Genomic DNA, 144,179 nt, shown 5'->3' with positions numbered 1-144,179 from the left:
GAAACAGGGACCGCACAGCTGGACAAAGTCATCCCGGCACACTTAGCCAGCAGTTGGGAATCCCAGGGAACTTTAGGCGCCCGAAACCCCTGAGAGACAGCGCAGCTCTGAAGCCCCTCACGGTACTAAGCAGCCTGCCAGTCATTCCCCCAACTGGCGCAGACCCTGACACACCGGTCCAGTAGTGGGAGAGTGGCAGCGCATGACAGGGGTGGCAGCGCTGGAGGGGAGCGGGAGCAGCCCACGTGCACCGGAGCAGCCAGAGGGGACTGGGAGCGGCTCGTGCGAGCCTGCCATGGTGGTGACCGAACAGCCCAGGAGCAGGCTGTGTGCACCTGCAGGGGTGCCAGAGGGAGCAGCCGCACTCCTAGCAGCCGACCGGAATCCCAGCCCAATGCATAGCCACCCGGGCCAGAGCCAAAGGCCACTGCTGGCACACAGCTGCCTGGCAGGGTCACTGCTATCACAGAGGAGCGCACCTGGTGTGCCTGCCACTCCCCATCGGGCTCCGCGCTGCTCAGACAGAGACCCCGCCCACAGCAGCTTTGGGGACTAACCCGGTGGCTGCTCCAGGAGTGCAGGTAACCGACACAGGCAGCAGAGAAGGGCCAGGCATCCAGCAAGCAGGAAAGGACTTTCTTCTCCCAGCTGACACAACTGCAACCTGCCTACAGCCACCGCTATCACCATGAAAAGGCAAAAACATTTAGTCCAGTCCAAAATAGTTCAGACAACACCTGAGAGAGGATCTGCAGAGACAGACCTAACCAGTCTCCCTGAAAAAGAATTCAAAATAAAAATCATAAACATGCTGACAGAACTTCAGAAAAATATACAAGAGCTAAGGGATGACATCTGGAGGGAGATTACAGAAATGAAACAATCTCTGGAAAGATTTATAAGCAGAATGGATAAGATGTAAGAGGCCATTGATGGAATAGAAACCAGAGAACAGGAATGCATAGAAGCTGACACAGAGATAAAAGGATCTCCAGGAATGAAACAATATTAAGAGCACTGTGTGACCAATCTAAAAGGAACAATATCCGCATTATAGGGGTACCAGTAGAAGAAGAGAGAGAAAAAGGGATAGAAAGTGTCTTTGAAGAAATAATTGCTGAAAACTTCCCCAAACTGGAGGAGGAAATAATCAATCAGACCATGGAAGTGCACAGAACTCCCAACAGAAAGGACCTAAGAAGGACAACACCAAGACACATGATAATTAAAATGGCAAAGGTCAAGGACAAGGACAGAGTTTTAAAGGCAGCTAGAGAGAGGAAAAAGGTCACCTACCAAGGAAAACCCATCAGGCTATCATCAGACTTCTCAACAGAAACCTTACAGGCCAGAAGAGAATGGCATGATTTATTTAATGCAATGAAACAGAAGGGCCTTGAAACAAGGATACTATATCCAGCACGATTATCATTTAAATATGAAGGAGGCATTAAACAATTCCTAGACAAGCAAAAATTGAGGGAATTTGTTGCCCACAAACCACCTCTACAGGGTATTTTAGAGGGACTGCTCTAGATGGGAGCACTCCTAGAAAGAGCACAGAACAAAACACCCAACATATGAAGAATGGAGGAGGAGGAATAAGAAGGGAGAGAAATAATCATCAGACTGTGTTTATAATAGCTCAGTAAGCGAGTCAAGTTAGACAGTAAGGTAGTAAAGAAGCTAACCTTGAACCTTTGGTAACCACGAATCTAAAGCCTGCAATGGCAATAAGTACATATCTTTCAATAATCACCCGAAATGCAAATGGACTGAATGCACCAATCAAAAGACACAGAGTAGTAGAATGGATAAAAAAGCAAGACCCATCTATATGTTGCTTACAAGAGACTCACCTCAAACCCAAATATATACACAGATTAAAAGTCAAGGGATGGAAAAAGATATTTCATGCAAACAACAGGGAGAAAAAAGCAGGTGTTGCAATACTAGTATCAGACAAAATAGACTTCAAAACAAACTAACAAGAGATAAAGAAAGACATTACATAATGATAAGGGGCTCAGTCGAACAAGAGGATATAACCATTATAAACATATATGCACCAACACAGAAGCACCAGCATATGTGAAACAAATACTAACAGAATTAAAGGAGGAAATAGAATGCAATGCATTCATTTTGTGAGACTTTAACACACCACTCAGTCCAAAGGACAGATCCACCAGACAGAAGATAAGTAAGGACACAGAGGCACTGAACAACACACTAGAACAGATGGACCTAATAGACATCTACAGAACTCTACATCCAAAAGCAAAAGGATACACATTCTTCTCAAGTGCACATGGAACATTCTCCAGAATAGACCACATACTAGGCCACAAAAAGAGCCTCAGTAAATTCCAAAAGATTGAAATCCCACCAACCAACTTTTCAGACCACAAAGGCATAACACTAGAAATAAATTGTACAAAGAAAGCAAAAAGGCTCACAAACACATGGAGGCTTAACAACACGCTCCTAAATAATCAATGGATCAATGACCAAATTAAAATGGAGATCCAGCAATATATGGAAACAAATGAGAACAACAAAACAAAGCCCCAACATCTGTGGGACACAGCAAAAGCAGTCTTAAGAGGAAAGTACATAGCAATCCAGGCATATTTAAAGAAAGAACAATCCCAAAAGAATAGTCTAATGTCACAATTATCGAAATAAGAAAAAGAAGAAGAAATGAGGCCTAAGGTCAAAAGGTAGAGGGACATAATAAAGATCAGAGAAGAAATAAATAAAATTGAGAAGAATAAAACAATAGAAAAATCAATGAAACCAAGAGCTGGTTCTTTGAGAAAATAAACAAAATAGATAAGCCTCTTGTCAGACTTATTAAGAGAAAAAGAGTCAACACACATCAACAGAATCAGAAACGAGAAAGGAAAAATCACGATGGACTCCACAGAAATACAAAGAATTATTAGAGAATACTATGAAAACCAATATGCTAACAGGCTGGAAAACCTAGGAGAAATGGACAACTTCCTAGAAAAATACAACCTTCTAAGACTGACCCAGAAAGAAAGAGAAAATCTAAACAGACCAAGTACCAGCAACGAAATTGAAGCAGTAATCAAAAAACTACCCAAGAACAAAACCCCCAGGCCAGATGGATTTACCTCAGAATTTTATTAGACATACAGAGAAGACATAATACCCATTCTCCTTAGAGTTTTCCAAAAAATAGAAGAGGAGGGAATACTCCCAAACTCATTCTATGAAGCCAACATCACCCTAATACCAAAACCAGGCAAAGACAACACCAAAAAAGAAAACTACAGACCTATATCCCTGATGAACGTAGATGCAAAAATACTCAACAAAATATTAGCAAACCGAATTCAAAACTACATCAAGAGCATCATACACCATGAACAAGTGGGATTCATCCCAGAGATGCAAGGATGGTACAACATTCGAAAATCCATCAACATCATCCACCACATCAATAAAAAGAAGGACAAAAACCACATGATCATCTCCATAGATGCTGAAAAAGCATTCAACAAAATTCAACATCCATTCATGATAAAAACTCTCAACAAAATGGGCATAGAGGGCAAGTACCTCAACATAATAAAGGCCATATATGATAAACCCACAGCCAACATCATACTGAACAGCAAGAAGCTGAAAGCCTTTCCTCTGCGGTTGGGAACAAGACAGGGATGCCCACTCTCCCCACTGTTATTAAACATAGTACTGGAGGTCCTAGCCACGGCAATTAGACTAAACAAAGAAATACAAGGAATCCAGATTGGTAAAGAAGAAGTTAAACTGTCACTATTTGCAGATGACATGATACTCTACATAAAAAACCCTAAAGACTCCACTCCAAAACTACTAGAACTGATATCGGAATTCAGCAAAGTTGCAGGATACAAAATTAACACACAGAAATCTGTGGCTTTCCTATACACTAACAATGAACTCATAGAAAGAGAAATCAGGAAAACAACTGCATTCACAATAGCATCAAAAAGAATAAAATACCTAGGAATAAACCTAACCAAGGAAGTCAAAGACCTATACCCTGAAAACTACAAGACACTCTTTAGAGAAATTAAAGAGGACACTAACAAATGGAAACTCATCCCATGCTCGTGGCTAGGAAGAATTAATATCGTCAAAATGGCCACCCTGTGCAAAGCAATATACAGATTTGATGCAATCCCTATCAAATTACCAACAGCATTCTTCAATGAACTGAAACAAATAGTTCAAAAATTCATATGGAACCGCCAAAGACCCTGAATAGCCAAAGCAATCCTGAGAAGGAAGAATAAAGTGGGGGGGAATCTAGCTCCCCAACTTCAAGCTCTACTACAAAGCCACAGTAATCAAGACAATTTGGTGCTGGCATAAGAACAGAGCCACAGACCAGTGGAACAGAATTGAGACTCCAAACATTAACCCAAACATATATGGCCAATTAATATTTGATAAAGGAGCCATGGACATACAATGGGGAAATGACAGTCTCTTCAGCAGATGGTGCTGACAAAACTGGACAGCTACATGTAAGAGAATGAAACTGGATCACTGTCTAACCCCATAAACAAAAGTAAATTCGAAATGGATCAAAGTAATGTAATGTAATGGATCTAAGTAATGTAATGTAAGTCATGAAACCATAAAACTCTTAGAAAAAAACATAGGCAAAAATCTCATGGACATAAACATGAGTGACTTCTTCATGAATATATCTCCCTGGGCAAGGGAAACAAAAGCAAAAATGAACAAGTGGGACTATATCATGCTAAAAAGCTTCTGTACAGCAAAGGACAGCATCAATAGAACAAAAAGGTATCCTACAGTATGGGAGAATATATTCATAAATGACATATCCGATAAAGGGTTGACATCCAAAATATAAAAGGAGCTCATGCACCTCAACAAACAAAAAGCAAATAATTCAATCAAAAAATGGGCAGAGGAGCTGAACAGACAGTTCTCTAAAGAAGAAATTCAGATGGCCAACAGGCACATGAAAAGATGCTCCACATCGCTTGTCATCAGAGAAATGCAAATTAAAACCACAATGGGATATCACCTCACACCAGTAAGGATCACCATCATCGAAAAGACAAACAACAACAAATGTTGGCGAGGTTGTGGAGAAAGCGGGACCCTCCTACACTGCTGATGGAAACGTTAATTAGTTCAACCATTGTGGAAAGCAGTATGGAGGCTCCTCAAAATGCTCAAAATAGAAATACCATTTGACCCAGGAATTCCACTGCTGGGAATTTACCCTAAGAATGCAGCACTCCAGTTTGAAAAAGACAGATGCACCCATACGTTTATCGCTTCACTATTTACAATAGCCAAGAAATGGAAGCAACCTAAATGTCCATCAGTAGATGAATGGATAAAGAAAATGTGGTGCATATACACAATGGAATATTACTCAGCCATAAGAAAAAAACAGATCCTACCATTTGCAACAACATGGATGGAACTACAGGGTATTATGCTCAGTCAAATGAGCCAGGTGGAGAAAGAGAAGTACCAAATAATTTCACTCATCTGTGGAGTATAAGAACAAAGGAAAACTGAGGAACAAAACATCAGCAGAATCACAGAGCCCAAGAATGGACTAACAGTTACCAAAGGGAAAGGGACTGGGAAGGATGGGTGGGAAGGGAGGGATAAGAGACGGGAAAAAGAAAGGGGGCATTACGATTAGCATGTATAGTGTGTGGGGGGCACAGGGAGGGCCGTACAACACAGAGAAGACAAGTAGTGGTTTTACAGCATCTTACTACGTTAATGGACAGTGACTGTGAAGGGGTATGTGGGGGGGACTTGGTGAAGGGGGGAGCCTAGTAAACATAATGTTCTTCATGTAATTGTAGATTAATGATACAAAAAAAAAACTGCGCTAATAGGAATATAACGCAAAATATATATATATGTATAGCTTGAGAGAATGAGTGACTTTGTCTAATGTCTCCTAAGGTCTTGATCGGCAATCGAAACAATTGATAAAAACAGGTAAATCAAACAAATATTGAGATAAAAAGACATATAAACTTTTCTGTTTCCCCAAACCTTTTTGATAACCTAAAACCTAATGTTTGCTAAATAGGCTAAATAATAAATAAGCTAAATTTATCAAATATTTAGGTCATTTCCAAATAAGATAAAATAAAATATCAAGCATTGAATATAAGTCCACCTACATTGGGGTTTTCAAGTTTCACAGAGAGACAAAGGATATTTGGGTGTATCAATAAACATGTTTAATGTCACACTGAGAAGAATCACTATGAGGAAACATATACTTCTAAAAAGTTTTAAATGTATTTGTAAGTTTGCTAATCTTCTACAGGATGCTAATATATGACAGACAATTCACAGTTGCCTGCTTCCTAGTTTTAACTAGAAGGCAAATATTACACATAATTACAAAATTGGAAAAAGAACTGAGATTAGAGAAGGACACATATTTTCCACAACTCTGCTAGTGCCAGGGCTTGCAAAGCAAGATAATGAGTTGAAGACCTTAGTGTATCATTTTGCAAAGCAAGAACAGCGTAAGATATCATGGATTAAGATCTGGGCATTTGTGACAAAGTCTGATTTGGATACCAACAGGTGTAATATCTGGGAAATAGTAAGAATGAAAAGGAGGATATTATGGTAATTGATGACAAAACGGATTAAGATTTTTAAAAGTTTTTTTACACCTGACATTTTTTTCTTTTGGTATCATTAATGTACAATTACATGAGCAATATTATGGTTACTAGATTCCCCCCATTATCAAGTCCCCACCACATACCCCATTACAGTCACTGTCCATCAGCGTAGTAAGATGCTATAGAATCACTACTTGTTTTCTGTGTTGTACTGCCTTCCCCATGCCCCACTCTACATTATGTGTTCTAATCGTAATGCCCCCTCTTCCCCATTATCCCTCCCTTCCCACCCTCCCGACCCCCCAAGTCCCTTTCCCTTTGGTAACTGTTAGCCCATTCTTGGGTTCTGTGATTCTGCTGCTGTTTTGTTCCTTCAGTTTTTGCTTTGTTCTTATACTCCACAGATGAGTGAAATCATTTGGTACTTGTCTTTCTCTGCCTGGCTTATTTCACTGAGCATAATACCCTCTAGTTCCATCCATGTTGTTGCAAATGGTAGGATTTGTTTTCCACTTATGGCTGAATAATATTCCATTGTGTATATGTACCACCGCTTCTTTATCCATTCATCTACTGATGGACACTTAGGTTGCTTCCATTTCTTGGCTATTGTAAATGGTGTTGCGATAAACATAGGGGTGCATCTGTCTTTTACAAACTGGGCTGCTGCATTCGTAGGGTAAATTCCTAGGATTGAAATGTCTGGGTCAAACGGTATTTCTATTTTTAGTTTTTGAGGAGCCTCCATACTACTTCCCACAATGGTTGAACTAATTTACATTTCCATCAGCAGTGTAGGAGGGTTCCCCTTTCTCCACATCCTCACCAACATTTGTTGTTGTTTGTCTTTTGGATGGTGGCCATCCTAACTGGTGTGAGGTGATATCTCATTGCGGTTTTAATTCGCTTTTCTCTGAGGATTAGTGATGTGGAGCATCTTTTCATGTGCCTGTTGACCATCTGAATTTCTTCTTTGGTGAAGTGTCTGTTCAGATCCTCTACCCATTTTTAAATTGGATTATTTGATTTTGTTTGTTAAGGTGCATGAGATCTTTATATATTTTGGATGTCAACCCTTTATCGGATATGTCATTTATGAATATATTCTTCTACACTGTAGGATGCTTTTTTGTTCTATTAATGATGTCCTTTGCTCTACAGAATTTTTCAGCTTGATATAGTCCCACTTGTTCATTTTTGCTTTTGTTTCCCTTGCCCGGGGAGATATGTTCATGAAGAAGTCGCTCATGTTTATGTCTAAGAGATTTTTTCCCTATGTTTTTTTCTAACAGTTTTATGATTTCATGACCTACATTCAGGTCTTTGATCCATTTTGAGAATCTACACACATAAACAGAATGAGAAATGAGAAAGGAAATGAGAAAGGAAAAATCATGACTGACACCACAGAAATACAAAGAAATATTAGAGAATACTATGAGAATCTATATGCCAACAAGCGGGATAACCTAGAAGAAATGGACAACTTTCTAGAAAAATAAAACCTTTCAAGACTGACCAAGGAAGAAACAGAAAATCTAAACAGACCAATTACCAGCAACAAAATTGAATGGGTAATCAAAAACTACCCAAGAACAAAACTCCCGAGCTAGATGGATTCAGTGCTGAATTTTATCAGACATTTAGAGAAGACATAATACCCATTCTCCTTAAAGTTTTCCAAAAAATAGGAGAGGAAGGAATACTTGCAAACTCATTCTATGAAACCAGCATCACTCTAATATCAAAACCAGGCAAAGACCCCACAAAAATAGAAAATTACAGACCAATATCCCTGATGAATATAGATGCAACATACTCAGCAAAATATTAGCAAATCGAATTAAAAAATACATGAAGAGAATCATACACCATGATCAAGTGGGATTCATCTCAGGGATGCAAGGATGGTACATTTGAAAATCCATCAACATCATCCACCACATCAATAAAAAGTTGGACAAAGACCACATGATCATCTCCATAGATGCTGAAAAAGCATTTGACAAAATTCAACATCCATTCATGATAAAAACTCTCAACAAAATGGGTATAGAGAAAAAGTATCTCAACATAATAAAGGCCATATATGACAAGTCAACAGTATACTTAACAGCGAGAAGCTGAAAGCTTTTCACCTAAGATTGTGAACAAGACAGGCATGCTCACTCTCCCCATTTTTATTCAGCATAGTACTGGAGGTCCTAGCCACTGCAATCAGACAAAAGAAAGTAATAAAAGGCATCTAGATTGGTAAGGTAGAAGTCAAACTGTCACTATTTGCAGATGACATGATATTGTACATAAAAAATCCTAAAGAATCCATTCCAAAATGACTAGAACTAATACCTGATTTTAGCAAAGTTGTAGGATACATAATTAATACACAGAAATCTGTTGCATTCCTATACACTGATGATGAACTAGCAGAAAGAGAAATCACAAAAGCAATTCCATTCACAATTGCATCAAAAAGAATAAAATACCTAGGAATAAACCTAACCAAGGAAGTGAAAGATCTATACCCTGAAAACTACAAGACACTCTTAAGAGAAATTAAAGAGGACACTAACAAAAGGAAGAATAAAGCAGGGGGGATCTTGCTACCCAACTTCAAGCTCTACTACAAAGTTTCAGTCATTAGCCACTGTTGTTCTTTTAACTGAAACATCTCCCATTTAATACCTAATTACTTGAACCATAGGCCTTACTGTAGGAACACACTACCCTTTAAAATGAGTTTAAATAAATTGACTTATTGTGAGGACTAAATAACGAGGTCATTCAGACAAAACAATCTACCAGTTTAACGTATAATTGAAACTTCCAGGGAAATTTCAAAGGACGGAATTCTAAGGTCAAGGGCAGGCCACCCCAAATTATGCCACTTTGACATATTTAAAATTTAACTCAGTCATTATAAAATACATGCTAAACTTTTCCAAATACCTTTGACAGTAAGCCAAACCGTATTCTGCTAAATATCAATTAAGAATTTCTTGGTCTTAATTTGTACTGAGAGATTAAGGTAGGGCATATAAAGTATGGGAATAATGGGATTTTAAAGAATTGTGATATTCTCTGATATTTTTAGCTGACTGCCATCAGGGCTCATGGTATTCCTATGATTGGGCTACATATTCTGTTAAGTGTAATTGTAATTTGTTCTTCATCTTTTTAACTACTAATGCTTCTTTTTACTGTATCATGACCCAAGATGTTTCCTGAAATTGATCTAATCTTTTCAGTTAGTTACCTCCTGGGCTTGGAAATCTAGTGCACCAAGGTCTCCAACTGTTCTTCCTAATTTTATTTTACTGCTACTCACATTATTTATACAGGTTAAATTGTTCCTGATCACTAAGTGTATCCAACCCTGAACTACGAGATTCACATTGACCCACACCCTCACTTCTCAATACAGTGCACCTTAGTTTCCAAATGTCAGGCAGGCAAACCCACTCCTCCCATTTTAAAACGACAGTTACTTCTCTCTGAAATATGTTTGACTCTGTCCCAACTCACATACTTGTTACTAAAAACTGTCCTAACCTGCCACAGCTGCCACCACATCAAACACTAAGTCATCCCTGCACTGGGAGACTACATGGACCCAGGGCAGGAAATAGAGCCATCCTGCGATGAACTGGGATCTCCCTTAAGAAAAGAAAAAGGAAGTGATCCTCAATACTATCCACTGGGCAGATTTCAACTGAAAGGGGGAAATGTAAACATGCTACTGACTTTTCTTTAGAAATCAAGATGGAGTCACACTTGTCAATCAAGTGGTCTTGATTGACAGGTCAATCATAATTGAGACAGGGCCAAGCACATCCTCACTCTAGTGCAAACTTGAACTTTAAGCTGTGCTAAACCACAGTGTCTGTAGGACCAGTGGGACCAAATTCTGCTGACTGTAACCTTCCGGCTTTTTCAAAATACCAGCTGCAGACTCTAGTATTTCCCCCTGCCAATCCTTACTTAATAAGCACCTTCACCTCTTGCCAGTACCAATTACAATTTTTGACAACTTAGATGATATTCCCTAACCTTGCAGTTTGCCTAAAAGTTCCTCTGTTCTGTAGTCTGATGGGGCACAACTCAAGCGCATCTTGAATCTGTGCCTCCTGGGCTGCAGTCCTAACAAACCCTGAATAAACTTTGTTTAATCTGAGTAGGATTTTTGCTCCATTTCTTAGTTGAAAAAACACAGCTCTAAAATAAAACAAGCTGAAAGGGAGCCAGAGACCTCTAAGCATTCTCAAGACTCTAAGATCGACTCTTCACAAAATACCATTTCTCAATTGACTGAGGCAAATAAACAAGTAAAAGAAAGATAAAAGAAAACAAGTAAAAGAAAGAGGCTCTTTACCTCTTCACCTCCTGCCCTATCCTTTTTCCTATCTCATGTCCTCTGTACATTCCACTTCTTCATCCCAGTCCTCTCTCTGAACTTCGCTTTTCACGGCACCTCTCCCTGCTTCCTCCTCCTCTGAACCCTTTGGAACCTGCCCCTTCAAAACTGGACCCACTGAAGATCTTAATGCCAGGTCCCTAATTTCCTATGTCCCCTGGACTAAGGCTGAAAGATGAGCCAGAAAGATTTTTTTTCCCAAAGTAACTGAAGATCCCCACAGATTTGCTGAGGAATTTAATATAGTCATTCAGACTTACCAACCAGGATTCTCAGATTTGTACCAGCTAGTTCACATGCTTGTAAGCAAACACCCAGCTCAACGCTGGATGAACCAGCTAGCTGGGATGATCCTGCAAAATCTCTCCAACAGCAAATGAGAGACCATCCCCCTGCCTCTTACAGGATTGGGTCCAGGCAATTACTACACCACTGCACCTGGCAATCCTTAGTCCTTTCTCAAACCTGTTATTGGTGTAAGATTCAGACTTACCCTCAGAAACTCAGTGAGCCTGTGCATGACTATTGTAATCCACTCCAAACTATTTTTAAGGAAAATTTCAGCCTTCCTATTGATGTTGAACCCAGGATAGTCTGCAGCTCTATGTTCCTTAGTAGGCTGAACTGGGATCTTTCCTTCTACTTCACAGGACCAGGATAGAATGGGAAACCATGCCCACTCCAGCTTTAGTTAGTTTAGGCAGTCAGCCTGTCCTCACTGTAGACAGTTCAACTAGAAAGAAGACATGAAAATCCTTCATTTTAAACTCCAACAAAGGGAGGCCCCTGAACAAAACCAAACCCTCATGGTCTTTGTCATTTTGCTGCAAAAAGCCAGGACACTGGAAGACAGATTATTACAAATTTCACACTTGAGGGGGTTTCAGCCCTCTAGCTAACCTTCCCCTGTTTATGGGACTCCCAGGAACCACAGGGGCTTTACCCAGTCCTTCTTCACACTGGGAATGAATCTGTCCTTACTGATACCAACACCAGAGCTGCCCTCTCAGCGTGGAAACCCATTGTTAGCCCCTGTCTTGGAGCACTGAAATGATTCAAATATGGGGGTTTCTGATAAGCCTCAAAAGGTTCTTGTCTCTAAATTCATTTCCTTTTGTTGAGGTCCTCTAAGAGTTACTCATCCTTGTACTGTTTGTTCCTCTACCCCTGTTCATTCACTGGGCTGAGATTTTTCTCTCGAAAAAGGAGGTATTTCCAGAATTTGATAGTATCAACCAAAATATCCAGCCAGGTGAAATAGATCAACCTTTCACATCTTTTGTTTCCTATGAAAATACTAGAGCTAATTTTAAGGATAGTAACCATTTGTCCCTATTATATCTGCTCTAAGGCATAAAGCCCGTAACAGATTATAAGGCTCAGAGCCTCATAATCCCTTGCCTTGGGGAGAAGGTCAGCCAGTATCTCTTTGCCTTTATTTATGAAGGAAAACAATACAACTGGACAGTATAGCCCCAGGGTTTTACTGAAAGTCCTTCCTATTTCTCCTGAATTTTAAAAGCAAATTTAGATGATACAAAGTCACCTGAAGGCTCTGCTTTATTACAATGTAGCTGATTTGCTTCTCTGGTTCCCCTTTCAGGCCTGCTCACAGGAAGACAGAATCCATCTGTCAAAACTTTTAGTCTTCTAGGGACACAAGTCTCTAAGGAGAAATTGCAGCTTGCTCAGTCCGTATTTGGGGCACCTGATTTCTGAACAAGGGCTACATTTAGATCCAAATAGGCTTCATGGCATCCTGAGCTTCTCCAAACCCCAAACTAACACTAATTACAAGATTTTCTCTGGCTAGCTGGCTACTATATTAAAAACTATAAACCTGATCCTATTATCTGGGAAGATCAGGATGACAACCACTGAAGCCCTTAAGGAAAGCTTGATTAGTTCCCCTTCCCTTGGATATGCCAGTTATCAACTTCCGCTTTGCCTTTCCCTACTGAACTTTCACCACACTTAACTGCTCCTCACATAACTAACCTTAACCCTGCCATCCCCCTTCCCTACTGTTGTCAATTATTTCTCATGTTTGACCCTGACAGATCACCTCCTGATCCCCCATAATGACTTACAGGAAAATTCTTTGGATAACAGACTTTCATGGCTTACCAAAGGTTCTTATTTAAAAGATGAAAGTGGTAAATATTGTACTGGGTGTGCCATGGCACCTCCTTTTGAAGTCACTGAGGCAGCTCCTTTGTCCTTGGTTACCTCGGCCAACAGTCTGAATTGTCTTTCTTGGGTATGCATTTCAGCCAAGGGCAAACTGTGTCTGTAGGGCCGGTGGATGCCTTTAGAGCAGCCCTGGACTTTGGAACACAGTGAAGACTGCCACTCTCAAAGGGACCAGCAACCAAACCCCTGTCAGGGTCCAAAGGGACATTCTCCCAAATGATAATGCAGAAAATTGACTAGCGATGTTCAACAATCAGCCCCAGAACAGGAAAAACAACACTGGAAATCTAATAACTGTTGATTTGATTAAAAAAAGAAAACTGGATTTGGCTTAATAATCCAGTCCTCCCAGAGACTCTTTAGTGACTACTATACCTGCATTAAATCATTGATCTACTGATAAAATGATCACCTTTAGAACCAATATGGTGGACAAATATTGACAAGGCTACAAAGGTGGCCTACTTTGCTTGCCTCACCTGCCCCAAACACCATTCAACAAAACCTGTCCACCTTGCTTCCAGGCACTAAATTGCCTAATGGACCACTGGAGGTTTGGCAACAGAATTTCACATAGCTCCCCCCACCTCATGGATACAATATGTCTTGGTAATGGTTTGTATGTTTGCTCACTGCACTGAAGCCTTCCCTCTTAGGCAGGCTACTTACTGTTACTTTGGTAACTCAGATCTTACTAAAAAAGATCTTCCCTACCTGGGTAGCTCCCCACCCCTGCCCTGGCTGAACTTCACAGTGATCAGGGAACTCATTTCACCACTTCAGTGTTTGATGGGTCTGTGCTGTTTGGGCAGTTTTACACTTTCCCTGTGCTGACCACCCTCAATCCTCAAATGCACGAGCAGCATTGTTAAAATTCAATTGGCATAATTTGTAGAGAACCTTCAAATACCCTGGCTGAAGGCCCTGCCTTAGTCCTTCTAAATCTCTAGTCTACCTCTTTTGGCAACATTGTAAAGTCCTGTTGTATTAACCATGTTTTAGCTGAACGATACATATGCAGTGCACTCCAGGGAGAGGAAGACCTTAAAACATCACAGCTTGCAGCCCGTAGATTTCATCATTGGAAAAGATAACCTCCAGATTCTTCAACCCTGTCAGAAGGGGCCCTGCTCACTTAAGAGTTAACCAAACCTTGTGCCACCAAACTGCAAGGGACAAACTCCTGGATCTGCTGCATCTAAAGAAAGCACTAACCCTGACTGGACCTGCATGCCAACTGTGTGTGACATGAAAATGAGATTTCCAGAAATTATAATAGCTGAAGGAGAGAGCCTTTTCTAGATGATGGGATCAGACCTGTATATCTTTTTCTTGTTCTTCCTTCTTGGCCCAATCTATCGCAAAAGGGTGAAACTTTTCTGATAGCTGGATCTGTCACTAAAATCTCCGATCTATTTATAAAGTGAGATTCCTTGACTTTATTTGTAACCAGTTCCACTTTGATTCCAAATTATACCCAAAGACTTATCAGGTTAGGCTGTTATACCAGATGTTCCCATAACAATGTTTCCACCTTCCTCCAACCATAATTATACCTCTTTAGCTGGTGGCCTTCAGGTTTGGGCTCCTGGTTTAGGACTATTATACATACAAACTGGGGTCATTTCTATACTATATAACCATTTTTAAACTTTGTACCTCCTGCCTATCAAATCTCTTCAGAAATGACACACCCCATAGGGTGATGTTAGCTCAGACCTTTAAATGATTTCTGACACTTATGACCTTGATAAGATATAGACCTCAGATGCGAAAATGCCTGAGCGTTTTCCCTGTTATTCAAATTGCACTTTCTCTGAAAAGTGGAATATGACAACCAGGAAAGGTCCTCCCTGGCAATGAAGGATGAAACAGGTAAATATGAAAGATATGACTCTTGATCAGTGATGATCTAAAGAGGGATAAGTGGAAATAAATAAAGGAAACCTTATTTAAAGTGAAGTTGGCAGCCCTTAAGTGGGAGTTCTGTGCACTGTGCACTACCACTTGCTGCAAGAAGCATACCTCGCATTCCACAAGCAGCAGCTTACTTCATATACCCCAGCTGGAGGAAGGAAGAATGTCTCCTTGCCCAGCAACAGCCCAGCCAATGAGAACTCAGCAAAAAATCCCCTCAGCTTCCTCCTTTCCCCTATAAAAAAGCAACTCCCTCTCTCCAGGCTTGCCCATGGCTTACCATAGTTTGCTCGTCCTGAATCTCAATTCCTCTGCTATTCTCAACCTCATTGTGCTGGTAAAATAGCTGTTCTTTTTGTTTTTTAAGATAAAAAAATACAAAGAGGGCCTAGAGTGGCCAAACAATTTGGAAAATATACAAAGCTGAAACACTCTTAACTAGCTGAATTCAAGAATTACTATGAAGCTGTAACAATCAAGACTATTTAGCATAGGGAAAGATATGTAGTCAGAACAAAACAGAATGTCTAGAAACACACACAACTGTTACTAAAAACCTATTTTTAATAAAGGGGTCAAGTAATATAATGAGGTAAGGTCTCTTTTCAATAAATAATGCTGGAGAAACTGGATATCCATATGGAGGAAAGAATGAACTCCGACTCTTACCTCTCATCATACAGAAAAATTAACTTGAAATGGGACAATGGCATAAACATGAACACTGCAACTCATCCAGAATAAGAAAATCTTTGCAACCTGAGTGCAGGCAAAGGTTTCTTAGATGGGATACAAAATACATGAAATATTAAAGGAGAAAACTTAGGAAATGTATTTCATAAAAATTTAAAACTTCTCTTTCCAAGTTACTCTTAAGAAAAAAAAAGGCAGGCCATACATTTGGAGAAAATATTAATATAGATATCTGATAAAGGACTGATATTCTAATATATAAAAAATGCTTAGAGAGGATGTTGATAACGGGTGAGACTATGCATATCCAGATGCAGGGGTATGTGGGAAATCTCTGTGCTTCCACTTCATTTTGTTGTGAATCTAAAACTGTTCTAAAAAATAAAATACATTTAAAAATGCAACTAAAAAAATGCTTACAATTTAATACACGAAAATAAACACCCTAATTACAAAATGGGCAAATGATTTGACAGTTATTTCACATAAGACATATAAATGGCCAAAAAGCACAATAAAAGAGATGAGGATAGTCATCAATAAAATGCAAATTAAAACCATAATGTGACTGCATACACAAATATTATTAATAGCTTTGAAAACCTGACAATAGCTAATGCTGGCAAAGATGCCAAACAACTGAAACTTTCATGTATTGTGAAATGGTACAGCTATTTGGTACAACAGTTTGGCAGTTTCTCTAACAGTTCAATAAGTACTTACCAAGTGACTCAGCAATTCTTTTCCAAGGAATTTATGCAAGAAATGAAAACATGCACAAAACAACTTGAAAAGGAACAAAGAAGTTTTATTCAAATTAGCTAAAAAGTGGAAACTTATTCATTAGGTGAGCAGTACATCTATACAATGGAATACTGCACAGCAATAAAAAAGGAATGAACTAGATACAAGCAACAACATGAAACTCAAAAACTGTAAAAAAGAATTCATACTCTATATGAGTTAATTAGTTTGTTATTAATCTCTAGTTAGACAAATCTAATCTGTACTCATTTGAAGCAGATCAGTAAGTGGGTTTTGGACCACAGTTTTAAATAAGGGGATTGACTGAGGAGGGGCACATAAAAACCTCTGGGATAGAAGTATTCTGTACCATGATTATGCTAGTGGGAACATGTCTAAAACCTTGCCAACCTGTATACTCACAGGAAGTGTAATTTACTGTCTGTATATTACACTTCAATAAAGTTGACTAAAACAACACACCCATCTGAGACTTTCCCTTCTTCTTAGGATGTAGATAGCTGTAAGAGAACATTCTTCCTATTCTAATAACAAAATATGTTAATCTAAAAACTTGTAGTTTCTCTTGAACCCAAGCCAAGAGCCGAAGTCACAAGGCAACCAAGTGAACTGAATTCTAAATGACAGACCCTCCAAAGGGAGCTGATATACATGAACCATATGCTGCATTTGACATTGTATGCTAAGGAGACAGTGCATGAAGCAGGTAAGAATAAATCTGGAACAAGATATTAGAACTAATTACTGAGTATAGCAATTAGTATAAAGGTCAAATCCAAAAATCAATGAACACTTAAAAACTGAAATTAAAAGAAATCATAGCAACAGAAAAATACAAACTACTAAGGAGTAAATCTAACAATGTATGTACAAAATTTGTACACAGAAAAACCACAACACATTGAAGACCTAAAAAATGGAGGCATATACTATGTTATAAGCTGCTGTCTCAATATTGTTAAATTATTACTATTCTCCAAACTAATTATAGATGCAGTATAACCCCAGTCAGAATCTCAGCTGACTTTTTGGTAGAAGTTGACAAGTCAATTCTAAAATTTACATGGATTTATTTCTGGGCTCTCTATTCTGATCTGTTAGTCTATGTATCTGTTCTTCTGTCAATGCCATACTGTTTTGATCACTGTCGCTTTGTCATATATTTGAAATGAGGGAGCATGATACCCCCAGCTTCATTCTTTCTCAAGAATCCTATGGCTATGGGGGTCTTTTATAGTTCCATACAAATTACGGCCAATGATATAAGATAAAAGAGGCAAGAATATACAATGGGGAAAAGACAGTCTCTTTTATATACAGTGTTGGGAAAACTGGACAGCCACATGCAAAAGAATGAAACTGGATCACTGTCTCATACCATACATAAAAATAAACTCCAAATGGATTAAAGACCTAAATGTAAGACTGGAAAGCATAAAAATCCTAAATGAAAACAAAGAAGTAAACTCTAGGACACCAGCCTTAGCAATTTTTTTCTGGATATGTCTTCCCAAACAATGGAATCAAAAGCAAAATAAACAAGTAGAACTACATAAGACAAAGCACACCATCAAAAAAACAAAAAGGTAACAAACTCTATGGTAGAATATATTTGCAAATGACATATCCAATAGGGCCTAATATCCAAATTATATAAAGAACTCATAGAACTCAACAACAAAAAATCAAATAATCTGATTAACAAATGGGCAGAGGATCTGAATAGCCTTTATTGGAAAGAAGACAGATGACCAACAGGCACCATGAAAAGATGCTCCACATCACTAATCAACAGGGAAATGAAAATCAAAACCACAATGAGTTATCACCTCACACCAGTCAGAATGGCTATTATCAAAAAGACAGTACACAACAAATGGTGAAAATGTGGAGAAAAGGCAAACCTTGTGCATTGTTGGTGGGAACGTAAATTGGTGTAACCTCTATGAAAAGTATGGTGCCTTCTCAAAAACTAAAAAATAGAAATGCCATACAATACAGTAATTCCACTTCTGGGAATTACCAAAGAAAACAAAATCACTGATTTGAAAAGATATATGCCCTTTATGATTATTACATCATCATTTATAATGGCCAAGATATGGAAGCAACCGAAGTGTCCACTGCAAGATGAATGGATAAAGAAGTTGTGATACATACATACAAGGGAATATTATTCAGTCATAAAAGAGAATGAAATCTTGCCTTTTACAACATGGATGGACCTTGAGGGTATTATGCTAAGTGAAATAAACCAGGCAGAGAAAGGCAAATACCATATGATTTCACTTATATGTGGAATCTAGAAAATAAAACAGATAAATGAACAAAGCAGAAATAGAGCCATGGATACAGAGAAGAGAATAGTGTTGCCATGGATAAGACAGTTGGATGAAATAGGTGAAGGGAGATACAAAATCTATTTATAAAATAAATTAGTTATGGGGATGAAAGTACAACATAGAGAATATTTAGGCAATAATTATTGTAGTATCTTTGTATGTTAACTACACTGATTGTGGTGAATATTTAGTAATGTAGGTAATTGTCAAATCATTACATTGTATAACTGGAATATTGTATTTTGACTATACTTCAATAAAAGAAAAAATGTATGTGAAAAAGTAAAGGAATTTAGAGGAGAACAATTTTGAAAAAGAACAAAACTTAGTACACTACCTAATTTCATAATTTACTATGTAGTAATCAAAATAGTGTGGCACTGGTGTAAGGACAGAAATATAAATTAATGGGACAGAATAGGGAGCCCAGAAACAGACCCTTACATAGACAACTGTTCTCAATACAGCAAAATAAAAATTCAGTGGAAAAGCAGTCTTTTAAACAAATTACTGGAAAACTGGATATACTTAACTGAGTAAGAAACCCAAAAGACATACCCACCCACACACTTTAATCTATACCTCACACAACATACAAAAATCAACTTGAAATGAAACATAGGCTTAAAAAAATGCAGTTCCTAAAAGTATAATCCTTCTAGAAGAAAATGGGAGAACAATCTTTGTAATCTCAAGTTAGGCAAAGATTTCTACATAGAAATGAGAAAAATATGGATACACTGGACTTCATAAAAATCTTAAAATTATGCATTTCAAAAGACACTGTTAAGAACATGAAAAGCCAAGCCACAGGTCAACAGAAAGTATTTGTGGTTATCTGACAGACAGCTTGTATCAACAATTCTATTTCATAAAATTGGAAAAAATTTGAAGAGAATATTTTAACAAAGAGAAGGGTGGCAAATAAACACATTAAAAGATGCTGAATATTAGTCACTAGGAAAATGCAAATTGTTTCTACTATACACCTATCAGAATGGCTAAAATGAAAAAAACTTCTAATACAAAATGCTCATAGAGTAATAAAAACCCTCATCTATAGCTGTGAGAATGTAAAGTGATATATCTGCTTTGGAAAATAGTTTGACAGTTTTTATAAAGTAAAACATATACTTTATCATATAACCCAGCAATCCCACTCCAAAATACTTACCAAAGAAAAATTAGAATATGTCTACCCAAAGACCTAATGTTGACAGCATCTTTATTATAATGGCCAAAAAAGTGGAATGGAAACCTTGTTGGTTAATGGATAAACAAATTGTGCTATATGAAATACAAAGAATACCATTCAATAATAGTAAGTAATAAGGTACTGATAAACGCAAAAACATGGATGAGTTGTAAAAACATTACGCTAAGTGAAAGGTAGGTTCAAAAGCCTATATTCCATGTGATTCCATTTATATGACATTATGGAAAAGATGAAACTATAGGGACAGATCAGTGGTTGCCAGGGGCTAGGAGTGGGGAAAGTAGCATCTTTTTTTAGGGTGATGGAAATATTTTTTATCTTAAATATGTTGTTGGTTGCTTAACTGCATAATGTCAAAGCTTACCACAGTGTATACCTATATAAAGTATGAATTTACCTCATGTAAATATGACCTAAATATTTTAAATGGGAAAAAAGCAAGTACCAGCAAAAGGGGAATGTGTGCTTTTTCACGTCAAAAACATTGGTAATGCAATGTATTTGTCTTGCATTATAGTGTCTTTACAAGTTGTGCTCTTTCCTTTAGTTCTGAGTAGGAAAGATAGTGCATCATGTCATCTAAAAACATTTCCTTTCAAAAGATAAAGGTATAAAATACAAATGTTTTTATTTTCCCATTATATGCCACATCTCTGAATATCTCTTGCAAAGTATCATTATATTTCCTAAGTAGTTGTTAAGTTACAGAAACCAATTTTTTATTTATATGTGAGCATAAGCATTATTTAAATAACAGTGAAATTAATCTGTATTATTCAAGCCAGTAAAATGAACATTAAAATCCCTAAAATCATATTACTTGGGTGCCTTTCTCTGCCAATTTCAATTCCTAGAAATGAGACATAGGTGCTTCTATAGTTTTCAAGTGTCTCAGGTGATTTTTATTAGTAAGTTTAAAGCCTGGAATATAGTAGAGACTCTAACAATAGAGATAACTGATAAAGCATACAAAAGTTTCCAATAACAGTAACAAATCAGGTAACAGTGGCAAGACAGAATGTTTGGTTAATGCTGGCCATTTATGGGACATAGCCCTTCTGGAAGACACCAAAATAATGGACAAAACACAATTGATAAATAAGGAACTGTCTTAGGAACTTGGAATATAGCAGTCAACAAAATAAACCACCTGCCCCAAAGGAACCCGCATACCAGTGAGGAGGCAGTCAATGGCAAATGGAAAACAAGTCAAATGAAGGTGAATACCAGATGAAAAAGCAAGATAAGGGACATAAAAATGATAGGGGCAGGTACTAATTTGGACACCTGAGATGAAATTTGAGCTCAGACCTGAATTGAGAGAACAAGCTTTGTACAAACTGGAGGTAAAAGCATTTTTGATAGAAAAATAGTGCAAACACCCAGAAACATTCTTTGGTGTATTCTAAGAGTAGTGGGAGTGAGGCAAAAAGAACAAAAGTAACTAGAGGGAAAGTGTCCTAGATTATAGAGTTGTGAATGCCAAGTCCATTTAATTATAAAACATAGTGTAACATTGGAAGTTTAAAAATATTTTGTCACTGGTGAAGGGCTGAGTCTAGTTTTAAGTATTTTAAGATTAGATTCCTATTAGATATCCAAGTGTAGATGAGTTCAGGGGAGTGATGGAGGCTGAAGACACTCGATACAGAAATGGAAAGAGAAGGGAGAATAGTAAAGCTGTTGAGGACAGAAACCAAAAGTCCTATGGTAGCAACACCACAGAAATTTCAGAAAGTGAAAAGAACTGTCCAAGAGGCAAGACCTGAGTAAAGAAAATAAATAACATACCTAGACTCAGTAAAGTGAAACTGCAGAGCACCAGAGACAAAAGATTTGAAAAATAAACAGGAGAAAACAAGTAATGAGTGCCAGTTTGATTAGGTCATCCACAGACTGGAAAGCTAACAGCAGCCTACAATAATGAAATCACAATGCAACCCACATTTCTGCTAGATAAAGAATGCATATGTCATTAATGCAAACAATATCCTTAGCTCATTTAAGAGAAACCCTATGAGCTGGGGTTTTTTGACTGTTTACAACTCTTTTAATATTTAGATAAAAAATGAAATGTAGAGTGGAGCATAGAATCAAAACATTGCCTTCATTTGGGAGTTATAACTACCAATCCTGTTTCAAATAAAGGTTGGGTAATTTTTTTAACTGAAGGACAATGTGACTAATAGCCTTTTAGGATAGAAAATCTGGCACATGAAGACACACTGGGTTGGAAAAATATGAGAAGTATTTTTTAATCCTAATTTACAGAGTAATCCTCCTCTTTCATTACTTAACATAGCTAGTATTTCCTATTCCCAGGTCCTTCTTTATAAAGAATCCAGAGACTTCCTGTAAAACATCAACCTATTAGATTCTAAAAAAAAAAAGAGAAGAAAATATTAGCATGAAATATTCTTACTACAGACATTGCCAAGAAATAATATTTTAACTAAATTGTTTTCCTTTAAATATCTAAAATTAGATGCCTTGAGAATTTTAACACAGAAGTTTTCATATTTTGTCTCAAGGTATTTTTGTTCTTCTACCACTTTCTAGCTGCTTCCCCTTAAACACATACTCCAACCATCACAAACCTTGCATAAAATGCTGCAATATTTTCTTTGTATTTTTAAATTTAATCTTGAATTTAAATAATCTGTTTGATAGAGGCATCTGTATTATTAGTATGCTTAACTACATTCCAGACATTTAAAAATATTTTTTGCATTTAGTATGTAATGATCTACTCAAAATTTTAAGCCACATTTACAAGTTCACATTTGTTTCTAATAAAGTGGACAAATCCTAAACAACAAAAACATTACAATTTAAATATTAGTTGCTTTTCCAACCCTCACCCACACCCCAACCTCCACCCAAAACTGTCATAAATTATAGATTTATTATGTCAACAGTTATTTTTTTATGGTCTAAAGATAATTTTCTCATCAGAAACAGAGTAATGTGGTGCAAAGATAAGAATTATGCCATTTAAATATTCTAGCGTATATTCTTGATCTCAAGGAAATGAAATCTGTTCAAAACAGTAATCTATACAACCCTTTCATTAATCACAAGAACATGTTACAAAATAATCATAAAGGTATAATATACTTTTGTTTTATGCAACTGTAAAGGTTTTAATTTCATAAGCCACTGAAATTAATCATAACTTGCTCTGAAATTAATCATTCACACTCATTTTCCAGTCTGCAAATTATTTTCTAACATATCCTAGACAAAGAATATTTTCTTCATAAGCAAACAGGCCATTTTGCTTTTAGTAAGAATCATTTATTGTAAATTAAAGTGGAGGGTTATTTGGTACAGTACTATGCATAGTTTCTTATTCTTGAAAAATTAAACACAAATGGATGAAAATAGCAAAGCAGAATGAGCATGTAAAAGACAAAAATTAAGCAATTTTATAGAGCATCTTCCCTGTTGAATCTATATATTAATGCTCTCCATTGTGTCTTCATAAATTTATGGCTTGTTCCTTTTCTACATGATTGCTGGCTTCTTACAAATAATGAACATATTTTCCATCAATTAATAAACGTTACATACAGCTTTAGGTTTTTCATTCAGCTCAGCTGATTAGTTGACTGAAATATTCAACTAAATGTAGCAGCAAGAAAGTTAGAGCCCATTCCATTGTCTCAAAAATGTAATTTCTTCTATGAAATTTGCACAATAGGATATAATGCAAAAGTCCCAGCTACAAAGCGATGAATTAAAAATGCCAACCCTGACCCAGTTATGACGTTATATTAAGAATTTCATTAAGTATTTTAATTTTTTGTTAAATGCTATCCTGTGGAATAAAGTAATCATTTATACTACATATGAAAAAAAGTGAAAAAGTTTGAAAAGTGTGTACTGGCACTGAATTGTTTTACTACTTTTATAGGTAATGTTCAAAACTTGAGTTATTCCTCATATGTTATCTGATATGCCAGGAAAAAACAGATTACCATTTTTCAGAGTAACTAAAAGAGAAATCACTGCTTTAAAGAAAAAGGTGGGAGGTGGGAAAAGAAAGTTTTTGTTTTGTACATAGTGTAAATTTCAAACCTAACTAAATAAAAGGAAAATATTAATAAATCCACCTGTGGACCAATCTCTGTATATTGCTCCAACAGCTAATCAATTGGGACACATTTAAGAGTCATATAGGATTATATCAATATACTTATATATTTGTCAAGGATTCAAATTTGTTACGTGTCAGCACACATCCAAGAATGTATGCCACATGATTCAAAAATTCCCACTGAATATAACAAAATAAAAATCTGTGAATAAATATAAGGCATTCTAAAATAATATCTGCAAGAAACCAAAAAGATTACAACAAAGATTTATTTGATCTAAATTTTACTTCATAGATTCATATAGTCTTCAAAATAAATTTAGTTGTAGTGCTACACATTAACAATATTAACTGCTTACCAAAATATCCTTTTTCTGGAAGCTAAATGTTACTACTTAAAAAAAAGTTAATAAGTGCTTGAGGGAACAAGAATGCAGCAGAAAATTACAGGAGCCCACATATCCTTTTTCTTAAATTTAATTTGTCATATATAAGGTTTTTATATACAATCAGTGTGCATTTTAACAGTTTATATTAAAAGTCAATCAAGTTTATCTAAAATGTTACCTGGCTGCATAGCACATTTGACATTATTGCCCACATGAAAAGGGAAAACAAATGGATTTACAATAACTTTTGGCCATTTTGTATTCTGAAAGTGTTCATACACCTACCCTTTTAAACCAAATGCATCTGAAAAAAGTTTCCAGAGCATGCAGTTCAGATTTTATATTATCTCACCATTCTATTACTATAAACACAATATTGACTATAAAAGGAAAAAAAGGGAAGCAATAACATGTATCTAATAAAAGTCAATATAAAAAGAGGACTAATGGAATTAAGTGGCCCCTTTCCCCATTTTTTTACATTCTAAGCAAGGATTCCATCAAGACAAAACATTAAAAAGTGTTATTACACTGATATATATATTTTTAAATGATAAGAAGGCCTGAGTTGGTAGGGAAAGGAACAGTCAAAAAAAGCCTGAGAAGGCGAACTAAGTAAGGAAAGCTCGTTTAATCCATTTACAATAATTTACAGCCATTTTGTTTGTGTGTGTGTGTGTGTAAAAAGGCATAATAATAGATCACAAACAGGAAATTCCTGGCTATTTTACAGATATAAGTACAGAATTTAAATATTCAAGCTTGTGATGAAAAGCGGCAAGGTGGTCGCAGTGTACAATGTAAACAAGTAGCTTTGGAAAGTGAACAAAGTCCTTGAGTGTTTTTTCTTTACTAAGAAAAGAACTCTCTTTCATTCCTTCCTGAAACGAGATCACAGGTCAGAGTAAAGTTCATATACAAGCATAATTTAAATGGAGGTCAGTCTAAAATCACTGACTTAAAAACAGTTTATCCAGCCTACATGGAAGGGCAGTGTTGAGGTCCCTGTAATAGTAAACATTTTCCATTTCTTTAAAAAAAGAAAAAAAAAAGTACTACAATACTTGTAGTACAGTGCAGCATAATCCTTAAATATAAAAATATTTTCTCTTCTGTTGGGATAATAGACCTTGCATCCTGGAAAGAAGTAACAATACTGCTACTGATAGAAGATCTGTTTATATCTTTCAAGTCATGTAAGGCAATTACTGTGTTGGTTTATGATATATGGCTAAAAGAAAAGTCCAGAAAGACAAAGTATCAGTTTTTGTTATGTTTTCCGACTACTCCAGGTATGCTCAGGTGTACTTTTGTGTTCAATTGAGTGTTCAAATGGAGATCTGGAGCCAAAAGGAGACCTCTGATCTAGTGGTGATCTGGGGCCACTATTGGAAGCTCTGTAGTCCATTTGCCAATCTGAGTGATGCCTATAATCCCTGGAAGATTTATGGTGTATATATTCAGAACTTGACCGATGGTCTGAATGTAACCGATGGTCTGAATGAGAGCGATGATCAGAATGAGATCTATCTTTTAAACCTCCTTCCAACCTGTGATCTCTACTCCTGTGATCATCCACTTTTCTGCGTTTCTCTCTCTCACTGTAATATCTAATAAAAGAGAAATTAGGAAATTTTAATTAATAATGCAAATGAGGTTTCCAAACAAAAATCCTATTAAAAAATAAACACAAAAATACTTTAAAGCATACTTTTAATTGTACACAAGCTCAGTGCATTTCATTATAAAACTTCATGAGTGAACTTAAAAATCACTGGAAATATCTCTGTATGCCTCTGGAAAAACTATTTGATTCATAAAATCTTTTAAAGTGAACCATGTGGAACACCTTGGACAGCCTTTATTTTCATATGCCCATTTTAGATTTGTTGGTACTTTTTATCTAAACATGACTTGTAGTAACGCATCTTCATTATCTGGAAGTTGGAATTACGGTAACTGCAAATCATCTAGAATCTTTTCTTTTACGATCAGAGTCTCTTACAAGCCTCTAAGCAGGAAAAAATAAAGGTCTCTGAAATGCAGTCTATAAAATAATTTGTAAAAGAGAATTTTCATTGTTGGTAATGCCTTTTAAAAGCTTCCTTAAATTGGATTTAGTTAGAGAACAAGAACTGACTACGAATCATTAATGTGAAATTTACTCCATACAAAAATGTGGCAGTTTGCTAAAAAAATAATTATGGCAGTTTAATGAAGAGTATTCTATTAAATGTTTGCCTTTTCATATAAAACACACTGAACATATAATATTTTGGTTCATGAAAGGCCCTTGTTACAAACAACTATATTCTGTAAGTCTATGAGACTGTAAATATTTACTGTACACAAACATAGCTTTTCCTTTTCATTTTGTGCCCTTTTCTAATTATGAGTGTTTCTCCTATTGATGAGATTATGTGACTGCTTCTCAGAGAGAAGAAATTACTGCAGAGAGCACAGTATATGTTCATAAATACAAAGAACATCTACTAATTTATTTCTGGTCTTTACTTTTATTCCCTTCAGTTTATTTCTTACCTCCTAGTAATGATCAATAACTAATGAAACCATTACTTTATTAATAAAGGGAATAAAATGTATTGTTGTTATTAAATTCAAATTGTTTACTACTTAAAGGCTTCAAAAAACAATAATAATAGAGAAAACTCTTCCTGATTTTAGGACTATGTCAGATTGCTGTGGTTTAACCTCAATTATGAGGTGTTTTCACCGAAAGTTAATTTCCTCCATGATTTTTTTTAATGGAATGGAATACAGAATTCCCACCAAATTTTAGCCATATTCCATCAAACTTTATTTTATTATATTTTGAAGAGAATTTAAGCCAATATTCTCTCCAATAGTCTCCACCAATTACTATAAAATAGCAATAATCTCATGATTTGTAATTATAGAGCTTCCTATACTTTCCTCTTACTAAACTTTGATCTTAAATTTATAACCATTTTATAGAGAAATGCAGTTCTTAATGTTAACAAAAAATACTACATATTGTTTTTTCTTATTTATAAGCAAACACCTTTATTGTACCGTAAGACTTTTGATTACTTGAAGACAAAATTGCCTAAGGTCAAATGCAGCAGATAAAATCAGAAAGACAAAGATATGAATAAGCACAATTTCAAATCTGATTGTCGAGTTTACCTGCTGTCTTGCTTGTAGTGGTCCCAGTCACGATGGTCTTTACCGTTACTAAAAGAAGAATAGGGCCTTTTCCTAGAGTCACTCTTTTTGTAAGAATCTCCCTGATGTCGGTCTTTATGATGATCATGATACTGAGATAAATGTCTATCAGATGAATAACTGTCCCTGCTGCTATCATCGTGATTTGTATTTTCTTTTAATCTTTCCACATCTGTTAGATAAAAGAGCCCAGCTTTTGTTAATGACTAAAAAAAAGAAATACATGATAAACAAAAGTAACTTTGCTGCTAGATTGTAAGAAGTCACGTTTCAACTCTAGCTAACAAAATCAGCTGTCAAATACAGACAGTTCTAAAAGCATTTAGAAATTGTCTTTAAAAGCAATACTAAGGCTTATAAAAGGGTCACTCTACTCTGAAAAATCACAACTGAAAATATAAGGCCCAGTTCCTTCCTAGACAGACTTTGCTTTTTTGACTTCTGTACAGAGAGAGTGTCTTATTCCAAATATTTTTAAAAAACATTTTAACAATTATTCTAAGATTTCTAGAGACCAGTAAAAGATTGACTTACAGAATGGTTAATAAGTTAAAAAGGATCATTGTTTAAGATAACAGATTAAATATAATAATGTGGGTATGGATTACCTAAAACAAACTCCCAAAAAGAAAATTAATTACTTTTCAAAACAATTAGACTACTTACCTGGATTTCTAATCACTTGAACATTCAAGTTGCTGTTCTGGTCATTGTTTTGCTAAAAAAAAATGCACGTACATAAGAATCTTTTGAGTGGCTTCAACTATTACAAAACAAGAAAAAAAAAATTCCTAAAAAGAAAATCTTGAATCTGAAAGAAGTCCTCACGTAAGATATTAGAATTTATGAATGTAACATAGGCAGGTGTCTTTTTTTAAAGCATCAACTATTTGTCCCATGACTTTTAAAAAACTTTTGACTCTGAAATTTAGACTTAAAGAAAATTTGTAAAAATAGTACCAAGAGTCCCCATGTCTTTCACCCAACTTCTTGTAATGTTAATATTTTATATAACCATAGTATACTGATCAAAACTAAGAATCACTGGTACAATGTTATTAACTTAAAAGTACAAACTTCATTCTCATTTCATATTTTTCCACTAAGGTCCTTTTTCAGTTCCAGGATCCAATATGGAACTCCATAGTGTATGTTGTGTTCATGTATTCTTACTTTCCCCGAGTCTGGGACAGCTTAGCTTTTTGTTTATCTTCCATAACCTTAACACTTTTGAGAAGTAGTACACAGTTATTTTGTAGACTATATCTTAGTTGGGGTTTGTCTGGTATTTGCACATGATAGATGTTATGTATTTTTGCCAAGAATTCCACAGAAGTGATGTACCTTTCTCAATGCATCGTTATTAGGGGGTTCATGATGTATTTGTATGTATTCTTACTAGAGATGTTAACCCTGATCACTTGCTTAAGGTGCTGTCAGGTGCCAGGCAGGTTTCTCCACTATAAAATTATTATTTTTCTCTTTGTAATTAGTAAACACCTTGGAACAGTTATTTTTGAATTAGTAAACACCTTGGAACAGTTATTTTTGAATATGCCCCTATCTTGTTTCCCTGCCTACCAATTATAGCTTTCTTCAGAGAATCTTACCTGCAACAATTTTTATTGTGGTGCTCTAATAGTTATTTTCTATTTCCTTTACCCTTCTATATTTATCAACTGAATTCTTCTGTAAGGCAGAATGTCTCATTTTTAATAACATAAAGAAAAAATATGATGCATTAATTTACCTGAGATTCCTGCCGTTTTTTAATAGCATGCTTATATAATTTATGTAATTTTCTTGCATCAAACTCAGTAAACTTAGATACAAAAATCCACAGGTTTCTAGAAGAAGAAAAGGTGAATTAGTCTGGTGGAAAATACTTCATTTTTTCACAGAACCTTTTGCATCTAGACAGCAAAATACATACTTAGCCCTGTATGGAACAAACTCTAAAGAGATTATTTCTAGCATTTTTCCACAATTTCATGTGTGGTTAAGACTCTAAATAAAACTAAACATTACTAAGTTTTACTTCTCTTCCAAACACCTTCATTTTATAGTATTTGGAGTGAAATGAAGTGATTAATCCTAATTTGAAATCAAAGAGATGTGAAGTCAGGAAGGGATTCATATTATAATTCAGATAAGGTATAAAAAGAACTAGAACTAGCTACTTAGTAGTCTGAGTAAAGATACCACCAGATGATACAGATTAAGCTTGTGAAAGAAGGGTGCTAACTAATGCATTAAAAAGAAATGTTTGGAGCCATTGACAGACAAAATTTAATTTTGCATCTTGAAAAGAAAAAGAGAATTTGGCTCTATTCCCATTTAAGCCTAATATATATAATTGAACTTCACTGTGTTCCTCCTGTTCTATGGCTCTGTGCTTTGGGGATGATCATGAATTGAATGAACTTGAGAAGGATGGAATAATTCTGTTTCATGGTATTTAAAGAAAGCATTAAAGCTCCAGTATATATATTCCAACCATAAGTAAAAGATTAAGTGAGACACTGAGTACATTACTTAAGATTATTTTATTGCCTCATTTCTCATAATGTATCGTATTATCATTCAATAATTGAAAAAAGTAGTGCCTTATGCTTTACAGAAGGCTTTCAGTACAGATGTTCATACTGCGAAGCTTAGAGATATTGGTAACTAACTGTTCAGGCTCACAAAGCCAAAAATCAGCCAAGACAGGGATGAAGCATTCTTCTGATGCAAACCCCAGCGATCATTCTGTGGCATTCTAAACACATGCCTTCAGGATCTTGTTATTGTCCATGCATGGCTTCAGTTTCTTTAGACATGATAATTCAGTTTTACGTGTTTCAAGAGCCTAGTGACCATCATCAACTTCTTATCTTCTAAAAAATGGGTCCTGGCTGAATTTAAGAAGAGGACAAGAATAGTGTTTTCTTTTTAAACTTTAGTATAATGGTCATCATTCCTTCAGAAATATGTCATCACAGTTTTTGTTTTGATGTATAGCTGGCACTGCATATAACAAGGAAATCAATAGACTAATATACTGATAGGAATGACTGTATAGTCAATTTTTTTTTTCTAACTTATCTAGTGGTTTGGCATAACTCTGACCTAGATTTGGTAAAATCATTAAGTGATTTGTGTAATAGTATTATAGCAGCTCAGATTTATAATTTTAAGATCAACTGTGCTATTGCTGCTTCTAAAATAAAGGGGAAATTAGAAGTCTGCATCTTACAATGCTTGAGGATATTAATTTTTACAAGATTTTATGCTCATACCCAGAAGATGAGTTGCTAAATTTATTTGGCATACCAATTTCGACAGATACTACTGAGATAATTTGGTGACTTGCAGAGATTAAAAAAATAAAAGAATCTGAATTTTAATGAAATAGCTTTTACTAGTTCTTGTTTAATGCCACCTGTAGTTTATCATGATGCATAATTAACTGATCACTCACAGATAAAAAGTTTTAAAAGTTAAAGGAAAAAAATAAAAACAATTATCCACAGGTCAACTCTTTAGACAGTATTTGTTACCTAAACTTCAGAAGTAGAAAAATAAACTGAAATACAAGAGATGAAACATGGTTATAAAATTACAAATTGAATAATTCATGAAAAGTACATCACTTACTTTCTCCATTGCTTAATTTGCTCAGGGTTTGAATACTCTTTCAGACATTCTGTGATATGGTCTCCAATTTTTATTAAACACTGTCTAGTATGCTCCAGTTGTTCTCTTTCTGACAGGCCTTTCTCAGGCCTATCAAGTTGTTTCAGAGCTGCTTTGACAGGCCTCATTCTTTCTTTACACTTTAAAAAATAAGAACATAAATAGATGAATCAAAAACATGAATTCAGCAAACAATTTCCTTCAATGGTAATTATATAAGTAAATACAGCATTGTCTGATGCTAAAAAAAGCATCAAATCTCATTTAATAGCTCTTAGTATCAGGAGCTTTTCCCCTCACATTTTCTTCAGAAAGCAAGATTTTCCATTACTTACAATCAATCTTTGTGCAAGTAAAAGCTTTGGATTTTACTTAACCTTCTGTAGAAATGTTTCCTTTTTATACTACAGCAGTCCTCTTTATACTACCTTTTAAGCAGTCTTAAACACATGTTGAACGATAATAAAATCTTTCAAAGTATAATTTAATATCCTATATTCACTATAATACAGAATGTAATGTAAAAAAGTAAGGCTCTTTATGTAATAAAATTACTGGCAAAACTAGTAAAAGCAATATAGCTACAAGTATAAACTGTCCTTCTAAATCTTTGGGACAAAACAAAATAGTTAATGATGAATTTTGCTACTATGATACTTTGGGTAGTTAGGGAGTCAGTGCAGTTGACAGACACCAGCCTTTTCCTTAGCCTACATACGTATCACGAGCAGGCTAAGAAAAGAATGCTATATCAAAAATTATACAATTCAAAATCCAATTTGTGTAGTAAAAGCTTATTTTATACCAAAACAAGAAGAAAATATTACTAAGAAAGCAAATTGTGGATATATTTTATTTATGTATATAAGTGTGAAAATAAATTTAAAACTAACAATAATTATATCCACAAGTAGCAACTTGGTTTGATTCTAGAAATATAAGGATGTATCTAGTACAGACAGTATATTTAGTTGATACAACGCCATTTATTTTAAAATAGAAATCCTCATATCACTGCTGTGAAGAACCACTCTTATTATAAAATTAAGTGTCCATATATGTGTGGATTTGTGTCTGAGTACTTTATTCTGTTTACTGACCTAACTGTCCAAATCATTCAGGAAATTTTCCAACTTTTGCCAAGAATAGTTTAAATAATATTGGAATTATATACTAAAGAGTAGATAAATCAGAATTCAGTCAGGCCTGATGTCTTTTTTTTAAAAAGGGAAAAGCTTCACCTTCTTTTCTAATTTTCACTGATATTCAAACCTGTTTTATATATTCCCTGTTTCTTGTTCAATTTTGGTAGTTTATATTCTGCTAGAAAATTACTTATTCAGCATATGTAATCTGAGTGCATACTATGTTCTAAGCATTGCACTAGATCCAGGAAATAGAGCAGTAAATAAGAGAGAGACCCTGCCTTTATGGAACCTGTATTCTAGCAGGAGGAGAGAGCCAATAAGTAAACAAGACATAGTATGTTAAGTGGTGACAAATGTGACTAAGAAAAATAAAGCAAGAAAAAGCTGGGAGCTTTCTACTTTATATAGGATTTCAGAGAAGGATGATGTTTGAGTTGACATCTAAAGAAAATAAAGGATTATGACATTTAAAGCAAGATCAAGTACAAATGTCCTAAAACTTGTTTGACATATTCAAGGGAAAAATGCCATTGTGGCTGGAACCAAGTGAGTGAGGTAAGTAGCAGGAGATTATGGGAGTACACCAGACATTTTATCTTTTAGACTACTGTTACGAAGGTTTTAAGCAGAAAAGTAATATGGAGTGACTTTATTATCCCTGTAACAGACACTATCACTCTGGTTGCTGTGTACAGTACAAATTGAGGTATCAAAAGGGTATGAAAAAGGGAAGGGTGGAAGTAGTGAGAACAGCTATGAAGCTATTCAACTAATCCAGGAAAGAGGTGGTTGTGGCTTGAACGAGTGTGCTACCAATATGATTTGCTCATTGACTGAATGTAGTGGAGAAAAAAGAACCGATGACTAAAATCTAAACTAAGGCCAAGGCCTGAAGATGGGGACTGAAGCAATGATAACTAATATTTATAAAGCCCTTATTAGGTACCAGAGGCTGTGCACTGAAGCTAAATACACCACATTTGATTCTGACAATAGACCTTCACAATACTATTTATTCTATTTTCTAGAAGAAATTGAACCTTAGAATGAAATACATCTGTCAAACCCAGGTATGACCTCAAACTCTGTACTTTGTTAAATTATACTGATATTTAGGAAGACAAATCAATTAAGATATAAGGAAAATCAAGAGGTGTCAAATGTGGCAAAGATGTCAGAGAAAATGAAGACTGAGAAATGGCCACTTTATTTCTTAATAATTAGAGCTATTTCCAAGTAAAATGTATATAGCAGTAAGATCCTAACCATGGAAGCTCAGAAGTCTGGCTCTAGAGTCTATGTTTAGAACTATTTCATTTTTTCTTCTCCATAGTACAAGAGATTTTAAGATCACTTATGAAAGTTAATAGAGAAGAAATTCATGCATTGGACACAACAGAAAATTTCCCACTCAGCAGTTCTACGAATAAGTCAGAAGGTTAACTAGAAAATGTGGGCAAAGATAAGAAGCAAGAGCTGAGATTTCACCTAACTCAGTAATGGAAAAGGTACAGCAGGGGAAGCAGCTGAAGAATTTAATGTTTTCACCTCAGAAAAGCAAAAGCATACTATCACTTCCCCCAGGGAAAATGGGTAAAGAGGCTCGATTAAGATTTAGGTCACAAATAAAAAGGTTAGCTTTAGAAAGTTGCCATGGAATCTCAGCACGTGAACCTGGAGTAGAGATAAATATGAAAGTACAGATAAGTTATGTGTTTGAATAAATAAGATGGAAGAAGCAGCTTATATTTGGATGTCCCTAATATTCTCAGAGATCAGAGGAATGCCAATAGCCAAAAGTGAGGAAGACAAGAAAGTTGTGGTAGGAACTATTATATTTAAAGAACATGAAAATTATCTGAGGCTATATTAAGGTATATCATGGATCTATAGGGAATAAATGGGTTTATTAATCAACATGCATTAGTCAGGGTACAAAATAGGAGAAAGTGGGACAAAAAGGTGAGCTGGGGATCTAGAATGGCATACTAGGTCAAACAAACAATTTTAGGTGAAAATTTCCATCTTTCAAGTATAACATTTAATTAATACCAGTAATAAAACTCTCTTTACATTATATCCATGTCTAAGTAGTGACAAAAGTATGTTACTAGCTCCAAAAAGTGTTAAAAGATTCAGATTCTAGAAATACCTGAAGACAAAATGTTCTTTTATGAATAAGTATTTATGTATATTTGTGCATACTATAAATATATATACATATGACATATTTACACACCAGACTATATATACATTTCCCCTTCAGTTGCTACCTGTTAAGTATACATATATAGACACACACATACCATGTACAACTATTTAATATTATTCGGTCTTTTTGACTCTTAAAATTTTACTCCTTCCTGAGTTTGCTCTGTATCTGGACTTTCTTAATCATCTGTCAACCTGCTGCCATGTCTGAATTCCCTAACACCCACCACAACCACCACCAATTTTTTATGCAGAGCATTGCTCTGAAAACTGCATGTATCAACTCATTTAATCTTCATACTTGCCTAACAGCAGCACTCTGGCTCCAGAGAGCCAGCATACTTAACCACTAGACAAACATACATACTGCTTTCCCATAAAGCAAAAATTTTCTACAAAATTTCATCACAATTAATTGCACAGTTCAGACCACCTTGGGTTCCTGATTATATCCAGTAAATGAACCCTTTGGAAGAAGGCCAAGATAGATTCTCTCTTACTTTGATGAACATAAAAGTATGTTAGCCATGTTAAAACAGTGGATTTCAGATCAGTGATACTCAAAGTATGATCTACGAACCTTTGCTAATCTACAATGGGATAGGTACAGACATTTTAGAAACTTTGTATCAATTTGACAATATAATTTTATGTCTACTGATTCTAGTAATAAACATTGGGGCTTATATTTTGTACTTAATTTTTCTTATTTTCATTTTTCTAGTGAAACAGTTTCACTTTTTTCATTTTTTTTTTTTTTTCTAAAAATATGGGTCTGTAAAAGACTGGAAAAGAAGCTAATCCTTCACTGTAGATGAGAAGCACTGGTATATAGGTAATATGTTCAGAAACTGAAAAGTTTAACATTCTGAAGTTGGAGGAAAAAAATTCACTTTATGTATTCCCTAAATACCTCTCCTTAAAGTCTTTAACTTACTAAGAAATTTTTCCAAGTTGATTCTAAATTTAAGACACCTTTCCAATTTTAAATCTACTGTTTTTATCAATCTGAACTGCAGTACTACCAAACACATTTCTGAATTAAAGGCTCTAAAAGATGAAACTATAATTTAAATAAAATGTTACATAAATTATTACCAATAACAAGAAAGTCTGCTACTTACAATGCTGAATGTCTTCTGATCCAGCTCTTCAGATTCTTCAGATATGGGAACTGGTTCACCACTTGCAGTGATATGAACTGGAGCATCTGACACTGAAGATTTCTTGGATCTTTCCTTGCCATCAGACTTAGATTCACTCAGCTGAAGAAAAAAGATAAAATAAAATAAAAGTAAAAACCCAGCAGCAACAAAGGCAAAATGATTAACACTTCCAAAGACAATTATAATTTGGCCCTTGAACAGCATGGGGGTTAGAAGCACTGCCCACTGTGCAGCTGAAAGTCCATTTGTAACTTCTGACTTTCCAAAAATTGAACTATTACTAATAGCTGACTAATGACTGAAGACTTACCAATAAGTCAATTAACACATATTTTGCGTTTTATATGTATTATGTATTATATTCTTATATTCTTATAAGTAAGCTCGAGAAAAGAAAATGTTTTTCAAATTGTCACAACTTCCAAGAAAAATCTCCAACTATTCATTGAAAAATAATCCATGTAAAAGAGTGAACTCATGCAGTTCAAAACTGTATTATTCAAGGGTTAACTATACTGTCTCATTTTACTCTACAATTAATTATTTACATTAAATATTATCTATTTTATCTTTCCCCCAAATAAAGCTACTCTGTAATGTTACCCTATATAGGTAAGGCACTTCAAACAGAATTCAAACCTATTTCTTCCTCTACACATGTATTTTTGAAGAACTTAGTTACTGAGACTACTTTGGGCTGATTGGCAATTTATTTTCTTAAAATGTAAATATGCTGTTGTGTCACTTTCTAAATTTTAAATTATGATTCGCATACCTTTTCTTCCTTTATGTCTTTTTCTTTCTGCATAGCTTCTTTTACTTTGTTTTCTCTTTTTTCTTTAAAATCTTTTTCCTTTATAACTTTCTTAATCTCTTTTTCTTTTATCTCCCTTTTATGTTTTCTTTTATTCTCCTTTTCTTTTGTTTCCCTCTTTTCTTCTGTTTCCTTCTTTATAGAAACATCTGGCTCAGGTTTTTCTTCACTGTCTCTTTCTGTTTTAATTTTTTTATTTGGATGTTTCACAGAAGTGATCTCATCCTGGAAAGTGCAAGTATGGCCAATGTATTACTAACCAAATCTTGACAAAGACTAATTTCTTTCATTTGCATGACTATGGACTGCATGTATGTGGATTCTGAAAGAAATAACCAAGAATCCCATTGATAATGTTACATGCAATGTTCACCTTCCTAAAGACTAATAAGCTAACCTAGTCCTATTCAAAAATTCATAATGAAATTAAAGGAGACGGAACTTCATTCAAATGGCAAATGTTTGAAAAGGAAGGACCTTTGCTCTAGCCCTCTACTGATATACTGTATTCTAATGGATGGGTAGAATTCTGTTCTGTAAAGGAAACTGTAATGAACTATAAAAAAGAACTTCACTTTTACCTAAATGTGAAAATTAAGGCCATCATTCAAATTTCAAATGTTAAGTATACTAAAACAGATACGTTCCCTTTTTATTTAACAGGCTGCTTTTCTAAAACACATTCTTACCTTATCATCATCTTCATCAGACTGTTCTGAGGGCAGGGGAGAAGAATCACTCTTTATGTCCTCTTTCATTTTTACAGACTTCATTGCTTTATTCTTCTTAGTTCTTGCTTTTCTCTTCTTTAAACCTCCCTAGAAGTAATTATTTTTATTCTAACCAACTTCACAGATTCTATTAAAAAAATAAAACCTCAAATACTAAATCTAAAAAGCTAAAAGAACCAACCCTGAGTCTGTTAGTAATAAGCTACACCAATCTTAGACAACAAAAGTGATATGTAACTTAATGAGTCAGTTTCACTATTTTTGTGAATAAATGCTAACCAACTATAATTAATTATTCTTAAAAAAAAAAAAGAATTAAGAGAGAAGTACAAGTAGAAACAGGAGGATTTTTCACCTTGCTTGTTATCTTTAACTAAAGTCAATGCTACCAGAGATAGCACTAGAAAATTATTTTTAACAGTACATAAGTAGTTATTGACATCACGGTCATAGGTAAAACTTCTAAAGATTGCTTAAGTTTTAGTTTCCAATCACCTTTTTTTTTCTAGTGTCTTCCTACTTTTTTGGATCCTCCTCATAAGTAAGTTCAGTGATCTTTAATGCTGTCCCTTAAGCTCCACAATGTCTCCAAATAAAACAGTAATGGACACATAACCTCTCAAAAGGTACTCCACTCTAAGCAAGTTACCCTGTTTCCTCTCCAAATACTAATGAAAAAAAGGACCTAATTTCTGAAAGGTCTGACTCACCAGTTTTATCATGAATGCTGAGATAATTTAAGTTAAAACACTACCACAGTCAAATAAAACTACACTTTCAGCTCCTATTAACCACAGATCTCTAGGGTGATTAATAAACTAGATTTTGTCTTACTGAAGAGTTAGCTGCTCTTAAGCATCCGAATTTTAACTTACTGCACCAGAAAGTCTCTGAGCTTCTTTTCTTGCAAAATCTTTAAGTAATTTGATGAGGTAGTCTGCACGTGTCTGCAACTGTTTTGCTTGTGGTTTTTTATCAGGATCGTCTGGAAGAATCTGAAAAGCAATTTTTTCAGGTTATCTTCATGAGAAACTTACTGGCTAAAAATGCTTACCAACTTAAAACAAATACAGTCCACTAACAAGTTACAATTCTTAAAATTTTGGGGAATAAATAACTTAGAATGCAAAATACATTTTTATAGCTATGCCACAGCCAAAGAATTAGTTTCTTGGGAATGAATTCTGAATAAACACATGAGAAAACAATCCATTCACAATGAGAATACAAAGTGTGAGGTTAGATATTTCTTTCCAATATACAATAGTGTATTTAACATCTGGTATTGTTAAACATTACAGTATTAGGTTTCTTTCCTCTCTCACTAACAGCATATTTAACAGTAAGTCTACAAAAGTTCCTAGAATGCAAATTATCATGTATTTATAAGCTGATCCAAAGCACACACTATAGGGAAGTTCCTACAGTGGGAATTTAAGCCATTTTGTTTTGCTCCACAGTAGCAAAGGACAACGCACCAATACCTGAAGGTTCCCATTTGTCAATGAAGAAATAAAATATAAAAATATAAATCAAATGATGGGAATAAGGCAATGCTTCCAGTGTTTTCCATTCTAGGCAAAGAAGGGATTTTAGCTGGTGTGGTAGCATCAAATCATCCAAAACTCTAAAACATTATTTGATATTAAAAAAAGTATATTAGAGGGTAGAACCCTTTTTCGTCCTTGAATAATGTAATGATGGACTGAGAAATTTACCTTCAGCCTAATAATATGAAGAAAAATACAACTATGTTTTAATAACTAAAATATAATTTCAGAAGTAAAGCGGTATTTCAGAGATCATTTAAATTCAATCTCTTCATGAAAACCAGATTCCTGACTCCCAGTTTTTATTTCCTAACATAATTTAAGGGCAAAAATTAAACTCAACATTAACTGTCAAGAGATTTTAAAAAATGTAAGTACCTTGTGTGTTAGACTGAGATCAGGATCCATTTTAATCATTTCCCAGCTTCCATATCCATACTCATAGATACCGATTAACAAATTGGAATCATCTTCTTTGCCCCAGTCTATATCAAAATGAGCTGGCTTTGTGTGGCATGGGATAGTATACCTAGAATTAAGTAGATAGCACTTTCAAGTTTATAACTGCCTTATTAAAAATTAATTTTGAAAACCATTATTTGAGTCATTAGAATTTCAAAATACCCTATTTTAAAAAATATTTAATTCAAACTAACCAATGACATATAACCTTTTTTTACATAACTTCATATCCAAGTTACTGAATAAAACAAGTATTTTACAATGGAAGAAGTAAACAACTCACTGTTTTCTTTCTTCTGGATCTGAAGGAATGGATTTGTGCAATGGTATTAATTCTTCTTCATGGGAGATGACCAGCTTGGCATTCACCTGTACTCCTGATATTCGGAATGTTGGACCCTTCATTTTTCCAAGTCTACCACCTTAATTAAAAAAATAATAATAAAGTATAAAGTATATAAGTCTACAAAATACAAAGCAACACATGCTATTACTTACATAGTTAAGTATTACTTATTTATGTATTATTAAAGAGAGGGGTTGCTGTTAAACCTTAAATTTCACAAAATCTTTCAATATATACTAGTGATTATAATATTGCAGATGTAGATTCACAAAAAGCACTTCACATAATTGTTCTATCAACTTCACAAATATATTGGTCTATTAATACTGTCAGCCTCTAAAGACCAGTACTAGTATGATTTTTCAGTATAATAGATTACTAAATCTTATCTAAATATTTTTGTTAGGTAGATGAATTGCAAAATAAGCATTAATGAAGTAATAACTATGACCACAAAACAGTACCATATGTGGATATCTTTGATAACTTTCCCAGGCATCTATACTGAAAGTATATTACAAAAGGCAGTAATTTCTGAGGTTACCTCCCAAGCAGATAGACTCTATTGCCTTTAAGAGTACAATTCTGTTACCCATTTCCTATTGCCTAGGATTGGCCTTGCTTTGTTTTATAAAGCATCTTTTAAGAATGAACAGACAAACTTAAGATATAATACCTACCTAACTATTACATTTTCAAACTTCCATTTACCTCTCTTTAAATTGCTCTCATTTTAGTATTACCTGTTCGTTCCGTTCCTGAAGAATTATCTTTTAAAGCTTTAATGCAACCATTATGTACCAATTCTCCTAGTCGTCTGAGGTCTGTCTCTGACTTATCAACTAATTCAGCATCTCGAGCAATTGCATCTAATCTGAAAAATAATACAGTTTTCAGATAAATATGCAGAATAAAGTAGTGCCATGTGAGATAGACTAAATTTTACTCTCTTAAGCTCTACAAATCATTTGCATGCCCTACAAATTCTAGTTCATATAACTGTTATGAGATATATAAAAACCAGGAAGATTTGGTGGAGAAACAATTCATTTATATACTCAGGGATAATAATAAAGTTAACCAGTTCTTTAAAGAGCAAATGTATGCTCCAAATATGAAGAATATTTATTAATTCGGTGAAAGCTCTTCAGAACTGATCAAATCTTGAGTTCAAAAGGAAGTGGTTAAGCATTACGACCATTACAAACGAAAAAGGTTATAAGTAAAATTCTGTAATTTTTTGTTACTATGCACTGAATAGATAATATGAATAATGATTAATGTTCAAACAGTTTTTCATCATCTAAAATAATTATGCAAGTATTTCAGGCAAGTAATTTCAAAACAGAAAAATCTCTATTTTAAGATGGGGTTTTGGGGAGGAAAAACAGAATTAAACCTATTTTAATCTTTGCCACTCTACATCCAGAGTGAGTTTTCCTATAACAAAGGACAAAGAATATTCAAATCACCAACACTTATTAAGATTAACAGATAACTTTAAAAAACTGTCTTGACACTTTGATTTTGAATAGTCTATATAAAAAGAAGCTGTAATTAAGGAAATTTAAGGAAACTTTCTCTAGTAAGGGAAAATAGAACTGGTCTTTAAGTCAGAATACTAGGTTAGCAACTAGGTTTCTCTATGGATGAATTTGCTGTTTTGTTAAGTTGGTAATGAAAAAGATAAAACATTTGAAAAATGAACAGTATTTTATAAACGTATTTTATAGAAAACTTTGTAGATAAAATTTTAGAGAAAAGTATTAAGGATATTACAAAAATATTTTAAAAATCTGTTTGAAATTTGCTTTCTACAGATTAACTTTGTAAATGCCCTAACTTAAAAAATAAACCGAATGTATTGAAATAAACATTAATTATTCAAAAGGGCCACTATTCTGAGCCACATTTTAACAAAGTAGCTAAACTTTTATGAATATTAACATAAATAAAGCTGGTAGCATGTAACACATTCTATAATTCTGAGAATGGCAAACGTATTTACCTTTCCAGAGGGCCACCAAATTTCTTGTAACTCTTGATAAACCTAACAGAGAATAATTGTTTAGTTTTAAGTGTGGGCTTCACTGTCCATTAAAAGATAGATGTATTTATAAATATAGAGAAATAAGAAAATATTTGTTAGTGCAAAAATTAATTCAAGGCACTGTTACTAACAAAAATGAACAGACTATGCTAGAAACAAAAATGTTAAAACATTAAGATATACCAAATAAAACAAGACATACTTTAATACCCACAATGATGTTTAGAAGCCAATATAAATAAAACAAGAGAAGCTAAATTTTATTTTAGAAATTACTTTATTATTTTCATAAGACAAAAAAGGTTCAAGGCTACCACGAAGTGTCTCCAGAGTTATCAATCATATTACATCTCCTTACATCCCAAGTGTTGATAAAACTACTGAATATAGCTTTAATTCAGAAGATGAATGGTATTAAATCAGCAATGGAAAATAAAAATTTTACTTAAGAACAAAACTACCCAAATGGTTGATGGTTGATGGTTGAGGGAAAATACCCAGGAAAATTAGATGTTGAAATGCCTCTTCAACTAAAGATAGAAAGTGCAGCAAATCAGGTGGTCATAAAAGTACCCTTAATAAAATCTAACAATATGTTTACTTTTCTGGTAGAAAGAATGAAGAAGAACTTTACTGGTAAGGTCTGTGATTTAAAAGAAAAGAGTTACAATGGCTTGAAAGAAAAATTTAACAATGAATAACTTTTTCACAAATTTCATAAGCAAAAATATTGCATAAACAAAAGTAAGCTCCTATCTCATACTTCTTAAATAAATTTGTATATACAAACAAACATTTCTGAAAGAAAAAACAATTGATCCTGTAAGGCCAATCTTACCTCAGTTCCCACTTGGACATATCAGAAATATTTTTAACATAGTTCCTCTCAAAAAAGCAAATCACCTCAGTGTTCAAAAACCAGAAAAATATGGAACTAAATTATTCCCAATAAAAATAGTAATTCTGAGAGGCATAAATGCGGTGCGACTTTTTTTTTAATAAACCTAATGTATTGAAATATACATTCATTTTTCAAAAGGGCCACTATTCTGAGCCACGTAATAAAACCAGAAAAATTTTGCAGTCTAAACAGACTAACAATAATTAAATAATATGCAAACACTAGATACCAAACTTCTATTTTTTCATAGCTATAATGAATATCCCAAAGCAGAACTACCCAATCCCTACACAATTATCATATATTTGCCTCCTCTAAAACTTTGACTTTATTTTTGAAAATTATGAGATTTCTGTATTTTAATTTCATCCTCTAATAAAAGCAAGTTGAAGTAAAATGGTCTTATGTCATCTTACCGCCGAATTTCTGCATCACTAAATCCTTTAATATTCTCCCGAGGGATAGTCCGTGGCCTTCCACGTTTCTTTGGACTTTTCCTTTCTGAGATCGAATCACTATCAGATCCAGAGTATCTCCTACTTCTACTACGCCTCCCTTCACTTCCATTGAAACTAATCTGGAATAGGAAAATAAAAATTGAACCAAGCTTAGAGTAAAGAAGGCTTCTGTTGTAAGGGCAAAGAAAATACTTTAAATGTTCTTCTATATGTCAAAATTTCTCTATAAACAAAATTAAAAAGCAAATAGAGAAAAATGTTAATGACAGTTATTAATAGTCTCAATATATAAAGCATTCTTATAAATCAGTAGGAAAACACCCACTGTCCTTTTGTAAAAATATAAGAAAGGATATTGACAAGCAACTGATCAAGTAAAAGAATTATACAACCTCACTGGTAAATTTTTTTAAATGGAAATGAACATAACAATGAAGTGCAGTTCTTTTTTTATTCCATCAACTTAATCAATATTAGACTATGCAAAAATAGCCAATATTGGTAATGGTACAGAAAAAGGACAGTCTTACACCTCTGGTGGATATTTAAAGTGGAACAGAGGGCAATTTGGCAGTTATTATATCAAAAGCCTTAGAAAAAAAAAAAAAAAAGACCATTCTGCTGACTCAGCAACATCACTCCTAGGCATTTTGTCCTAAGATGAGAGAACATGAAGGAACACTGGCCAAAAGTCATTTAGATCATAAACGTGTTTAAAGAAAGGCAAAAAATCTACATGTTTATCGAAAAGAGACTGGACAAAATACTACAAAGGAAAGTTGAGATGCCACTAAAAACTGTGCTATAGAATAATTAACATACATTATATACTGTCAAAGGGAAGACAGCAAGTTCTAAATTAATATGCCTCCAATTAAATTTGGCAATTGATATATTTTTAAAGTATCAGAGTTATGTATACCATAATATAATTACTAATAGTATCTCTGGGTGGACAGATTGTTTACTACATACCCAGTCACTTTTAGGCCAAACAGGCATTATTTGACTTCACATACCTGGGATGTAGAAAGTTGGAGGGCTGCTCCTACCTTAATAACAAATCTAATCTACAAAATAAAAACTTTTCTTAAATGTATCAAAATCACAAGGCTATCTAGTCATATAAAATAGAAAGAAATATAGCACTTTGTAAGAAGAGGTGGGACTCCAACACTGGCTCACTTGTGAAGAACAAGAATAGTGGACATCAAGTATCATATAAGCAGATATAGGGAATTTAGCTAAAATTTGCTAAAGGCTGGGTGTGAGCTACCATAAAAGCATAGGATCCCTGGGAACCAAAGACACGGGGAGGACCTGCACCCACTCTCAGGTGCTTCTCCACAAACCTCCACCAGGTACTCATGAGAAAGACTGGAAGCAGGGAGAAGATCAGAGAACATTTTCCTTCATGGTACAGGCCTGGAGAAAGGCAATAGTCACCACTGAACGGACAAGCAGGAAGCCTTGTCAGATCCTTCTCATCCACTGTGCTGAGGGCACAGCAAAAGACCTAATATGGAGGTAGGAGAAGAAAAAGAAAACCAAAAACTCTACTTCTAGAGAAAGGTAGCAGGAGAGGGATTAGGCAAGTCCCTAGTTTGCTTCAGTCAAAATTGAAGGAGGCACCAAAAAACTCAGTATTCAAGACAAATAATCTTGTAGTGTAATATTCTAAGAAACAAAAGTTAATGCCAAAAAAGCTAGTACTGTTTTTTCCTTTTGCAACAGAATCCAATGTAGCTTAGCATGGCATTGTTACTCACTTAAAAATTTGACAGTTTGTTAATTTAGGCCATAAAATAAACATCAACAAATTTTTAAAAACTCAACTCACACAAAGGATGGTTTCTGACCATGACAGAATTAAACCAGGAATTAGTAAGGAAGGTAGTTGGAAAATATCCCAAATATTTGGAAATTGAACATATTTCTTACAAAAAAATACCTATGGGTAAAGAGGAAGTCACACGAGAAATATTTTGAAATGTATGAAAATGGAAACACAACTGATAAAAATTTAGGAGATTCAGAAAAGGTAGTGCCTAAAGGTAAAGTAGTAGTATTAATGCTGATATTAGTAGTAAAGGAGGACCTTGATTCTGTAGTCTAAGATTATACCTTAAGACACTAAAAAAAGAAGAGCAAATGAAAGGAAAAGCAAAAAGAAAGAAGAGTAGAGATCAATGAAACCAAAAAGTGGTTCTTCAGGGGATATTATGAATAACTTTAGGTCCATAATTCAACAACAGATAAAACAAATTCCTAGAAAGAAACAAAACTCCCACACTCAAGAAATAGGCATTTTGAATTGTTCTGTATTTATAAGATAAAGTGAAGTTACAGTTAAAAAGACCTTCTAACAAAGAGAACTACAGGCCCAGATGGTTTCCCTGACAAATACTGCCAAACATTTAACCAAGAAATAATTAACAATTCTACACAAACTCTTCCCAAATACAGAGGTGGGAACACTTTGCAACTCACTTCATGAGGCCAACATTATCAAATCACATGAAGATATTACAAGAAAACTATGTATGGACCAGTATTTCTCATTAAAGGATCAGTTCAATTGTGAATACTCTTACATTACAGAAATATCTTTTTAAATTTAAAAAAGTCACCTGTTTGGCACAGTTTCTCATTCTTGGGAGCATATAAATTTCTTCAAGTTCCTTTTGTCTTTCTTCCTCTTCTAATCGTCTTCTTTGATCTTCTGGAATGATTTCTTCCCAATTCTTTGAATTTCTTTCAGGTTCCAACTCAATGTCATCTTCATCCATATTTGAAAAGTTGGCAACCTGGTAAGTTCCAGAATTTTAACAGAATAAGCATCAGAGAACTCCTCCTTAAATTATATTTTTCTTTTTTTAGCAGGGAGGAAGCTGGCATACCAGAATAAGACAATAAAATTTAAATATCCTCAGGATAATGAATATGAATAGGGATCAAACCAAGTATGATTGCTAAACTAAGGTCCTTCTTTCTTTAGGTCAAAGTAGATCAAACCAATGACTTATAAGCTCTCTTCCAGGAATGATTCTGTTTTGCTCTGCTGCTTAACAAAACTATTACAACAGAACTAAAGTAAATTCCACAGAATAACAACAAAGTAACTTATAGTAGTAGCACACTAAATCACCTTCCAAAAGAATTACCACACCAGCCATTAACTACCTTAATAACAAATCTAATCTACAAAATAAAAACTATAAGTGCTGCAAAACAATCCAATACTCTTATTTTTTTATGACAATAGAAATAGTAGCTAATAAGCTACTGACAAGATACAATATTTACATTTCCTAAGCTCTGCTTTCTTATTCTCTAGAAAAAAGGGATATTAACAGCACACTAACATTTGTGAGGATTAAATAATACATTTAAGAAACTGAAAAGGCTGTTTCATAGAAAGTCATTAAAGCTAACTACTAATACTAGTACATTAAATAAACCTTATAGATAAATGATTAAGACAAGAAAGCTATGCTTATCCTACAGAAGGAATGGGGCTGAAAATAGTTTATTCTCATGTCTGTTACTTCAAATGTGATGACAGCCTTAAAGCCAGCTAGCTGTATATGAGTTATTAACTCACTGGTATAAAAATAATCTATATTGACTGTATATTATTACTATAACTTATCAGTGACTTTTTTCAAATTGCCTATTAGTCAAAGTAAAAGCATATAGTATTAACTTAATGTAAAGAGTTAACTAAATCATATCCAGAGGGGGTGTCTCCCAGAAATCTTGATCTCTTACCAGTATTACTGAAAGTCTTCTCATTTATTTCCCTGCTTCAATTTTTGCCCCGCTACAGTACGTCCTCCACATTGCAGCCAGTGACCCATTAAAATTACAAAGGTTTTTATTCACTGTTGTGCTCCTGTGCATAGCACATTGCAGGTGTTCAATAATATTTGAATGAACAAATGATATAAACTGAATTGATTCTTAAAAAACCTCAGTTCATGGAGAATGGCTAATATTCAGAGGAACCTACTTTATACCAAACAATTCACAACTTACTCTATATGGTTGTATATATACACAGCCGACTTGTGTTGCTTAAGCCCTCACCAAACCAGGTGTATTAATAAGTATTAAAAGGAGTCTACTGCTTCCTTTGTCAGACTGATTTACTTGAGTTTTCATAGTTGTGATAAAGCTTAATCTAATGATTAAAACTACTCCAATAAAACTCAGCTAAGTCTTCAGTCATGGAAATCTAAATAAGAGATCATATTCATTCATTTACCAAAATATTTGAGGACATGCTATTCACCAAGCACTTGTCCAGGTGCTACTTAGGAAATTATAGCCCTCCCCATCCCACTACATGTAATTATTTATAAATGATTTGGTACCTTTTGACTCAGGTTTATATTGGTTTATATTTGTCAGAATAAGGGAGAAAAGCTATAAAAGCAAATTGTAGGAAAAGAATATTAAACATTTTTGTTTAAAAATTATCTTGTTGACTATGCTTAAAGAAGAGATTAATAAAACACTGACAAAAATGAAATCAGTCCCTCTCAATTTATATTAAAAAAAAAGAGAGAGAAAATCTACCTTGAACTGGGAAAGCAATTCATCTCCGACAGTTAAAGGGCCTGGTTCATTTTCATGAGTTTCAGCCCTCTTCAAGATTTCATCTATATCCATTTCCTATAATTAGAAACAAACCTTTATTTTAAATATACTTTGATATATTTTAAATTTTAAAGTATAACATAAATAAAACAAATATATTTAATACTTTATATTTTAAAGTAAATATACTTTATTCTTACTAAATGCAGTTTAAAAGATGGCACATTTTGAGGCAAGTGTTTTTTTTTTTTACCTGGGGCTCTTGTTCTTCTCCTTCAGGTTCCTTAAAAAGTTCTTCAGCACCAAACTTTAAAATGGCTGATAACTCTTCTTTATTGAAAGGAGTAGAACTAAAATCAGGAAAAATAAAAATGCTCAACCTAATACTTAAAAATTTAAACACTTATAGCACTTTTGTTAACACAGTTTTTATGACAGATACATGAAATATTTAGATAGGTAAAGTATTATTAGTATACTTGCTTTGAAACTAAAGGATTTGAGGCCTAGAAGTTAAAGAGATTTCCTCCAAGATTACAAAACTAAAGTGGTGAATGTATGCTTTTGACTAGAAAAGTACTCCAGTGTGTTAAAAAATAAAAAAAAGGCCAACACTAAATATAATACTTTAATGTCCCACTTACCATATGCAACATTTCAGAAAAACAAGTACAGTATGATTCTAAAATGACATTTTTGGGTAACTACCTTGAGGGGGCAGAACCTGTGTGTAGCACTGTCTTCCCAGTTGTGTCCATTCTTTGAATCACAAGATGATCTAAAACCATCTTCTTTTTAGCCCTTTCAAGAATATCCTCTTCAACTGATCCCTTTGTGACTAGTCGATAAATATTCACCTGTAAAAATACACATGATAAAACAAAAAATGTAGTTAAGATTTGTTTTGCTAATCTGAGGAGCCCAAACACTGGAGTACAGACTGAAGCTCATCCTGTATGAAGTATTCAGAAATCAAAAATCAAAATGTAAACAAAAAAAATATACAGCAATATGTTTTAAGCTAAATTTCCTCAATTTAAAGATTATTTTGAGGGTAAGTTCTTCCTTATATTTTGGTTAGGAAATTTTATTTGCTTTCTTTTTTTAAAGGAATGGCAGTAATTTAAAATTATCTTTTACCTGGGAAAAAAAGGAAAAATTAAAAATTTTTGACAACCTGATATTAGTTCCCTCAATTATGATTATTACTTCATCATTCCACATAATCTAAAATTCTATAAACCACTCTCTTAATGACAAAGCTCTGCTATAAAATATAGCCTTCCAAAACAGACAAAAATTGATGTGCAGTAATTTTATCTAATTTCTCAAGGTCAGCAATTCTATATCTAACAGTACCACCATATAGGAATAGTTTGAAAATTTATGGAAACATTTAACATTTTTAATGATTAGGTGGGCTTATCAGCATTTACATCACAGGGACTTGGGATACTAGATATTCTGCATCAAACTGTACATAAGAGCACAATGAAAAATTATCCTGAGTCTCCCAAATGACTTTAAAAGACCTTTGAAAAATTACTTTAATGCTAAATCCTATTTTAATATAAACAGGCATTTTTATAATGTACAATATACACAAATTTTTAGGGTTGCAACTATTGTGTAACTAGGCAAGTAATTGGGTATTATTTTATTTGGACCCTTAATCAAAAGATACCATTTCCAAATGCTTATGGCATTGGTGCCACCAATAAAACTTATCTGTATTAGTCACCTACAACTACTCATGTTGTAGTTGTTGCACGGAAATATTTAAGAGGAGATCTGAGACTCCTTTTGTCAGATTTAGAACCAAATACTACTAAAACAGCCAGGTACATGAAGCATAGGAATCTTAATATTTCATCTATAATAAAATAATACCTTATTTATAATCATTAACAAAAACATATTTCATATTTTTACATTGATGTTTTGAAAATGTAACATAATGGTAAGAAATCTGTATTGCCATATTTTGCAATCTTATTCAAATAGTCTTTCCAGAGGTCTACCATTCAGCTTCCTATATTATATTGTCTAATCAGATCTTTTTTTGAAGTATCCTTTATTTTCCATCACCTATTAGAAAATGTGGCCAAGTTCTTTTAGTAGTATAAATAGAATCTGAGTCTAGCTATTGCTGAAGATTTCAATATAGGAGATATCTATTCAGTGCAATTAATCACTATTCTCCATCTTGTTCATAATTTAGGGATATTTTGACTCTTCATATATACACTGGGCCCCAATCACCTGTAAGAATATCGTTATTTCCTCAGTTTTCCTCTTTGACAGTCTGTAATTGTCTTGGTATGTCGTTACCCCTACTTCAATTTTCCCTCTTTTTATAATGTACAAATAAGTCTGCTACTATCTAAGCAACACTAATTTTTATTCTTATGCACCAATATGCCCCTGCTCTTTTCTTCCTTTGTACTTCTTATGAAGAGTAAGTCCTGCTCTTATTCTCCCAAATCTAAACTTATTTACTATATCCTAAAATAGTCATATATATGGAAATATGTATTATTTGAAAAGAACTCTCTTTTCACCTAAATTACTGTTAAGGCACTAGAATGACTTCTCAAATTACATGTATCCATTTCAAAGTAGAAAAGACGGTGCTAATAAAAACAGCTGTATAAAAAGAGGTCATTGGATCTGATGAAGTTAAGAACTACTACTCTATAAATACAAGCTTTCACTTAGGGGTATGAAATGTTCTTTCAGAGTATAAAAAGTACAGGAAAAAGCATGACACATTCTTGATGGGGCTGTTTTATGGGAATTTTGGGTAAAATATTTTTAGTTCAAGGTCATGGATATATTTTTCAGTAGAAAATGTTTAAAACATAATATAAATGTGCTAAACCTTTTTGTGCTACTTGTTGCTATCTCTTGCTTTGGAGAAGTTTGAGAAATATTACATTAGATGGAGGTAAATGAGTTAAAATCCAAGAACCAAGGCATCGTCAGAAGGATGACAGATGGTTTTTCCCAAGGCCTATTACAACTATGCCAGACAGTTGCACAAATCCAGTAAAATGAGAATGGTTCTTTTGCATGGAGAATCTTGTAGGCACATCATAAAATGAGGCTAACAAAAAGGTAACAATGTACTAAGCAAAATATCTTTCAATGGTTAAAATTAGCAAACGAAGATATTTTAAAGTTTATACATTTGAATAAAAAACATTGTACTCTACAGTTGTAAACAGAATGTATGATCAGAAGAGAATGTGTGATCCTATTTAGGCATGGTTTTATCTCGGTTCTATCACTTTAGGTGACTTTGGTAAATACGAGTTCCTTTATATCCTAACTGTTTAAGGCAATGTTACTGTGTTTTAATGATCTTATCAGGATAAACCAAAATCATTTCCAAACACTGATCATAAAAAAAGCTTCTCAAAGAGTAAAATAAGGGGAATAAAATAATACCTGTTTCTTTTGCCCAATTCGATGAGCTCTAGCCTGTGCCTGAAGATCATTCTGTGGATTCCAATCAGAATCAAATATAACAACAGTGTCAGCAGAGGCTAAATTAATTCCTAGACCTCCAGCTCTTGTAGAAAGTAGAAAGCAAAAATCCTGTAAGGAATTATAAATAGGTACAATTTTATAATCTTCTAGAACTGTGACTGTGAATAATCAATATGAAAATTTTACAACTGATTTCTTTAAAATGTATTTTCCCAATTAACTAAAAGGTAGTTTTTAAAAATAATAAAATATATAAACCTCCAGCCAAAACAATCAACAAGACTCCAAAATACAAATACACATGAGAATAATGACCATCAAATTCAAAAAGAATTCTAAAGGAAAGTGGGCTAATTTATTTTGAAGCAAATTAACCATCTTCGGCTGAAACAATATTGATTAAGTGCAATAGTCTTCAGATATAACAGAATGATGAATTTAAAAACCCAACTTGCAAATCAAAAATGGCTAGCATCAATAGGTTTTCTTTATTAAACAAACTGTTAACTATGACTAAAACAATTTATTTACAATTTAAAAAGCACTCATACCTCTGATCCTTCAGCATTAAAATGATCTAGAGCTTGTTTCCTTAGCTCCCCTTTTATTGATCCATCTAATCTCTAGAATAAAACATATTAAAATATAATAAGATAAAAAATTTAAAAAGGAATTAAAATCAATTACAAAATTACATAAGTATGAAAATGCAGCATTATTTTTGTTAAGACTGTAAGAGTCAAAAGTACTTATTAGGCAGTAAAACCATTCCCAGACATTCTGTCTCCAGAATCTGTGCTCTGAAGTGCTAAGACTGCTTACTCTAATAAGTAATAACAGCATTGGTTATCATTCTGCCTGAGACACATTGTAAGAGATACATTTTACATGTGAAGGAGTAGGCATCTGTACACCCCAAGTTTCATGACCCAATGTACTGATTACACACTGATTAAGTCCAGTGTGGTTACTGGACCAATAGCATCAACGTGATCTGAGAACTTAGAAACTCAAATTATTGAGCCCCATGGTGCCTTGGGTATGTGACCTGATTTTTCTCCTTGTTAGTTTCCTCCTCAGTAAGTGGGTGTAATAATAGTAACAATAGTAATGAGTACTTCCTTCATAGAATACAGAGGATTCTATGAGAGAACATAGTAATGAAACATTTAGCACAGTGCCTGACATACATCAAGTGCTTATCCCAAACATTATCTAAACAACAGATATCCAGAAACAAATTGTAAATAGTGTTGTTTCTTTTTCACTAAAAATTACAATTAGTAAAACTTTTTACAAAGTAGTGATGTATCATTTATTAAGGTGTGACCTGAAACAAAAGATTGTTAAAAATTCTTCTGTCCAGGAAGTGATTTGGGAATGAGGAGGGATTGAGGCAGAGTGTTTACAAATACTTCTGTACTATGTTTTTTTGTTTGACCATGTACACATACCAGTTTGTCGAAAAACAAACCAACACAGAGCTGGGGTGGGAATGGGAGTAAAATGGGGGAACATAGGGTGGTAGCTAAAGAGTAGGGTTTCTTTTGGAGGTGATGAAAACATTCTAAAATTGACTGTGGTAATGGTTACTATGAATATATTAAAAACAACTGATTTGTGTATTTCAAATGAATGAATTGTATGGAATGGAAATTACATCTGAATAAAGCTGTTTAAGAAAAAGAAAAAAAAGCAAACAATGGTACTCTTCCTATACTTTTTCCCCTAAATGACTACATTATTTTTCAATCATGTTCATATCACCAAACATCTGTCCTTCACAGCACTTACCACAGTTGTAATGTATTATTTATTTGTAATTACTTGCTTAATTTCTATGTCTGAACATCAGGTTGTAAACTCCAACAGAGCAGGGATTATGTGCACTGTGGTTCATCATTATGCTTCTACTTCTATTTTACTACCTGCACTAAATATACATCATTTACTAGCTGTACATACTGTTTGCTATTTCAGGCCCTGTTCATAAAAGCACTAAATAAATTATAAGATGTAAAGTACTGAAAACTAGCACCTGACTCTAACATTAAACACTCATCCATATTAACTTTAATCATGTTGAATGAATTTGAAAATAAATATTGACTAGATGGAATATAAGCCCATTTTGGTCTTTTGGGATGACCTCGTTTTATTTAAACTATTCATTAGAATCATTATGAGCACATAGACCTTCAAAATCTCCAACAGTCTTAGTAGCATTCACAAAGAATGCTCTCTCTTTTCCTTCCTCAAACTGAAGCCTACTATATATGGTTGCCTCTTTATAGATTTGAGCACAGAGGAGATCTAGAGACCTAAAGTAAAAATTAAAGAAAAATTGTTTTGCTGCTTAATATAAGGTCAAGAGAAAAAAAGGGAATAATGAAAAATAGAATTTAAAAAAATTGTATTTTCTTAAAGTACGGTTTATATAAAAATCTATACATTTACTAAAGATTTTCAAAAGTAATTTTGTAGAACATGCTTAGGAATTAGATATAATTTAAATAGACAAAAAAGACAAGATGAAATGCTTACTTGAAAGGGGAACTGACGGTATTTCAAATATTCTGCAAGTATATCTAACATCCGCACCATTTGAGAAAATATAAGAACTCTGTTGCCTCTTTCTCTTAGGCGAATTAACAGCTTGTCAAGAAGAATCAATTTTCCGCTACTACGGATTAGGTGCTAAGAAAACAAAAATTACTACTGTTATAACATGTCAAAAAGAATCAATTAAATGAAACAAATGCTCCACTTAACATTTTAATTTCTTTCATTATTTTAAATTGTGATTTTGTTTTTTCAAAATATTGAAAAACAGCTCATTTCAGTTTCCAAAGTTTTGGAACTATCATTTTGCTCTATGACTTAAACTAAAATTTTCCTTGCAATTTACCACCTAGGTTTTTGCTGTATTTTCAGGAGGAAAAAAAGCACTGTTTTACTCTATTTGCTGGTTATTGCACTATTTCTCCAAAAACCTGAGCTGAAAACCAAAGCACTGAAGAGAAGTAGCAACCAAGCAACCAAAGGCTTAAAGAGTAAGAAAATGTGTTCTAATTTATATGTATCAGTCACTGATCCCAGCACTGCTTAAAATTACAATGATCAAAGCATTGCTGTGGCTGGACAGCCATTTATACCTTCTTCACACTTCTCTTTTGTCTCCCAGAAGTGCTCGGAAGGGTAAGATCTGAGGTCAAGATGCCCTTAAGACTTCCATTTGCCATTACCATGAATTCAGCATATCACTATTAGTGAATTTTTTTTTTCACAATTAAGAATACACTAAGGGATTTTTGCTAGATAAATTATGACAGCCCACAGTTAGAGAGATTAATTTTAAGAAAAGTGATCAAAATAATTAATTGGATAAATTATTATTTTAAGGGGCTTAGAGACTAAAAAATAATGAACACCATTAAATATACCATTAACAGAATTTCTAATATATTAAAGCACTGTGCCTCGTTCAGTTATAACTAAAATAAACACTTTCAGAACTTTGTTTTACCACAAAGTAACAATATTTTAAAATTCTTACTTGTAAGGCCTCCTGTTTATTATAGAATTCATTATTGTCTGGTGGTTTAATGAGGTAGCAATGGTTACAACATTTCTTTAGCTCCATCATAATGTTCAAAAAGCCTGAGGTACTGCCCTTGGAACCTTTGCTGAGGGCTTTGTAATTCCTAGTTAATATCCATCTGCAAAAATCACAAAAATGTTGTTTAGCAGAACAATTACCAGGATGAAATCTTAAACCATGAAAACAATCAAACAATAAAACAAAATCGCACCATTACAAAGTTCACAACTAGATGTAAATGGACCAGAATTTGTTCACAAGACTAATGAGAACATAACCTGTTATCTGAACTATTAACTATATACAGTAAAGGCTTAACGAAACATAGTGACTACAGTGTACTAATCTTTTTCCCTTCATGAGGATACCTGGTTTAGCCACATTGCCTCCTTGAAATTACAATTACACAATACATACGTAACTTACAGAAAAACTAAGGTTATTTTACTACTCTGAACCATGTATATAGCTATATATTATTTTGTCTTCTATCACCTTTTATTTTCTTCCATTTTTACAAGCTTAGTCTTCAAGGGGACTTAAAACTATTATTACTCTAATTTGCCTGAAAATGATAGCGGTGGGGAAAGTGGAGATGGTTAGTGATAAAATAAGACTGGCTATAAGGTGGAAATTAAGCTGAGTGACAGAAATGTACTACCCTCTTTTTGTACGTTTGAAATTTTCTGTAATAAAAATTTTAAATTAATTCAAAGGATGTGTCTTTTAAATATATGGCTCATATTGTACCATAAAATATGTCTGAGAATTCAAATGCATCTAGCAGTTTTATACAATTAAATGTTTAAATAGATATTTAAGTTAGTTTTAGGACAGTTACTCCTTTTTGATTCTTTGAAGTGTTACTATATGGATCTGACATACATAAATTTTTGTAAGATATATGTATTACTATTACTATTCCTCAGTGTGTGTGTGGGGCTAAAATTTTGTTCCATGTTTCTTTTTCTGTCCTCTACACTGGTGTCAATGATCTAATTATCATTAATTACTTAATGCCTTAGCATCATGGAAATCCTAACGTAAGAAACCCTCTATAAGGTAAGAGCATTAAAGAGAGAAAAGCAATTAATGATGAATCATGTAGTCTCGTCACCTATGATCTTGAACTTGCCATTAAATCTCTCTTTATTCCAATATACAATTGAATGAACCTATTCTAAAATTCAAGAATTGCTACTACTCTTTAAGACCCTATTGGGGTGACGGAGGCACCTTGATGAGACAGGGACAGGAGGGTTATTTAGACTTTGTTCAGAACATGAGCTCTTTTTATAGCTTACTTGTAATATTGTTTCTGTAAAGCACTCATTTCCATTCTTAGAATCTGCTCAACCTTGGCAGGAAGAGATTTTTCCACATCTTTTTTAACTCTGCGTAACAGAAACGGCTCAAGCTCCTTGTGAAGGCTTGCATAACCATATTCTCTGCCTTTGCCATGTTCTTCTTCAAAATCTTCCCAGGAGGAAAACCTTAAAAGTTTAAGAAAATGGAAGAATCACCAAAAGAAGTAAAACTGCATATGAGATTTTCCAGGGTAGTCACATATAAACAAAACATAGAGTTTTAAAGAAAAATTTACTACTACTAGTAACTATCCTTCCCGAGAAATCTACCATATATCTATAAGGAGAAATACAAGAAATCGTTTTATAAAATTTATTTTTTCCTTGAGTTAAGTAAATATGGAAGCATTTTCAAATATGAAAGCAATTGCCACTAAAGTAGTTCTCAAAAGAATAATTTTAAAGTTCTGAATCTATAGAAACAGAAAATGTTGCAACCTTGGACAAGTTATTTATCCTTATCTAGTCTAGTTTTCTTTATTTGCTATTGTTAAATACTAAGAACGATATTGTTAGTTTTTCAAGCAGGGTATACTCTGATCATGGGCAAAATCAACTGTTGTAATTTATTATACACGGCTCAAGCTTATTTATTTTCAAAATTGAAAAATTAAATTATTACTGAAAATACAAAATATTCCAGCCCATTTCCTTTCACTCCCTACTTCTACGTAATCGGTGGCCCACTGTTTGAGGGCAATAAAACTTCTTATTAACCTTATTAACTACAACTAATTATTTTCCTGATAAACTTAGGATACAAAACATTAAAATTCTATATCCCAATTTATCTTACTTTTCTGGCATAATGAAATGTAGCAAAGACCAGAGCTCTTTGAGGGAGTTTTGTAGAGGAGTTCCAGTGATAAGGAGACGGTGATTGGACTTAAAGTCTATTAAAGTTTTATATAGGAGAGAATCATCATTCTTTAATCGATGTGCTTCATCTACACCTATAAATGCCCAATTTAGACCTCCAAGGAATGCCTTAAAATGAACAGAAAAACATAGTTAATACTTTGAGAGAAAAATGGTATTCTAACTTAGCCTCCCATTTGACATGAATTTATATTATTAGTATGAAGCAAATCAAAATAAAAGACAAACTTTAGTCTAGTTTTCAAATAAAAATTATTTCAAGATTTATTGGAATCTTCAAGTCAAGTAATTCATTATGCAAAATGAAGTTCCTTCTGTGACTAATTTTACCATTAGAAAACAGCATTAATATCAAGTCAAATTTTTACACTGGAAAGGAAGAAAAACAATAGTATCATTTAAAATTTTTACAGAAGATTTTTAGTCTATATGCCCAGTAGAAGCCTCTATTAATGCCAGTTTGGAGTACATAAGAACACTATCTTACTCCAAGTGTAGATATAATTCACTCTAGGATTTTCATGAACAGTGCACATCTAATATATAAATGTGGGTCTCTGATTTAAAACAGATACAGGCCTGACTCTGTTCCTTAATAGTTGTATGACTAAGCAAGTTCATTAACTTCTTTAAGACTTGACTTTTCTTTCCAATAGAGATAGCAATATATTATAAAATAGTTGGGAATTATTTCAGATACTAATATAAAGAATTTAATAAAATAATAGTTATAAAGCATTTAGCACAGTGTTTCATCCACTGATAGTTTCTTAATCCTATTAGGTATCTTCTCTTCTTAAAGACCTCACAAATCAAACCTACACAAACTATTTTCCTTTAAGTCAGCAAAAAGTTGATAAACTTTTTCTGTAAAAAGTCAGATGGTAAACATTTCAGATTTTGCAGACAAATGTGTGGTGGGAGATCTCTGATACGTATTTTCTGTGGTTTGTTTCTACAGCCCTTTAAAAATGTAAAAATCATTGTTAGTTCACGGGTCATAAAAAAAAAAGCCAGAGTTGACCCACAGGCTGTAGTTTGTTGACCCTTATTTGTATTTTTATCCTATCCACAACATTTAGTAAATGTAAAATTGATATACACTGAAAAGAAAAATGTGTAATACATACCTTATCCTTTAACAGAATTTCATAAGTTGTTAATAGTATATTAAATTTTAACCGTTTGGTTTGGGGATGCATCCATTCATGAGTTCTGATCTATCAAGAAATTTTAAAGGCAATTTTAAGGTAAACACTACTTTGCAAACTTGAGTGTACCCATTTAACTCTATTTTTTTTAGGTATACTTTTACTTGAGTATCTAAAATGAAATCCATTCAAAATACATAAAAAGCTATGTATGTATGTATGTAATAAAACTTTTAGTTATTCTTTATATAGTCCAGCAGGCTATGCTGATCTTACCTATCATAAATAAAATACCACAGCACATAGAAACATTTTATATATAAAATAAAGCACACGTTTTTAAGAACTGAAGAAAGTTCTCCTTCAACAAAACACAAATGATTAACTCATTTAATAACATAACACTTAGGGATGAAATATTTTGGGGTTTGCTTCATAATTAGGAGGGAGGAAAGTACACTGTAGAGGTACAGAGAATGCAAAAAGTTGGCAAAGATTAAAATTTTGAAGTTGCAGATGGACACATGGAGTTTTATTATACTCTGTCTGCTTTCACATGTATCTGAAACTTTCCTATGACAGATAGGAAAAAAGATACATACGAAGTAACATTAAACCAAAAGTTGATTTTTATTACAGCCAATTAAACCATGTATTAAGCACCTACTCCAGCAGCAAAGATAGAAATTAAGACTATTGAGATCCTTAAAGACAAGCATGCCTATACTTTTAAATTTATGGAGAAGCAACTTACCATGTTTCTGCTGTTAATGTCGCCTAAATAAACCACAGCATTCATTTGAGAAGCCCATGTCTGAATTTCCCTTTGCCAGGAAGTGAGCGTGGAAAGTGGTACTACTAATAGAAAAGGTCCATATAATTGATGTTCATGAAACAAATAGTTCAGAAATGAGATCGTCTGTATTGTTTTTCCAAGGCCCATTTCATCAGCAAGTATGCAACTATTTCCTCTATAAAGTTAAAAACAAAATAATGCATGCAATAAAGATTCAAATTTACAAAGAAATCTTTTTACATAACCCATGTGCAAGTTTATATTATATGAATAAATAAAATTAATCTGATAGGTATTATATATAACACATAAAACGTTCACTAGTTATAAATAATAAATGTAAAGGCCTTTGTAATAATGTAAGAGAAGTGGATGGAGTTTATCATAATTTTAGGTTAGAAAATGCATAAGGAGTGACAGTATATCTTTAGTTAATTATGTACAAGTGGTAGAGTCCTGATATATTAAGTAAAAAGTAAGCAGAAAGAGAACACACAAGCAAAAACTACAGCTATGGGAGGTTAAAAAAAATGCACGCTAGGGTCACCTATATTCCTAAAAATAGAGGAGGGGACAAAGGAGAAAGAAAAAAAATAAGAGCTAAATGGGCATTAGAAATAACTGGGAGTAAGAAGAATAGTCCAGACTAGTGTGGGATAAGAATGTATATATATTTTGGTTTTCAGTTCAATAAAAACTTATTGAATTACTGCAACAAAAAGGTTAACTCAAACTTCACTAGATTTTCTTCTTAGTATGTAGTAAGTTATTCACATACTGGGAAATTGAAATACCTAAATATAAATACCAAAGGGTCTTAATCTTCATGTTGGTGAACATTTTCCAAATCTTTTATTTGTAAAATTCTAACCCTTACAAATACATCTTTTATTTGTAAAAATTCTACTTACTTGCACCAAGAATGAGCAAGCCAATTTAAACCATTCAGTTGATAATCTCTTAGTTCTAATCCTTCATGTCCTCCAATATAGGATGGCTGCTTCTTTAGGGCTACAAATCTTGGCCTTTGTTTTAATACCTTTAGTAAAAATAAATGTCATATGAACAATTATTAAATATAAGAAATTATATTAGAAGATGAAAATCTCAGCTTTGATCATAAAATCCGAGATTTCATCTCAAATCATCAGGCTTAGAAATTCCATGATTCAAACTACACCTGAGGATTCAGTTGAAGACAACTGTTTCCTATTACTATGACCAGAATGTAGAGTCAAATATTTCACCTTTTTTTTAACAAAAAATAAGAGTTAAGTGTCTACCGAAATAGTTGGGTTTCATGTATTTTAAAAGCAAACAGCTATGTTAAATTCATTCAACTATTGCTCCAGCTGTGACCTAGAAATAAACCATAAAATTGGCTTGACTTCACATTTGATTTCTGATTTCTAAATTACCATTATGAATTTAACTTAATCTTCTAAGAAAACAAACTGTAGTACTACATGGACCCCTAAACTATCATTAATACTAACTTGAAATACTTGTATTACACAAGGTAGTCCTTGATACTTTCTTATGGGCACATCCCTCTCTTCCTTTCTTACCTTCAGAGAAAATATTTACTACCCTTCATACCGCACCTACTTCCCTAAGACTTTTTTCCTATTTGGTTTGGTTTCCCTAGTCCACTCCCCACACCAACCACCAATTTATAATCTTTCTAGCAGTTTCACTCACCAAGGCTAAAAAGACAGTGCCACATCTAAGACCAGTTACAGGGATATCATTTCTTGTAACCTCTAGCAACCAAGCAGTTCTTTCCCTCAGCCTGTCTGAAATCAGGATCCAACTCTCTATTTGGGCTTCTATTATTTATGATGCATAAATGTACTTTCAGTCATTAAAAATGTTAAATAATACTCACTTTGCAATCTTTAAAAGGAGTGGTTTTTGACTGATTCCTGCTAAAATACTCATCTATGCATGCTTGAAACTTTTTGGAAATGAGAGCTCCATCTTCCCAGCTGCACTCTGAGTATGGAAGGCCCTGCCACTTGCAATAATAATCAGGATAACCAGCTGCTGACTTTTGATTGGAATGAGCTGTGACACAAATCAGGTTTAAAAAAAAATTTATTGGTTACATAAACTTACCAAAGTAATAACTCTTAGTAAAAATTACACAAATAAAAATTAGTCATCTGGTTTAATATCCTCTATTATAGTAAGAGAAAGCTACTGTATTTGATGTATAAGCAGTAAATTCAGAGTTTTTAAGGATGATTTCAAGCATGGAAAGAGAAAAGTTTTTTAGAATCATTTATTACTAACCAATTATTCGTTCCACTATTTGATACTGTTTATGTAGATCATCTGTAAGTTCCTGCTGACAATTATAATATTCCACATCTTCTGGAGAAGCATTTTTCAACCTGAAAGATTATTAATGCAGGAATAGACTTCAAAATCTCTTCTGAATAACCCACACCCCCCACTACTATCTGTAACACAAATTCTTTTTCCACTTATCATAATGAAGAAATTCAAACAGAAATAAAGCATCATTAATTTTTAACTTTAAAAATTTGTAATTTAGGAGATTCATTCTAACGTAACTGTTATCAGGAAGAGTTTAGAAATGGCTGTTCCTAAGTTTTACCTTGAGATGAAATACTGGTGAATCTATGTAGAAATAGTTATTTTAGCTTATCATTTGATTCTTGGCTATGTATTTTTTTAAACAAAAAACCCTAGTAGTAATTTTTGAACTATAAAAAAATCAAGCATAATACAAAACATATTTACCATCTTTTTGTCTCCTGGTCTTTTTTCTTATAATTATCCAATTTTTTCATTCCTCTAACATTCTGCTGTTTAAGGGTTTCTTCTGTCTCCCAAGTATTGTGGATATGGGACCAGCCTTTCCACTTAATTAAATATTGGATCTCTCCTGGTTCCTTGTTTTTTTCAAATTCTGCATTTGGGTCACCATCTGCTTCAACTGCATAGATGGTTGTAGTAGCACCAGTGGCTGAAAAAGAAAGCATAATACATTCATGTAATTATGTTACATATTTGCTTTCAACTCAAAAATTAAAGAGTATGAATAACAAAATATATGCTCTCATTTTTAAATAAGTAAAATATCAGGATACAAGAGTTTATGGGCAATTATATTAAACATATATAAAAGAAACTCAGAATTTTGGAGAAGATGATCTAATTTAATACCCTCAGTTTTAAATTAATAAAAACAATGACACACTTACGATCATATAGCAATTTATAATAAGTGATGATTGGGAGACTGATAATTGGAAATTAGAATAATTTAAAATCATCTTTAAAAATTGCATGACCAGAATTACTATGCTGAAGAGATATCTGCACCCCCATGTTCAATGCAGCATTATTTACAATAGCTAAGACATGAAACCAATTGAAGTATCCATAAACAGATGAATGGATAAGGAAAATGTGACAGACACACACACACACACACACACACAGAAACACTACTCAGCCATAAAAGGAAGTGCTGCCATTTACAACATAGATGGATATTAAGGGCATTATGCTAAGACAGATAGAAAGACAAATACTGCAAGATCTTACATATTTGATAAAAACAACAACAACAAAAAACACCTTACAGAAAACGAGATCAGATTTGTAGCCAGGGTTTGTGGGGGATACGATGAAGGTGATCAAAAGGTACAAAGTTCCAGTTACAAGATAATAAGTACTATGTTGTAACCATACAACATGATGACTACAGTTAACACTGCTGTATAGTATATCTGAACATTGCTTAAAGAGAAGATTCTAAAATTCCTCACATCTATGAAATGATGGTTGTTAACTAAACTTATTGTGGTAATCATTTTATAATATATGTAAGTCCTTATCCTATCCACCTTAAATTTACATAATGCTGTGTGCCAATTACCTCTCAATAAAATGGAAAGAAAAAAATGCACATCAAGATAACTAAAAATAATCCACATATATGGATGAAAGGAAAAAACAATTTAAAAACCAAACTGTGAAACTGAAAGTACCTACATTAACAAAAGTATTAAAAAAAAAAAATACCTCCTTTTCTCCCAATCCGACAGTCCATAAATCGTTCTATTGTTTCAAATTCTTCTTCCTCAGGTTGAGGAACATCCTCACCACAGACTTCAAGTAGGTCATCAGAATCTGTTTTCATTTCTTCATCTTCCTTATAGCTAACATTGACAGTTGCTTGGCGACGAGAACTTCTTTTATCATTATCATAATCTTCTTCATCATCCTCTTCCTCCTCAGATGAATCAATCTGTCTCTTTTTCTGTCCAAGAATCTTCTTCCCATTGTTTGACTTAGATCTAGGGAAGACCAGGGGGAGGTGTTTTACAGAAACACTGTAATAAAACAAGATTTCAGAAATGATACCTTCTGCAACCAACAATTTTCAGCATCAAACTGAGAATAGGATATACTTACCTATTTTGAGATTTTCTGCTTTTAACTTTGTTTTTTGGCTCATAATCAGATTCTGTTTCATCACAACTGCTTTTATCTCCTTCAGATTCTGAATCTGAACCAGACTGAGACGGAGATCCTGACCCAGACATTTGCCAATCTTCACTGTATAAAAAATAAAGTATGTTTATTTTATACTTAAATCATAAAGTAAATTCTACCTGATAAAATATAAAACTAAACAAAATTATATTCCAGTTAATATAAAAAATATTGCTTTCACCCATACTAAAAATATTAAATTGTTTGTAGAATAAGAAAAATGCTGAAAAATATTTATAGATTTCTCCTATAAGGACAATTTTGTTATTAGTCATTTAGTTACACCTCAATGAGTGGCAAGTAAGTAAATGTTATTGTGATTACCATAAGGATGGACACATTTGTTATTATACCTGCCTTCCCCAAAACAGAGATTCCAATCCCTTTCATCTTAATTTTCTGGAAACTGTGACATTTAAAAATATACCCTTTGTAACTGAATTTTAAAATAATATACATTCAGTAAGCTTAAAATACAGTATAAAAAATGTAAAAAAATATCAGTTCATCTAAATATTCAATGATTATCTTACCTTTATTATTATTTTTAGTCTATTTAGTCTAATTCCAATCACCATGTAGAGAAAAAATATTGATGCATATGCTATTATTCTGCTATAATATAAATTTCAAATGAGAGACACATTAAGTCCTTATTCATACACTATATCCTCTCACAACTACTGCTGTTTCTCCACTGCCCACCATGTCTTGCATCAACCGTGACCATGTTAAAGCTTATATAAGCAAGCACATATGAATAAAATATGATTTATGACAAAAACGTAATAGAGTAGAAAATACTATTTTACTTGGTATCTTTTCAGAGTTTGCAAATTAGAAGTAGCAATAGGGAGAACATGAAAAGTCTCCACTTCCTATTTTTTATAATATAAATTATAATGACTTTTATATCCAAGCAAGTTGATCCAACATCCCAAAATACTTGTTTTTAAAAATATTTTTTGCCTGCACCATGCCAAGATTAGAAATTACCAACTCAGTAGAAGGGTTAAATAGCTTATGAGACACAGTAATTGAAAATGTACTGAATAAACTGGAAGACAGATCTGAAGAAATTAGCTAGAATGCAGCACAACAATAAAGAGGCAAAAAACACAACCACAGTTGATCTCCAATAGGTTCTTCACAATGGTATAAAGGTCATATCAAAGTGTGGACAAAGGGTTTGTTTGTGTTTATACAGAGGATCAAAGCCTAATGTGGCTACACAGAAAACGAATTAAGATACGATATGAAGAAGAACTTCCAACATCAACATCCTCTGGAAGAGTCATTCCAGAAGATCATCATCAAAAAACTTCAACAAAGATCCTGGCGCTGTTGCAGTTGTAGCTGCATTCATTCCACCGGTTCCTGGATTTGCCATTGGAATGAAGAAGGAGATATCTAAGCTGGCCTGTGCATACAGTAAAACAACAAATTTGACTGGATCTATACTGTTGGAACTCAACCAAGAATTAGGAGAAGTGCAAGTTGCAGTGCTTCAAAATCATGCGACTATAGACTATCTACTGTTAAAAGAACATATGGGATGTGAACAGTTCCCAGGAATGTGCTGTTTTAATTTGTCTGATTTTTCTCAAACTATTCAAATTCAGTTAGACAATATCCATCATATCATTGGTAAGTTTTCACAAATGCCTAGGGTACCTAACTGGTTTTCTTGGTTTCACTGGATATGGCTGGTAATTGTAGGTCTGCTTTTGTTATGTATCTGTATTCCTATTCTGTTAATGTGTGTATGCAATTTAATTAGTAGTTTGTTAAAACCTATACATGCTTATGTTACTCTACAAGAAGACATGTCAAAGAAATAATCAATCTTCCCATGTTTTCTTCCGTCTACTACTTCTATAGCTTTTCTTCTTCCTTCCTAATTACAACCCTTTAGTAGCATTCGTGCCTCATATAGAAAATTGCCGAGTATCATAATTCTTCCAAGTGGTAAAGATACCTCAAGACAAATGCTGGGCATAGAAGCTACAGGGCATAAATCTGCAAAGAAGTAAAAAGCTAACCTTTTCAAACAATATTGCTTCTCTCTCACTTACCAACTTTACATTTCGCTGTATGGCCCTGGAAGATGACTGGTTAGCCAGACACGGGTAAGATTCCTCAAGGGAGGAACAACCTAAGACAGGCACAGTCAAAGGGGGGCCATCAGGTGAGAAATTCGGGATCAACAGAGGGGAGGCTTAGAACCTCACCCCCCCGTTTTGAGAGAAATCTTCTGCATCTGTGGATGTTTTGTTGCCCTTGTCTAGCTTGGATTAATACTTAGTCTATAGGCACAGACCTGATCATCTACATTTGCCCTCTTACAGCACTAAATTATGTTTTCTACCTTTATCTTGCATCTACCTACCACTTCAGCATTTTATTTAAAAAAAAATAATAATAATAATAATAAGGGAGAAATGTGGGATTCACATATAAATCAAGTATAAAAATCAAACGAATAATCCTATCTGACTTGATTGTTTATAGTTCATGATGCGTGATCAAAACTGAAAGTTTCTGTGATATGACTACCCTTGCACTGTTCACCATGTAAGAGCTTATTCACTATGTAAGAACTTGTTCGTTATGCCTCAGAAGATTGGAGACTGTTGAGAATTAGGCTTGAGGTTGATTAATGATTGTGCATTGAGTCCCCTATACAGAATTTTATTGTTGTTAACAACCATTTAATCAATAAATATGAGATGCCCTCTCAAAAAACAAAAACAAACAAACAAAAAACACAACCACAGTAAGATTCATAATAGATAGGACAGATGATCCAATAGATACATACAATACATATGATACAATAAGACAGATATAACAGTAGTCCTAGAGAGGTTTACAGAACGAGAAAGAAAAATTACAGATAACAAGAACTGACTTTTCAGAAATAAGATAATTTAATATTAAAAAAGCATAAAACAAAATTCATAAAGTGGGATAAATAACAAATCAAAAGCTAAGACACACCAAAGTGAAAGTGAAGAATATCAAAGACAAATAGAAAAATAAGAGAAAAGACAATGGAATAATGTTTTTGAAAAAATGAAGAGAAAAAAAGACAGACCATCCAAATATCTGAACTGAGAATCTGAAGCACTCTTAAGACTTTCTGGGTCAATATCTTCAGGACAGTGAGTTACTAGATCAGTTCCACGAAGGAAATAAATTTCATGTGCAGATGAATAGTTAAGAATAGCTATTAACATAAATTAACATAATCACCCCAAATCCATCATCTGTTCATCCCTACTCTATGTTTCCCAAGTCATTAAGATTTTCTGATATTATGCCTAATTCTTTAAAAAAAATATAGGAGAAAGGAGTTATGGGAGATAAGATAAAAATCTCTGCTGGTCACAGAAAGATAAATGTTAAGAATTAATGATTTAGAAGGGAGGGGCGGAAGATGGCGGCGTGAGTAGAGCAGCGGAAATCTCCTCCCAAAACAACATATATCTATGAAAATATAACAAAGACAACCCTTCCTAGAATAAAGACCAGAGGACACAGGACAATATCCAGACCACATCCGCACCTGAGAGAAGCCAGCGCCTCGCGAAGGGGGTAAGATACAAGCCCCGGCCCGCGGGAGCCGAGCGCCCCTCCCCCCAGCTCCCGGCGGGAGAAGAGCAGGCAGAGCGGGAGGGAGACGGAGCCCAGGACTGCCGAGCACCCAGCCCCAGCCATCCGGGCCAGAGTGCAGGGCGCTCGATACTAGGAAAACAGGGCAGCAAGAACAGTGAGCAGGCACTGGAGGCTGGGCGACAGAGGGCATAAGAAAAGCGCGCGACCATTTTTTTTTGCTTTTTTGCTGTTTTGTTTTGGCGAGCGCTTTTTGGAAGTCTTAAAGGGATAGGGACCCCAATACTAGGGAAACAGGGCAGAAAGACCGGTGAGCAGAGGCCTGAGGCTGGCACCGGAGAATAAAGAAAAACGAACGACCACCTTTTTTTTTTTTTAATTAAAAAAAATTTTTTTTTTTAATTAAAAAAAATTTTTTTCTTCTTTTTTTTTTGTGGTCGTTGTTTTGTTTTGGCGGGTGCTTTTTGGAAGTCTTAAAGGGGCAGGGCGGGTCACTTAATCCAGAGGTAGGGAATCCGGGATCTCTGGGCACCCTAACCCCTGGGCTGCAGGGAGCAGGGAGGCCCCTTACGGAGATAAATAGCCTCCCAGCAGCTCCTGCTCCAACGCGACTCCACCATTTTGGAGTAGCTGCCCGAGCCAGGCCACGCCCACAGCAACAGCGGAGATAAACTCCATAGCAGCCGGGCAGGAAGCAGAAACCCTGTCTGCGCGCAGCTGCGTAGCACAAGCCACTAGAGGCCGCTGTTCTCCCAGGAGAGGAGGGCCACAAACCAACAAGAAAGGAAGTCCTTCCAGCCGTCACTCGTCCCAGTTCTGCAGACTATTCCTATCACCATGAAAAGGCAAAGCTACAGGCAGACAAAGATCACAGAGAAAACACCAGACAAGGAGACAGACCTAACCAGTCTTCCTGACAAAGAATTCAAAATAAGAATCATAAACATGCTGACAGAGATGCAGAGAAATACGCAAGAAAAATGGGATGAAGTCCGGAAAGAGATCACAGATGCCAGAAAGGAGATCGCAGAAATGAAACAAACTCTGGAAGGGTTTATAAGCAGAATGGATAGAATGCAAGAGGCCATTGATGGAATTGAAATCAGAGAACAGGAACGCATAGAAGCTGACATAGAGAGAGACAAAAGGATCTCCAGGAATGAAACAATATTAAGAGAACTGTGTGACCAATCCAAAAGGAACAATATCCGTATTATAGGGGTTCCAGAAGAAGAAGAGAGAGGAAAAGAGATGGAAAGTATCTTAGAAGAAATAATTGCTGAAAACTTCCCCACACTGGGGGAGGAAGTAATCAAACAGACGACAGAAATACACAGAACCCCCAACAGAAAGGATCCAAGAAGGGCAACACCAAGACACATAATAATTAAAATGGCAAAGATCAAGGACAAGGAAAGAGTGTTAAAGGCAGCTAGAGAGAAAAAGGTCACCTATAAAGGAAAACCCATCAGGCTAACGTCAGATTTCTCAACAGAAACCCTACAGGCCAGAAGAGAATGGCATGATATATTTAATACAATGAAACAGAAGGGCCTTGAACCAAGGATACTGTATCCAGCACGACTATCATTCAAATATGATGGTGGGATTAAACAATTCCCAGACAAACAAAAGCTGAGGGAATTTGCTTTCCACAAACCACCTCTACAGAACATCTTACAGGGACTGCTCTAGATGGGAGCACTCCTAGAAGGAGCACAGCACAAAACACCCAACATATGAAGAATCGAGGAGGAGGAACAAGAAGGGAGAGAAGAAAAGAATCTCCAGACAGTGTATATAACAGCTCAATAAGCGAGCTAAGTTAGGCAGTAAGATAGTAAAGAGGCTAACCTTGAACCTTTGGTAACCACGAATTTAAAGCCTGCAATGGCAATAAGTACATATCTTTCAATAGTCACCCTAAATGTTAATGGGTTGAATGCACCAATCAAAAGACACAGAGTAACAGAATGGATAAAAAAGCAAGACCCATCTATATGCTGCTTACAAGAAACTCACCTCAAACCCAAAGACATGTACAGACTAAAAGTCAAGGGATGGAAAAACATATTTCAAGCAAACAACAGTGAGAAGAAAGCAGAGGTTGCAGTACTAATATCAGACAAAATAGACTTCAAAACAAAGAAAGTAACAAGAGATAAAGAAGGACACTACATAATGATAAAGGGCTCAGTCAAACAAGAGGATATAACCATTCTAAATATATATGCACCCAACACAGGAGCACCAGCATATGTGAAACAAATACTAACAGAACTAAAGGGGGATATAGACTGCAATGCATTCATTCTAGGAGACTTCAACACACCACTCACCCCAAAGGATAGATCCACTGGGCAGAAAATAAGTAAGGACACGGAAGCACTGAACAACACAGTAGAGCAGATGGACCTAATAGACATCTATAGAACTCTACATCCAAAAGCAGCGGGATATACATTCTTCTCAAGTGCACATGGAACATTCTCCAGAATAGACCACATACTAGGCCACAAAAAGAGCCTCAGAAAATTCCAAAAGATTGAAATCCTACCAACCAACTTTTCAGACCACAAAGGCATAAAACTAGAAATAAACTGTACAAAGAAAGCAAAGAGGCTCACAAACACATGGAGGCTTAACAACACGCTCCTAAATAATGAATGGATCAATGACCAAATCAAAATGGAGATCCAGCAATATATGGAAACAAATGACAACAACAACACTAAGCCCCAACTTCTGTGGGACACAGCAAAAGCAGTCTTAAGAGGAAAGTATATAGCAATCCAAGCATATTTAAAAAAGGAAGAACAATCCCAAATGAATGGTCTAATGTCACAATTATCGAAATTGGAAAAAGAAGAACAGATGAGGCCTAAGGTCAGCAGAAGGAGGGACATAATAAAGATCAGAGAAGAAATAAATAAAATTGAGAAGAATAAAACAATAGCAAAAATCAATGAAACCAAGAGCTGGTTCTTCGAGAAAATAAACAAAATAGATAAGCCTCTAGCCAGACTTATTAAGAAGAAAAGAGAGTCAACACAAATCAACAGTATCAGAAACGAGAAAGGAAAAATCACGACGGACCCCACGGAAATGCAAAGAATTATTGGAGAATACTATGAAAACCTATATGCTAACAAGCTGGGAAACCTAGGAGAAATGGACAACTTCCTAGAAAAATATAACCTTCCAAGATTGACCCAGGAAGAAACAGAAAATCTAAACAGACCAATTACCAGCAACGAAATTGAAGAGGTAATCAAAAAACTACCAAAGAACAAAACCCCCGGGCCAGATGGATTTACCTCGGAATTTTATCAGACATACAGGGAAGACATAATACCCATTCTCTTTAAAGTTTTCCAAAAAATAGAGGAGGAGGGGATACTCCCAAACTCATTCTATGAAGCTAACATCACCCTAATACCAAAACCAGGCAAAGACCCCACCAAAAAAGAAAACTACAGACCAATATCCCTGATGAACGTAGATGCAAAAATACTAAACAAAATATTAGCAAACCGAATTCAAAAATACATCAAAAGGATCATACACCATGACCAAGTGGGATTCATTCCAGGGATGCAAGGATGGTACAACATTCGAAAGTCCATCAACATCATCCACCACATCAACAAAAAGAAAGACAAAAACCACATGATCATCTCCATAGATGCTGAAAAAGCATTTGACAAAGTTCAACATCCATTCATGATAAAAACTCTCAGCAAAATGGGAATAGAGGGCAAGTACCTCAACATAATAAAGGCCATCTATGATAAACCCACAGCCAACATTATATTGAACAGCGAGAAGCTGAAAGCATTTCCTCTGAGATCGGGAACTAGACAGGGATGCCCACTCTCTCCACTGTTATTTAACATAGTACTGGAGGTCCTAGCCACGGCAATCAGACAAAATAAAGAAATACAAGGAATCCAGATTGGTAAAGAAGAAGTTAAACTGTCACTATTTGCAGATGACATGATACTGTACATAAAAAACCCTAAAGACTCCACCCCAAAACTACTAGAACTGATATCGGAATACAGCAAAGTTGCAGGATACAAAATCAACACACAGAAATCTGTGGCTTTCCTATATACTAACAATGAACCAACAGAAAGAGAAATCAGGAAAACAACTCCATTCACAATTGCATCAAAAAAAATAAAATACCTAGGAATAAACCTAACCAAAGAAGTGAAAGACTTATACTCTGAAAACTACAAGTCACTCTTAAGAGAAATTAAAGGGGACACTAACAGATGGAAACTCATCCCATGCTCGTTTCTAGGAAGAATTAATATCGTCAAAATGGCCATCCTGCCCAAAGCAATATACAGATTTGGTGCAATCCCTATGAAACTACCAGCAACATTCTTCAATGAACTGGAACAAACAATTCAAAAATTCATATGGAAACACCAAAGACCCCGAATAGCCAAAGCAATCCTGAGAAAGAAGAATAAAGTAGGGGGGATCTCACTCCCCAACTTCAAGCTCTACTATAAAGCCATAGTAATCAAGACAATTTGGTACTGGCACAAGAGCAGAGCCACAGACCAATGGAACAGACTAGAGAATCCAGACATTAACCCAGACATATATGGTCAATTAATATTTGATAAAGGAGCCATGGACATACAATGGCGAAATGACAGTCTCTTCAACAGGTGGTGCTGGCAAAACTGGACAGCTACATGTAGGAGAATGAAACTGGACCATTGTCTAACCCCATATACAAAAGTAAACTCAAAATGGATCAAAGACCTGAATGTAAGCCATGAAACCATTAAACTCTTGGAAGAAAACATAGGCGAAAACCTCTTAGACATAAACATGAGTGACCTCTTCTTGAACATATCTCCCCGGGCAAGGAAAACAACAGCAAAAATGAGTAAGTGGGACTATATTAAGCTGAAAAGCTTCTGTACAGCAAAAGACACCATCAATAGAACAAGAAGGATCCCTACAGTATGGGAGAATATATTTGAAAATGACACATCCGATAAAGGCTTGACGTCCAGAATATATAAGGAGCTCTCACGCCTCAACAAACAAAAAACAAATAACCCAATTAAAAAATGGGCAGAGGAACTGAACAGACAGTTCTCCAAAAAAGAAATACAGATGGCCAACAGACACATGAAAAGATGCTCCACATCGCTAATTATCAGAGAAATGCAAATTAAAACTACAATGAGGTATCACCTCACACCAGTAAGGATGGCTGCCATCCAAAAGACAAACAACAACAAATGTTGGCGAGGCTGTGGAGAAAGGGGAACCCTCCTACACTGCTGGTGGGAATGTAAGTTAGTTCAACCATTGTGGAAAGCAGTATGGAGGTTCCTCAAAATGCTCAAAACAGACTTACCATTTGACCCAGGAATTCCACTCCTAGGAATTTACCCTAAGAACGCAGCAATCAAGTTTGAGAAAGACAGATGCACCCCTATGTTTATTGCAGCACTATTTACAATAGCCAAGAATTGGAAGCAACCTAAATGTCCATCAATAGATGAATGGATAAAGAAGATGTGGTACATATACACAATGGAATACTACTCAGCCATAAGAAAAGGGCAAATCCAACCATTTGCAGCAACATGGATGGAGCTGGAGGGTATTTTGCTCAGTGAAACAAGCCAAACAGAGAAAGAGAAATACCAAATGATTTCACTCATCTGTGGAATATAAGAACAAAGGAAAAACTGAAGGAACAAAACAGCAGCAGAATCACAGAACTCAAGAATGGACTAACAGGTACCAAAGGGAAAGGGACTGGGGAGGATGGGTGGGTAGGGAGGGATAAGGGGGGGAGAAGTAGGGGGGTATTAAGATTAGCATCCATAGCGGAGTGGGAGAAAGGGGAGGGCTGTACAACACAGAGAAGGCAAGTAGTGATTCTACAACATTTTGCTATGCTGATGGACAGTGACTGTAAAGGGGTTTATAGGGGAGACCTGGTATAGGGGAGAGCCTAGTAAACATAATATTCATCATGTAAGTGTAGATTAGTGATAGCAAAAAAAAAAAAAAAAAAAAAGGGCAGTTCCTGTGTGGTAACCTCCAACGAGTTCTACACAAGGGTATAAAGGGCATATAAAAGTGTAGGCAAAGGGTCTGTTTGTGTTTATACAGAGGATCAAAGCCTAATTGGGCTACCCCGAAAATGAACTAAGATACGATATGAAAAAGAACTTCCAACATTTGCACTCTGTGGAAGACTCATGCCAGAAGATGATCATCAAAAAACCCCAACAAAGATCCACGCACTGCTACAGCTGTAGATGCACTCATCCCACCAGTTCCTGGACTTGCCATGGGAATGAGGAAGGAGATATCTAAGCTGGCCTGTGCATACAGTGAAACAACAAAATTGGACTGGATCTATACTGTTGGAACTCAACCAAGAATTTGGAGAAGTGCAAATTGTAGCACTCCAAAGTCTTACAACTACAAACTATTTACTGTTAAAAGAACATATGGCATGTGAACAGTCCCCAGGAATGGGTTGTTTTAATTTGTCTGATTTCTCTCAGACTGTTCAAGTTCAGTTGGACAATATGCACCATATCATAGATAAGTTTTCACAAATGCCTAAGGTGCCTAACTGGTTTTCTTGGTTTCACTGCAGATGGCTGGTAATTACAGATATGCTTTGGTTATGTAACTATACTCCTATTATGTTAATGTGTGTGTGCAATTTAAGTAGTAGCTTAAAACCTATACATGCTGAAGTTACTCTACAAGAAGATATATCAAAGAAATAATCAATCTTCCCATGTTTTCTTCCACCTGCTACTTCTATAGCTTTTCTTCTTCCTTCCTAATTACAACCCTTAAATAGAATTCGTGCCTCATATCAAATTTACCGAGTACCATAACTCCTCCAAGTGGTAAAGATACCTCAAGACAAATGCTGGGCATAGAAGCCACAGGGCATAAATATGCAAAGAAGTAAAAAGCTAACCTTTTCAAACAATAAGGCTTCCCTCTCACTTACCAACTTCACATTTCCCTGTATGGCCCCGGAAGATGACTGGTTAGCCAGAGACGGGTAAGATTCCTCAAGGGAGGAACAACCTAAGACAGGCACAGTCGCAGGGGGGCCATCAGGTGAGAAATTGGGGATCAACAGAGGTGAGGCTTAGAACCTCACCCCCCCTGTTCTGAGAGAAATCTTCTGCATACGTGGATGTTTTGTTGCCCTGGTCTGGCTTGGATTAACACATAGTCTACGGGCACACACCTGATCATCTACATTTGCTCTCTTACAACACTAAACTATGTTTTCTACCTTTATCTTGTATCTGCCTACCACTTCAGCATTTTATTAAAAATAATAATAATAAAGAGAGAAATGTGGTATCCACATATAAATCAAGTATAAAAACCAAATGACTATTCATATTTGAACTGACTGTTTAGAGTTCATAATGCATAAGCAAAACCGAAAGTTTCTGTGATGACTGCCCTTGTACTGTTCACTATGTAACTTATTCATTATGTAAGAATTTGTTCTACATGTAAAAACTTGTTTGTTATGCCTCAGAAGATTGGAGACTGACAAAAATTAGGCTTGGGGTGGATTAATGATTGTGCATTGAGCATTGACTCCCCTATACAGAATTTTATTGTCGTTAACAACCATTTGATCAATAAATATGAGAGATGCCCTCACAAAAAAAAAAAAAAAAAAAAAGGACAGACTTCCAATGGTAAAATAAATTAGTAACCGGGATGTAATGTATAGCATAAGGAATATAGTCAAGATATTGTAACAGCATGGTAGGGTGATAGCTGGAACCTAGAATTATGTATATAAATGTTCTACCACTGTGTTGTACACTTGAAACTCATGTAATGTAATACTGTGTGTCAACTACCCTTCAATAAAAAATAATTATTTAAAAAAAAAAAAAAAATACAATGTAACTTAAGTTGTTCTCAAAAAAAAAAAAAAGAATTAATGATTTAAATTAACCTAATAAATATGCCATGAACCAATTTACAAAAGTCCACTTTTGGCAACAATTTTTCATAAGGAGAGAAATGTAAAACCATGAGGATTTTCCTGATGTGAAAAGCGTAAGTTGAAGAAAAAGACATACTCTTTATGCTTTTTCCTTTTGACTTCACTTGAGTCATCAGAATCTTCACTGCTCGAAGAATCCTGTAGAGAAAAACAATGTTAATGTTATTAATGATCAGAATTTAACCATGGTATCAAATTTTTGCTTGCCATACTTAACATTCATTTTGCTAATTAAGCATTAACTATAATGCCTCTATTTTTCATGCTGTTATATTTATACCATTAGCACAGAGTAATTATTAACATTTTTATTGCAAATTTATAACATAGCCAGTGATATTAGGTAAGTATCACAATGTCAGCATTTTTTATAAAACCTTAACATCTACCATCTCTGGAGACTATTGATTTGCCTAATATGGCCTCAAAAAGGAATCACAATTCGTAGGTCAAATTTTGATTAATACCTTCTTTTGTCATTAGACAATTAAAAAAAATTTTGTTATCATTAATCTATAATTACATGCAGAACATTATGTTTACTAGGCTCCCCCCTTCACCAAGTCCCCCACACAATCCCCATTACAGGCACTGTCCATCAGCGTAGTAAGATTCTGTAGAATCACTACTTGTCTTCTCTGTGTTGTACAGCCCTCCCCATGAGCCCCCCGACATTATACATGCTAATTGTAATGACCCTTTCTTTTTCCCTGCCCTTATCCCTCCCTTCCCACCCATCCTCCCCAGTCTCTTTCCCTTTGGTAACTGTTAGTCCATTCTTGGGTTCTGTGATTCTGCTGCTGTTTTGTTCCTTCAGTTTTTCTTTGTTCTTATACTCCACATATGAGTGAAATCATTTGGTACTTGTCTTTCTCTGCCTGGCTTATTTCACTGAGCATAATACCCTCTAGCTCCATCCATGCTGTTGCAAACGGTAGGATTTGTTTTCTTCTTATGGCTGAATAATATTCCATTGTGTATATGTACCACATCTTCTTTACCCATTCATCTACTGTATAGACACTTAGGTTGCTTCCATTTCTTGGCTATTGTAAATAGTGCTGCAATAAACATAGGGGTGCATCTATCTTTTTCAAACTGGGCTGCTGAATTCTTAGGGTAAATTCCTAGAAGTGGAATTCCTGGGTCAAATGGTATTTCTATTTTGAGCTTTTTGAGGAACCTTCATACTGCTTTCCACAATGGTTGAACTAATTTACATTCCCACCAGCAGTGTAGGAGGGTTCCCCTTTCTCCACAACCTTGCCAACATTTGTTGTTTGTCTTTTCAATGATGGCGAACCTTACTGGTGTGAGGTGATATCTCATTGTGGTTTTAATTTGCATTTCTCTGATAACTAGTGATGTGGAGCATCTTTTCATGTGTCTGCTGGCCATCTGAATTTCTTCTTTGGAGAACTGTCTGTTCAGCTACTCTGCCCATTTTTTAATCGGATTGTTTGCTTTTTGTTTGTTGAGGTGTGTGAGCTCTTTATATATTTTGGATGTCAACTCTTTATCGAATCTGTCATTTATTAATATATTCTCCCATACTGTAGGGTACCTTTTTGTTCTATTGATGGTGTCCTTTGCTGTACAGAAGCTTTTCAGCTTGATATAGACAATTTTTATATGGTTTTGACTGAATGCTTTGTGCAAACATATGTGCATGTGTGCTCACATGTACACATGACCTACGTTGTTTACAGCTGCAGCCTATTCTTTTAAAACTATGCTGAAAATTGTCATTAATATTCTATATAAATATGACTTAATAGTACTTAGTATTTCTTCATTTATGTGTGCAAACTTACATGGGTGTTTGTGTATATGTATTTCTACAGTATTCACATTTTGTTTAATTCGAGTTTTGCTGTGATGAGCAAATGCACACATATTAGCTTTCTTATACTAGCTTTCTTAATGAAAACTCACCTCTTCTGATCCACTATTTGATGAGGCCTGTTGCTGCTGTTTGAGCACTGCAGATCTCTGCACAGCCAGAATACTAGGGCTGGACTTCCAGAACTGTAATGGAAATGTGAACCAGTGAAGAATGAAGTTTGTGGAAGATTATTTTTGAAAAAAATCAATTTATTGAAAATCAGGTCCAACATTTTCACTGCCTCCAAATAAAAAATTAAGACTATTTTCCTTACTCATATGTAATACATACTATTAAAATAAAATGCTGAGCTTTAGTTGTATATAAAAAAAAAATCTATGGTGTGTTTTCACAAACAATATTAATATGTTCTTCAGTATTTATAGTATTATTTTCAAAACAAAGTAATAATATGCAACACCAGTGCTACTCAAAGTTTTGTCAACATTTTAAAATTGGTGTGACATGAAAATGAAAAACTTGAGCCAGAATGCAAATCAACTGTGTCAGTAAGTAGTTTTAAAAGTTCAGCTGATTTTTTTTTTCTGGTAGCAAGATTTTTTCCAAGGAAGTCGTATTGATTTATATTCTGGCTCAAGGATCTTAGTTACTTAGAGTACTAACAGGTACTCTAAGTAACACTACTGTATATGCTATTATGAGGTATAGAAAAGTTTTAGTAAATCCTATAGTATTTTTTTCAAATAGAATAGTCCTTAGCCTATTCTACCAAGTATCTTCAAGAAAGCAGAGTTCTATTAAATTCTCCTATTAACAGTAAATTACCTCATTTGAAGAACTTGAAAGTAGAGATCAGACACTGAAAATTAATAAAGACCTTACCAAGTCTTTACTTTTTATCCTTGAGACAGTGAATATTTATCAAACACAATGTCTGCCTTATGAGGATGAAGAAAAAATTTTGTGTGTTTATTTTGTACTTGCTGTTTTATAGCTGTACACTGCTTCTCTTCTAAGCCAATTAGTCCACAGACATTTAACTACAAGTTTGAGAATCACTGCAGGTAAATTTTAACATTAAAAATTAGTATTTTCTGAAAGCTAGATTAAGAATGCTATAAACCAGTCCTATAAATTTTCCCAAACTAATAGAAGAAATCTACCTTTCACTGAATATTTTATTTATTACCTCAGCTCCATCGACTTTCGGTGGTTTTGCTTGAACCTTGTTTTCTTGGGAAGTGTCTGACTCGGACTCTGATGGACTGCCCGATTCAGATGCAGAGTCAGAGTCACTGCTACCTGACTGGCTACTGCTTCCATCACTACTGCTTCCAGAACTTGAGCCAGAGCGAGAGCCTGAAGGTGACCCAGAATCATCATCTGATTGGCTACAATTAGAAAAGATTTCCAACAAAATTCATTAGAAATTTAATTCTTAAAAGTCAGAGAAAGCCCCAGATCATTAAAGCCTTGTTTATTTCATATTTCAACTTTCTATAGCCAAAGAAATAGAAAAAGGAATTAGATTTAGTACAGCTTTAGCTAAAGCATAAGTAATCAGACCACCATCTTCCTCCAAGATAAGGAGCAAAATCTACCAACTACAGAATCCTGGGCTAGAAACTTAGGAAGACAAGAAATTTAAGCCACAGTCCCCACCCTTAAATGACTGTTTAACTGTAGTAAATATAAAGCAGAAATTGTGTGAAGAAAAAAACAGATTAAATGTGTTGAAAATTCTCAGGTAACAGGCAGAAATTTATTTGAAGTTTCTACTTGTCTTCAAGTTTCTATGTTCTATCATTCTAGGGGAATGTAAATGATTCTAATTAAGCTATAATAAAATATAGTTTATTAAAAAATAAAATCAGTAATCACTTCTCTGAGAAAATCATTCAATCTGTCATAGTTCCCACAATAAATCTGAAATGAATTCTCACAACCCTTCTAACCTCTGTATAGATACATGTGAAACAATTAATAGTTCATTGAGAAACTACCTTTTCTTCCATTACAATTTTCAGTCAAGGTAGTCTAGAAACTGTCTGGACTCAACAGCTGACTGTATAAATCACTATTATTCCAAAGGCCTATGTTCACATGGCATATACATCTGAATTGTTGAAAACTAGGATATTAACTTTTTGATACATATGGTAGACCTAGCTGCTGATGTAATTGCATCTGGTTTTATGAAAAACAATAGGTAATGTAGTTTATGTATATTGTATACAGCAAAACTCAAGATTCATATCCTCTGCAGTAATTTTCAGAAATACCACAAGATGGAGGTATTACTCTAAGAAATAAACTATGATATTAAAATTAATACCTTTCTAAAATTTCTCCTTTCCTAGAGGAGGGAGTATTTCAAATGGAAACACATAAAAGTTTGCAAGACTTCTGATTCCAAAAGTTAAATATAAATGAAAATGCTTAAAACGGGAACAAGCATAAGTTTATTTTTTAAATCCAGGAATCTAGTGGAATAAAATGTTTTTCTACACAGAAATGATAAAAATCTGCCTTTTAAAGAATATGATATATCAAGATCATTTTTGCCACAATTTTAAACCTCTGGTCACATGGTTCTGAGGTCCAAAAACAGCATAATGCTTTTCAATTTAAAACAAAAAAAATTATCATATTTTATTTGGGTCCTAAGAGAAATTTCAGCAAAAACATTAGGAAAGGTACTTTTCCAGAAACGTAATTTTATATCTCCTTTAACCTACTAGGTATTTTCTTTCTTTCATTTATTCAATAAGCTTTACTTAGAATGTGTTAGGTACAGGGAAGACTGAGATGAGACAAAGTCCTTACCAATCAAGTAAAATACGCTTAAAGTGTTATTTTATTACCTAAATAAATAAAAAGATCTGGGATGAAGAGACAGTCATGTCCACCAATAAATATCATTTTGTGCTATGTTCAAGATTTTTGATCCAGGTATATGGTGAGCACAAAAATACACCTAAGTCTGGTATAGTCATAAAGTTGAACTAATTTTCTAGGAAAGGCAGAAGTGTATCACTTTAATTGCTTATAAACTTCTTGAGGGTACTGTCAATTTTTCCAGAGTAACTACCATACCATACACAGGTGGGTGCTCAACAAACACTTGAAAAGCAGATTGGGTGAATGAATGAATTTGGGAAGGGCATTCACGGGCTTATATTCTTAATTACCTCTTGTTCAGTTCCGAATGAATAGCTAGTCAAAATTCCTTCTAAATAAATCAAAATTCTAAGTGAATATGGGAATCTTTTTATGGCTACTCCTCCAACAAAATGCTGGGAGTACTGACTCCATTCTAAAGCCAAAATTAAGTACCCTTCTTCAGCACTTCCAAAACATCCTATATATACTACCACCTTGGCTATGAGCACACCATGTAATGATCACTATAGTTTTCTGTTTTCTTTTGATATTTGGTATTCTATCTTTGATGTTCTACCACGTATTTGTTCTTAGAGTGTTGGGATATTTACTTGTTACCCTTTGAGTGCCAAGCACTAAATAAGAGCACAATATATGTCTGCTGGGTGGATGTATACATAAACAAATCAGAAATGTATGAATATATATTCTTGTATAAATCCACAAATATAATTTGGCTATAAGAATATTTCTGAGCGCCAAATTTACTTAGATAGTAACTGATCTTTTCACTTATTTGGATAACAACCAATACCACTGATCTTTTTATATAACACTAAGTATCTGAACACCTAAAATCTGAACACCTAAGAGTTATCCTTGTTATGTTAAATCTCACTAACACAATAGTATTAAAGTGTAAGATATTAAAAACATTGAATTATTTTCCTCACCTTTCTCAATTTTTAAAAGAAAACCTACCACTATGTATATATAGATACTTTGTAAGATTATATTGTTTTCTTAGTGTATATTAAGTAGAAATACCACGTTCAAAGGATAAAACAGTTTAAAGTTCCTTTTCAAGTTTTTTATGCTTAATATCAAATATAAATGAGTAATATAATGAATTACCATGTATCTATCACCCAGCTTCACAATTATCAATTCATGCCAATCTTGTTTCAAATAAGTCAGCTTCCCATAGACAATCTCAGACATTTTAAATTTTCATCCCTAAATACTTAAGTACTCATGTGTAAAAAAATAAACCCATTATTTTTAAACACCCAGTGTTTTATTTAAACAATACCAGTACCATACCTTAAAAAAATCAGTTACTCCTCAGTATTATATGTGAAATTAAGTATTAAATATTACTGAATATCCAGGTCAGTTTACCTCTTCTTTAGTTGCATGATTACTTCTTTTAAACTGAATGAGAATCCAAACAAGGTTTATGCACTGTACTGAATCATATTTCTTAAGTCTCTCATTATTCTGAAAGTTTCCCCTCCCTTTTTTTTTCACACTGGAATTTATTTTGTGGAATAAATTAGGTGGTTTTCCTGCTTTCCAGATTTTGCTGACTGCACCCCTGCAGTATTACTCAACCTATTTTTCTGTCCCTTATTTATCTTATAAACTGTTAGATCTCCAGGCAAAGATTCAAGTTCAGTTTTTCTTGGCAAGAACATATTTTAAGAGTTACAGATTTCTGTCAGAAGAAACAGTATTTGGTGTCTCTTTTCATGTGAGGTTAAGTTTGATCTGTGGGTTCAGGCATTTTCAGCCTTATCCATAAGTTTTATACCTAATTTGTAAGCAGCCATTGAACATATGGCTCCATCAGCTCTTTATTCAGAAGCATTAAAGTGGTGACATTTATCATTCTTCATTTACCCATTATATTATTTCTTCACTAGTAGGTGGATTACGTTTATAAAGAAAAACCTTTCCCCCATCACATTTGCTAACCTTGAGGTACAGGTCATATAGGAAAAGCATTTTCATTTCCTTTCTTAATTTGTCAGTTTTCAAAATAAGTTAAATTGCTATCCTTTCAAAACAGACTGATACTTTAAGTCTTATTAACTCAAGGATTTGAAATTATTTGATGAGTTTTCATCCACTGCCAATATCACTGTTGATTCCCAAACTGTCCCATGTTTAGCCAATAGGAAATCCTTTAATTCTTCAGTCTTTCTGACAAGACCTCAAATAGTCTTTGATAGCTTCCTCACTTCCTGGGCTGACAAGATGAACTAGGCTTATCTTACATATTTCTTGCAGCAGAATGTAACTCATCAAATAGCCACGCTTCTTTTTAAACTGGAAATTAAATTGGATTCTCATTCAGCTTAGAAGAAGCAATCATGCAACTAAAGAAGAGTAGTATTAAGTGAGCCAGAACTACTGGATTGGTCACTGTTTTCAAGACTTTTAAAAATGAAATTAGCTAGGATATGTGTATTTTTAGAGACAATGTATTAAGAATTTATACTAGTTTTTACAATGCGAATTCCTAAGATTTTTATGTTGGTTTTATAACATCACTTGGTTATAAATGGCACTAATAAAATTACTCATTTGCTTTATCCTAGGATATATAAAACAGTTTCAAAAAAACCCAAAAAGCATTACTATTAATAATATGATTACTAAATGTTAAGATTTCTTTTCATCTCATTTTGTCCTTCAGGAATACCTCAGCAAATTATTGCTTTAAAGTCAACTGATTATTTATCTTATGGATACCAATTTGGTTTAATTAGGGTTATTTGCTTTTTCCCATTTTTAGGGACTGCTTTTTATTCATGATTTAATGTTGCTTTATTACTTCAATCCAACCTGAGAGCTACAAAGGTATAAAGTCCAGCTTCTGCCTTGTCTCCTCCACACTATGCCCTCTCTCCCACTATAGTTAGTTTTAAAGTTTTTATTTTCCTTTTTTTCAATAAATATAAGCAAATTATGAATGTTTATATATTCCCTTTCATAAATAATCATTAACATATCTCACTCATATAAATGATATATACACATATTATATCCAGAAGATCATTCCACTACATACATTCCCCTTTCCTTTATGCAACTGTATATACTCCAATTGTAGATATATCAAGGTTGCAATTTGACCCTCAAAGATAAATGCTTTGCTTGTAGTCCTTTGATATTACAAATAGTAATACATAAAATGGCCCTTTACATGTAATCTTTTTGAATTTATGGCAGTGTACCTTTTGATTTGCTATTTATCAACTATTGTAAACATATCCCCTTTGAAGTTTTAAATTACAATCACTTGGCAACCAAATTTTGATTTCTAACTATTATTCCACACTTAATAAACTAGGAGTCCTTTGAGAAATGGCAGATTATCTAGGACAGGGACAGAAAGGATACAAAATGAACCTAAATAATCTTGCAGTGCCAAATGTAAAATGCTTTCAAAATAAGGGTGGTGGTGGTGGGGGGGGGGGTGCCATGTCAAAAAGACAGGGAAAAAGAGACATGGGAGCCAACCTGAAAGGGCTTCCAATGGCCAAATCTGACTGGAACATCACAACAGACAGTAAAGGATTATCACCTAGTAAGTAAAACAGGAATCCTCAGGTCCATGCTGATGGTAGTTTAGTAGACAGGCAGACAGACAAGACAAGACAGGAGGAGCATCGATAAAGCTCTGAATGCCAACTGGTAAATGTGGACAAGGTGGTAGTGTTAGAAAATTACCATTTGTAATCATCACAGAAAATATTGTTTCGGGTAAGAATCATAAAAAGCTGCTAAATCTAGGGTGAGTGTTTAATAAGATCTGCAAAGTCTGAAAGTTTCTCATAAATTGCTTATTTGCTATATTGGGCAAATTACAAACTACAGTGGAAAAACCAGACACCACCTTGTCCTCATGATCAAAACTAATCGTACCAATAGGGATAGAAAGACAATATGAGCCGCCAAATATACCTTTAAGAGAGACATATTGTCACTTTTTTACAAAGAACTCTGGGCAGGGATAGAGTAGGAGATGCATAACATGGATCTAATCGTAACTCAACATAGGTCAAACCCAAATTGAGTAATACATTCTATAAAATAACTAGCCTTTAGCCTTCAAAATGTAATGTTATGTAAGACACAGAAAGAGGAACTGTTCTAGATTAAAGGAGATCAAAGAGATGTTAACAGCCAAATGTAATAAGCGATCTTAGAGTGGATCCTGTATTGAAAGATAACTGGAATGACTGACCAAACTAGAATACAGACTAAAGTTAAAGTATTACATCAACATAAATTTTCCTGAATTGAATAACTAAACAGGGCTTACATTAAGGAATACCTTTGTTCTTAGAAAATATAAAGTATTAATATATAAAGCAGCATGATTTTTGCAACCTTCTCTCAAATAATTCAGGTAAAATATGTTATGTATGACATATATGTCATGTATATAACTATACATATAAAGAGAGAATATGAGGCAAAAAGTTAAAAAGGAAATGAGGCAAAATTATCTAAAGAAGTTTCTGGTACTATTCTTACAACTTTTACACAATTTGAAATTAATTCAAAAATAAAAATATTAATAAACAAAAAAATTTATTTCCAATACTACAAAGCTTTTACCATTAATATTCAATACGGTGAAATCTTGTTTGCAGGTAGTAAAAGGTTCAAAGATGAGGATATTTAAAAGCTGCATGAGTCAAATGAATATGAAACAGGCAAATAAGGAAACATTCAATGGTATGAAAAATAAAAGTATTGCAGTCTGTCAATAAAATGGCCAAACTAGCAGACAGAAATATAAGAACTGAATATATCTTTTCCTTGACAGATATGAGAAGGTCAAAATATTAAGGAAAGGAAATTAAAGAACAACTGTATATAATAGCTGCCTCAGAAACTGCTAGCTGCCTAACTCAGCATGTCTTCTTTTCCTTAGCAACAGAAATCCCAATTGTTAGGGTCATCTAGAATAAAACAGTGTATAGCATAATCTCTCTGCAGCTAAGTGTAGCTTTTAGTGTAAGTTCTGACAAATGAGACATAAACAGAAATGTGGGTTGCACTTCCCAGAATGCTGTTCTATGGGGGCTGACTCAGCTAGGAAGTACTCCTTTTTTTTGGTCCTTCAGATTTGCCTTCAAAGTTCACAGCTTACAGGAGGAAAAAGGGAAAAAGCTCAAAAATCTATGTCTGTTCAAGTTCTTTTACTGTAGAGACTAATATTCTTTTCTAGTATTCTCAAGGTTATTATAAGTCAATATTCTTAGTAATGTGAATGAACAGAAAAAAATTAATATTCTATTCAATAAAGACATGAAATCCACTTTCAAGTTGTTTTTGCAAGTTAAATTTTCAGAATTAGTGCAGCTATTGTCAATCATTTACTTCCTCATGAATTCCATAACTAAAATGTTAAAATTCTGTATCTGTGGATCAGCTTAGAGAATTGCTTTTTAACCCCTTAAGAACACTGCAATCAGCACTCCTCTCCAATTTTTTAATTGCCTATGCACCATCCTATAGCCTGTGATGAAACCAGCACTAAGGCTATCTTGAGGGTTTTAATGGCTTACCTTTGTGTAACAAAATGACTAAAATCTGACCTTTGCTTACCTCTCCAACTTCATCTGAAAGCCACTCTTCCTGTCATTATTCTGCACCTCGGCCTGACTTCCTTCAGGCCTTGAATTTACCATGCTTTCTCACCTTATAGCCTTCGTATAAAGCAGTTCTCTCACCTGGAAAGTTTGTTAATCCCCACCCCACCTTCTTCCCTTAGTACTCCTAACTCTACTTCATCCTTCTCAAATCAAGCTTTTCCTAGACCTCACTAAACTACAGGAGAAATCTAGCACAATGTCAGACTTAACACAACTAGTATGAGTATACAGATATTTTACTTAACAAGTGTAACCCTACTTTCCAGCACTCTGACGAACTCTGAAAATACATGTTTACTAATAAAATGGTTAATACTACTTCCTTTTTGCTTTTTATACATAACCACCATAAGTCTAAGCCTTTCACACAAATATTCTTATTCTTTCATCCTGGTTTCTCTGCATCTATTTTTCTTCTTTGGGGTTTTTCCTTCTGCCTACTGTTGAGTGGAAGCCTACTGATAACAGTTAACAGCTTTTGTATGTTAACAGGTAGTAAATACTGTATTCTTACAATGAAGTAAGCTAGAAAAAAGAAAATGTTTTTCCAATTATCTAATTTAATATTGTTTTGGAGAAAATATTTTTAAGAAGCCTCTTCTGAAGAATCAGAAAATATAAAAACACTGGGTCCACTTTCCACATGGTCACAATTGTTTATCTCTAAATAGACTGGTTCCTTTTGGTAATGCACATGATCTCCAATTCACTAGTTGCCTCCCCCAAACAAATGTCTTAATATCTCAACAGTTTCATTCATTTATGTTATCTGGTTGGCTCTTATGGCCCTTTCTCTCATTTATACTCCAATAAAGACAATTTAAAATAACTTTTAATAGCTTTCTAAATACATTCATGCTGTTTTCCACTATATCCTCACAACAACAACAACAACAAAAGAACAGTCCTTGCAGGTATACAACAAGTTTTCCTAGACCCTTTCAGAGAAGGCAGCCCTTCTAGGGCCCAAGCTTTATGGAGATATAGTTCCATAGCCAAATACTTAGTTCCAATCTCAACACCAAACCCCTGTCCAGAAGGCCTGTATCCCTCAAGGTATCTCCTGTGCTACCAAGTTTACTCAACGCTTACTGCTACTTATTGCTCTGGCTTTGTGTTCCCTTTTATTCCTGGCACATGAAAAGTTTTCTCTAAAGTTCAGCATCTATTTTTCCCCAACTCTATTTTATTTAGCATTTTCATGAGTATGTGGGTAGGAAGTGCTTCAGGATTGAACGTCTATTTTAGCTCAGTCCAGCATATGACAAAGTAACATCTCCTTTCTCTGTACCAAAACTCTTCTCAAACCAGTCACTGAACTAAAGAAAACACTACTACTTATAATGGGTACATGCGAATGTATTTTCAAGTGAATAAACAAAGTTTCTGTATAAGAAAAAAAAAAGGTCTTCAAGTATTTCTTAACTTTTCTATCATGGGAAATGGAAGCTAGTCTGCAATAACATAAAGGAAGAATGAATACAATAATGATCTTGTAAGAAACTGATAGCAATAGGCAGTGGCTTTTTCTTTTTACCACCAGATTACCAAAGAAGAATCTGGCTCTCATACATCTTGGAATAGATAAAAAAAAGTCAACAGAGTGGGCACAGAAATTAATGAGGAGGAATGAAAAGAACAGCTCAGAACAGGAGGACTAAAGAAAAAAAAAAAAAGATTGTGTATATTTACACATTTTATGTAAATTAGACTACCTGTATCAAAAGTTGATATGTAATTTCTTAATTTTATCAAATAGTGTATCTATTTATTTACTTCTTTTGTCCCTAGTATATAGATTTTCTTTCTAGTGAATGTCAATTCTCTACTTTTTGTCTTTTTTTTTTTTTAACTGATAGTAGTATTTAGATGAGTTAGACTCTAGGGAGAAAGGGGAGGAATGCTTTAGGATACACTGATATGAACTAATTTTCCTCAGAAATTATTATTACAGAGGATTGTGTGCCCGACACAGTAATTCATACATGAAGAACTGTATTTACCACTCTAAAAAAGATGCACATTACACTAAATTCTAACTTTCTGCCTTGTTCCTTTCTCCCTTAACTACTGCTTAAGTGTCACTGTCATTCCAAAGGACTGCTCTCAGGAGTTTTTGGGAGAATTTTTTGATAGACACTTGTAGGGGAAATTCAAGACTAACTTGATGGCATTCTGAAGTTCAAACTTGACTTTTCTCCTAGCTTTTGAAAGCCGCTTCTTTTCATTATAATTACAGTTGACCACTGAACAACACAGAAGGGGTGGGTGGGGGTGGGGGATGTAGAAATCTGTATATAACTTTTGATTCCCCCAAATCTTAATAGCCTACTGTTGAGTGGAAGCCTACTGATAACAGTTAACAGCTTTTGTATGTTAATAGGTAGTAAATGCTGTATTCTTACAATAAAGTAAACTAGAAAAGTAAATGCTTTTCCAAACTCTCACAAATATCTAAACATTTTTTCAAAATATTTATTGAAATAAATCCTTAAGTGGTATAAGTTTAAGAAGACCACCATGCAATTCAAATCCACACTGTTCAAGGGCCAGCTGTTTATTTTTATCTGTATACCCATTAGACAAACCTCAGGTTCCTGCCACATGAAAATCATAAAAGTACATAAGGATTACTGTCAAAATTAAAAGAGATGTAAAACATACTATGTGATATATAACAGGAGCTAAACACTGATAGCTATTAAAAATAAAAAAACACTGGGGCTCAGGATTAAAGATGGCATCGTGAGAGGTGAGAAAGAGTTCTCCTCCTAAAACTGCATATAATATGAAAATATAATTAATACAACTAATCGTGAAAGAGCAACAGGAAAGAGGTCTGTGCCAGACTGCATACACCTGAAGAAAAGAATAAACCTCACAGATCAGGGCACCAACAGCACTACCCTGAAACCCCTGACATTGCTCCAGAGGCTGGGGAGCTCCAGAGAGTAGAGCTTCTGGGCACTAGAGGGCACCACATACAAATATGAAACGTGAAAGGAACCTGGTTCAAAGCAAAATTTGAATACATCAGAGAAAGACTCAAATGAAGTCTACCTCATGAAACTTCCTGAAAGAGATTTCAAAATAAAAATCATTAACATGCTCATGGAGGTACAGAAAAATATTCAAGAACTCAGGAATGAATTCCAGTTGGAGATCCAATCATTACAGAACACAGTATCAGAAATGAAACATACAATGGAAGGTTTTAAAAGATCAGAAAAAAAAAGGCAGATTAGGAAAAAAAAACGGCAGATTAGAAAGAAGCTGAGGCAATGAGAGAAAAAAGAATCTCCAAGAATGAAAGAATATTGAGAGAACTGTGTGACCAATCTAAACGGAACAATATTCGCATTATAGGGGTACCAGAAGAAGAAGAAGAGAGAAAAAAGGGATAGAAAGTGTGTTTGAGGAGATAATTGCTAAAAACTTCCCCAATCTGGGGAAGGAGATAGTCTCTCAGGCCATGTAGATGCACAGATCTCCCAACACAAGGGACCCAAGTAGAACAACACCAAGACATACAGTAATTAAAATGGCAACGATCAAGGATAAGGACAGACTATTAAAAGGAGCCAGAGAGAGAGATAAGATCACATACAAAGGAAAGCCCATCAGGCTACCATCAGACTTCTCAGCAGAAACCTTAGCAGGCCAGAAGGGAGTAGCATAATATATTTAATGCAATGAAGCAGAAGGGCCTCCAACCAAGAATACTTGATCCAGCAAGATTATCATTTAAATCTGAAGGAGGGATTAAACAATTTCCAGATAAGCAAAAGCTGAGACAATTCACCTCCTACAAACTGTCTCTACAGTGTATTTTGGAGGGACTGCTATAGATGAAAGTGTTCCTAAGGTTTAATAGCTGTCACCAGAGGTAATAAAACCACAGTAAAGAAAGTAGAACAGTTAATTACTAAGCAAATGCAAAATTTAATCAACTACTCCCAAAGTCAGTCAAGGGATAGAAAAGAGTACAGAATATGATACCTACTAATATAAAAAGAATGGAGGAGGAAGAAAAAGTAAGAGAAAAAAAGAACCTTTAGATTGTGTTTGTAATAGCAAACTAAGTGAGTTAAGTTAGACTCTTAGGCAGTAAGGAAGTAAACCTTGAACCTTTGGTAACCACGAATGTAGTCTGCAATGGCAATAAGTACATATCTATCCATAATCACCTTAAATGTAAATGGTCTGAATGCACCAATAAAAAGACACAGAGTCACTGAATGGATAAATAAACAAGACCCATCTATATGCTGCATACAAGAGACTCACTTTAATCCCAAAGATATACACAGACTAAAAGTGAAGGAACGGAAAAAGATATTTAATACAACTAATACGGAGAAAAAAGCAGGAGTTGCAGTATTTGTATCAGAGAAAATAGACTTCAAAACAAAGAAAGTCACAAGAGACAAAGAAGGAATTACATAATGATAAATAGGTGAATCCAACAAGAAGATGTAATTATTATAAATATCTATGCATCCAACACAGGAACACCTACATATGAGAACCAAATACTAACAGAATTAAAAGAGGAAACAGAACACAATGTATTCATTCTAGGAGACTTCAACACTCCACTCACACTGAAGGACAGATCAACCAGACATAAAAAAGAAAGGAGACAGAGGCACTGAAAAACACATTAGAACAGATGGACCTAACAGACATCTACAGAACTCTACACCCAAAAGCAGCAAGATACACATTCTTCTCAAGTGCATATGGAATATTTTCCAGAATAGATCACATACCAGGCCACAAAAAGAGCCTTGGTAAAGTAAAAAAGACTGAAATTGTACCAACCAGTTTCTCAGACCACTAAGACATGAAACTAGAAATAAATAACGCAAAGAAAGTGAAAAATCCAACAAACACATGGAGGCTTCACAACATGCTCCTAAATAACCAATGGATCAATGACCAAATAAAAACAGAGTCCAAGCAATATATGGAGACCAATGACAATTTAATGCCGCAAAATCTGTGGGATGCAGCAAAAGCCATGCTAAGAGGAAAGTATATTGCAGTACAGGCGTACCTCAGTAAAAAAGAAAAATTTCATATCAACAGTCTAAACTCACAATTAACAAAACTAGAAAAAAGAAGAACAAATGAGGCCCAAAGTAGTAGGAGGGACATAGTAAAGATTAGAGCAGAAATAAATAAAATTGAGAAGAATAAAACAATAGAAAGAATCAATGAAAGCAAGAGCTGGTTCTTTGAGAAAATAAGGAAAATAGATAAACCCCTTGCCAGACTTATCAAGAAAAAAAGAGTCTACACACACAAACAGAAACAAGAAAGGGAAAATCACTACGGACACCACAGAAACACAAAAAATTATTAGAGAATACTATGAAAAATTATATGCCAACAAACTGGATAACCTAGAAGAAATGGACAACTTTCTAGCATCACTCTAATACCCAAACCAGGCAAAGACACTGCAAAAAAAGAAAATTACAGACCAATATCCCTGATGAACACAGATGCAAAAAGCCTCAACAAAGTATTAGCAAACCAAATTCAAAAATACATCAAAAAGATCATCCATCATGATCAAGTAGGATTTATTCCAGGGATGCAAGGATGGAACAACATTTGAAAATCCATCAGCATCATCCACCACATCAACAAAAAGGAACAAAACCACATGGTCATCTCCATAGATGCTGAAAAAGCATCTGACAAAATTCAACATCCATTCATGATAAAAACTCTCAACAAAATGAGTAATAGAGGGTATGTACCTCAACATAATAAAGGCCATATATGACAAACCCACAGCCAACATTATACTTAACAGTGTGAAGCTAAAAGCTTTTCCTCTGAGATTGGGAACAAGACAAGGATGCCCACTCTCCCCATTTTTATTCAATATAGTTCTGGAGGTCCCAGCCACAGCAATCAGAGAACACAAAGAAATAAAAGGCATCCAGATTGGCAAGGAAGAGGTTAAACTGCTCCTGTTTGCAGAAGACATGATATTGTACATAAAAACCCTAAAGAATCCACTCCAAAACTACTAGATCTAATACCTGAGTTCAGCAAAGTTGCAGGATACAAAATTAATATACAGAAATCTGTTGCATTCCTATACATTAACGATGAACTAGTAGAAAGAGAAATCAGGAAAACAATTCCATTCACTATTCCAGCAAAAAGGATAAAATACCTATCAAAAAGAATAAAATACCTAAGAATAAACCTAACCAAGGAAGTGAAATACCTATACTCTGAAAACTACAAGATACTCACGAGAGTAATTAAAGAAGATATCAATAAATGGAAACACAGTGTGCTCATGGATAGGAAGAATTAATATTGTCATCCTGCCTAAAGCAATCTACAGATTCAATGCAATTCATATCAAAATACCAACAGCATTCTTGAAAGAACTAGAGCAAATCATTCTAATATCCATATGGAACCATAACAGACCCTGAATAGCCAAAGCAATTTTGAGAAGGAAGAATAAAACGGGGGGGATTACACTCCGCAACTTAAAGCTCTACTACAAAGCCACAGTCATCAAGAAAATTTGGTATTGCCACAAGAACAGAACCATACATCAATGGAACAGAGTAGAGAGCCCAGATATAAACCCAAACATATGTGGTCAATTAATAAACAATAGAGGAGCCATGGATATACAATGGGGAATGACAGCCTGTTCAACAACTGGTATTGGCAAAACTGGACAGCTACATGCAAGAGAATGAAACTGGATTATTGTTTATCCCCATACACAAAAGTAAACCCGAAATGGATCGAAGACCTGAATGTAAGTCATGAAACCATAAAACTCTTAGAAGACAACATAGGCAAAAATCTCCTGGATATAAACATGAGCAAATTTTTCCTGAACGCATCTGCTTGAGTAAGGGAAACAAAATAAAAAAATGAAACACATGGGACTACATCAAACTAAAAAGCTTCTGTATAGCAAAGGACACCATCAACAGAACAAAAAGGCATCCTACAGTATGGGAGATTATATTTGTAAACGACATATCTGACAAGGGGTTAACATCCAAAATATATAAAGAACTCACACACCTCAACACACAAAAAGCAAATAACCCGATTAAAAAATGGGCAGAGGATATGAACAGACAATTCTCCAAAGAAGAAATTCAGATGGCCAACACATGAAAAGATGTTCCACATCACTAACCATCAGGGAAATGCAAATTAAAACAACAATGAGATATCACCTCACATCAATAAGGATGGCCAACATCAAAAAGACTAAGAACAACAAATGCTGGCCAGGATGCTGAGAAAGGGGAACCGTCCTACACTGCTGGTGGGAAATGTAAGCTAGTTCAGCCATTGTGGAAAGCAGCATGGAGGTTCCTCAAAAAACTAAAAATAGAAATACCATTAGATCCGGGAATCCGACTGCTTGGAATTTACCCAAAGAACACAAGTTCTCAGATTCAAAAAGACATATGCACCCCTATGTTTATCGCAGCACTGTTTACAACAGCCAAGAAATGGAAGCACCCTAGGTGTCTATCAGTAGATGAATGGATAAAGAAGATGTGGTACATATACACATTGGAATACTATTCAGCCATAAGAAAGAAACAAATCCTACCATTTGCAACAACATGGATGGAGCTAGAGGGTATTATGCTCAGTGAAATAAGCCAGGCGGAGAAAAACAAGTGCCAATTGATTTCCCTCATTTGTGGAGTATAACAACAAAGCAAAACTGAAGGAACAAAATAGCAGTAGACTCACGGACTTCAAGAAGGGACTAGCAGTTAGCAAAGGGGAGGTGTGTCGGAGGGTGGGTTGGGAAGGAAGGAGATGGGGATTGGGTGGTATTATGTTTAGTACACATGGTGTCAGGGGTCACATGGAAGACTGTTTAACACAGAGAAGGGAAATAGTGAATCTGTGGCATCTTACTACAATGATGGACAGTGACTGCAATGGGGTATGTGCAGGGACTTGCTAACATGGGTAAATGTAGTAACCATATTGTTTTTTCATGTGAAACCTTCATAAGAGTATGTATCAATGATAACTTAATAATAAAAAAAAAAGGAAGACATGATGATTACTAATGGGTGTTATGTGCCGGACAATGGGCTTTTGTTTGATCCTTTCATTTTTATATAATAAGTAAATAGGCTCAGAGAATGCTAAGAAAACAAATACCAATATTACATAGCAAGTGTACAAATTTTAAGTACATATGCAAAAATTTCAGAAAAATCAAAGCCACTAATTTCTTATGAGTAATTTATTTCAAAATATTCCTTTATGTTTGTGGCATACAACGTTATGCTGTCGTCTACTTGCCCACCCCAACTGATTCAGTACCCATTTTTTCTTTGTCCTTTAGTATGATACAAGTGTCCCTCCAGTTTTATCTAAAGATTAGATTTCTCAGCATCTCTTTCAGCTAGGTGTGGCCATGTGAACAGATATAGCCATTGGGTTATGGCTAGAAGTGATGTGGGATTTCTCCATTATACCCTTAAAAATGAAGTGGCTTGACTTAAATCCTCCCCATTCCCATCTTATCTGCAGGCTGAAAAATAGCAATCACTGGAGCAATAGAAACCATGTTGAAAATAGCAAAGCGGGTCCATCCCACTGGCAAGACTACCTTGATAACCTCAAGGGGTAGAACTCTCTTACCTCAGAGTGAAAAATAAATAATTATATTTGAGCTCCTGTGTGTCAAGGTTTCTAGTATATAAAAGTTAAAATGGTTCTTTAACATACCTTTATGCAAAAAACATTTTTGAAAGGACATATATATGTTTTGTACATATATAATTTAAATTCATTTGCTCATCTCTTCAACTTACAAACATTGAGCAAGAATTTCTAATAGGGACAAAATACCATGGAGAAAACTAAAAACTTGTAAGTAGATTCATATATTAATTCCTGATTGAGGTACTAGAGGTGGAAGAAACAGGATCAAGGGCAAGGCTTCTCAGAGGGAATGATTTTAGAACTCAGTATTGGTAGTATTCATCATTTTTTTTTCCCCTTTGGAGAATGCTTCTTCTCTGAAGCAACTGATAAAACTTCCCACTCTTTTAGATCACTCAAAATCATCATAGCCTCTTTGTAATCTTCAATTTCTCCAGGCATAGGTCATTGTTACAGCCTATGTGTTTACAGTACTTCACTCCTACATTATTTATAATTACTTCACAATAAACAACTATTTTTATACATATCTCTCTTCTAACTACAGCCTGGAATTCACAAAGTTAGGGCCTTTATTTGACTTATTTTTATAGACCATTATCCACTTCAAAAGGACTAGAGAAACAATATAGAAATTAATTAAGGTATTAAGTAAATACTTACAATTAAAAAAATGAATTACTGGCCAAAGGCAATGGCTTTCAAACTTATTGGATGACTTATAAAATATATAAATTTTGTATCATGATGCAGTACACACACACGTGTGTACCTACAGAAGCAGCAAAAGTTTGATGAAACAGTAATCTAAAAAAGGAACACTGTATTTTTTAGTTTATATTACTCTTTCATTTAAAAAAAAGAACTGATCATGACCTTCTAATGTACTGCTATTCAGTATTGAAATAGATATTAGCCTAGAACACGTCATTTGGAAAATGTGAAGGGTTCAGCTAGATGACTGAGATCAGACATCCTTTAAATTCTTTAAAATTATATTAAAATTTTTTATCTATGTAATCTTCACCACAGGCCATAAATAACTATCAAAGGTTTGAGAAATCCAGAAAGTATCTATCCATCTGTACAGTTCTGCAAACCAGTTAGTGACATTGTTAGGTACTGAGCAGCAGACACCAACAGTTTCTTTTAGCAGTCTAAATTACCATTCCCTGACAAAATTCTATTACAAGCTCTTCTTAAAGTACAGTGATGCTTCTATCACCTTAAAGTCTCTAACTGAATAAATGAAAATAAAACTGCTAGAATAGGTGCTGGGATGGTAACATTTAGCATGAGTAATTTCAAAGGTGACTGTTTAATCATGTTGAATCTGAGGTAAGAACAGTAAATTTGATTCTCTAGTAACCTGATGAGAAATGTGTATATACACTTGAAAGTCACTAAAGAATAGTTTCACAAAACACATATGAACCTTGTTATAATATCAATGACATGACAAACATCTCTAATTCTATAATTTATAATTATAATCAGTGGGCAAAGCTTAATGACATTTATTTCCCCCCATTAATGTTACCTATCATGCAAAAGTCCAACGTGTAGAAATTACATGATGTTTCAAAATAATCTTCAAAATAATGGGAGTGAAAGGGGAACAGTAAGCAGGATTTAGAGATTAAACTAGATTGGTCATGAAATAAATTAAGCTGAAGCTAGATGGTGTGTATATGAAGGGTTATTTTTTTACTCTTGTCACTACTTTTGCATACACTTGAAAATATCCACAAATTTTAAGTTACCATAAATAATAAAATTAATGTTTTCATTTAAAACTTCAATTTGAGATATTATCCATTTCACTATATCTGCTTTTTAAAAGATTTTGAAATATTTATGTTTTTAAATTAGTTTAATGGACATCATCACAAAAAAACACTGCAAATCAAAGAAAACATGCTGTATTTTCTAACAAAATTATTTATTATTTGGCATTTCATCACAGTCTGCATATACCCATGATGGTGTGCTGCACATAAGAACCTCCATCTATGGTGACTCATTTAGTTAAAGAAAAAAATGAAAGAATCAATGTAATATATAGTATTACTGAGATATAAGCTACTGCACACCAGGTCAATCTTTTGGTATAAATTAATGCTAAAACAAAAAGATTTTTTACATTTCACATACAGCTAATTGTAATTTTTTCCTTATAAAATTTCCTTTCAGATCAAACTATTTCCTTTTATTAATGTAATTCAGGATTTGGTCATTTGGAACTGGGAATATTTAGCAGTTGCATCAAATGGCAATAATCATATAATAATCTATCTCAAGCATAAAACCAATAAACTTCTTTGAGGGAATTTAGACTGTTTACTCTTCAACTCCACTGTAACCCCATTCTCCAGCATAGTATTTATTGCCTTCTAACATTTTTTCTGAATATAAAAATTACTCTAAGCCTCTCAAAATACCTCACCATCATTAAAGTCACTTACCAGGACATTTAACATACATAAAATTTAAGATTATCAGGGCTTTAAATGATCTCTCAAAAAAAAAACTCACAAAAAGTCAAATACTTCATTCTGATAATGGGCTTGATGTAGAAATTAATCATTTGTCTTATGATTAAACTTCTCTCTCTCCTAGTTTGAACTGCTATAGACTATCTCTATTTACCATATCCACCTGATACTACAAATATTTAAGGTTTAGAATTTTTTTTCTTTCAAGTTTTACAGAAGAATCTCAAATTTAGTATTTTAATATATTTTGTATCTACGACAAAGTAGTTGCTCAACCACCTAAATTAAATAACTATCTGAGAATAGAGAACTGAAAAGAGCAATAGGAGAAATGTGACTACCTAAGGGGAATGATTTTCTCAGTCATTCATACACCAAGAACCTGATTCTGGTACAACATATTCTTAGCAACTCTCCCTAAAACCAGTCCATTCACATGGGTAATGTACTCCCATGATTATCTGTCAATACTACTGTTTATTCAGCTATACTTTCTTTTTTTCTCCTTTTTCCACACGGGACTAAATCATACAAAAACTTTTGAGTAGCATCAGATAAACCTCAGGGTAAAGCCCAAAACATTCTCTTTATTAGGGAACTTGCAATTCTTTATTGGGAGACTATGACCTCTGTAAAAGCCTTCCTCTCCATCATGCTTCTAATAAATATATGCTATTTGTTCTTTCTTCCTTTCCAAACTACATCATTTCTTATTAGTAAAATTACAAAAGTTAAAGAGCTCCATGAAAACTTCCCATAGGGCCCATTATATAACTCCAGTAATTTGCCCAATTCCATCTTCTTTCACCTCACCTGCATACATATGTGGCCCCAAGAATTTGAGTTTACTTACTTGAGTATGTATTTAAATCTGGCTTTTCCATTATTACCTCTACATCATGATAATCTTTCTTTCAGCTAATTTATACAACATGGCAACATACTGAATGACTACACGTGAAGAGCTTCACAAATGTGATATGAATATAATATGCATACAAATCTCCTGGGAATCCTTTTAAAGGAAAATTCTATTCAGCAGATCTGGGACACAAGGGAAACTTCTAGGGTGAAGGAACTTCTGTACCATACTGGGGTGGAGGACAAATGATTCTACATGTTTGTCAAAATCCATAAAATTGTGTATCAGAGAGTAAGTGTAATATACACAGGTTTTAAAAAATCAACCTATATGACTGAGAATCCCAGAATGGAATGTAACTGTGATAAATGAATCTAACTATACTACAAATTTATGACATAAATTTGTCTTAAATTAGTGAAGAGGGTAGAGGTTAGGGGCTAACTTGAGTAACTTTAGAGAACAGTGTTTAGACCAAAAACTATAAAGCGGAATATAATAGGAATTGTACACTATAAACACTGCACTGCGGTTGATAAATTTGTTTCTTTTGGGAGTGTGGCCTAAATATTCTGAAACTTGACTTATATGCTGAGGTTTAAATACACGGATAGGATGGTGGATAGTGGGGCCAGATTTCATTCTATTGGATATGGAAGTTATAAAGAAGCAAGAAAGGAAGGTTATGGTGAAACCTGTAGTACCAGACTAGAGTTGGAATCACCAGTACAAATTCATGCTTACCCTGATGTGGATACAGATGGACACACACAGAAACTATACATATATAGATATACATGGTTAAATATATATACATGTATTACCTAGCTCTGCCTTGTCCACTGAAAGGGCCTAGAAACTGAGACCTGAGTAGCAATGAACCTACCCAGCACCCAAAGCTTTTATTTCTAACATCCTTTTTTCCAATAAAAGGAATCTTTTTTCCAGTCTTTGGAAAAATGACTGATTCTAGGGCAAAAGAATGGGATTGTGTAAAATGGACACAGAAGCCAACTTAAAGAGAGCTCACAATGGGAAAGGCCAGAGTAATCTGAGTAACAAATAACTTGCTGGGTTATAACCTGAAGTATAAAGTACATATAGAGAGAGGCTGATGCTTATGTAAATGAATGATTGAGTAAATGGGGGACAAATAAGTTCTTACAGAAGAATTTAATACAAGTAGACACTCCCTCCCAACAGGAGATAGAACTTAATTCCTACCTACTTTCCACCCTCTTTAGAGTGGGCTAGACATTGTGATTTGCTCCAAAGACTACAGTATGAAAAGGGAAAAACTGTAACTTTATAGAAAGAAACATGGCAAATACTACCTTGGCCAAGTGATGAAAGTCAACATTATCAGCAATGCCACATGGATATTATGCTCCCTATACAATGGTGAAGGGACGGGACAGTCTTTCTAAAAACTGCTAACCCTAGTTAATCCCAACAAAAACATCAGACAAACCCAAACTAGGGGACATTCTACTGGATACATGACCAGTACTTCTCAGGACTGTTAAGGAATCAAAGTAAAGACCTACAAACTCCCATAGACCACAGGACACTGGGAAGAGTTGGCAATTGTATTTTGTTGGTTTCTTTTATTTTTTTTTCATTAATTAAAAAAAAATTGAAGTATAGTTGATATACAGAGAAAGGGCAATTAAATACAACATGGCACCCAGGATGGAAAATGAGAACAGGAAGAGGGCATTCACTGCAATCTCAGTAAAGTCTGGTATTTAGTTAATAGTTTTTTAAATAGATTTTTTTTAATGGCTATAAATCTGGTTTCCCCTTCTGAAGAGTGGGAATCACAAAACTGCACACATCACAGTTTTGTGAAGATGAACCGTGATAAACTCATGTAATATAACATGCACTATATGCACCCTATCAGGCTCAGAGTTAAGAGCTCAACAATTATAGGTTGCCATTATCATTGTTCCTACAGAAATGAAAGGTACCCAGCCTCTTACTGGCATAGGGTATAACAGTTCTTTGGGCATTTCCAGAAAATAAAAAGCATGCATAATGAAAAAAGTGGCAAGGTGCTGTAAGACTCTAGGCAAAAAGCTTTATATATATATGTGTATGAATTTAATATGAATACGAATCACTTGGGAATCTTGTTAAAAGTCAAGATCCTGATTTAGTAGGACTGGGGAGGGGTCCAAAGTTGTATATTTAGAAAACGCTCCCAAGTGATGCCAACACTGTTGGTCCAATGATCACAATGGGACTTGCTACTTTTCTAATTCTTTATGTTCTTAAATTTTCTATTAAAAAGTGGAAGAGAAAAGTTATTTCCATCTATTCTTTATTTCTTCACCACAAAGAAACACTATTATTTTTGCCAGATGTAACCCACCAGTCACCGAGATCTTAAAGAAGCAACCACAGCTTAAGTGTGTAAATGGGGCAGCTACACATTACTGTTTGCCCCCACACTATCTCATGCTTACACAGGTGAAAGAAATGTCTTTGAAAGACAAGTCATACACAATTTTCTTAACCCTACCAGTTAAAATTAAGTCGAACTACTTTATAGTAATCTAGATTAACCACAATTCTTGGAAATTCTGTGAGCTTTTAAATGGCAAATTGTATTTAAAGATAGAGTAACCAATTACTGATGCTCCTACTTTCATTGAGTTTTCAAAGCCTAAAAAATTACCTTAGATGCAGTAGTATGTATAGCAATTTGAGGAAAGAAAAAAATAGGAAAAGATGAAGAAAGCACATACTGAACTGAAAAATAAGGATTAATAAAAAATGAGATGTGAAAAAGTTATACTTTCCTACAATCAAAGACATCACAGGAAATGTTAAAAGCCAGTTTCCTTAATTTGATAATTTCCAGCCACTCTAGCTTTGTTTCACATTTTCCTATCTTCTTTAAAATGCTTCTTAGTACAAATTTTTGAAATTTAGGAATTAACTGACTTTTTTGGGAAGACTAACAGCAAAGCTCACCATTTAACTTGTATTGCCTTTAAAAATTGTTCAAATTCATTTACTGAAGGAAGCTAACTAGTTTTGATGGAAAGAAATCTTTCTGGTATGTGTATACATAAATGCAATATTTCCAAAAATGGTATACCATAGTAGTATTCAACAGGACACTTAACAGATGTATGGTGGAAAATACGGCCTGTGTTCAAATTAACTTTGACTTAGTGTTCCTTAAATTTTACAGGTTATTTAGTCTATGGGGCTTCTTAAAGCATTTACAAAGCCTTTTTTTAAAGACTCTGAATTTCTAAAAAGGAGAGTCTTATTTTTTTGTTGTTGATTGCATTTCCTATTCACCACCTACCCAAAACACTTTAAAAGTTGAGATCTAAATATTCTTGAAGCATAAAATGATAATTAAAATATTTTCTATAACCAAGGACATTTAAGTGCAACATAGAGTTCCTCTAAGTATAAAATATACACACACATATATTTAAAATATATAAATATATTAAATCAAGCATCATTAATGCTATAAAAGCTATAATGAAAATAATTCTAAGAATCAGGTCAACAAAGCTCTTGTCAGTGACAGATTTTAATTCTAAATGGTTAAGACCATTACAGCACATCACCAACTATTTCCCTCACTCTGTAAGATTTTTTTCAAGAGCTTAATAATTCAAGGATTCAAATAAATTACCAGATTTATACAAACTCACATCATTGAAAAAACCTACAGGCAAGCAGAGAAATTCTTCTGAGTATTAAAGCATGCATCAATCATCCCCAAATTAGCAAAATGTAACCATATATTTCTGATTTTTACCCATTAATCTATTCTTAGAGTAAATAATCATTCAACACAACTTTAAAATAAAACATGTCTTAGCCAGAATTTGAAAAAGCAATCGCAAATTAACAACAAATCCACACAGCTGGAAATTGATGCTTTGAATTTTTTTAATAGTATCTTTAGAAAGTGTAACTTTAACTACATAAAAAACTTTGTGCTCAGTTGAAACTGATGTACAGGTGCATCCTGACCTACATTTCTTAGTAAATAAGTTTCAAAACTGTCAGTTATAGCACAGCCAAAGACACACTTTCCTCTGTATTCTTCTTCCTTTCAGTTAATGGTTATAGAGAGCTTTCCACATGTAAGGAACTAAAAAACATTTCTCACTACAAAGCTAATTATACCAACCAAAAATGTCAAATGACTTTTTGCTTAATTCTACTTCATTTTGTAAACTTTCACAAAGAAAAATCAGAAGCAAAAACACATTTAAAAATTCTAGCCAATAAAAATCAAGTTTTACTTTAGTAACTATGATGTGTATCAATTTTAAAAGCAGATCGTATTTCTCTTCTCATCACTTATATTGATATTCATAGTTATGGTAACCTTTGTGAGAAAATCCCTGTATCTATAAAATTCACCTCCTCACCCTTTTGTACCCAATCTCTCTTCTTCATACTGCCTTGTTATGAAAGAAAGCTTGAGGTTGGGGGTTAGGTGGAGCGTTTTAGAGTTATTAACAATGACAGCAGAGCAAAGGGAAAGGACAGCAAAACAGCAGTAAAGAAGAAAATGAAAGCAAAATAGAAGCAGGTCTCCCTTCTGATAAATACCAAGGCAGTTGCAAGAACTAGATAACAACCACACTTCTAAGAAACACATAAAACCTGTATGGTAGAAATCATGACTCAGTATTATTAGAAAATGTGCTTTGCAAATATTTAAAATGAGTGTGCATTGTAAAAGATTCCTTTAAGTCAATTTAATTTCATAAGGTTTAATTTTTTTCACCTATACTATCAAATTTGACATACTAATCCCCTTTGTTTTTAGATATGGCAGCCAAATACATAAAAGATTATTGGAACAGGTAAGGGGTTAGAATATAACAGCACCTGACCTCTCTGTATATTCCAATAGAGGATTTAGTCCCAAGAGTCTTATTTTGTGGGTAGTTTAGTTCCAGTGTTTCCCCTAGATATTTCACCTATTATCCATTTCATTGCTAATGAATAAGAGAATGTGGCAAATGTGACTCTCCTATTCACTTACTACAGTCAGTATACCTGTAAAGATTTGAATCAAAGCTGAATTCAAAATTCTTCTAATTTACCGTCTCAACTGTGGTGACGCTAGTCCAACTTTGCTGTCCAAAACGTTATTAGACTTTGTAAATTAAATGATAGGATGAAACTTTGTTGAATTCTTATTTTACAGTTGAGAAATCATTCAGAAAACTAGTTAGTACAGAAATGTGTCAACTTAGGTTTGTAATTCTTATACTTGCCCACCTAATCATGCTGTTTTCCTTTAACTGCTCCTTTTTCTGTGATGTTCTTATTATGCACATGGTCTGCCTGTGAAAGCTGATAAAATGTACCTACCATGATCAGAACATCCCGTCTCAAGTTAAGTACATATACTACTGCTTCATTTTCTGTCCAACATTTTTCTCTGAAATCCTATCAAAACTTTCTTCTTTCTTGTCTTTCAAATTTCTGTTATCACTGTAATTAATGTTTCAGTTATGTACTGCCCTGTGTTACATAAAACATTATGCTAATTATAAGCAAATACTGTTCATTATATTAGAAACTATTTCAAACTCTTTACAGTAGCATTTCACTTTATCCTCAGCTTTAAATAATACAGTAATCCCCACTTAAAGTGCGAAAATCAAAGCCTCAAAGTTTAAGCACTTTGCCCTAATTCACATATCTAATAAGGAGAACTAGGATGAGTTATCAGGCAGTATGACAATCTTGATACTCTTGATCTCTACAAATGATAAGTGTATATAACTACATGAATTGTATTGTTAATGTGAAGATAACTCAAGATTTGGGGTTTACAGAAGAATCTAAAGTCTTTGTATTCGAAGAGGTTTCTTATATATTAAAACAGCTTAATATGGCTTAAAACTATATTATACCTTTTTTGCAAAGACATAGTGCAAGTAAGAACTCTTAACTCATTTATATATAGTTAAAACTCAAAGTTGAAAAGAAAATGGAGGGTGGGGTAGGAAGGGTTGCAGTAATACTTTAACACATGTCCAGATCAGCATTGCCAGAAAGAATTTTTGGAGTGATACAAATGTTTTCTATCCATACTGTTCATTCTGGTAGCCAGGAGCCACATGTAGCTATTCAGGACTTGAAATGTATCTAGTGTGAATGAGTTTTCAATACTTTGTAACTTTACTTAATTAAAACTCAAATAGCCACATGTAGTTGGTGGCTACTATATTAGACCAGATATAGAAGACAAAATTTCAGAAAATGAAGAACAAAGAAACTTTTATTTAGAGAATGAACTAGTAAGACTCAAATCAATTTAAAAGTGTCTTTTCACTTGGTCTAGCTTCAACATTAACCCAAACAATATTCAAACAGATTTAAGTAACCCAAACTTTCTACATTTATTCTTTATGTATCTCCATGGAAAAAATAAAATAAAATCTGTACTATCAATAAGGTTTCATGTATGAGAAACTTTTTAATACTTGGATAGCTATGAGGAATAACCTGAATTTGAAAACTCTTGTCTCCTATTAGGTAAACTAAAGTCACACAAGTCTTCCAATTCTCTTAGTAATAAATGCTTGATAATAAAGTGCTTACCTTGATTCTCCACTACTGTTTCTAACACTTTCTTCATCACTGTGTCCATTCATTGTAAATATCAGTAAGTTTTAAAATAAAACATAAATCTTCCCAGCTTAAAAGATGAATATAAATACTGACTCCTTGAATATCAAAAATTCACAGATGAATTTTCTACAACATCCACAGGACTCCTGGGATCCTTTTTGATTCACCTAAAGGAAATACATTAAGAAAGTAAGAAAATTTCCTGTAGAGAAAAAATAAATAAGTCTACACAGATCTTACACAAGTCTACCTAGGCCAATCAGATTAGAGGTGGTAAGGAAGGGGTAAGAGTCTTTGTCTCAAAATACTTAGGCTTCTGTTAATTACAGTCCTGACTACTTATTAGAATTTAGCATACCACTGCTTATTTTTGATAGAAGTATTTGTGCAGTGATAAAACTTTCAGACTAACTAACTGCACCTGTACACACACACACACACACACTGAATAACTAAATCATAGTTGTAGCATAAAGCACACATATATATACCCGAAGAATAGAACAGATGAGTCTGAGAAGATGCTTGGTAAAACAAATGAAGTAATGGGGGAAAAGGTTACCTTTAATCAAGCACTAATTCCTACCACCAGTTACTTCATATATTTGAGGGAAGGAAAGTTTTCAAAATGCTCACATGAGGAGAGTAAAAGGGTTTCATATAAATTTCAACCAAAAACGTATAGGTCAAAATAAATGTGTCCTTTCAAAGGTAAACTGAGAATGCAGTGATAAAATGCAAATCATATTTATCCAGACTGGACTAGCAGAGGTTCCACTAAAAAAAAAAAAAAAACCTAATAGAATATATACTCTGATTTTTTAAGAGGTTCGGGACATTAATCATGGACCAAGATACAGCATTTCCACCTTCAAGATTTTCGCACATTACAGTCACCTACAAGCCATCCACGAATAAACAAAGGAGATTTCTGGCAGGGGAGGGAGAGGAAGAAGCGGGGGAAGGAGACGTCAGATCCTTCCCCAGCGAGAAAGTACCGAACAGCCGACTGATAGCAGAGCTGTCCTCCGACCCCAGCAAAAAGAATTCACTCCTACGATTATTTCCATTACACAAAAAAGAGGGGGAAAATAGGCTACTACCAACTCAATTACAGCAAACTCTGCATCTAGACAGGGATTTTTAATTCTCCAGAGACTACAGTCCAGTGGACTCTATGCAAGAACTGCTTATCCAAACAGTAAACTGTTACACGCAACATTTATTCCTAACGTTGATATTAATTCCAACTAGTCCAACAGCTTTACTATTAAACAATTAGGTCTTAAAAATCTAGGTACTCTTAAACTGCCTCTCTGTTCCAGTAAGTCTCTCTTCCTTGAGAAAGTTCACTCCTCTTTTCGTTTTCCTTTTCACCTTCCTTTCGTCCCTCAAAATGGCTTTCTCTGAACATTGTAACTTCCTTTTCCTCTTCATCTTCCTTCTCTGAGTTAAGTCCTCTTTCTGAGACCCTTCTCACAACCGTTAAGTTCTGAAGCTCCAAGCACAAGCAGCTCTCTCCTGCCTTTCACACCTCTTAACAATGACCCTCCCCTAAGTCGTTAAACCTCTTCAATCCCCTTTTCCATGCTCCGTCTTTTTAACAGTAGGTTCTCTCCTAAGTTTTCAAAACGGCACTCCAAGGAGGTAGGAAACCTTCCTAGTCCCTCAGCCGTCCACGGCAGCTTCGCTCCAATCAGACTCCCACCGGGACGCGCACACCGCCAAACCCCATCTCCCCAGGGCCTCCATCCCGGTCCCGGAGTGTCCCTTCCCGCCTCAAACTTCCCGCAGACCCGCCCCACGCCCTCCCGGGCTGGCCCGGGCCGCCGCCGCCGCCCCCTCCCCCTCCGCCTCCTCGCCGCTCCCCACGTGTAGGGAGCCCGGGTCGCGGCGGGACCCACGCACCGCCAAGTGCTCGCCGCTCGCCGCTCGCAGTTCACTAGCGGCCCGGCCAGCCCCACGCCACGGAGGCCCGGGTTCGGCCACCAGCTGCCCGCCGGTCCGGAGGATGCGCTCTGCGGCGCTGGCCTGCGCTCGCCACTCACACGCCCCCTGCGCGCAGAGCTCGTCCGCAGCCGCCGGCCCTCGCCGAGCCGGGCCCGGCCTTCGTCCGGCGCCCGGCCGCTCGGCCACCGCGCCGCCGCCCTTCGCCTGGCCGGCTCCCGTCCTCCCCGCCACATCCTGACCCGCCCGCCGCCCCCTTTCTTACCGGCTTGCAGGCTTCGCGGGGCTGAGGGAGCTGACTCGGATCGGCGGCCTGCCCCGCGCCCGGGCCCGTCACGTCGCTGAGTGTGTCCTCGGGCTCCGGGCGTCTCGGGGTAAGCAGGAGTCCGTGAGGTGGGGGAAAGGGGAAGGGGAAGAACGCGGAGGGGAAGGGGAAGCCCCGGCCCGCGGCACCAACGCTCGATCCTTTGCGGAGCGGATCCAACAATCAATTCATTATTGAAGCACCAACGGCGAGAGCAGCTCGAGGAGAAGTAACGAACTGTCGTCGTCTCCGCGGCCACGCGCGCGCTCCCGCTCCCGCCGCTTATCGGCTCCGGGCAGCCGCCATGACGCCAAGAAAGCGAGCGCAACCGTAGCCGCCGCAGCCGCCGCCGCCACCGAGGTCGCCGTCGCCTCCGCCTCCTGCGCGACGTAAGCTCCTCTACTCACTCCCCTTCCCCACTGGGCGCGGGGCGGGAGAGAGGGCGCGCGGACGGTGGGCGGGACTACGTTGTGGACTCGTGGGGTGTAAGAAGAAAGCGATTGGTGCCGAGGCGGGGCGAAGAGCGAGTGCGCGCGCACTTATGGGAGCGCGCACGCAGGCCGTGCGGAGGCCGCCGGCCTCTGGCCACAGCTCTGGTCTGCTGAATCCTTGCCCCTGCGCCCTCCCTTAGAGGCCGGGAGTTGAATTCCGGGAAGTGGGAGCTGCAGGCTCGCTCCGTATGGGTATGGATGCTACTGTCACTCTGAACCGTTGCGCAAGGACGTCGCTGCGGAGAGACTGAGAAGGAACGGAGAAAGCGAGGGCTGGAGACAGTCTGAAGCCTGTATGATGGGGCTCGGGATGCTGCGGCAGGGCTACACTGGATAAACCTTGAGAGCCGGGTCGTGCGTGGGGTCCGGTCACGCAGGCTTGCGCCCGCATCTCCCTCGGGCCTCTGGCCTCGTCTGATCCAGAGGGCCGGTGAAGGGGCTACTGCGTCACACCAGGCAGCCTTGGAACCCAATTGTTTGGCAACTGTGGTCACTTCCCGCCGCCTCCTACGCCTAGGAGACCTGTGGTAGAGGCTTCCTCGGTGGGGGCGGGGCATCTGAGGAGACAGAAACGTAGAGACCGGGTTGTTGACATCCTGTGACGTTTCTTGATCCATTTGTGGGTAACCCCTGGCTGGTTCAGAAAAAAAAAAAAAACTTTCTAGGTCCTTCCCTGGAGGGCTGGGTGGAGGGTGCGGTGCCGAATCTCAACAACAAAAAAAGCAAGTCGACGGACGTTAGTAACTGTTTCAGTTTAGCGTACTGCAATTTAATTGACTTTTTTTTTATAACTGTAACTACGGGCTTCAGTTACAACCTTTCTGTGCGTTAAGGAAACACTATTTTCAAGCATGCTGGTGACACGCTGCACTCATTATGAAAGCATTTTTTTTAATCAAAATTCTTTAACACTTCATTATCTTTCTGGGCCACAGATAAGTCTTGAATCACTCGAGGTTAATGTTAATGGTCATTTTTAAAATTTTCTACTCCCATTCTTGAGTTATTTGATTTGGTGTAAAGGCCCACTTTCCAGGTCAAATTAGTCGGGGTAGCCGCATACCCAAAATAATTATTTTCGCATGGGGGAGATATTCAGGGCTTAGTCTAGGAACTGTTGAAACACTTTGGTTCAAAGCCTTTAAAAAGATCTCAAAACATAACGTCAAATTCGTGTTTGTTACATAGTAAGATGTATGTCCCCTTGAATAGAGGAAAGCAAACAGATACACGTGGTCCACTTAAAAAAATAGTGAGATCAGTGAATAGTGAAACAAAATGGAACACCACCATAGTTTGCAAAGTGATCTGTGCTCAGCCTCTTTTTTTTTTTTTTCTTTCCTTTTTCTGTTGTTAATCATTAGCTATAAGGCTGGGTTGTGAGGAATAACAAGATCATACAAATCTCCATTTCAGAAGTCCCTAAAAGTAGGTGTGCCAAGTGCTAACTTTTAATACTAGGCTTTAAAAATATACTAAAGGTGCCTTAATGATTGGAACTTTCTGCACTTCCAATTAATTTCTTTCTTGGATTATTGGAGTGGTAAGTAAAAAATAAAAACCCCAGAAAAACAGTAACCACAGCAGAGAGAGTTTTGTAGTCCGTAGTATGATTCAGATAGTAAAGTCTTCAAATGTAACTATATTTTTTCATTATCTTACAAAAAAAGATTTACTATATGGACTTAATCCATTTTATATGTCTTCTGAAAGCACATGTCAGACTTTTTAAAACTACTAATTTGCCATTTGGATGTGATGTGTTGAATATAAATGCTGGACTTTTTTTTCAAATTTGTAATATTGAACCTTGGATATTTATATTTCTGGTAAAGTCATAAAATCACAGAATTTTATAATGACTGGATAATGTGAGGAAATACAAGGTAAGTAGAAAATTGAAACAATCTTGCTAGTTGAGTTTTTAAAAAGTTACTGGATAAATGAAGTAAAAGTGAAAAATTTTCTGACCATTTGTTATCTGCACAGTTAAATTTTCAGTTTCACCTTGTTTAAATAAACTTTCTACTTATTGATATTAAAAACAATAGCTGGTAATCTCAACACATGACTAGCAAAAATCCCTGAAAATTAATATCAACCAGAAAGTCTTCACTACAATCTAATTTCCCACTTGGGGCATTTCATAGTCTTTGTAAAGAATAGTACTTTTACCAAATCTAGGACAACACTTTGTGGATACTTAATTCTGATAGGCTCTACTAGGGCTTGTTACATATTGGTATTCTTCAATAGGGATAGATGGAGAACCACTTACCCAGAATTGTGAGATGTGTAACATAAAGACAGTAACTCTTGCTCTGTTCCTATTTGAATTCCAAGAAAGGATTCTAATTCCATAATGATCTTTATTGACTAGAGGATTTGTATGCTAGAACTGCTAAAACAGGACAGTATTAAAATATCCTAGAATCTCAACCTATGATATCATCCCCCAGGTCCTTGCCAAACAGAGGAAGAGCTTTCCAAATATGATCCTTAAGTTTACAAAGTCCTCTATAAATAGAAACCATGAACTCATAAGTTACCTTATAGTGAACATTTACTACACGTTTTTGGTTTTCTGAATAAAAAATTAGAGGAGCTGTGGTTTGGCAGGAGACAGTCTCCTGGAAAATTTGTCCCTAATTACATATGTCTGACACTTCCATTCCTCCCCTCTTTTGATAGGCAGAATTTCTAGGTTCTAGGTAGTGTTTGGAGAAAATTCCTAGATTGTTCCGATACCACCAACAGCTCATCCACCTTGTTAATGGCCACTATGGGGATTTTTACTGATAAATTCATTTACATTAAGTTAAATTTCAAATGGAAAGTTCTTAGAAATGATACTAAGGCAACTGTATAAAATCTAATAGACATTGAAGTAGATACAAAGATTCTGCTTCGTCTACTGAAATAATTAGGTGTGCACACAGAATAAGAAAAGGTTTTAGTAGCTATCCTCAAAATACCAAATTGGTACATTGATGCTATATCATTCCTCTTTCCCAAATCCTTTATTTACTTGTCCATTTTAGCTCAAAATGTTGTCTTAACCCTTTCTTCTTAATCCCTACTACTTTGATTAATTAGCCCTTATGTTCTCTACATCTTTTCCTCCACCTTACCCTTCAGACTTGAAATCTAATGAAATCACTTCCCTGCTTTAAAATACATCTATTTACATATATTTGCAAATGTAATATTTTGATTAGTCTTTCCACAGTCTGACCTCAGCATGGCCTTCCATAATTCTAGCAGACACTTGGCACTCTAGCCACACATTTCTTCAGGTCACTGGAAAGGTATCTCATTGTAAATGAATATAGTCCATCTATCTTATGAATCAGTCTCTTGTAGGTTTAAGTAAATTGTCAAGAACTCTTGAGTGCCCTGACAAAATAGTACTTATACACTGTGAGACCTGTCAGGCAGCTCTCTCATCTCCCTTTTAGGACATCAAATCATGTATTCTGTATGTGCAGCATATCACTGTATTGTGATAAAGCATTTGTTTCCATACTACATTGTGAGCCCTCGAGTGTAGACTCCTGTGTCCCCAGTGCAGTATGTTGATATTCATGCAATATATTGCATTCCAGACATTATGTTGGGCCAGGGGGAGGGGGATTATAATAGAGCAAAAACAGACACTTTCAAGAGTTAAAGTCCAGTGCAGGAAACAATGATACTGCAAAACCGTAACAGAAAAAATGGTATAAAGAAGCATAAAGTGCTATGAAAACTCAATGGAGAACCCTAGTTAGAAAAGTCTCTCCAAGGGAAGTGACACGATCTGAGAACTGAAAAGTTAGTATGAATTAGATAAGTAACTGAAGAGCTGCTTTTCCAGACAAAATAATATGGGCAGAAAATCTGGGGCCACGGAGATACGTCATTTAATGTCTCAGCCAGGGATAAGCTTTCTTTTTTTACTTTGAGAAGTATCCCAGTTTGGATGAAAAATTACATTGTCATTCTATAAGCAACAACTTGAAGCGCAGTACTGCTAGAGCAGACGAAACTGAGGGAGATGAAGCTGCAGTGGGGCCAGGCCATTCAGGGCTCACAGGCTAATAAAAAAGTAGGTTTTTTAGAGTAAAAGAAAACCTTTGAAAGATTTAAAATTGGGTAGTACCCATGGGATTTGCAAATTGAAACATTTACCCTAGCTGTAAATTCAAAAAAAGTGTTAAAGACAGATCAAAGTAGACACATATTCTTAAACTAATTAGGAGGTTAAGCGATTAGAAATAACTTGATGGGCCCAGAATAGTTTTATGCAGGTGGAGAGAGTAGATTTGGAAGGAAATGGCCATAGAATTTGTTAATGCAATTGGATTCAGAGTTAGGAGGTGTAGGGAAGGTGTATATACCATAGAATGATGTGAAACTAAATGGTGGTGACATCCACTTGAATGGTGGTAATATGTTTGGAGATGTGAAGGTGGAGAGATCATAAATTTGGGACTTACTGAGTTTCTATTGCCTTTGAATCATCTAAGAGGCTTTTGGATAGCTGTCTGGAGCTAAGAAGGGAGATCTAGATGGAAAATAAAAACTGTTAAGTGTGTAGAGAGAAATTAAAGTCCTGAATATACACGAAATAGATTTCAAAGATAGCCTAGGAGTGTGCAATGAAGAACTTCAATGTTTGGCTCGGTAGAGGAAGATGAGCCAGATAAGGAGTTGCAGGTATCAGAGAGTGTTGTGCAATGCAGGATAAAGGCGTTAAGTGCTTCAAGGAATGAATGGTGAATAGTGGACAGTGCTGTTGAGATGCCATGTGAAATAGGACCAAAATCATATCTACTAGATTTAGTAACATGATGGTCATGTGTTACCGTAGCAGAAACTATTTTGTTAGAATAATAGGGCCAGAATCCAAATTGTGGTAGAATATGATAAATGAAGAAATGGAGTTAATGAGTCTAAATATCTCTCAGGTTTGATTTTGACTTGGGAGGTAATATGAATTGTTTTGTGGTGGGAGTTGTGGATTTTTATTTGTTAGGTGAAAGACTTAAGGTGTTTAAAAGATGATGGAAAATGTCCTTTTGGGAGAAGGGTTGAATGTATTAGAGAAGAGTTAGCTATATGAATTAGCTGGAAGGATTAATACTTATGCAGAAAAGGAAATAAGTGAATATTTTAAAAGTCTGATTTGGGAAAATAAATTTTTTAAAATCAGGAACTGATTATTAGATACCAATGTTTATAGTTATGGCTATAGGTGGTCACTTAATTAATGTGATTTGAGAGTTTCTCTGAGCCTTCTACTCCCCAAATGTATGCCCCATGCTCTACTAATGTTTGAGAAATTTTTGGTAAGTATTTTTTTAAAGCAAATATTCCTGAGAAGGGTTATATGTTAGAAAGGTAATTTTCTGCTGCATCAAAATTGAAAATTGCCTTACAAGCTTTGCAGTAAAAATAATCAAGCTGTACCTCAGAGATTCCATTCCATTATTATGAGGTGGGGCCTTGATATAAACATTCTTCAAAAAAATGGTCCCCTTTTCAAAAGATTAATGTGCTGTTGGTATTGAAAAATTATGGATATTGTATTAATGCTGCATTGAATCATAACAGATGAAGTGTAGAGAGGCCAGGACACTTATTTTGAAAATAGTGGTTATTAATGGTGTGGGGGGAGATTTTGTCCTGCAAGGGACATTTGGCAAAACCTGGAAACATTTTTGGTTGTCACAATGGATGGTGGTGGTGGGAGCTGGTGCTGCTGACATCTAGTGGGTAGAGGCCATGGATACTGCTCAAGGTCCTACAGGGCACTGGACAGGCCTCCAGAACAAAGAACTGTCTGGCCCCAAATGGCGATAGTGTCATTTGCTGAGAAATCCTACTGTAAAGAATGGCAAGCTAAGTAGTAGGGTTTTTTTGTTTGTTTAAAACTGTATTTATTTATTGTGAAAATAACACACAGAAAGGGGCATAAAGCACAGAGATACAGATTAATACATTTTTTAAAGCAGATGTATTCATGACAACAGCCTAAATCAAGAAACAGATCCTAAACACTCCCTCCTCACTCTCCACCAACAAGGCCTGGCATATTCCCTTTCCAATCAAAATCCCACAAAGCTAACTACTATCTTCACTTTTATGACTTTTTAATTTCTTACATGTCTTTATAGTCACACTACCGAAATATGCATGACTAAATAATATAATTTTATTGGTTTTGAACTTTATGTAAATGGAATACTAAAATACATATTCTTTTGTGCCAGGCTTCTTTCATCCAATATATTTATCTATTTGTTATTGAAAGTTTTGGGGGTTATTTCCAGTTTTGAACTAATGTGAATAGTGCTGCTGCCAAACATTCTTGAATTTGTACTTCATATATATATGCATATAGGCATTTCTGTAGGGAACCTAACAAGGAGTAGAATTCATGGGTATAATAAGTTTGCTAGCATTTGAGAACCAACACCTAAGCACTTAGTTTAGTTAGAAAACATGACGGAGTTATGTTTTCTATCATATCTTGTCTATCTTATCTTGTCAAATCTTGTCAAAGACTTAAATAGGGCTACGTTGTATTTTTAAGTGAAATCTTAACAGGTTAAAGTTGGTGTTCTGGTAAGGGTGCTAATAAATGAGGATCTACTCTACCTAACAAGTTAGCCTAAACTCACTCATGCTTGTGACCACCAAAAAAAACCTCAAATAAAATATATTTGTAAAACTAAGAAATGTGATTAACACAGACTGATTATGTTATTTTCTTTGTTAAAAAAGAAATTATGGTGCAACAAACTCTTATTGCTGGTGGGTGTATAAATTGGTTACAGCCACGTGAAAATTGAAAATTGATAGGCACCATCTGTTATAGCTGAACATAGGTTTACCCTGTAACTCAACAGTTTCCCACCTGGAATTCTCTTTGATCCAAGAGAAATGAATGCAGATGTCTACTAAAAGTCTTGTATTAAAATGTTCTTAGCAGTTTGATTCTCATGGTAAACTGGAACAAAGTGATGTATATTCATACAATGGACTACCATCTAGCAGTAATAAAGAATAAACTGCTACACACAATAACATGGATGGATCTCATAGGCATTGTGTTGAGTGAAATTACACAAAAGAATTCATATTGCATGATTCCATTTATATGAAATTCAAGAACAAACAAAACTTAGGATGACAGAAGTCAGGGTAATAGTTATCTCTCAGCATGGTATCTCGGCTCCTTATTGACTTATAAGGAGCATAAGAGAGACTTGTGAAATGATGGAAATGTTCTATCTTGATCTAGATGATTCTTACATGTTTATATACATATGAAAAAGTTTGACAAGCTCAACTTTTAAGTTCTGCGAACTTTACTGTATATATGTTATACCCCACTTTTTAAACATTGAAAATTAGAGGGAGAAAAACCAGGAAACCTAATTCTGAACTACTTGAAGTCTTGTATCTCAGGTGGTTGGTTAACTACAGGACCAGCTACCTAATATGTTCTCAAAAAATATAAAAAACTCTAATGCATTGTTTAATGAAAATAAATTTTGGGTTTGGAGTCAGTTTTGAAACAGAGCCTCATCCATTATTAGTTATGTGACATTGGACAAGTCACATCATGACTTTTTGTGGGAGAAAAAAAGATCAATGAATTGAGAAAAGTATAGAAAAATACCCACTTTACAAAAATTTTTAGTCTTCATGATTCCCTACCACTGAGAAATATCCACAGACATTCAATGATGGGCCTTAGAGCTTTGTATGAGGTGACTTAATGCCTCTCACTTTAGCTAGGATGAACTGAACCCTATCCAGACCAATCAGATTGTCTTGAGAATTTAAAACTGGGATTGAGAAAGTTTATTGGACAACTAATCTGTTCTAAGAAACAAAGTTAGGCCAGGGCTACCTTGTTTGGGAGCAGCATGTGGCTCATGAGAGTTGTGTTGCTAAACAAGAATAATCTCAGATTACTTACATGTCACTCAGTGTTCGAATCGTTTTAACTCTGAGGATGGTACTATTTTGCCTACTTTACTGGTAAGGAAACTGAGAAGCATAATTAAAGTGCTGAAGCTAAAATAAAACCCAGGCAGTTTGACTCCAAAGTCTGCTTTGATGAAATGTGCTGACATATCAGACACAGATATAATAGCTGCCTTGGTTCCTGATAACTTTCCAGTTCCTGATCTCAGTCCCTTGAGAAGGTTGAGCCTGCTCCCTATCTTTGAATTATTTACCGTAATTTATCCTTATAATAAAATTTCATGTCTGCTTAAGCTGGTTTAAGTAGATTTCAGCCAATTGCAACTCGAAGAGTCCTGCTCCAGTTTGAGTATGAATGGGTTGCAAATAATAGAACTCAGAGAAACAAACTAGCTGAATTAATGTGGCATAGCAGGCAATAAAGCTTTCCCTACCAGTCCTAAGATGGAAATGTCTGTTAACTTGTGTTGTGCAACAGGGAATCTTTTACCCAGGCTTTCTCCAGTAGTGTCTCAGACTATATCATTGAGTTGGACATTAAAGAACTTGGTAGACAAATATAAAAAATGTCAAGTGCTTTGGTCTGTGGAGTTCTAAAAGTACATTGAAAAAGAGATTTTAAATTTCTCAAAGTAGGTTGGAGCAAATTTGGCTACTTGTGCCAAATTTAGCAGATTTGACAGTTATTAGAAGCCAGTTCGCCTTTTGTCTGAGAATATATAACCAGATCAAGAAATTCCTCAAGGGACTCATTGAAGTGCAACATGACCCTTTTTTTTTTTTTTTTTGCCACCTTGTTTCTAAAACAAATTTCTACATTGAGTACCAGGTGAAATTTTAATAGGAATAGGGCTCTCAAGGAGAAGCTATTAAGAAACTTCAATTCCTCTGTTCCCATTAAAAACATTTTTCACTGCTGGTTCCCTTCCATGCCTCACAAAAGTGTGAAGATCCTTCCCATTGTCTATCAATAGCCACTAGGATTGGAATGCACTGTGTGTCTGGGAATATTACTAAATGGCAAACTGCAAGCTACCATGCCCACTTTTTCTCTTGTTTGCTCTGAGGCTAAAGCAGAGAACAATGAGGACTGGCCGAGTCCCAGCTGTTGCTAAGAAACAAATCCAGAAGAATTGACAACTTAAGGAGAAACCTGACCCACTAAGGTCTTCAGCATTAACTAAATAAATACAAAAGGAATCTCCCTAAAAGGATATTGGTGGGCAATCCTCCACAGTAGAGCAGTTGCATGCAATAAAACCCAAAAGTAAGCTCAGACCACAGACGTATCTCAACCCCTCGAAAGAATTTGCACCAACAAGAACTGGGTACCTTTGACCCAAATGAAGAATACTGGTGTCCTACTTAGGAATGGCCCTGGAAAACTCTAAAAGAATCCAAACTGGGTGCAGCAAGGTTTTCTAATAACTGACAAAATAACTATAAAAAAACTGATTTTCTAATACCTGGGTAAATTAACTCATGCCTTATAAGATTTCAAGGGCCTGTTATTTACTAGCCATTCGTGATGGTTACAATATATATTTTAGTTGAGCTATTAAATTTATATTTAGTCCACATATTACTGCATTAATCCACATGTTTCTTGGATGCTCTATACATGCCTACCCTTGGGCTAGGTACACCGAAAACAGTATAAAGATGGACCAAGGTTTTTCTCACATAGAGTTGATGCTCTGCTTTGGGGGCAGGGAACAGAGACAGATGAATAAGGAAATAAGGTTACAAATTGTAATGGGTTCTGTGAAAGAGTTATGTCAGAGTAAAGAAAGACATACTTAAATGGAAAGAGCAGTAGAGCAGTCAGAGAAGGCTTCTTTGAGCTGTAACTGGCAGAATGAGATGGAGCCTACCATAGGGAAAACCATGGGAAAGCAGAAGTGCAGAGGCCCCAAGATCAGAAAGTGTTATAAGTGAAGAACTGAAGGAGGCAAGTATAGCTGAAGCATAGTGAGTAGTTGATTTTAGATTGAAGAGACAGGGACCTTCCAATCTGGAGCCTTGTGGGCTGTGGAAAGCATTTTGGGATAATTCCAAACATGGAGGATACCACTGAAATTTTTTACACCAAAGAATAGCATAGTCTTACTTTATACAGGATTTTCCTAGCTGCTATGTAGAAAATGGATAATAGTAGCAAGCATTGAAATGGCTCTCTATATTGTCTTCTAGTATATAATGGCTGTTAGGATTAGAGTAGCAGCTCTGGAGATGTGAAGAAGATGGAATCGAGATAAATTTGGGGTATAAAAGTAACAACATATGAGGTCTTCATTTGCCAGGCATTACTGTCTAAATAGGTTAATCAAAAACAGTACAAGCATATTGGAAATCTAGAAATAAATATCAAAATGAAGAGCTAGAAATGAAGGTAGTTGGGAGTGGAGAGGGGCGGGAGAGGGGAATGTGTCTTTATTATAAACCTTACATATAATTTTCTTACAAAAACTGTACATGTGTATATGTGTAACTTTTGCTGTGGAAAGGTTAGCAAGGTGTTGTAGATGGAGGAAGTCAAAAGTTTTTTTTTAAGTAGAAAATACTAATATGTGTTGGTAGACTGGCATGAATAATAAGCAAAGAATGAAGATTTGTTGATGTGTAACAGACAAATGGGAATAACTGAAGAAGCAAAATATTGAGAAGAAAAAATACAGGTGTCAAGAGTTGAAATTGCCCACAACAGAAAAAATGACACTCTTTCAATTTTAACAGAAAAGAAGCTTGAGAAGACCAGTGAGTACAGATGCAAGGAGGTTTTAAATATTTGTTGGAATGAAAATGAAGTAAACCTCTGATGGTTTCTGTATTCCCAATGAATTATGGAGCAGGATCATCAGCCAAAGATAGGTAGAGTGGAGGAATCTGAGATAACAGGAAACAATATGACATCTTTACCTCAGAGAATGTAAAAAAGAGCTTCCTAGGGAACCATAGTAGGGTTACCATGTAGGCTTGAGCAGACATTTGCACCCTGTGGTCATGAATTTAAAGAAACACAATCAGCTAATTGCATTATTTCTTTTTAAGTTGCTTGGATCTCTGCACAATTAACCAAATAATTCAAGCAGGTTTGGGGTTTTGTTAAGGGAGTTGGAGAGAGATGGGAGCCAAGACAGACAGTTGACTGTGCTTGAAAAGTCGTGGTTACAATGATGAACAAGGAAATTCAACTGGGTAATCATGGGAGTGTGTACAAATAATTAGAAGGAGTGTGTGGGACTGTGGGTGGTCAATGATGGGAAGTCACTAAGAGGCTAAAGAGTATTGCCAAACTAAAGTGAGTTGGGTGGATAAGAGGTGGTAAACTGAGTAAGGTGTTACAAATTGATATTTCACAGGTAGTGCAGTTACCAGTGCTTACATGGTCCCAGGTTAGTCCACAGTGTGAAATGAGTTTGAGTAATAGTGTTTGGAGGTAATGAAGTTAAGGAATTAAAGTTTCTTTGGTTCTGCATATAAGGAGCTTGAAAGTTGCACTCAGTACTAATAGACTGAAAAAGCAATAACTCTTCTTGGATCTGTAAGAGGGGTAATGAAGGACAAACCTCTGCCCCCAGGACTGCAGAGACAAGTGAACACAAAGAGTCATGGTTTCCTTGAGCAGAGAACAAGCAGTAACCACTGTGGGAACCAGTCCTGGGTAGGAAAATCCAAACTGTAGTTGATGAATTGCTGGAGTCTGTTTGTAGATAACTCTGACAGTTGAAAACTTAAGGATGACCCAGTCATGGGGGTCCCCCATAATACTGTGAGATTTACCTTCAGGAGCTTGACTAGGTTCCCACAGTAAATACCTAGCAAGATTCCCATTGTGCTTCCAGCAGGAGGAGGGGAAAAGGAACCGTTTTGAGATACATCAGAGCACTCAGTTTTTCTACACAAGGCCCGACCTAATGGGAAACTATCTAGCCTGAGCCTAACCTGAGCCTCTGTTATCAGAGCCTAACTGACCTGAGGCAAGGGAAATACCCAGCTCTAGTCCCTGGTAGCTGCCCTGTCCCACTGAAAGGGGTAGAAGAAAACTGAGAAAACCGTTGTGAAGTTCAGTCTAGAGGCATAGGCTCACTAAAAGACTGAGACCTAATCACAGGACTACAGAATGCTTCCCTCCTCCCACACCTCACCCCACATCACTAAAGGCTTATTTACAGCAGTTCCTTTTACCTGATACAACATATCCAGGAATCAAGAGGCAAAAAAAAAAAAAATTTGAAGATACAGTGCAAACATCAGAACCAGAATGAACAGGAGTGTGTTGGAATTAGACCAGGAATTTAAAACAAATATGATTAATAAACTAAGGGCTCTAATGGATAAAGTAGACAGTATATAAGCACAGATGGGCAATGTAAGCAGAAAGTGGTGGGGAGGGGGATGGAAATCCTATGAAGAAACCAAAAAGAAAAGCTAAACAAAATAACAAAAATCCACAAACAGAAAAGAATCAAGTGACTATGCTATTTGATGATTTATCTGCTTGTATTTTGAAAAATCACCAAGAATGACTATGAATAGTCTTGGAGAGAGAAACTATAATAATAAACCAGGAACTGAAGTTGGGAAAAAATGAAAGTACGACTAGCAGTGAATGGCTGGAGAGGACTGACCGTGGCAGAGCTGGTGACATTAGCCTCAAGGGAGCTTGTGTAGCCGGAGACACAGAGACATGGCCCGAGATCCTGACCCTGAGATTCATGACAGCAAAGACAGCCTTTACTTGAAAAAGGGTGTAGTTGAACCATTATTAGTGTAAGACAGTCTAGACTCAGTTAATGCTAAGAATATACGTCTTAATTTGATATGGACATACTGCATTCAACAACCATATGTGGAACATGTGTGTGTTATGCCCTTTGTTGTAGGTGTTGGAGATATAGCAATCAACAACAACAAAAAAGTCCCTGCACTTTTGGAATTTATATTCCTGTGAGGGGAGCCAGAAAGTAAATACATATTATATCTGGTAGTGATTGGTACAATGAAGAAAACATATCCCATAGAGGGATACAAATATATGGTAGGGATGGTATTTTAAACAGGGTCAGAGACAGCTTTTCTGATAAGGTAATAGACATCTAAGCCAACAACTGAATAAAGTGAAGAAGAGACACTTGCAAGTGTTTGGCATCCTATGTAGAAGGGAGAGCCAGGACAAAAGCCGTAAGGCAAGAGTGTGCTTATATTTGTGGAACAGCCAGAAATCTAATGTGACTTAAGTAGAGTAAATGCTCACATGCTATTTATTTATACTAATTTTTGTATTAACCAGAAGCTTTTTCTCTTCATATTTTAAATTCTCTATAGATTTTAATTTTTCAACCTGAAATTTGAAGTATTTGGAAACTTGGTATAACAATTATAAGGTATAAATGCTTTATTTTAAAAAACTGTTTTTAGTCAATTTGATTTGATGGTTTCTTAATATTATTTGTTATTGTGGATCGCCTGTTTTTCTGTTTGATTAGGTAATATCACTTTACCCAGAGAAATGTTAAGTAAAAATTGCATGAAACTGTCATTTCATACATATCATTAGCAAAGCTTCCAGAGGAGATGGTAGGTAAGTCTACATGAGTCATCTGAAATAATTAGCCAAGACAAAGAGATGTGTTTGAAGGGAAGGAAAAATATGTACAAGTACTTGATCTAAGTTTGGTGTTCTGTGGGTCTGCAGAGTTAAATCAACATCTAATTTTAAATGACAATGCAATAAATAAATCTGATTGGACATTTTCAAAACTGTTCAAACTTCTTTTTATAAACTATCTTTTTATAGAACAAAAAGTTGTCCGGCAGAATTGCTATGAGGAAGACAGAGGCAATAGAATCCTGTCAGCTTTTCATACTTCCATTTCTGCCCTACCCTGTCCCCTATCTGCCCCCAAATCTACGTACTCTCAACAAAGAAACCAGAGGTCATTAAAAATGTAAAACAAGTCATATCGCTCCACTGTTTAATACCCTTTAGAAGAATCCACCATCCTTTCCATGGTCTTCCGAGAGCCTGCGTGATCTCATTTCAGCCTCGTTGTCTAAAGTCTTACCCCTTCGTTTCCCCAACTCCTCATATGTTCCAGTCATTTGGCCTCCTTTCTATCCTCAAGCCTGTCTAATTCTTTTCCACTCACAGGCTTTTTCTCTGGTAGTTTCTGGACCTGGATGCTTCTTCTCTCGGCTCTTCTCATGCTGGCTATTTTTCACCCAAAGGTCTCAGGCCACATGTCACTTCCTCAGAAGAGGCCTTTAAACAACTTTCTTCCTTAGTTTCTTTTTCTAGTTACCATGTTTATTTTCTTCATAGTAATGATCAGGATTTACAATTACTTCATTTTATTTGTCTTACTTGTCTTGTTTCTCCCCTACAAGAATGTAAGCTTCCTGATAAACTGGTATGATGAAACATTTGGAAAAGTTAATGATATGTTCAAAATAAATTTTGTAGGATTTCTTTTTTAAAAAGCAATTAAAAGTTATGGATAAAACATAAATGTTCTACAGAAAGGAAATCAAATCATAGTGTTCTGTAGCCATCTTTTTTATGATCATCTTGAAGTTACACTGTTTCTGATTTAAGTAAATATGGTGATGTAATACTATTGTTGTGGTAGGTGTTGGCATAGTATATTGGTGCTAAATGGCCATGCTGGAAGTTGTCATTGTTGATACAATATCCATTCGACCTTTCCCCCATTGCACAGTGACCATGTAGTCCAGCTTCAGAGGTTTGCCTGATTAATCTAAATTAATGAGTGTGATCTGATTCCCCTTGCCTCTCTAATAAATGTATGGACGTGCAGATCTAAGCCAATACAATTTTGGTATTCCCTAGGCCATAGGGAATGGCTCAAGAATGAGCATATAACCTAGTTTGTAGTAAAGAGCTATAAGAGATTTGTCTTGAAATGCAGAAAAGAGATTTCCCTATTGCATTGTGAAACATCAGAGAATGAGTCTTTTTCTTCCTTTGGATGCTAGGTGTGTCAGTGTAAAACCAGGAGCTGTATAGCTTATTTGCCCCCACAGGAGAAGCAGTCTAAGGATGGGGACATCACATGGAGGAGAATAGACCTGAGGGAACCACGGAGATAAGGCACTAGAGCCACTGAATGAAGCTGACTCAGGCTCATAAACTCTGGCTTCCCCTGTGGAAATCAGTGCAGTTCTTTATTTCTTACACCAGGTGGGATTGGGATTATTAGGAGTTGGTGCAGTCTAACTCATAAAATCTTACTTCCTCTTAACAACAAGTCAAAGAGATACTTTCCAAAATATGTAAATGAAGAAATGGCTAGTAATATGTATTATTTAGGAAAATAGAGCTTGCTAACAGAAGAGACAGCTTTAAATAGCTGGTGTTTGCCTCTGAGGAACAGGAACCAGAGAAGGAGAAAAGAGAGGTGAAGCACAGACTATTCATTTTAGTTGCTAGCCTTTCAAAACCATTTGATTTCTTAACTATGTGCTTAAATTCTTAGACTTCTTCAAAAAGAACCTAATGAACTTTAGAATTTTAAGTTAAGTCCATTTTAGAAAGTATTTAATTACTATTTTAATACAAGCAATTAAAACTTACAATATTTGGTGTTCTAGATGTAGAGAATGGTAATGGAGGTGTGGCGTACATAAGAGTAGACATAGAAGGAAAGACAGGGTCTTAAAAGTTAAGAGTTTTGAAGGTGTTTTTGTTTTTTAAGCGCCTGAAGGCTAATATCTCTAAATATGTGTACTATGCTACAAAAGTATTGAATAGCCAAAAAAGTACTGATTTGGTTGTTAAGATAGATTTCTTAAAATGAAATGTACATTTTATATGTGTGGTTATCATAGCCCGTTTCTGAGTACTAAGAATATCTTACCATCTTCCCATGACATGTTATTCTTGGTTTAATTTTGATAGTATGATTTTTCTAAGTAATATTATGGCTCTGTATTCCACTTGTAAAATACCTGTTTTAATGTGAGGCAAATTTATTATTTCCCAATAAATTTTCTCAGTGCTCAATGTACACTGTGCATAAAATTCCAGGTAAATACTTGATATTTTCCTCCTCTTACTACAGATTCACTTTGCATCTTTTCTCATCATATTTCAAATGTCATCTGACATATAAGTGGCATGTTTCAGTATCTTCCACAATCACTTAATTTTTATACAGGACAAATAGTTGGAGACTCATTGAGCAATTTTTTCACTACATAAAAATGCCCATGTGAGGGTAAAGTGGTGGCTGAAACCCAGCCTGTGTCCACTTGCTGTGTAGTCTGGAGCTTGCTGCCAGGAAGAAAGGGCGCATTTTGTAAATCATACAAAATTTCTATATGTATTAGTGGTGACCAAGGCTGGAGAGGGAAAGAAAAACAGCATCAGAGAAGGTGATGAAATATATATAACCAATTTAACTAATAAGATTTTTGGAGCACCCACTGAATATTAGGCACTGAGATCACAGAAATGAGGAAATCAATGGGCAAATGAGTAGGGTGACCCTTAAGCCTGTTTGCGCTGGATGGTCCCAGTTGGTATCTGTTTTCCCATTGTTGATCTGGTTAGTGTTCTCTTTCACTCTCAAACATGTACCAGTTTGTCAGTAAATTAAGCAGTCACTCTAAAAAGAAGGAAAAATTCATTCTAAACTGAGTAGAAAGTCATGGGTGAACGAAAAAGTATCATCTCTGGTTTGTCATGACAGGAGGGTTGGCAAGGGAAAGGCAAGAGGTAGAAATATGACTGAAAAGATAGGGAGTCTGAGTTGGTAAAGGGCTTTGTAATCACTAAAGGATCTTTGTTTGTCTTGAAGGCACTGGGGACTGATGGTTTTGGGGCAGGCAAACAGCAAAATCGGATCTGTTTAGTGTTGAAAGAGCAATGGTACCCTTCCCCCACGGTACACACATGAGCTGGAGAGAAGAGGAGAATCATCCTTTCTGCATGTAAAGACACTCTTAATTGAGCTCCACTTAATCTTAAATCTGCTATAGCTCCTTGAAGCAAATAACTGACCCTCTCCATTCCATCTGTACAATACATTGACTTCTGTCATTGGCATGCTAAATCTCTAAATGCTTATAGGTAGGTTACTTTTGAACAACATCCATTTCTGCTCCTATAAATTGAAGTGTATATTTTAAGAGATTATGTGTTTGTTCTTAAGCTAATGTTAGCCATACTTGTTATTGCAATTAAGTAATTGAAAAAAGTTATGTAAACAAATGAACTAAGAAGGCAAGCAGTAGTTTCTATGAAAATGTTGTGGAATGCTTTTGTAAAACTGAAAGACAACTGGCTAAAAATATTCAGATAAGTGAGGTGTGGATTAGGCAACTTTAAAAAGAGAAAGAAAATGGCATAAATATCCAGAAGGTTCCATGTTCAGTTTGCTTCACCACATACTGTATAACTGAAGACATGTTAACACACTATAGAAAAGAGATACATTGAATCTGGTACCTGCAATCAGGGCTACTACTTGGTTTTTGCAGAAGGAAGACAGGTGAATTAAATGGAGATATGATAGAGAACATGTATTATTCATGGTTCTGCAAAGAAACAACCAATAGGATATATATAATGAGATTATAAGGAATTGGCTCATGCAATCGTAGAGACTGAGAAGGGCCCAAATCTGCAGTCAGCAAGCTGGAGGCCCAGGAGAGCTGATGGTATAAGTTCCAGTCTGGGTCTGAGTCCAAAGGTAGAAGATAGATGTCCCAACTTGAAGACAGGCAGAGAAAGCTAATTCTCCCTCACCCAGCCTTTGTATTCTATTCGGGCTTTCAACAGATTGAGTGAAGTCCACCTACCTGGGGGAGGGCAGTCTGCTCAGTCTAGTGATTACAATGTAAATCTGAATAATTCACAAACACTCTGACAGATACACGCAGAATGTTTAACCAAATCTCTGGGCACCTTGGCACCTTGTGGCCCAGTTAAGCTGAAAAGTGAAGTTAACCATCACAGACCACCACCTAAGCATCCTTGTGATCCTTAAGAGTGGCACTAATCCCCACCATCCCCACCCAAAATACGATTTCTTGGATTTTTTTGTCTAAAGATGACTGGATATCCATTTCCAAGACTTCTTTTTGGCCTTCCCCTCTGTAACAGCTCTAACTTCAGGAGCTAAAATCCAATGAGGGGATTACTCCAATTGCGAAGTGTGTCAGTTGCAATTGTAACCTTCATGGACTGAGGAAATGACCATGAGCTGTTTCTGTGGACTCAGTGCACCCATTGTGACCCAGGATTTGGCCAGGACTATAGTAGTACCTAGTCTCTGTATGTTCCCACTCTTAAACAGGAGGCCAGGATGATATTCTGGGTCTCCAAGTATCAATGTTGACTCAGGCCCTGTGTCTAATTTTCCCTGGAATGTCTGGATGTTTCCATTTTCTCAGTGTGCAGTCAACTAAGCAAATAATCTAGGTGCCTTTGGAGAAGGACTGGAAGAATCATCACAGCAAATACATCAGTGGGGTTCTTTCCTCTACAGTCAACAGGTTCTGGGTCAGAAAATTGGTTCAGATCTGGCAGCTGACAAGGTACCATGGTACTTTTTATTGTCGTGACCACCCTCTGTCTCCTCATCTGCTCTTGCTTATTCAGTTACATATGTTAGGTAGTACCCTTATTGTCTGCCCATCTATTTTCCCCCTAGGGACACTGGTTCTATAAAACATCTCCACAACTCTCTCCAGAGCTCCCTTGGCTGTCACTCTGATTTTGCTAGTCATTAGGGTAATTGTGACTACCCTAACTTCTGGCATTAACTTCTACCTCCTAGATCTACTGTGCATCTGGGCCTCATCATTTTCATTGCTATCAATAAGCCAAGCTCTGTGATAGCATCTTCTACTGTGAGCTTTGGCCCTCAGGGGTGAACTGTTAGTGAACATAATGAGGATGATGTCTTTTTTACCAGGGCATTCCTAATGCTCTTGGTGACTGGTGCCCTCCCATGGAACATAATCTTCCAGGTGGGCTTCTGACTTCACATAATATACCCACTCCAGCTGGCCCACTTCCCTGAGCTGTGGAATTCCATCCTCTACTATTTGCCATGGTAATTCAGGCATTTCATCATCTCTCAGCATGGGCCATTACTTTCTCCAGACTTCTAGGAACCATACTAACAGAGAGTTTGCACCACTCCCTGGGATCCTACCAGGGTATTAAATCCCATATCCCAAGAATGCCTCCAAATCAATAAGTTCACCCTTATCAAGTAGTATGTCTAGCTGTCTTGATCAAGCACTCTCAAAATTTTGTCCCAAATATCCCCATTTCCTGCCAGTATGTGTTGACTAATTCTTGCAACTTCTTTGGGGTATATAGATCAAGCCTAGTACATTCCCATATGGATTATGCTATGACTTGACCCAAGTCATTGGTGTAGCAGCCGTTGGATGAGGCAGGACAGTTGTCTGAAAGGGCCCTCTGTTGCCTTGTTCAGAAGCACTCACCTGGGGTGACTTTCTGATTGGGGGTAGTGCTAGCTTTAATAAGAAAGGTAGGCATGCTCTGAGTGTCCAGAGGAGTATCTGGAGCCAGAATCTTTGGGGATATCCACCCAACTGTTCCAATCCCAGGTGTCACGGTCCCAATTTTTCCAACAAGTTACTTATCATCGGCTTCAGTTGTTTCTGAAGCTTCTTGACAGTTAAGCTCTGAGTTCGGTGTTTAAGCTTTTTCTGTTTTCCCAGGCAGGAGATAAGGGCTTCTTTGGAAGCCACTAATGAAGCTGTGTGTCCATTTTTAGTAGCTTCACTACAATGTAGTGAATTTTTATTTGATTGCCAACTGCTATCAGGTTTTCATTAACCTTCTGTAGGCTTCAATGCAACTTAATAATAACCAGCCAATAATGGCTTGTATCCATGGTTCATACTGGTACACACTCTTTTGAACTGCCTGTTTTTTTGTTCCAACCAGGGCATTACTCTGCATCAGAATAACCTCCTTCATGTGCAATGAAAGTTTTAGTAACCAGGCCCCCACATTCAACCATGGACTGTGCCCCAAACACCACATGAGATTCACTGGCAGTGGGATGGTTCTGATCTAGCACCCCAAGCCCCATCTTACCACCTGCTTTCTCAGACTACTCCTTTTACCACTGTGTCACCTGGGTGTTCTAAGAACCAGAAGATGGTATGAAGCTAGGAGCACAGGAAGTGTACAGGAAAAAATGATAAGGGGAAGAAAGCAGGATTGGGAAGGAAAAGCCTCAGATGGTGGTGCAGACCTGATAAAAGCTCAGCCAACACAATGTTGAGGCCTGGAGCATACGTTGCCTATAAGGCCAATCCTGTATGGGTCAGACATGTCTAGGCCTTAATACCATTACCATGCTCTGTCACTGACTGAGGGCTGCCAGGGAAGAGGTCACCTCAGCTGGGATGCTGAGCAGATCTTGAAAATGTTGCAGAAAGAGGCTGTTAGCTTAATGGCACTCCCTGCAACTGAGTAGCAAGTAAATTCTGTCTTGAAGGGAGATCTAAGTAGTGCTCTTACATGGCCATCTTACTGACCTAGCCTGAGAAGGCTCAGGGTGCCAGAAACTAGTAGCAGAAGAACTAGATGGGTGTAGGGAAAATGGAAGTTCCTATGGCCAGGATGCCCACCTGACCCCGATCTACTTGCCCACTGCACACGTGCAATGATGTAATAATTGGCCTACAATGTAGGTGCAGGCTTACACACGTGTAGGCAGTGAGCCATTATTGACTTGGGTTGCTAAAAAGAGAGCTCTGCTGTGTGCTCTGGGTGGAGGTGGAGAAGGAGGCGAATGCAGACACAGATGCAGGCTGGTAGATGGCGGACTGTAGACAGCTGACTTGCCAGATGTGGACACGATTCTAGTGCTCTACCTGCCTGCGAGAATACAGCTTGGTATAAAGACCTCTTACCCCCAATGTTCTGTTGTTGTTATGAGGTCTCACCAAATCCCTAGTGTACTTGCCTGGAGCTGAAAACCTCCAGCAATGGGGTAGGTTGGGGTGGGAATCAGGAGTAATGCTGATACACTGAGGGCTGGTTGAAAGCTACTAGAGAAGCAATTACAAATTCAGATCTCCCTAACTCTTATCACTAGGCAAAGCCCAAGTGCAGAGTGGACTTTTACTGGAACATAGGCATACCCATCTGTTCACATATTGCTTATGGCTGCTTTCTTGCAGTGACACAGAGTAGAGAAAATTGAAAATATTTACTACTTGGCCCTGTATAGAAGGTTTGCTGACTCCTGATCTGTTCAAGAGGTTATTTACAACTATTTCTATGATAGAAATACTACTATAAAATGGCATGCTGCTGCATCTGTTTTCCCAACCCTGCATTCAGAGGAATCATACTGGTAACTTGAAATTGGCTATGGTGGGAGCATTTTTACCACAGAAATAAGCAAATGCTATAACTCAAGGCTTTTTGTTTTTGGAAAACTGCTTATTACTAGTAGCATTTATTGCTGCATAGTAAGTATCATAGACTGAATTATGTCCTCTCATAATTCATTTATTGAAGTCCTAACCCCCAGTACCTCAGAATTTGACTGCATTTGGAGATAAGGTCTTTAAAGTGGTAATTTAGTTAAAATGAGGGCATTAGGGTGGGCCCTAATCCAATATGATGTCTTTATAAGAAGAAATTTGGAAACAGACAGGTACAAAGAGAAGACCATAGGGAGAAGACAGCTATCAGCAAGCCAAGGAGGGAGGCTTTAGAAGAAATAACTCAGCTGACACCTTCATTTCAGTCTTCTAGCATCACAGAACTCTGAGAATTTTAGTTTCTATTGCCTAAGTCACCCAGTCTGTGGCACTTTGTTATGGCAGCCTAGAGAACTAATGTTAAGTGACCAAAGAAAGCATCTAAGATCTTACAAAGTAAATTTATTAAAATGACTTTCAAAGAGCTTTTATCTCGTGAGTATCTGCACCCTACTCTCCTTATTGCAACTATATTTTGGGGTCAGTAAACCTGCTGGGCACTCCAGGTGCCAAGTCAGCTTTTTGTGCTCTTTGAAGGTTACTCCCCTAGGTATACTTGCTATACTAGTGGTGAACTGTACCAGTACGATGGATATGCATTTGAATAGACTTTTGGCAAAGGAACTTTGTTACTCTTTTAGTCATAATTTGACTTTAAACCCTTACAAGTACTTCCTTAAAAAAAAAATGAAGTGTTCTAGGGAAAATGCTGCTTTATTTTCAATTCAGATTAATTACAGAAACTATAGTGACAGTATGTTTTTGAATGTAGAGAGATTTGTACTCAGTTAACAAATACAATAATTTATGCACGTGTCTTGCCAATGGGTCTTGGGGTGAAAGGGTAAATTTATTACCTGGCTTATCCTCCCAGCAATAGGTCAAGTACTAGAATTACATCTGCACTCAACAGTCTACAGGTCTGTCATCCTCCCTGTTTCTGCCTCTGCCCAGGGCACTGGACAGAGCTCTTTATATAGTGACTCAGTCAATAAAAACTTACTGCCTATGGGTGTGGAAACAGTAGCCTAACAGTAGGCCAATTACATCATCAGCTAGTTTAGGTTTAGGTGAGGATCCTGACCATATGAACTTCCATTTTCCCCTTACTCCACCCCTCCAAGATTCTCACTGCACAGTCTACATGCTCTCCATCTTCTGCAATGGTCCCTGTGTGAGAAAGCTGGAGCACTGTAAACAGATTTCAAACCAGCAACAGAGGATAACAACAGCATAGAGATAATAATAAAAATTATGACATAACATTTTGATACAGGTAACAAAAATTATAATAATCATTACGCTTGAGGAGGTTATTTCAGCTATATTCAAAACCAGTTCTACTCAGAGGAGTTCATGACTCACACTTAGTAGTAGTTCTGATAGGGAGCTCCACACACCCCAGTGAGTAGCAATTTTTTGCTAGGGTGTGTGCCCAATCCACAAAGACCTTAAAGGCAATCAGACACATGTTTTAAGGACACCAACATAGGCAGATCTTCTCCATCACATAGGATGCATGCAAGAGAGTGGTCCTGTGATAGGACTGTAGCAGGAAGGGGGTCCCTTCCAGGTCTAGTATACCATACCTTTACCGTTATCCCTGTGGGGATTATTGAGGGGGTCTATATATAGAGATACTGGAGGTGCATGCACTGGCCGTAAAGATAAAAAAAAACCTCCCTGGTAAAATGCTTCTACCTTCTGGCCATTTAGATATACTACTGTGATCTTTGGGGACCACTCTGCTGTTACTCCAGGAATACACAGGAGGCCAGCTTCCAGGCCTTGTCCCCAAGATGCCAGGAGGGCCAGCCACTGGTCCATGTGTTGAAATGTCCAAGGCCAGATCCACTCAATGGAGTCTCCAGGGTTTAGTGCAGTTGGTGCTGGCAGCAAGATATTTATCTGGTGGCCAAACCTTGACTTCAACAATTCCTTCTTGTTTTGTACTTGCAATTGTATAGGGGAGGCAGCAGTATTCATTAGCATGTCTATGGGGCTCAGTGCTCCCTTTTGAGTTTGTCATTCAAATGCCATAGCATTGTCCATAAGTGGACTGACCATCCCCATAGACTATTGGTGTCTGACTTTAGTCCAGGTTTTAACAAACCATTGTACCTCTATCTTGCTTGCCACAGGAGGATTGTATAGCACATGAAACTTCTATTTGATTCCTAACTGTTGCACCCATTCTTATAGTGAATGTCTAGTAAAGCAGGTGCCTTGATCACTCTCAATTACCTGTGGTCAGCCATAGGCTGCAAAGAGATGCTCCAGGCCTCTTTTGGTCATCTGGTGGTCTGCACAATGTGTAGGAAAAGCAACCAGAAATCAAGTAGCTGTGTTCACACAAGTCATGGCTTATTGGTACCCTTTTGACATGGGCAGAGGCCCAATATAGTCTATCTGCCACCTGACAAGGGGTATCAGATCCTTAGCTATTGTCCCATGTTGCTGTGGAACTCAATATAAGTACCTTTTAGAGCATACAGTGCACTCCTGCTGGGCTCTGCTGGCTTCTTCAAAGGTCAAAGGCAAGCCCCACTGACAGGCTAAAGCCCACATGGTCTTTTGCCCTGCATGCAAGGAATGATGTAACCATTGGGTCACATCAAAGCCAGGCTTTCCTTCTAACTGATGTACCTGGGCCAATTCATCTGCTTCATCAATTCTTGTGGATACCAGTGACAAATGACCTGTCACATGATATACTGTAAGTGTTTTAGTCTGACTACAGGCCCATAAGACTTGCCACAATACTTACCCCCAAAGGGATTGGTGACCAACCAGCCTGTTGGCATGGTACCATGTTGGTAACCACAGAGTCAAGCCTCAATAGACAGCCCAGCTGTCAGTGCAGACAGCTATAGGGGAGGCCTCCTGGGTGATCACGAGCCACACTACCCTCATCTCTGCCCATTGACTGCTCTTCCCCTCATCATCTTCCAACCATATTGTCTCAGTCTTAGGATGGAAAACTATGGCCCTCCATTTTGGGGCTGCCATGGCTGGAGCCATGTGTGTACCAAGCATCTTTGGGTATAGGGGCTCCTCCCTCCCAATAGGGACTCTCTGTTACTAATGGTTCTAAAGTAAATCCTTCCTGCTTTTCACTAGTATATGTCACTGGCCCCAATAAGCATTGGAGTTCTTCACTCAAGGGGCTACTAGAGACAGTGCTATGCTGCTGTAGGTATGCACCCCACTTGGCCTTTGTAGGTGTCTGTGCCATACCATTCTATGGCTTTTGGGTCCAGTCTTATACCCACCCCATGATGGGATAGGTGCTTATTACCTTTATCAGGGCCATTCGAGTGATGGGTTCTGTAGCTAGCAAGGCATGATACATGGCAGCCAATTGTTTTTCTATCAAGATGTACCATACCTCTGCTCCTTTCCAGAGTTGCGACCAGAATCCAATAGGTTTGCGAGTTTGTTCGAGCCACTGCCAGAGGCCCCAGCAATAACTGTCTTCAGTCACACAAACACATGAACATCCAGCTCACAGGGCCTTGATGGTCTATCACACTCAAGGCCTGCACAGCCTTGACTGTCCATTTTGCTATAGTAAAGGCAGATGCACATGTCTCATCCCAGTCCCAGGTGATTCCCTTGCAGACAAAATGGTGTAAGGGCTTCAGAATTTCTGCCAAGTGTGGGATGAACACTCTCCAGTAGCCTATAAGAGCCAAAAACTCTTGTAACAATGCCACAGTGGTAGGGGAAGGAAAATCCTGGACCTTGTCTATGACTGCTTCAGGAATAACTTTAGTCTTACCCAACCAGATGACCACAAGAATTTGACTGACAGATCAGGTCCCTGAACCTTGGTGCTGTTCACATCCCATCCTTTATCCTGTAGATGTGGCAGCAGTCTAGGTGCTGCACCTTCTAGATCTTAAAGAGAATCTGAAGTAAGCACATCATTAGTATAATAATACAACCGCACCATTGGTGGTTTCTACCATGCTGGCAAGTCCTGGGCTACAAGTCCATGACAGATGGTGGGGCTGTGCAGGTATCCCTGTGAAAGGACAATGGAAGTCCATTGCCTTCCTTCCCACGTGAAGGCAAACTGTTCCTGACTTTCCTACTCAATGTCAATGGAAAAGAAGGCATTAGCAAGTTCTGCAACATAAAGGTATATTCCTAGTTCATGACTGAGGGTGTCTATCAGGTTTGCAATAAAGGGGACAGCATCATGCATAGGGGGTATGACTTTATTCAGTTCTATGTAGTCCATGGTCATATGCCAGGAGTCATCTGGCTTTTTTACTGGCCACACTGGGGAATTAAAAGGACTATGGGTGGCCTTTTCCAGTTCCTGGATGGTTTCTTCAATTTCTTTATGCCCTTCAGACAATTTGTATTATTTGGTATTAGTCACCTGCTGAGGCACAGGCAAAGCTATGGGTGGTGCTTAGCAGGCCCCCTTGGAACTGCCTTCACCACATGTATCCTCAGTCTGAACACACCTGCAGTGGTCTGCAACCATAGGACTTGCAGGATATCTATCCCCAAAATATATTCAGGGATGGGAGAGAGATATACAGTATACTCCTTTGTGGTTATATGCCCTATTCCCAAAGGGATTTGGGCTTGTTTCATTCTGATAGTCTTACCCCTGTATTTGTCTCTAATAGTGGGGGTCCTGGGAAACCACTCAGGGTTGCCATAAATCAGTGGACATTCAGCTCCTGCTAGTCTACCACAGCCAGGACATGTTGTATGTTCAATGGGGACCAAAGGATAGATATTTCAACATGTGGCCTCTGGACCCCCTTGGTCCCTCAGGGCAGGTACCTGGACCTCCTCAGTCAAACTGTGTCCCCCAGTCATCTTCTTGTGTGGGTTCAGGTGAAGTTGGCTCATTGTCCAGCAGGAAGTCTTGCAAACACACAGGCTGGCTCTGTCTCTGGCCTCTGCCTTTTTGTTCTCAGTGGCTGAAACTGCTGCTCTGGTTTCAGTTGTTCCCACAGCTCCACTATGAGTCTGTTTGACTTTCCATCTAATTTCCTTCTGTGAACTCCTCCCTGTATTAAATCAACCTACATATGGGTCCTTGTAACCTTCTCAGGGCCCTTTAAATTCTGTGAGTAGCAGAACTTACTTCTTTCTGTACTTTCATTGCTTCAGTATCTCTCAAGTCTGTTTCCATATGGCTAATCTCACTTATGGACTACCCTAAGTGAGGGGCAAGAATGGCCACTAGGGGCCCAAAGAGAGATGTGGGAACCGTTTGAAGCACAAAATTTCTCATACCTGCAGTAAAAGGCTCCTCATCTGGGCCATAGTTCTCTGGACTATAGATGGCATTTTTCACACCTAGCTCCCATAATACCTATTGGGGCTCAGCATATATCTACCATATAGCAGGGGAAAGTGGTAAATCACCCTGATTGGGCCTCACAGCATGAAACACAGCCATAAGCCAATCAAGGAGTTCATTTCCTGAGCTCTGATGTGCATTTTGTAATCGCTGTCTCAATGCAAGATGAACTGTCAGGGAAGCCAGATTTCCCATCTCTGGTCTAGACAGAACAATTCCATCCTCCTCTATATCCCAAAGATGAAGGAGCCAAGCTACTACTCTGAGGGCTTCTGCTGAAACTGGGAGCCCAAATCCACCACCTCAGCCTGAGTATAGGGGTGGAGCATAGAGTGCTCCATGACCTGGGAAAGGGGCTGCACCTCTTCCAGAGGGACCCTTGGTTGCTGTGTCTTTATTTTCTTTACAACACTGAGCGTGCTTTCAATAGAGGAGGGGTTGGTGCCTCTGGCAGCACTCCTTTGTCCTTCCCCAATTCCTCCATTTCTGGTGCTGATGGTACCTTTTTCTCCACTCCCCTGAGTGCCTGCTCTGCTACACCATTTACCTTTTCTACCATGCCTCACAGCAGCACTAGCTCAGTCTTTAATAGCTCTCTTACCTTCCTTTCAATACCTTGCAGCTGGCATTTTCTTGATGCCTCTTCTTGTGCTTCCCTCAGAAGTATGTCATTCTCTTCCATGGCCTTTGCCTTCTTCAGAGCATGTAGCAGCACTGCTGTCTCATTCTGTAAAAAGTTTTTTACCTCCTCCACTGCACTTTGCAGCTCACATTCTTGCACTGCCTCTTCTTGTGCTTTTTGTAGGGGTACATCCTTCTCCATCATGGCCTTTATCTCTTGCACAGTACCTTGCAGCAGCACTGTTTCATTTTTTAACAAATCTTTTACCTCCTCCATAACACCTAGCAGCTGGTGTTCTTGTGCTGATTCCTCTTGTATCAATGCCATTTCATTCTTCAATGAATCCACAGCAGTTCGCAGCTTGTGTTTTTGTGCTGCCATTTCTTGTGTCTCTTTCAGGAGGACATTCTTCTCATCTATGGACTTTTTTAATACTGTAAGAAATAGCAAACCCACAATTCCCACCACCTCACAAGGGCATTCTGTTTTTCATAGGACCTCCTTATTACCCACCTTTACTGCCTCAGGTGACACCTCCACCTACCTCCAGTCCTAGGGTGGGGCCCAGCCCTCTAGGAGGTAAGCCACCTCATACCACATGCACATTGAGGGACACTTAACTGTCTCCCCATTCATAGGGGCAACCCACTGAAGTGCCCCACCCATAAGGGCAGCCTGTTCTGTTCTTCGGTCAACAATGAATCCTGCCAAAATCACTAATTGTCTTGCCAATGGATTTCAGCCCCGGACAAGTTCACTATGGATACAGTAAGACTGAGGAATGATAATGGAACGATCTTTGGGAAGGGTTTATTACCCAGCTTGTCCACCTGGTGATAAGTCAAGGACTAGAATTTTGCCTGCATCCAACAGTCTGAAGGTCTGTAATCCTTCTTCATCTCTGCCTCCACCAAGAGCACTGGGCAGAGCTCTTTATATAGTGACTCAGTCAACAATAGCTTAATTGCCTAGGGCGTGGAAGCAGTAGCCTAGCAGAAGGCCAGTTACATCATCAAGCAGTTTAGGTTCAGGTGAGGATCCTGGTCATGGGAAATTTAATTTTCTCCACAGCCTGTGTATTTTTTTTTCTTAAATTTCAGTACATGAATTTGAGCTTAGTAGTGAAAGCCTTATTTAGGCTTTCAAACATGCATAATACACACTTAAAATTCTGCTAGCCTGATAAAGGAGGAATTCTTAAAACATAAACTACTTACAGAGAAACCTGTTACGTGTTTAGCAGTTTTCCAGCAGAATATTTAAATTGTCTGTGCAGTGTTAGGTCCATACCTCCTCTGGACAATATGGAGTAGCTTAGTGATTCCTAAAATTTTTTAATGGATTTATTTTTCAGCCACAAAGCTTTCCTTAATCAAAAGCTTGTTTAGAATCTTCTGAAGTTAAAGAATTAAAAGTAATCCTACCAACCAACTTTTCAGACCACAAAGGCATTAAACTAGAAACAAACTGTTCAAAGAAAGCAAAAAGGCTCACAAACACATGGAGGCTAAACAACACGCTCCTAAATAATCAATGGATCAATGACCAAATCAAAATGGAGATCCAGCAATATATGGAAACAAATGACAACAACAACACTAAGCCCCAACTTCTGTGGGACGCAGCAAAAGCAGTCTTAAGAGGAAAGTATATAGCACTCCAAGCATATTTAAAAAAGGAAGAGCAATCCCAAATGAACGGTCTAATGTCACAACTATCAAAATTGGAAAAAGAAGAACAAATGAGGCCTAAGGTCAGCAGAAGGAGGGACATAATAAAGATCAGAGAAGAAATAAATAAAATTGAGAAGAATAAAACAATAGCAAAAATCAATGAAACCAAGAGCTGGTTCTTCGAGAAAATAAACAAAATAGATAAGCCTCTAGCCAGACTTATTAAGAGGAAAAGAGAGTCAACACAAATCAACAGTATCAGAAATGAGAAAGGAAAAATCACAACAGATCCCGCAGAAATACAAAGAATTATTAGAGACTACTATGAAAACCTATATGCTAACAAGCTGGGAAACCTAGGAGAAATGGACAACTTCCTAGAAAAATACAACCTTCCAAGACTGACCCAAAAAGAAACAGAAAATCTAAACAGACCAATTACCAGCAACGAAATTGAAGCGGTAATCAAAAAACTACCAAAGAACAAAACCCCCAGGCCAGATGGATTTACCTCGGAATTTTATCAGACATACAGGGAAGACATAATACCCATTCTCCTTAAAGTTTTCCAAGAAATAGAAGAGGAGGGGATACTCCCAAACTCATTCTATGAAGCTAACATCACCCTAATACCAAAACCAGACAAAGACACCACCAAAAAAGAAAACTACAGACCAATATCCCTGATGAACGTAGACGCAAAAATACTAAACAAAATTTTAGCAAACCGAATTCAAAAATACATCAAAACCATCGTACACCATGACCAAGTGGGATTCATCCCAGGGATGCAAGGATGGCACAACATTCGAAAGTCCATCAATATCATCCACCACATCAACAAAAAGAAAGACAAAAACCACATGATCATCTCCATAGATGCTGAAAAAGCATTTGACAAAGTTCAACATCCATTCATGATAAAAACTCTCAGCAAAATGGGAATAGAGGGCAAGTACCTCAACATAATAAAGGCCATCTATGAAAAACCCACAGCCAACATTATATTGAATAGCGAGAAGCTGAAAGCATTTCCGCTGAGATCGGGAACTAGACAGGGATGCCCACTCTCCCCACTGTTATTTAACATTGTACTAGAGGTCCTAGCCACGGCAATCAGACAAAACAAAAAAATACAAGGAATCCAGATTGGCAAAGAAGAAGTCAAACTGTCACTATTTGCAGATGACATGATACCGTACATAAAAAACCCTAAAGACTCCACCCCAGAACTACTAGAACTGATATCGGAATACAGCAAAGTTGCAGGATACAAAATCAACACACAGAAATCTGTGGCTTTCCTATATACCAACAATGAACCAACAGAAAGAGAAATCAGGAAAACCACTCCATTCACAATTGCATCAAAAAAAATAAAATACCTAGGAATAAACCTAACCAAAGAAGTGAAAGACTTATATTCTGAAAACTACAAGTCACTCTTAAAAGAAATTAAAGGGGACACTAACAGATGGAAACGCATCCCATGCTCATGGCTAGGAAGAATTAATATCGTCAAAATGGCCATCCTGCCCAAAGCAATATACAGATTTGATGCAATCCCTATGAAACTACCAGCAACATTCTTCAATGAACTGGAACAAATAATTCAAAAATTCATATGGAACCACCAAAGACCCCGAATAGCCAAAGCAATCCTGAGAAAGAAGAATAAAGTAGGGGGGATCTCACTCCCCAACTTCAAGCTCTATTATAAAGCCATAGTAATCAAGACAATTTGGTACTGGCACAAGAACAGAGCCACAGACCAATGGAACAGACTAGACAATCCAGACATTAACTCAGACATATATGGTCAATTAATATTTGATAAAGGAGCCATGGACATACAATGGCGAAATGACAGTCTCTTCAACAGGTGGTGCTGGCAAAACTGGACAGCTACATGTAGGAGAATGAAACTGGACCATCGTCTAACCCCATATACAAAAGTAAACTCAAAATGGATCAAAGACCTGAATGTAAGTCATAAAACCATTAAACTCTTGGAAGAAAACATAGGCACAAACCTCTTAGACATAAACATGAGTGACCTCTTCTTGAACATATCTCCCCGGGCAAGGAAAACAACAGCAAAAATGAACAAGTGGGACTATATTAAGCTGAAAAGCTTCTGTACAGCAAAAGACACCATCAATAGAACAAAAAGGAACCCTACAGTATGGGAGAATATCTTTGAAAATGACACATCCGATAAAGGCTTGACGTCCAGAATATATAAAGAGCTCACACGCCTCAACAAACAAAAAACAAATAACCCAATTAAAAAATGGGCAAAGGAACTGAACAGACGGTTCTCCAAAAAAGAAATACAGATGGCCAACAGACACATGAAAAGATGCTCCACATCGCTAATTATCAGAGAAATGCAAATTAAAACTACAATGAGGTATCACCTCACACCAGTAAGGATGGCTGCCATCCAAAAGACAAACAACAACAAATGTTGGCGAGGCTGTGGAGAAAGGGGAACCCTCCTACACTGCTGGTGGGAATGTAAACTTGTTCAACCATTGTGGAAAGCAGTATGGAGGTACATCAAAATGCTCAAAACAGACCTACCATTTGACCCAGGAATTGCACTCCTAGGAATTTACCCTAAGAATGCAGCAATCAAGTATGAGAAAGACCAATGTACCCCTATGTTTATCGCAGCACTATTTACAATAGCCAAGAATTGGAAGCAACCTAAATGTCCATCGATAGATGAATGGATAAAGAAGATGTGGTACATATACACAATGGAATACTACTCAGCCATAAGAAAAGGGCAAATCCAACCATTTGCAGCAACATGGATGGAGCTGGAGGGTATTTTGCTCAGTGAAACAAGCCAAGCAGAGAAAGAGAAATACCAAATGATTTCACTCATCTGTGGAATATAAGAACAAAGGAAAAACTGAAGGAACAAAACAGCAGCAGAATCACAGAACTCAAGAATGGACTAACAGGTACCAAAGGGAAAGGGACTGGGGAGGATGGGTGGGTAGGGAGGGATAAGGGGGGGAGAAGTAGGGGGGTATTAAGATTAGCATCCATAGCGGGGTGGGAGAAAGGGGAGGGCTGTACAACACAGAGAAGACAAGTAGTGATTCTACAATAGGTTGCTACGCTGATGGACAGTGACTGTAAAGGAGTATATAGGGGGGACCTGGTATAGGGGAGAGCCTAGTAAACAAAGTATTCATCATGTAAGTGTAGATTAATGATTAAAAAAAAATGCAGTTCCTATGTGGTGACCTCTAATGAGTTCTACACAATGATATAAAGGACATATAAAAGTGTAGGCAAAGGGTCTGTTTGTGTTTATACAGAGGATCAAAGCCTAATTTGGCTACCCTGAAAATGAACTAAGATACGATATGAAAAAGAACTTCCAACATCAGCACTCTCGGGAAGACTCATGACAGAAGATGATCAGAAAAAAAAAAAAACTTCAACAAAGATCCACGCACTGTCACAGGTGTAGATGCACTCATCCCACCAGTTCCTGGACTTGCCATGGGAAAGATGAAGGAGATATCTAAGCTGACCTGTTCATGCAGTAAAACAAAAATTGGACTGGATCTATACTGTTGGAACTCAACCAAGAATTAGGAGAAGTGCAAATTGTAGCACTCCAAAATCTTACAACCACAGACTATTTATCATTAAAAGAACATATGGGATATGAACAGTCCCCAGGAATGGGGTGTTCTAGTTTATCTGAACTCTCTCAGACTGTTTAAGTTCAGTCGGACAATATCCACCAATCATAGATAAGTTTTCACAAATGCCTAAGGTGCCTAACTGGTTTTCTTGGTTTCACTGGAGATGGCTGGTAATTACAGGTATGCTTTGGTTAGGTAACTATATTCCTATTATGTTAATGTGTGTGCACAATTTAATTAGTCGTTTAAAACCTATCCATGCTGAAGTTACTCTACAAGAAGATATGTCAAAGAAATAATCAATCTTCCCAGGTTTTCTTCTGCCTGCTACTTCTGTAGCTTTTCTTCTTCCTACCCAATCACAACCTTTAAATAGAACTCGTGCCACAGGTCGAATTTACCGAGTATCATAATTCTTCCAAGTGGTAAAGACACCTCAAGACAAATGCTGGGCATAGAAGCCACAGGGCATAAATATGCAAAGAAGTAAAAAGCTAACCTTTTCAAACGATAAGGCTTCTCTCTCACTTACCAACTTAACATTTCCCTGTATGGCCCCGGAAGATGACTGGTTAGCCAGAGACGGGTAAGATTCCTCAAGGGAGGAACAACCTAAGACAGGCACAGTCGCAGGGGGCCATCTGGTGAGAAAATGGGGAGCAGCAGAGGTGAGGCTTAGAACCTCCCCCCTCATGTTCTGAGAGAAATCTTCTGCATACATGGATGTTTATTGCCCTCGTCTAGCGCGGATTAACACATAGTCTACAGGCACACACCTGATCATCTACATTTGCTCTCTTACAACACTAAACTCTGTTTTCTTCCTTTATCTCGTATCTACCTACCACTTCAGCATTTTATTAAAAATAATAATAATAGAGAAATGTGGTATCCACATATAAATCAGGTTTAAAAATCAAATGAATATTCATATTTGAACTGACTGTGTATAGTTCATAATGCATTAACAAAACCGAAAGCTCCTGTGATGACTGCCCTTGCACTGTTCACCATGTAACTTATTCACTATGTAAGAATTTGTACTCCATGTAAGAATTTGTTCGTTATGCATCAGAAGATTGGAGACTGACGAAAATTGGGCTTGGGGTGGATTAATGATTGTGCATTGAGTATTGACTCCCCTATACAGAGATTTGTTGTGGTTGAGATTTGTTGTGGTTAACAACTATTTGATCAATAAATATGAGAGATGCCCTCACAATATATATATATATATATATATATATATATATATATATATATATATATATATATAAACACACTTCAATTGTAAAATAAATAAGTAACCGGGATGTAATGTATAGCATAAGGAATATAGTCAAAATATTGTAACAACTTGGTATGGTGATAGCTGGTACCTAGAAATATCATGTATATAAATGTTGAGTCGCTGTGTTGTACACCTGAAACTAATGTAATGCAATGCTGTTGTCAACTACCCTTCAATAAAAAAATAAAAAAATAAAAAAAGAATTAAAAGTAGAGATGCTGCAGTTGAAGTTAGAGGGATGCAGAGGCTTTTCCCTCAGCCACCCCTCCATCATCCTCAAGTCCTGTGGGCTCCTCCAAGAATCTTGGGTCCCTGAGAAATGCAGTTTGGAAACTGTTATAGAGGAATATGCCCAAATAAGAATCTGAAAACATGGCTAAAATTTGTGATTGGAGCTGGTCATTAACTGTCTCTGGTCTTTGGTTCTCTGGTCTGGACAGTGGAAATAAAAGATATAGGTGATTTCTAAAGCACCAGCCAGCTCTAAAACACTGTGGTCTCCATTTTTTCCTGGTAACAAACCATTACACATCTGTCCAGCCAATACCAGAGATTTAATCTAAGTTCACAAACAACCAGGCTATGCTGAAGGGGAAACATTCTTGACTCTGTACTGTGCATAGTCTTTAGTTCTTGGAAGCTGTCTTGCCAATGGGTTTCAGCCCTGGGCAAGTTCACTATGGATTCAGTGTGACCAAAGAAGTTGACAGCAAAATGTTCTTTGGGGTGAAAGGGTTTATTACCCAGCTTGTTCTCCATCAGTAGGTCGAGCACTAGCATCTCTGCCTCCGCCCAGAGCATTGGGCTGAGCTCTCTATAAAGCACAATAATAGCTTATTGCCTAAAGGTGTGGAAGTGGCAGCCCAGCAACAGGCCAGTTACATCATCAGGTGGTTTAAGTTCAGTGAGGATCCTGGCCATAGGAACCCCAACTTCTCCACACTCCACCCCTCCAGGATTCTCGCCTTACAGTCTACATGCTTTCAATCTTCCGCAGTGGTTCCTGGCGAGAAAGCTCGAGCACTGTAACCAGATTCCACAATAGCAACAGAGGATAACAACAACTTAGAGGTAATAAAAATTAAGATACAGCAAGATTTTGATACAAAATTTATAATAATCCTCAAACTAGAGGAGGTTCCTAATAACAAGAAATTATAATAATCCTCAAGCCAGAGGAAGTTCCCAATCCACAAAGACTTTAGGGGTGATAAGACACATGTTTTAATGTCACCAACATAGGCAAATCTTGTCCATCAGGTAGGATGCATGCAAGAGAGTGGTCCTGTGATAGGACTATAGCAGAAAGGGGGTCCCTTCCAGGTCTAGTATACCATACTTTTACTCCTTTCCCCGTGGGGGTTACTGAAGCATCTATATATAGTGCTACTGGAGGTGCATGCACTGGCAACAATGATAAAACAAAACTCCCCGGTAAGATGCTCTTACCTTCTGGCCGTTCAGAATATACTACTGTAATCTTTGGCAGCCACTCTGCTGTTATTCCAGGAATACACAGGAGGCCAGCTTCCAGGCCTTGTCCTCAAGGTTCCAGGAGAGCCACCCATCGTTAGTCCATGTGTTGAAAGGTCCAAGGCCACATCCACTCAATGGAGTCTCCGGGGTTCAGTGCAGTTGGTGCTGGCAGTAAGATGTTATTCTGGTGGCCAAACCTCAGCTTCAGTGATTCTTCCTTGTTTTATACTTGCAGTTCTATAGGGGAAGCAGCCATATGTGTTAACATGTCTATGGGGCTCAGGGCTCCCTTTTGGGGTTTCTCATTCAAACGCCATAGCACGGTCCGTAAGCAGACTGACCATCCCCACAGACTATTGGTATCTAACTTTAGTCCAGATTTTAACAATCCATTGTGCCTCTCTATCATGTCTGCTGCAGTAGGATTGCATGGCACATGAAATTTCCATTTGATTCTCAGCTGTCACACCCATTCTTACAGTATATGTCCAGTAAAATGGTGCCCTGATCACTCTCAATCACCTGTGGTTGGCCATAGGCAGCAAAGAGATGCTCCATGCCTCTTTTGTGCTGGTCTGCACAACGGGTAGGAAAAGCAACCAGAAGTCCAGTAGCTGTGTCCACACAAGTCATCGCATACCGATATCCTTCTGACACAGGTAGAGGCACAATATAGTCTATCTGTCAACTGACGAGGGGTATAGGCCCCTTAGCTATTGTTCCATATTGCTGTGGAACACGGTGTAAGTCCCTTTTGGAGCACATGACACACTCCTGCCGGGCTCTACTAACTTCTTTGAAGGTCAAAGGCAAGCCCCACCGACAGGCTACAGCCCACATTTTCTTTTGCCCTGCATGCAACAATCACTGATGTCACCATCGGGCTACATCAGAGGCAGACTTTCCTTCTAACCAATGTATCTGGGCCAATTTATCTGCCTCATCATTTCCTGGGGATGTCAGTGGCAAATGACCTGTCACATGGTACACTGTAATTATTTTAGTCTGACCACAGGCCCATGATTCTTGCCCCCAAAGGGGTCGATGACCAACCAGCCAGTTGGCATGGTACCAGATTGGTAGTCACAGGGTCTAGCCCCAATAGCCCAGCTGTCAGTGCAGAAAACTATAGGGGAGGACTCCTGGCTGATCACAAGCCACACAGCCCATAACTCTGTCCATTGACTGCTCTTCCCCTCACCATCTTCCATCCATATTGTCTCAGTCTTAGGATGGAAAGCTATGGCCCTCCATTTTGATGGCTACC

The 144,179-nt window shown here is 36.2% G+C and overlaps 1 protein-coding gene and 1 long non-coding RNA gene across 6 annotated transcripts; one reads left to right on the top strand and one right to left on the bottom strand.

The window, feature by feature from the left end:
- Positions 1 to 25,354: 25,354 nt before the first annotated feature.
- On the bottom strand, positions 25,355 to 107,506 carry CHD1 (chromodomain helicase DNA binding protein 1). 5 transcript variants are annotated; one of them, XM_036925771.2, is made up of 37 exons: positions 106,826 to 107,506; positions 104,584 to 104,780; positions 78,546 to 78,747; positions 77,446 to 77,538; positions 75,587 to 75,648; positions 63,759 to 63,902; positions 63,366 to 63,676; positions 62,076 to 62,301; positions 61,602 to 61,702; positions 61,195 to 61,373; positions 60,218 to 60,345; positions 59,265 to 59,481; positions 58,490 to 58,579; positions 57,277 to 57,467; positions 56,418 to 56,606; positions 55,069 to 55,231; positions 54,057 to 54,209; positions 52,064 to 52,135; positions 51,471 to 51,620; positions 48,729 to 48,877; positions 48,274 to 48,370; positions 48,000 to 48,095; positions 46,049 to 46,225; positions 43,377 to 43,537; positions 42,018 to 42,059; positions 40,753 to 40,883; positions 39,947 to 40,085; positions 39,580 to 39,730; positions 38,527 to 38,646; positions 37,610 to 37,738; positions 36,882 to 37,145; positions 36,065 to 36,205; positions 31,543 to 31,721; positions 29,654 to 29,750; positions 28,570 to 28,621; positions 27,865 to 28,075; positions 25,355 to 26,306 (listed from the first exon to the last, which is right to left on the bottom strand). In XM_036925771.2, exons 2-37 carry the CDS (start codon positions 104,634 to 104,636, stop codon positions 25,967 to 25,969), a joined length of 5,400 nt encoding a protein of 1,799 aa, XP_036781666.2. In that variant the 5' UTR covers positions 104,637 to 104,780; positions 106,826 to 107,506; the 3' UTR covers positions 25,355 to 25,966. The 5 variants fall into 5 exon arrangements, with proteins under 5 accessions (XP_036781666.2, XP_036781667.2, XP_036781668.2 ...); XM_036925772.2 differs by having other exon boundaries at positions 63,366 to 63,640; XM_036925773.2 differs by lacking the exon at positions 36,882 to 37,145.
- On the top strand, positions 107,070 to 114,078 carry LOC130681051 (uncharacterized). The gene is made up of 2 exons (XR_008994097.1): positions 107,070 to 107,253; positions 107,496 to 114,078. It is a non-coding gene; the product is annotated as an uncharacterized LOC130681051 (long non-coding RNA).
- Positions 114,079 to 144,179: the final 30,101 nt, after the last annotated feature.

The sequence above is a fragment of the Manis pentadactyla genome, chromosome 2 (genome assembly GCF_030020395.1).
Source record: "Manis pentadactyla isolate mManPen7 chromosome 2, mManPen7.hap1, whole genome shotgun sequence".
NCBI lineage: Eukaryota > Metazoa > Chordata > Mammalia > Pholidota > Manidae > Manis > Manis pentadactyla.
The sequence above is the reverse complement of the archived record's forward strand: the minus strand, read 5'-3'. Positions and strand labels throughout refer to the sequence as shown.

Bases quoted from the DNA above. Each gene is read 5' to 3' on its own strand.
- CHD1 (XM_036925771.2), bottom strand. From the start codon at position 104,636: ATGAATGGACACAGTGATGAAGAAAGTGTTAGAAACAGTAGTGGAGAA. The intron at 57,468-58,489 runs GTATGTATTACA...GTTCATTTTAAG, and splicing joins AAATTCTGTTAAAGGATAAG to GCATTCCTTGGAGGTCTAAA. The intron at 38,647-39,579 runs GTACTTACATTT...ATTGCTTTTCAG, and splicing joins ATCTCAGTCTAACACACAAG to ATTCTTCCAGACGATCCTGA.